Here is a 130,371-nt window from a genome sequence, read left to right as displayed (position 1 = left end):
CTCCCTCGTGGCAGGAGGGGGCCTGTGAAGGGGGGTTAGAAGAAGGTGGATAATATGTTCGGTATGTATGTTTGTTTGTCTGTTTTTTCTTTATTATGTAAAATCAATAAAAATTTATTATAAAAAAAGGGAAGAGACCACAAGGGCCATCCAGCCCAACCCCCTGCCAAGCAGGAAACACCATCAAAACATTTTTGACATACGGCTGTCAAGCCTCTGCTTAAAGACCTCCAAAGAAGGAGACTCCACCACACTCCTTGGTAGCAAATTCCACTGCCGAACAGCTCTTACCGTCAGGATGTTCTTCCTAATGTTTAGGTGGAATCTTCTTTCTTGTAGTTTGAATCCATTGCTCCATGTCTGCTTCTCTGGAGCAACAGAAAACAACCTTTCTCCCTCCTCTATATGACATCCTTTCATATATTTGAACATGGCTATCATATCACCCCTTAACCTTATCTTCTCCAGGCTAAACATACCCAGCTCCCTAAGCCGTTCCTCATAAGGCATCGTTTCCAGGCCTTTGACCATTTTGGTTGCCTTCCTCTGGACACGTTCCAGCTTGTCAGTATCCTTCTGGAACTGCGGTGCCAAGAACTGGACACAGTACTCCAGGTGAGGTCTGACCAGAGCAGAATACAGTGGTACTATTACTTCCCTTGATCTAGATGCTACACTCCTATTGATGCAGCCCAGAACTGCATTGGCTTTTTGAGCTGCTGCATCACACTGTTGACTCAGGAACACTTCTCTGTGTCACAATGTAGCATTCTTTAGTGGTATGAGAAATGTTAACTATTTGGTGGAGGGTTAAATGTTAATAGATAATGGTAAATTGTAATATTGTGAGTCAAAGAATTTATAAAAGTGTAAGGGGGAGACAGTATAGAGAGCCTCCCCCGTGCATCAGAAGTAGCTCCTCCCCAAGCAGTGATGAAAGCGAAGACGCTGAGGAAGCCTGTCAGGAAATGGAGGGAGAGGGCCGGGGCTCTGGCAGCATGGGAGAGACCCGGCCACACAGGAGGGAGGAAATGGAGGGGGAAAGGGGGGAGAAGGAAAACATGGAGTGTAGACCCTTTCCTCCGGTCCCAGAATCACGCAGGAGAAAAAGGGGAAGAAGGTTCACTGTCCCAAGACTCTTATGTTGGCGGAAGTCAAGGGGAGGGGCAGTGCCGGATTCTGCATCGGAATGAGCAGACATGCTTTTACACACCTGTCTCACTGTAAATAGACTGCACTAATAAAAACTGTTTAAAAACCGGCATGTGGACCGTCGTTACTCTAGAGTAGTTGCAAGAACCCCTGACAAAAAGAGTCAACCGACCCGGGACAACTTCTGTGCATATAAATACCACACGGTGAAGCTGACATTTAAGAAGGCCTGGTTAGTTCAGACCAGCCTGGTCATTGTTTTAAAAGGCATAACTGGAAGAAGAATATTCACAGAGTAAACCGTTGATATCCCCCCATTTGGGGTTCACGGTGGGGATGTTAGAATTCAAGACACTTGCCGAGCTCCATCAATATATTGGTGATTCATCACATAGAGCTACGCATGGAATTTCAAAACAGATATTGTGATCCAGCAGGGAACCTTACCGAGAGAGTCCAGGATCCCACGATTCTCCTCCATGACTTCCTTATGCAGAGCTCTCTGGTCAGGATCCAGCAACGCCCATTCATCGTCCGAGAAACAAACAGCGACATCGTCAAAGCACACTGGAGCCTAAAAGAAAGAGGGAAATGTCCTCTTAGACAACATAAAGATGATCTCGCCTGAAATATGGCAAGCTTAGCTTAGAAGCTTATATTGGCATTAAGTGTTAAATATTATGAAGAAAGTGGCAAACTCTGATAAATAATTATAGCGCCATTTCAGCCTTTGTGAGGAGCCACTTTGACAGAAGCCAAGGAAAGGAGAGAGATTTGTTCGGCTCCAAGGCAAACTGGCTGCCCCACCCCTCGGCCTCTTTCCCCACACGTTTCCATCCCCCTACCTGATCTGGTTCCACAGCCGCTGCTTCCCCTTTGCCACCATGAAAAGAGGGAGGAGGAGGTCTTGATGCCATTGTTCCCTCACCTGCAAGAGACAAAGGGAAGTGGGAAACCCAGAACATATGATTCTCTCTGAGGTTCAGCTGTGCATCTCAAACTACAGACGAGCCTCAGAAAAAAGTCTAACCTGCCAAACATGTTTCAACACTTTAACCCATATTTTATTTGTGTCAAAATACTGTCTCTGCTCCTCTGGGCTCTTGTTTCCATATGTCTCCCATCAAAACATGAAAAGAACCCAATTATTAGTTCCAAAATGCACTAAATATTACAGAGAAAAAGCTCCTTCTTCCTTACCCAGTGGTCTCTCTCTGGTGTCCAACAGAGTCCTCTCTGCCTCAGAGGAATCGGGGCCCATTTCTATAAGCAGATTCTTTCCCTGAAAGAGCAACACGGATTCAAAACAGAGAATGAGGGATTAGAAAACAACAACTTGAGGGGTATCAGATCTCATTCCATGGATCCTATTTATAAAGGGATAGGACATTAGTACTGCATTTTGGGATACTCTCCCTCTTGTTTGGAAGTCCTTGGGAGTTTCCAGAGGAAAGTCTCTCTCACCTGCTTTCTCTCTTCCTGCTTCCTCTCCTCTGCCTGACTCAGGAGGAAATCTTCAGCCAGGGCCACTGCCTGGGAACTGGTCTCTGCTCCACATTCCCTCACCCAGCTCTCCATCTCCGGGGGAAGGACAGCCAGGAACTGCTCCAAGATCACCAGGTCCAGCATCTCAGCTTTCGTGTGCCTTTCTGGCTTCAGCCACTGACGGAAAAGGCGGTAGAGTCGGCTGCAAACCTCTCGGGGTCCTTTGGCCTCCTGGTAGCAGAACTGCCTGAGCTGCTGGCTCTGCACATTGGAGCAAAGAGTGTCTTCCTCACCCAGGATCCTTTGCATGGAGTTTTCCCAGAATCCCCCACTTCTCCCAGTTTGCATATCATGGTCTCTTCCCACTTCAGGGCCAGCTGAGTCTTGCTCCTCCATCTGGGCTCTCAGGAAGCCTCCAAGAGATCGGAGGGAATCCCTTGGTCTTCTGCCAGGTTCTTTCTGTGCGAATCAGAGGTGCCAGCAAATCCTACAAAAGCAAATGTGTTGCTCTGTTGTAAAGTTGATAAACCATCAGGAGAAGTAAAACATTCATTGAACAAGCCTTCATGCTCAGAAAAACGAACTAACTATTGGCCACCCACTAACCTCTCTGTGCTCTCAGGAAGAGATCGGAGGGACTCCCTTGGTCTCCTGCCACCTTCTGCCTGCCTGATCTAGAGGGGCTCACAAATCCTACAAAGCAAATCCATAATTCTGTGATAATAAAACTGATGAACCGCTAGATAGAAGCAAGAGGTTCCCTGAGCATGTGTGGATAATAAGACAAGACTTACTAGGAATCAGGGCAGGGATGCCTTTTTCTTCCCTGCTTCCGCTTCTAGTGAGGGGTCCCTTGCTTCTTTGGGGGGGGGGTTGAAGTGGGTCTCCCAAATGGAGCATCTCTGGGGTGTGTGTGTGGAGATGCACGTGGTTCCTCCTCCCGAGGAGGAAGGAGAGAGCGGTGCTCCGCTTGTGCTCGGCTTGCCAAGGGTTAAAAGGAACAGAGCTGGATTCCTAGAGAGGACAGGAAGTGGAGGTGCGGGGAAGGGGAGGTCCTCACTCGCCAAGGCCAATCCCTGCTTCCGTCTCCCTCTCTCTGCCTGGGGGGTGAGTCTGGCCTCCCTTTCCCTCCGGGTGCAATGGGGAGGTGGGGGTCCCAGGGCTGCATGCAGGGGGGGAGGGTGCGGGGGGGCTGGTCAGAGCATGCATGGGGCGCCCCCCAAAAAATCTGGGTGCAGACCATCCAGGGAGGGGGCCGGGGGGCCAGGGCTCTGCCCCGCTCTTCTTGCTTGGCCCCCGGGCTCCGCTTGGCCATAGCTGCCAAGTTTCCCCTTTTCTCACGAGGAAGCCTATTCAGCCTAAGGGAATTTCCCTTTAAAAAAGGGAGAACTTGGCAGCTATGCGCTTGGCCTGTTGGGGAGGGAGGGGGTCTTGGGGGGGGGGGAAAGAGGCTGCAGATAAAGCCCCGGGCCAGGGGTCAGCAAACTCTTTCAGCAGGGAGCCGGTCTATATACTTTTAAAAATATATATGAATGAATTCCTATGAATGAGATGAATGAAATACATTTTAAATAAAAGGACATATTCTACTCATGTAAAAACATGCTGATTCCTGGACCGTCCGCGGGCCGGATTGAGAAGGCCATTGGGTCGCATCCGGGCCCCGGGCCTTCGTTTGGGGACCCCTGCCCTGGGCTCTCCATAAAGAGTTGAGGAGGGAGAGTATTCCTCCTCTTCACGAGGATTCATATAGATGTTGAACAGCCCCACATTGAAGGCTCCCCAGGGCTGAAAGCCCCCCCCCCCAAGCAACCCCCTCTGGGAATGCCCATCCCAGTAGGACCAGGACCAGCGCAAAGGGGAGTCACCCACCCCTAACTGGGGCAGAGAGGTTGAGGAGAAGGAACAGGGCCATGTTTCCCATTATGTGTCTCTCTGGACAGAGGTCATCATACAGGGCGATCTGTAGGTTTCAAGGGAATCGGTTTACCCTAGGAGCAACACCTGCATCTTGTCTGTGACCCCCCCAAAAAAAGTTTGTTGTTCCCGCAAGGGGACAATGACAATAAAGATATCTTAAATCCAGAATTTTGCTCAAAAGGGGGGATTAGTGGCTGGCCAGTAGTTAGTTCGATTTTCTGAGCATGTAGGTTTTTTTCAGGGAATGTTTTACTTCTCCTGATGGTGTTTCAACTTTACAACAGAGCAACACATTTGCTTTTGTAGGATTTGCTGGCACCTCTGATTCGCACAGACAGAACCTGGCAGAAGACCAAAGGATTCCCTCCGATCTCTTGGAGGCTTCCTGAGAGCCTAGATGGAGGAGCAAGACTCAGCTGGCCCTGAAGTGGGAAGAGACCATGATATGCAAACTGGGAGAAGTGGGGGATTCTGGGAAAACTCCATGCATTCTGGGAAAGCTCCGATGTGCAGAGCCAACAGTTCAGGCAGTTCTGCTACCAGGAGGACGAAGGACCCTGTGAGGTTTGCAGCCGACTCTACCGTCTTTTCCGTCAGTGGCTGAAGCCAGAAAGGCATACGAAAGCTGAGATGCTGGACCTGGTGATCTTGGAGCAGTTCCTGGCTGTCCTTCCCCCGGAGATGGAGAGCTGGGTGAGGGAATGTGGAGCAGAGACCAGTTCCCAGGCGGTGGCTCTGGCTGAAGGATTCCTCCTGAGTCAGGCAGAGGAGAGAAAGCAGGAACAGAGAAAGCAGGTGAGAGAGACTTTCTCAAGGGGCTCCGAATCAGAGGGAGAGCATCTGATAGGGAAAGGACGGGGGGGGGGGGCTAAAGGGACTTCGTTTAGGGATCGAGAATGGTATAAATGCCCTCAAGGGGGCCCGTCCAACCCTGCACTCTCATTCCAGTATTACGCAAACACAAGCACTCTAGAACCCCACGAGAACAAACCCCGTTAAATAAAGGTGGGCTCCCCCCTTCCTTTTCACCTCCATTCGACTCTGTGTAGCCATATTTCTGAAGGAGTATATCCGTATCCATGAATGAACGTATATCCGTATCCATGAATGAACTGACAGCTCACCGAAACCTTGCATGCCGCTCTAGAGCGTAGCAGCTCGTATTAGAAGAACCTTAGCAGTTTTATCAAATCATAGAAATTCATTGCTTCGACGGATCTTCTTCCCTCCAACACCATTTTGTGACTCTGGTCAAGGACTCTCAGGGCCACCGGACTCAGCCATAATCCCACAAGCAAGGGGTCACGTGGACAAGGTGATGCCCCAGCAGATAATCACTGGATCATTCAGATGGAATGCCCTGCCTTCCAGTCGCCTCCAGACTCGTCCAAGCGATAAGCCATCCACACCTGGGCCCCATTCTTCTGCCCCTGCCGGGTGCTCAAAGGTCCCCTCCCGATACTTACCTGTACAGTACTTGCCTATCAATACCATGGGTCGTTATCTCCTGTACCTCCCCTTTCCCTGACGTCTTCCTATGTAACGACGATGTATGTATGACACTTTTGTAATGCATTATGGGATTGAGGTGGGAAATTTTAAACGTTATTGTAACCCTGTTCTCGGTGTCCAGTCTTGGCTTGAACCTGTTGTGCAGTAACAAACTTTGCTGTTCTATGATGGTGGCTGGACTCCTTCCTTTACGTCCGCAGTGAACCACAGGCCCTTGCCTGACGGCTGGGTGGCCGAGTAGCCTCGCACCCAGATTTTCCGTAACAGCACCCAAGGAATGAGATCGGACACCCTTCAAGTTTTTGCCTCTGTCGTTCCTTTTATAATCCTTCTCCCCATGTTTGGAATCCTTGTTGCTCTTTCAGGGGAAGAATTCATTTGCAGAAATGGACGTTGATTCCTGTGAGACAGAGAGGACTCCGTTGAACACCAGAGAGAGGCCACTGGGTAAGGAGGGAGGAGTTATTTTTCTCTCTCTGGTCACATTCTGTTGACGTTCAAAATAATCCATGGGTTATTTTCATCATTTGGGGGAAGAACGTGGGGTCAAGAGCCCAGAGGAAGTTTTTTCACACAAAGAAAATATGAAATGTTTACAAACGTTTTTCCATCGGAAAAGCGACGGGGGGAGGTCGAGGGGGGAGGGGAGGGAAAGGGTGACGGGAAATTGAGATGGGAAAAATGATGCAATGAATAGAAATGTATTTTTCTTTTTCTTTTATCTTGGTTATTCTTTCTTTTTGTTGTTGGAGATATTGCAGAAATGGGATTGCAATTAATGTATTGATGATAGATATTGCAGAAATGGGATTGCAATTAATGTATTGATGATATAAATTACAATAAAAGTTATTATATTATAAAAAAATATATATGAAATGTTTACAAACATCCACACGGACCGCTCACGTAATGCCCATCTGTAGTTAGAGTTAAATATGCAGGCATTCATGGCTTCCCACTTCCCTTTGTCTCTGGCAGGTGACAGGATGATGCCAGCAAGACCTCCTCATCCGTCCTTTCATGGTGGCGAAGGGGAAGCAGCGGCTTTGGAAGCAGATCAGGTCGGGGTCAGGAGACTTGTGGGGAGAGAGGCTGAGGGGTGGGGCAGCCAAGGTGAATCCCTCTGCCTCCTGCTTTCTGTCAAAAGTGCCCTGAAGAAAGGTGGCAAATGACGTTCCAGAAGGTTTAGGTGCCGAGAATAAGGAACACCTACCTTCCCTTATATGGGACGAGAGTGACACTGTGGTCTAAACCACAGAACCTAGGGCTTGCCGAACAGAAGGTCAGCAGTTCGAATCCCCGTGACGGGGTGAGCTCCTGTTGCTCGGTCCCAGCTCCTGCCAACCTAGCAGTTCGAAAGCACATCAAAGTGCAAGGAGATAAATAGGGACCGCTCCGGCGGGAAGGTAAACGGCGTTTCCGTGCGCTGCTCTGGTTTGCCAGAAGCGGCTTAGTCATGCTGGCCACATGACCCGGAAAAAACTGTCTGTGGACAAATGCCGGCTTCCTCAGCCTATAGAGCGAGAGGAGCACCGCAACCCCAGAGTCATCCGCGACTGGACCTAATGGTCAGGGGTCCCTTTACCTTTACCGTGTTGAAGGAGATAAGAGAAAGAGCAGGGTTAAGGCGGAATGGAAGTCCAGAAATAGCATTGCTATCAATGTACGATAAGGTTAAATGTATGCAAGCTATGAAGGACTTCATCACAAATTTGTTGCAAGAATTATCATAGCTAGGAAATGGGGGGAAAACAAGGTGGATTTCAAATAGAAGAATGGTATAAAGAAGTGTGGGATACAGCAATTAATGGTAAATTAATGTGTACTATCAACATAGCTGTCAAGTCCTCACCTTTTTTTAAGGGAAATTCCCTTATGCTGCATAGGCTTCCTCGCGAGAAAAGGGAAAACTTGACAGCTATGGCTATCAAAGTAAGAAGGGAGATATGGAAGAGAATTTATTTTGAGGAAATATAGAAGTATGTGTGGAATTTGTATTAATTGTGATAAGTAATGGTATCAAGGCGGGGTGCACATTCTGATTTGTATTATTATTACTTTATTTAAAAATCACAATAAATAAAAAACATCATAATAAAACACACAACAATTCCCTCATTCTTTTAGGGTCCGGTGTGCTTTGATGATCATAGAATCATAGAATCATAGAGTTGGAAGAGACCACAAGGGCCATCCAGTCCAACCCCCTGCCAAGCAGGAAACACCATCAAAGCATTCCTGACAGATGGCTGTCAAGCCTCTGCTTAAAGACCTCCAAAGAAGGAGACTCCACCACACTCCTTGGCAGCAAATTCCACTGCCGAACAGCTCTTACTGTCAGGAAGTTCTTCCTAATGTTTAGGTGGAATTTTCTTTCTTGTAGTTTGAATCCGTTGCTCCGTGTCCGCTTCTCTGGAGCAGCAGAAAACAACCTTTCTCCCTCCTTTATATGACATCCTTTTATATATTTGAACATGGTTATCATATCACCCCTTAACCTTCTCTTCTCCAGGCTAAACATACCCAGCTCCCTAAGCCGTTCCTCATAAGGCATCGTTTCCAGGCCTTTGACCATTTTGGTTGCCCTCTTCTGGACACGTTCCAGCTTATCAGTATCCTTCTTGAACTGTGGTGCCCAGAACTGGACACAATACTCCAGGTGAGGTCTGACCAGAGCAGAATACAGTGGTACTATTACTTCCCTTGATCTAGATGCTATACTCCTATTGATGCAGCCCAGAATTGCATTGGCTTTTTTAGCTGCTGCATCACACTGCTGACTCATGTCAAGTTTGTGGTCAACCAAAACTCCTAGATCCTTTTCACATGTACTGCTCTCAAGCCAGGTGTCTCCCATCCTGTATTTGTGCCTTTCATTTTTTTTGCCCAAGTGTAGTACTTTACATTTCTCCTTGTTAAAATTCATCTTGTTTGCTTTGGCCCAGTTGTCTAATCTGTTAAGGTCATTCTGAAGTGTGATCCTGTCCTCTGGGGTGTTAGCCACCCCTCCCAATTTGGTGTCATCTGCAAACTTGCTCAGGATTCCCTCAAGCCCATCATCCAAGTCATTGATAAAGATGTTGAACAAGACTGGGCCCAAGACAGAACCCTGTGGCACCCCACTAGTCACTACTCTCCAGGATGAGGAGGAGCCATTGATGAGCACCCTTTGGGTTCGGTCAGTAAGCCAGCTACAAATCCACTGAATGGTAGCATTGTCTAGCCCACATTTTACCAGCTTCTTTACAAGAATATCATGGGGCACCTTGTCTAAGGCCTTGCTGAAATCAAGATAGGCTACATCCACAGCGTTCCCTTCATCTACCAGGCTTGTAATTCTGTCAAAAAATGAGATCAGATTAGTCTGACATGACTTATTTTTCAGGAACCCATGCTGACTTTTAGTGATCACAGAGTTTCTTTCTAGGTGCTCACAGACTGTTTGCTTAATGATCTGCTCTAGAATCTTTCCTGGTATTGATGTCAGGCTCACTGGGCGGTAATTGTTTGGGTCCTCTCTTTTCCCCTTTTTGAAAATAGGGACAACATTTGCCCTCCTCCAGTCTGCTGGAACTTCGCCTGTTCTCCAGGAATTTTCAAAGATTATTGCCAGTGGTTCTGAAATCACCTCTGCCAGTTCTTTTAATACTCTTGGATGTAGTTCATCTGGCCCTGGAGACTTGAATACATCTAAACTAGCCAAGTATTCTTGTACTACCTCCTTACTTATTCTGGGCTGTGTATCCCCTGCTGAATAATCTGCTCCATATTCTTCAGGTCGGGCATTGTTTTCTTTTTTTGGAGAAGACTGAGGCAAAGAAGGCATTGAGGAGTTCTGCCCTTTCTCTGTCCCCTGTTTGCATTTCACCATCTTCTCCTCTGAGTGACCCCACTGTTTCCTTGTTTTTCCTTTTGCTACGGACATACCCATAAAAGCCCTTTTTGTTGCTTTTAACCTCATTCTGTGCTTTAGCTTTTCTGACTTTGTCTCTACACGTGCTGGCTATATGTTTGAATTCCTCTCTGGAGATTTCCCCCCTTTTCCATTTTTTGTACATATCCCTTTTAAATCTTAACTCAGTCAAAAGTTCTTTAGATAGCCAGCCTGGCTTCTTTAGGCACCTTCCATGTTTCCGTCTCATTGGTATTGCCTGAAGTTGTGCTTTTAATATCTCCCTTTTAACAAACTCCCAACCATCATGAACTCCCTTCCCTTTTAGTATTACTGTCCATGGGATTTCACCCAGCGTTTCCCTATTTTTTCTGAAGTCGGCTTTCTTAAAGTCTAGAATTTGGACCTTAGTATGCTTGGTTGCTCCTTTCCGCTGGATAATAAACTCCAGAAGAGCATGTCGCTGTTTGTTTCACAGACAAGGAATGGGCGTTGCTGGATCCTGACCAGAGAGCTCTGCATAAGGAAGTCATGGAGGAGAATCATAGGATCCTGGACTCTCTCGGTAAGGCTCTCTGTTGGAGCATAACACCTGTTTTGAAATTCCATTCTATGTGACGAACCACCAATGGGGTTCAACAAGCGTCTGGGATTCTGACATCCCCACCGTGAACCCTGAATGGAGGGATATCACCTGTGGCAAACCTCCAATATTTTGATTGAGCTCAACAGGACAACCTACAGCACCTGGAATTTTCACACCCACCCACCCATGGAGAGGTATTACCTGTTTCATCCGTAAATATTGTTCCTCCAGTTATGGCTTTTTCAACCACGATCAGACTTGTCTGAACTGACCGTGGCTTTTTAACTGTAGGCTTCAGAGAGGCGGAGGGAACGTTCTTTCATATGTGGTGGACATGTAAAAGGGTAAGAGAGTACTGGGAAATGATCCATAATGAATTGAACATAAATGTTTTAAAGTACTCCCCCCCCCAAAAAAAAAGTCCTTTCTGCTGGAGATAATTTAGACTGAAATTCCTAGGTGTCCAAAAAGGTTATTCAAGGCACAAATACAGGATGGGTGACACCTGGCTTGAGAGCGGTACATTTGAAAAGGATCTAGGAGTCTTGGTAGACCACAGACTTGACATGCGTCAACAGTGTGATGCAGCAGCTAAAAAAGCCAATGCAATTCTGGGCTGCATCAATAGGAATATAGCGTCTAGATCAAGGGGAGTAATAGTACCACTGTATTCCGCTCTGGTCAGACCTCACCTGGAGTACTGTGTCCAGTTCTGGGCACCACAGTTCAAGAAAGATACTGACAAGCTGGAACGTGCCCAGAGGAGGGCAACCAAAATGGTCAAAGGCATGGAAACGATGCCTTATGAGGAACGGGTTAGGGAGCTGGGTATGTTTAGCCTGGAGAAGAGAAGGTTAAGGGGTGATATGATAGCCATGTTCAGATATATAAAAGGATGTCATATAGAGGAGGGAGAAAGGTTATTTTCTGCTGCTCCAGAGAAGCGGACAGGGAGCAATGGATTCAAACTACAAGAAAGAAGATTCCACCTAAACATTAGAAAGAACTTCCTGACAGTAAGAGCTATTCGGCAGTGGAATTTGCTACCAAGGAGTGTGGTGGAGTCTCCTTCTTTGGAGGTCTTTAAGTAGAGGCTTGACAGGCATGTCAAGAATGCTCTGATGGTGTTTCCTGAATGGCAGGGGGTTGGACTGGATGGCCCTTGTGGTCTCTTCCAACTCTATGATTCTATGTATGCCGCTACTGCGGCCCATGTTTCACTACCCCCCAAATGGAAAACGAGTGAGGTCCCACCAAAGAAGAATGGCAACTTGACAGAATATGCACAACTTTCAACTTGGGAGTCAGGAGGTATGATCTTTGAATTCATGTGCAGAAACAAGAGTAGGGGTCAAAGAGAGAGGGTGTTCCCAGCATGCTTCACTGCTTCGGCTGACTCCCAAGTCCAGTTGTGATCCAAGGAAGAGGTTGCAGAGAGCTGCTATGACTAGATGGCCCTTGGGGGTCCCTGGCAACTCTCATTTCCATGCTTCTATGCAATAGCTCCTTATTTTGGCTGGAAGAAGTCCTTTATTTATTGCAAGCATTCCACACATAAAAAGGCTCCACAAGAATAAGAAAACATCTCAGTGGTTTACTAGAAATGTTAAAATTGTAAATTAAAAATAAATTCCACAGCTAAATTAAAATAAAAAAACAGCAAACATGTTAAAATTAGCAGTGTTAAGATGAAAACATATCTACATCTCTGTGTCTGGAAAGTCTTGCTTGTTTACAGTGGTCTTTTAAATAAATTACAAATTGGCTCCATGCTTTAAAAAAATACTTGATCTTCCTAGTTTCGGATCTTCCCCATCAGTTTCGCCATCTCCACATACTCCAGTTAAAGAGTTAAAATCTTATGATACTTATGGTTATATAACAGATGGATAATGGTAAAAGATGCAGAAAATTTGATCTTAAACATGGAAGCCATGGAGGGAGGGAAGGAGGTCCGAAGGCTCAAAAGAACCTCATATTTCAATGTTTGAAATGGTTATGTTAAAATGTATAAAATTATCACAGAACTTTCAAAGCATATTGTAATATATTATAATGTTACAATAGAGACCTCCACATTCAGTAATAGCTGGGGGGGGGGGTAGACAGGATACACATAGGCTAAAGTTATACTGTATAGACAAAAGTTGTACTTTTCAAAATCTGGAGGAGAAGACTTCTTGGGAGTGTTAGAACCGACAGTATGTGGTGCACAAGGCCTTATGTGGAGAGAGAGGTGAGTCCTTGGCTAGAGACCCTGCAAGCTTCCAGTCTAGTTTCATGAGCACCTCGTCCATTGTGACAGACTCTCTCAGTTAACACTGGGACAGAAGGAGAACAGGGTCACCTCCTTGAGGAACATATGCGAGACCCTGACAAAAATGTCCCTCTGGTCAAGATCTGGTGCTCTGTCCACACGGCATGAGAAAGGGTGTCTGATGCTGCCCCTGGATGTTGTTCCGTCTAAACCTCCTTCCGTGCACTTGTTGGCTACTTTAATAATTGACAGAGGACGGCAGCAACAAAATTCTTGACTTAACCTTCTCGCTGAGGAAAGCCTTACATGACAGTAAGAGCTGTTCGACAGTGGAATTTGCTGCCAAGGAGTGTGGTGGAGTCTCCTTCTTTGGAGGTCTTTAAGCAGAGGCTTGACAGGCATATGTCAAGAATGCTTTGATGGTGTTTCCTGCTTGGCAGGGGGTTGGACTGGATGGCCCTTGTGGTCTCTTCCAACTCTATGATTCTATCATTCTACGTGTGGCTTTTCTAGGAAGTGTCCTGTGTGTATTCAGCAAACACCAGGAAGAGCTTGAAGCTGACACCACCTGCTTATGCTGAGGATGTCAGCGGTGGTCAGGAGCAACACAAATTTGCAACTTGGCAGCTCTCGAGGTGGAAGTGCGTGAATTGCTTCCCAATCGGTTGTCAAGTGTGTATTCGATTGTCTTGAGAGGCACGGTCAACTCATTTGCTGGGTGACCAAAGACCAAGAATGGCGTTGCATTGCAAGCCTCACTTGCATGACAATTAAAGTTTCCTAGACTTAAAATTGTACACAGCCATTGCTATGGCTTCACCTTGTGGGGAGTCCTTTGATGGGCAGTGAGGTGGGCACTCTGACTGAAGCTCTTTCCGCATTCCAAGGACGGATATGGTTTCCTCCCTGAATGAATTCTTTGATGGGAAGTGAGATGATCCTTCCGACTGAAGCTCTTTCCACATTCCAAGCACTGATAGGGTTTCTCCCCAGTATGAATTCTTTGATGGGAAGTGAGATGATCCTTCCGACTGAAGCTCTTTCCACATTCCAAGCACTGATAGGGTTTCTCCCCTGTATGAATGATTTGATGAGAAGTGAGATTTTCCTTCCAGGTGAAGCTCCTTCCGCACTCTAAGCACTGGTGCAGTTTCTCGCCACTGTGAATTCTCCGATGGGTCGTGAGATTAGCCCTCTTACTGTAGCTCTTTCCACAATCCAGGCACTTGTGTGGTTTCTCCCCTGTATGAATTCTTTGATGGGAAAGGAAACTTTTCTTCCAGGTGAAGCTCCTTCCACATTCCAAGCAATGATATGATTTCTCACCTGTGTGAATTATTCGATGGGAAGAGAGATCTTTTTCCCTAACGAAGCTCTTTCCACACTCTTGGCATTGAAATGGTTTCTCCCCACAGTGAATTCTCTGATGTTGACGGAGGTTTGTGCTTGCATGAAAGCTCTTTCCACATTCCAAGCACTGATAAGGTTTTCCCCCACTGTGGATTCTCTTATTAGAAGTGAGACTTTCCTTCCTAGTGAAGCTCTTTCCACATTCCAAACACTGATAGGGCTTCTCACCTGTATGGCTTCTCTGATGGCAAGTGAGACTTTCGTTCCGAGTGAAGCTCTTTCCACATTCCAAGCACTGATACGGTTTCTCTCCTGTATGAATCCTATGATGGGAAGTGAGATGGGCCCTCTGACTGAAACACATTCCACATTCCAAGCACTGATAGGGTTTTTTCCCAATGGGACTTATTTGATGAGAAGTGAAATCGAAGCTCTGATTAGAGCTCTCTTCACACTCCAAATATTGATAAGGCTTCTCCACGGTGTGGATTTCTCCTTCCTTCTTCATTTCTAATTCATCATTACCTACAAACAAGGGAAAAAGCTAATGAGAGCCTCAGGAAGAGATGTAGTCTGTAATTCTAGAACAATGCTAACGAATGCTTGTGAAAGAGGATGAATCATAGAATCATAGAGTTGGAAGAGACCACAAGGGTCATCCAGTCCAACCCCCTGCCAAGCAGGAAACACCATCAAAGCATTATTGACATATGCCTGTCAAGCCTCTGCTTAAAGACCTCCAAAGAAGGAGACTCCACCACACTCCTTGGCAGCAAATTCCACTGCTGAACAGCTCTTACTGTCATGTAAGAGAGGATGAACTGAAGAGAGTTAGATGTGAGACCTTACTGCAGAGTTCACTGCCTTACATACTCATGGGAAGCTGAGATTCAAAAAGCCTGTCCCTTTTCTGGGATGGATTTTGTTTGGCCCATTCATGGAATCCAGTCCATCTCCAAGGTCAATCATCTCTTTTGAAAACGGACAGAAGCAAAAACAAAAAACCTGACAGAAGCTACCTCAATCTCCTCAACTTTGCATCTCCAGCACTTATCTGATTCTGCCTTGTATATAGCAAGCATAAGGTAAAGGTAAAGGGACCCCTTTCACTCTCCAACGTAAAAGGTAAAGGGACCCCAAACACTCTCTTCCAACAACACAAGAGACGACTCTACACATGGATATCACCAAATGGGCAGCATCGAAATCAGATTGATTATATTCTCTGCAGCCAGAGATGGAGAAGCTCTATACAATCAGCAAAAACAAGACCTGGAGCTGACTGTAACTCAGATCATCAGCTTCTTATAGCAAAATTCCAGCTTAAACTGAAGAAAGTAGGAAAAACCACTGGGCCAGTAAGATACAATCTGAATCAAATCCCTTATGAATACACAGTGGAAGTGAGGAACAGGTTTAAGGATTTAGATTTGGTGGACAGAGTGCCTGAAGAACTATGGATGGAGGCTCGTAACATTATACAGGAGGCAGCAACGAAAACCATCCCAAGGAAAAGGAAATGCAAGAAAGCAAAATGGCTGTCCAACGAGGCCTTACAAATAGCGGAGGAGAGGAGGCAAGCAAAATGCAAGGGAGATAGGGAAAGATACAGGAAACTGAATGCAGATTTCCAAAAAACAGCAAGGAGAGACAAGAGGGTCTTCTTAAATGAGCAATGCAAAGAAATAGAGGAAAACAATAGAATGGGGAAAACCAGAGATCTGTTCAAGAAAATTGGAGATATGAAAGGAACATTTCGTACAAAGATTACCATAATCAAGGACAAAAGTGGCAAGGACCTAACAGAAGCAGAAGACATCAAGAAGAGGTGGCAAGAATACACAGAGGAATTATACCAGAAAGATATGGAGGTCTCATACACCCCAGGTAGTGTGGTTGCTGACCTTGAGCCAGACATCTTGGAGAGTGAAGTCAAATGGGCCTTAGAAAGCACTGCTAATAACAAGGCCAGTGGAAGTGATGATATTCCAGCTGAACTATTTAAAATTTTAAAAGATGATGCTGTTAAGGTGCTACACCCAATATGCCAGCAAGTTTGGAAAACTCAGCAATGGCCAGAGGATTGGAGAAGATCAGTCTACATCCCAATTCCAAAGAAGGGCAGTGCCAAAGAATGCTCCAACTACCGCACAATTGCGCTCATTTCACACGCTAGCAAGGTTATGCTTAAAATTCTACAAGGCAGGCTTAAGCAGTATGTGGACCGAGAACTCCCAGAAGTGCAAGCTGGATTTCGAAAGGGCAGAGGAACCAGAGACCAAATAGCAAACATGCGCTGGATTATGGAGAAAGCTAGAGAGTTCCAGAAAAACGTCTACTTCTGCTTCATTGACTATGCAAAAGCCTTTGACTGTGTCGACCACAGCAAACTATGGCAAGTTCTTAAAGAAATGGGAGTGCCTGATCACCTCATCTGTCTCCTGAGAAATCTCTATGTGGGACAAGAAGCTACAGTTAGAACTGGATATGGAACAACTGAGTGGTTCAAAATTGGGAAAGGAGTACGACAAGGTTGTATATTGTCTCCCTGCTTATTTAACTTATATGCAGAATTCATCATGCGAAAGGCTGGACTAGATGAATCCCAAGCAGGAATTAAGATTGCCGGAAGAAATATCAACAACCTCAGATATGCAGATGACACAACCTTGATGGCAGAAAGCGAGGAGGAATTAAAGAACCTTTTAATGAGGGTGAAAGAGGAGAGCGCAAAATATGGTCTGAAGCTCAACATCAAAAAAACCAAGATCATGGCCACTGGTCCCATCACCTCCTGGCAAATAGAAGGGGAAGAAATGGAGGCAGTGAGAGATTTTACCTTCTTGGGCTCCTTGATCACTGCAGATGGTGACAGCAGTCACGAAATTAAAAGACGCCTGCTTCTTGGGAGAAAAGCAATGACAAACCTAGACAGCATCTTAAAAAGCAGAGACATCACCTTGCCGACAAAGGTCCGTATAGTTAAAGCTATGGTTTTCCCAGTAGTGATGTATGGAAGTGAGAGTTGGACCATAAAGAAGGCTGATCGCCGAAGAATTGATGCTTTTGAATTATGGTGCTGGAGGAGACTCTTGAGAGTCCCATGGACTGCAAGAAGATCAAACCTATCCATTCTTAAGGAAATCAGCCCTGAGTGCTCCCTGGAAGGACAGATCGTGAAGCTGAGGCTCCAATACTTTGGCCACCTCATGAGAAGAGAAGAATCCTTGGAAAAGACCCTGATGTTGGGAAAGATTGAGGGCACTAGGAGAAGGGGACGTCAGAGGACAAGATGGTTGGACAGTGTTCTCGAAGCTACCAACATGAGTTTGACCAAACTGCGGGAGGCAGTGGAAGACAGGAGTGCCTGGCGTGCTATGGTCCATGGGGTCACGAAGAGTCGGACACGACTAAACGACTAAACAACAACAAAGGGACCCCTGACCATTAGGTCCAGTCGTGACCGACTCTGGGGTTGCGCGCACATCTCGCATTATTGGCCGAGGGAGCCGGCGTATAGCTTCCAGGTCATGTGGCCAGCATGACAAAGCCGCTTCTGGCGAACCAGAGCAGCACATGGAAACGCTGTTTACCTTCCCGCTGTAGCGGTTCCTATTTATCTACTTGCATTCTGACGTGCTTTCAAACTGCTAGGTTGGCAGGAGCTGGGACCAAGCAACGGGAGCTCACCCCGTCACAGGGATTCGAACCGCCGACCTTCTGATCAGCAAGCCCTAGGCTCAGTGGTTTAACCACAGCGCCACCTGGGTCCACCTGAGTATAGCAAGCATACTCAGAGTTAAATGCTATATGTGAATCATTTTCATGTAGTTCTTCAAATATTAACATGCTGTACATTTCAAGTCACTTTTTCAGAGTTTTATCCAGAAGTTAAACTCTACAGGGGGGGGGGGAAGTATTTGATCCCCTGCTAAATTTGCCCGTTTGCCCCCTGACGAAGAAATGACCAGTCCATCATTTTAATGGTAGGTTTATTGTAGCTGTGAGAGACAGAATAACAACAGGAAAACCAGAAGACAAAAGTTAGAAATTGATGTTTAGGGAAGTTTTAAAAATTTCATGCATATCAGTTAATATCTTGACCCTGCTCCACTGAATTGAAATTTCAGCCTTCATGACATAGGAAAACGGCAGAAGAGAAGGTTAAGGGGTGATATGATAGCCATGTTCAAATATATAAAAGGATGTCATATAGAGGAGGGAGAAAGGTTGTTTTCTGCTGCTCCAGAGAAGCGGACAGGGAGCAATGGATTCAAACTTCAAGAAAGAAGATTGCACCTAAACATTAGGAAGAACTTCCTGACAGTAAGAGCTGTTCAGCAGTGGAATTTGCTGCCAAGGAGTGTGGTGTGGTGGAGTCTCCTTCTTTGGAGGTCTTTAAGCGGAGGCTTGACAGCCATATGTCAAGAATGCTTTGATGGTGTTTCCTGCTTGGCAGGGGGTTGGACTGGATGGCCCTTGTGGTCTCTTCCAACTCTTATGATTCTATGATTCTATTATATGATTCTATGGAGGAGGGTCAATATATTAACTGATAGGCATGAAATTTCATATATTGCTATATAATCCCTAGTGTAGTAAGATAAGACCTTAGGAGCAGGCTTTTTTTTTTAAAAAAAAAAAGTTTTTTATGAACCGCCCTAGTAGGTCAATAATTGTTCCTTGATTATTTGTCAACCCCCCTCTGTGATGGCACATGGGGCAAACCGCCCCCCGCCCCCCTTCTTATGCCCCTGGCCCTAAGCTCAGTGGTTTAGACCTCAGCGCCACCTGCGTCCCTGCATTATTTACATTGGTTGAATACAAAGAAGGTAACACAATTTTCTCCTCTTCCAGCCACCTGGCCAGAGGCCTAATGCTGACTCATGCTCATTCACACACTGACACTTTACACTCTCCACTCTTGTTGACCACATGCCCTTAATATACTCTCCTGTTGCTGGGCACTTTTTCTGTTGCCTAGCAACCTGTTCAAGACCAATTATCAAATTTCCAACACACCAGAGGAGGGAGGCCAAGCCTAGAATCATAGAATCCTAGAGTTGGAAGAGACCCCAAGGGCCATCCAGTCCAACCCCCTGCCAAGCAGGAAACACCATCAAAGCATTCTTGACATATGCCTGTCAAGCCTCTGCTTAAAGATCTCCAAAGAAGGAGACTCCACCACACTCCTTGGTAGCAAATTCCACTGCCGAACAGCCCTTACTGTCAGGAAGTTCTTCCTAATGTTTAGGTGGAATCTTCTTTCTTGTAGTTTGTAGGTCATCCGTGCCTTGCCACACTTGACAGGTGTTAAATCTTACCTTCCTGACTCTGGAGCCCCAAACTCAAAACCATCCAGGGGACAATATCCCCCCCCCCCCGGTCTCTGTGCATTGGCAAACTGGGAGAGACAAAGGGGACAATTTGACTTGACCTGGAGGCTGCTGGAACCACCTGCTGTCTTAATCAGTAACAGGGATGTAGAATATCTCTGCTTGTATCCATTTTCAGCCAGAATGCCCCTGCTATTTTAACACCTGAGGCTGCGGAACTCACTGCTGCAGACAAAAGTTTCTCTTTGTTTTGTAGTTCTTTTCCAAATTGTGAGGTTTGGCCCGATAAACCATTCTTTTCTCTCAACATTTTCCATTGATTTCAGTTTGGCTCTGCTCTCCCCCCCCCCCCAAGCCCGGAAAATCCAGCAATTCCCTGTATACAGCATGTATTTCTGTTTTGCTTCATCTCCAACATTTTTTTATGTTGCAAACCACCCTGAGATCTATGGGTAAAAGGTGGTACCACTGTAAAGAACAGCAACAATGGGTTAGAGCAGGCATCCCCAAACTTCGGCCCTCCAGATGTTTTGGCCTACAACTCCCATGATCCCTAGCTAACAGGACCAGCAGTCAGAGATGATGGGAATTGTAGTCCAAAACATCTGGAGGGCCGAAGTTTGGGGGTGCCTGGGTTAGAGTGTCAGGCTGTTGAGAACCTAGCTGCAGAGGTTTCCCCACCCACTGGTGTCGCTGTGGATTTGGCCGAGGCTGAATCCTGCTGTGCCATTAACATTGTGACATCGAGTATGTTGTCAGAGAAGCAGGATCAGCTCCAAGTCCCAGCAAAGGGAGAGGCAGAAATAATAATAATAAAATAACAATTTATTAGTTATACCTTGTCCATATGGCTGGGTTTCCCCAACCGTTGTGGCTGGCTCCCAACAGATTAAAAACAGATTAAAAGGCTCAGGCTTAATGCTGTCAAGATGAATCCTCATGATAGCTGATGACGAGCTAATATTTGGAGCTCTATTGACATTCCCACAAAGGAAAGATTTGGGGACTATTTGCAGAGGAGCTTTCTGCTGTCTTAACTGTGTACCTTATCAAACAAATTGGGACTTTTTCTATAACTGGGTGCCTTTCCAGTTTAAAAACTGTCCCTGAGCAGACAACGAAACACGAGCAGCGTTTCTGGGCCTGGTTAGTACTAGTAGATTAATTGGGATCCAAGTACTTGAAAGTATGTATTTATAAGGGACCCCCGAGGGCCAGCTAGTCCAACCCCCTGCAATGCAGTAATTTTAGCTAAAGCATCCTGGGCAGATGGCCATCCAAGCTGTGCTTAAAACCCTCCAAGGAAGGAGAGTCCACCATCTCCCTGGGGCAGGCATCCCCAAACTCGGCCCTCCAGATGTTTTGGCCTACAACTCCCATCATCCCTAGCTAACAGGACCAGTGGTCAGGGATGATGGGGATTGTAGTCCCAAAAAATCTGGAGGGCCAAGTTTGGGGATGCCTGCCCTAAGGAGACTGTTCCACTGTCAAACAGTTCTTAATGTGAGAAAGTTCTTCCTGATGCCATTTCAAAGTCTCCTTTTTTAGTCCTCCCCTCCAGAGCAGGTGAAAACAAGCCTGTTCCCTCTCCCATGTTTCTAGTTACGAGTAGGTAGCCGTGTTGGGCTGCTGTAGTTAAAACAAAATATTTTAAAATCCTTCCATTAGCACCTTAGAGTGTTCTCAAAGCTACGAACACGAGTCTGACCAATCTGTGGGCGGCAGCGGAAGACAGGAGTGCCTGGCTTGCTATGGTCCATGGGGTCACGAAGAGTCGGACATGACTAAACGACTAAACAACAACAACAACAAGCCGTGTTGGTCTGCTGTAGTTGAAACAAAATAAAAAAAAACCCTTCCAGTTGCACCTTAGAGACCAACTAAGTTTGTCATAGGTATGAGCTTTCGTGTGCATGCACACTTCTTCAGATACACTGAAACAGAAGTCACCAGACCCTTATGTATAGTCAGAAGGTGGGGAGGGGTATTACTCAGAAGGGGGGTGGGAATGGGTGATTGGCTGATAGGAGTGGTGAACCTGTAGATGACTGTTAATAACTGTTAATGACTGCAATTGGTCTTGCAGGAAAAATTGGTCTTGCAGGAAAAAGCAAGGACTGAGGTGCTAAAGAAAGCTTGATCATGTATAATGAGATAAGAATCCAGGGTCCTTATTCAGACCAGGTCTCTCCATGGTTTTAAGCTTGGTAAAAAGGTAAAGGGACCCCTGACCATTAGGTCCAGTCGTGACCAACTCTGGGGTTGTGCGCTCATCTCGCATTATTGGCTGAGGGAGCCAGCGTATAGCTTCCAGGTCATGTGGCCAGCATGACAAAGCCACTTCTGGCAAACCAGAGCAGCACATGGAAATGTCGTTTACCTTCCCGCTGTAGCGGTTCCTATTTATCTACTTGCATTTTGACGTGCTTTCGAACTGCTAGGTTGGCAGGAGCTGGGACCAAGCAACGGGAGCTCACCCCGTCACAGGGATTCGAACCGCCGACCTTCTGATCAGCAAGCCCTAGGCTCAGTGGTTTAACCACAGCGCCACCTGGGTCCCTTTAAGCTTGGTGTTGTTGTTTAGTCGTTTAGTCGTGTCCGACTCTTCGTGACCCCATGGACCATAGCACGCCAGGCACTCCTGTCTTGCACTGCCTCCCGCAGTTTGGTCTTACATTCCAGGTTATTTTTCTTTACAGCATCGGACTTTCCTTTCGCTTCCAGGCATATCCGCAACTGAGCGTCCTTTCGGCTTTGGCCCAGCCGCTTCATCAGCTCTGAATCTACTTGTACTTGTCCTCCGCTCTTCCTCAGTAGCATGTTGGACGCCTTCCGACCTGAGGGGCTCATCTTCCAGCGTCATAACTTTTATATGCCTGTTGTCTTTGTCCATGGAGTTTTCTTGGCAGGGATACTGGAGTGGCTTGCCAGTTCCTTCTCCAGGTGGATCACGTTTAGTCAAAACTCTCCACTATGACCTGTCCATCTTGGGTGGCCCTGCATGGCATAGCTCATAGCTTCTCTGAGTTATTCAAGCCCCTTCGCCACGACAAGGCATTGATCCATGAAGGGGTTAAGCTTGGTAATGAGTTGCAATTCAGCAACTTCTCTTTCCAGTCTGTTTCTGAAATTTTTCTGTAATAAAACAGCTACTTTGAGATCTTGTATAGAATGTCCTATACAACACATTCCCCACCCTCTGACTATACATAAGGGTCTGGTGACTTCTGTTTCAGTGTATCTGAAGAAGTGTGCATGCACACGAAAGCTCATACCTATGACAAACCTAGTTGGTCTCCAAGGTGCTACTGGAAGGATTTTTTCTATTTTGTTTCCTCTTCCATATGACAGCCCTTGAGATACTGGAAAATCTCGGTCTCCTCTTTTCCAGGCTAAACATCCCCAGCTCCTTCCTTTGGGGGGGGGGGAGAGAGAGAGAGAGAGAGAGAGAGAGAGAGAGAGAGAGAGAGAGTGAGAGGCTTTTCCTCCCCTTCCAGCTGCTGCAGCTCCTGCTTCTGACCTCTGAGAGCTTCCGGGTCATGTGGCCAGCGTGACTAAGGTTAAGAGGAACAGAGCTGGATTCCTAGAGAGGACAGGAAGCGGAGGTGCGGGGGGGGGGAGCAAAGTCCTCCCTCGCCCAGGCCCCTCCCTGCTTGGGTTTCCCTCTCTCTGCCTGGGGTGAGTCTGGCCTCCCTTTCCAGTTTCCCTCCGGGTACAATGGGGAGGTGGGGGTCCCAGGGCTGCCTGCAGGGGGGGGAGGGTGCCGGGGGGCTGGTCAGAGCATGCATGGGGTGCCCCCAATTTGGGTGCAGAGAAGCCAGGGAGGGGAAGAGGGGGCCAGGGCTCTGCCCCGCTCTTCTTGCTTGGCACCCGGCTATCGCTTGCCCCATTGGGGACGGAGGGGTCTTGGGGGGGGGAGGCTGCACATAAAGCCCTGTCCCCCCCCCCTTGCTTCTCTTGCTCCTTGCGCTCCCCTCCTGCCCCAGGTCTGTCTCACCATCGAGGCAGGAGAGGCCTTCAGGAAGAGCCCCCACCCCACCCCCACCCATGACGTGGCAGCTCTTCTGGCTGGGTTGCTGGAAGAGAAATCAGGCGGGGGGGCAGCCCCTCCCTCCCTCCCCATTGCTGAGAGTGGATGGGAGAGACCCTCAACCCCCCCTCCCCCAAGACTCTCTGCCGGAGCTACAGTTCCCAGTTCTCTGGCAAGAAGGGTGGATGCGTAAAACACTCTGGAAATTGTAGCTTTGAGTCTGGAAGGGGGGGGGGTGGAGTCTCATGCCCACTCTCCACATCCTGAACAAACTACAGTTCCCAGGAATCCTAGAATCCTAGAGTTGGAAGAGACCACAAGGGCCATCCAGTCCAACCCCCTGCCAAGCAGGAAATACCATCAAAGCATTCTTGACATATGGCTGTCAAGCCTCTGCTTAAAGACCTCCAAAGAAGGAGACTCCACCACACTCCTTGGTAGCAAATTCCACTGCCGAACAGCTCTTACTGTCAGGAAGTTCTTCCTAATGTTTAGGTGGAATCTTCTTTCTTGTAGCTTGAATCCATTGCTCCGTGTCCGCTTCTCTGGAGCAGCAGAAAACAACCTTTCTCCCTCCTCTATATGACATCCTTTTATATATTTGAACATGGCTATCATGTCACCCCTTAACCTTCTCTTCTCCAGGCTAAACATACCCAGCTCCCTAAGCCGTTCCTCATAAGGCATTGTTTCCAGGCCTTTGACCATTTTGGTTGCCCTCTTCTGGACACAATTCTTTGGAGGAAGTCAGGACTTTTTAAAGTGGCCTGATCCAGCTTTTCAAATGCAGCGCAGGTGGCAGGTGTGTGTGTGTGTGTTACGGAAATTACAGGGGGCGCATCTTTGAAGTTGTTAAATGTTAGAAATACTATGCATAGATGTATCATTTTGTGTTGTCTCTTTCCTTTGTTTTTGGAATATTTCAATGCAGGAGCTTTTATATGGGCTGTTATCATTTATTCTTGTATTTCTACGGCTGCATCTTACAACCATTTTACAATTCCATATTGAAAAGAGTTAAAACCAAGCACAGCCACAGGAAATGGCTGGGTCACGAAAACACATTTCTCAGGTGCCCAAGGCTCCATTAAAGACTGGGAGGTGAGCAATTGGGGAGAAGGAATTCCCAACTGGGATACCTGAGAGGGAAGGAAGGAACTACAATTCCCAGAGTGTTTTACACACCCACCCTTCTTGCCAGGGAACTGGGAACTGTAGCTCAGGCAGAGTCTGGGGGTGAGGGTCTCTTCCTTGTTTTTTTTTTTTACAAGCCCACCACATAGGAAAAAAAAGTTCTTTCTGACATTTTACACTTTCAAAACATGCTTGAATTAGCCTTGTACATTTGGGGCAGCTTATTTGGTGTTAAATAACATCTATAAACCAGCTTCATATATTGTGTCCCCCATCTCATTGCAGCTTTCACCATTTCATCCTTGGTTTCCCATTCCAGAAGTAGTTTAACAGAGCTTTACTCTTAAAAGATAGTTACTGTATCTTTCTTAAATAACCACCGTTAACTAGTTACAGGTAGATAGCCGTGTTGGTCTGCAGTAGTCGAAACAAAATTTTAAAAAATCCTTCCAGTAGCACCTTAGAGACAGAAGTCACCAGACCCTTATATATAGTGAGAGGGTGGGGAGGGGTATTACTCAGAAGGAGGGTGGGAATGGGTGATTGGCTGGTAGGTGTGGTAAACCTGTTGATGACTGTTAAGGACTGCAATTGGTCTTACAGGAAAAAGCAAGAGGTGAGATGGCTAAAAACAAGGGTCTGGTGACTTCTGCTTCAGTGTACCTGAAGAAGTGTGCATGCACGCGAAAGCTCATACCAGTAACAAACTTAGTTGGTCTCTAAGGTGCTAGGATTTTTTAAATTTTGTTTCAACCACCATTAACCTAATCCTTAATATCTTCTCACTTTTTAAGCTTATAAGAATAATTCATATAAATTAAGATATATAGTTTACCCATTTTGTTTGCATGATGATGATCATAGAATCATAGAGTTGGAAGAGACCACAAGGGCCATCCAGTCCAACCCCCATCAAAGGAAACACCATCAAAGCATTCTTGACATATGCCTGCCAAGCCGTTGCTTAAAGACCTCCAAAGAAGGAGACTCCACCACACTCCTTGGCAGCAAATTCCACTGTCGAACAGCTCTTACTGTCAGGAAGTTCTTCCTAATGTTTAGGTGGAATCTTCTTTCTTGTAGCTTGAATCCATTGCTACAAGAAAGAAGATTCCACCTAAACATTAGGAAGAACTTCCTGACAGTAAGAGCTGTTCGACAGTGGAATTTGCTACCAAGGAGTGTGGTGGAGTGATGATGATGATGATATTTTATTTATACCCCGCTCATCTGGCTGGGTTTCCCCAGCTGGGTTTGTTTTCATTTGTGTACTTGCTTCAATAGGGCCTTCTCGGTAGTGGCACCCACCCTGTGGAATGCCCTCCCACTAGAGGTCAAAGAGAACAATTACCAGACCTTTAGAAGGCATCTCAAGGCAGCCCTGTTTAGGGAAGCTTTTAATGTTTGATGGATTTCTGTATTTTAGAATTTGTTTTTTTGGAAGCCGCCCAGAGTGGCTGGGGGAACCCGGCCAGATGGGCGGGGTATAAATAATAAATTATTATTATTATTATTATTATCAATAGGGGAAAACCAAAATGGGCTTCTTCTTTCCAGCAAATTCTTATATCTCACCCATATACCATACATACTTCTTTTTGCAACATGATTGAGAAACCCTTCGTGGACATTTGTTTTATTAAATATCTGTTAATATTTTATACTTAATTCTGGGCTTCTTCCCCTGCCAGGTAAACCTTGAGAGCTCCTTTGTTTGAACCATCCTGCATAAATTATTATCAGGTTTGTCTGGAATAAAAACAACATTTTAGGCAAAATGTTATTCTTAAGTACATAAATTACTCCTTGCCACTCCATACCACAACATAATTACCATGAAATAACTTTGGTCACTTTCCTTCTGGGAGGGCTAGAGCAGGCATCCCCAAACTGCGGCCCTCCAGATGCTAGCTAACGGGACCAGTCGTCAGGGATGATGGGAATTGTAGTCCAAAACATCTGGAAGACCGAAGTTTGGGGATGCCTGGGCTAGAGGCTTACTTCTCTTCCTTCCTTCCTTCTGTCCTATTTTTTTTAAAATTAAAAAAGAGCACAGGATCTGGGCTGTGGTATGTTACACCCCTGGTTCCTAGGGAACGTTTTCTCCTGACCGTGATTCAATTATATAACAGAACAATGGATTTGTTTTGTCCGAATTGCTAGCGCCTGATTTCAACAGACAGAACGTGGCAGGAGACCAAGGGGCTCCTTCCGATCTCTTTGAGACTTCCTGAGAGCACAGATGGAGGAGCAAGACTCAGCTGGCCCTGAAGCGGGAAGAAGCCGTGCCACCCAAACTGGGAGCAGTGGGGGATCCTGGCAAAACTCCATGCAAAGGATCCTGGGTGAGGAAGACACTCTTTGCTCCGATGTGCCGAGCCAGCAGCTCAAGCAGTTCTGCTACCAGGAGGCCAAAGGACCCCGTGAGGTTTGCAGCCAGTTCTACCGACTAGACCATCAATGGCTGAAGCCAGAAAGGCACACGAAAGCTGAGATGCTGGACCTGGTGATCTTGGAGCAGTTCCTGGCTGTCCTTCCCCCGGAGATGGAGAGCTGGGTGCGGGAATGCGGAGCGGAGACCAGTTCCCAGGCAGTGGCCCTGGCTGAAGGTTTCCTCCTGAGTCAGGCAGAGGAGAGGAAGCAGGCAGAGCAGCAGGTGAGAGAGACTTCCAAGGGCCTCTGAACATGAGGGAGGGGGGTCCCAAAATGCTCTACTCATGGCCCATCTTTTTCAAATAGCATCCAAGGAATGAGACCTGATACCCCCTGAAGGTTTGGCACCTGCCTTTCCTTTTTCTGATCCTCCTCCCCATTCTCTGTTTTGAATCTTTGTTGCTCTTTCAGGGAACGGATCAGCTGTCAGAAATGGGTCCCGATTCCTCTGATGCAGAGGAGACCCCCTTGGACACCAGAGAGTGGCCACTGGGTAAGGAGGAATGAGCTTTTTCTGTCACATTTTTCTGATTTTGAAACTAATCCATTGGTTCTTTTCATCTTTTTCATGGGCGGGGGGGGGGGGGTGGAGAGAAATTTAGGGCCAAGAGCCCAGAAGAGGTGAGATTTATTTTTACACAACAAAATGTGAAATGGGTACAAATGTCAAGTTGCACTCTGTAGGTGACAGTTTTTCTAAGGCACTTAAGAGATGCCCTGCTTCACCCCCAGTCAGAGTTTTAATCTTGCAAGAATAGAATTTCCTTTTCATTAAATATCTTTGTAGGTTGTCGAACCTCATATAGAAATAACTTTAACCTTTTTTGGGGTAATTCCCAGACTGCTCAGTTTGATTTAGTCTTTGTTAAAGTTTAGCATAGGGACCCAGGTGGCGCTGTGGGTTAAACCACTGAGCCTAGGGCTTGCTGATCAGAAGGTCGGCGGTTCAAATCCCTGTGACGGGGTGAGCTCCTGTTGCTTGGTCCCAGCTCCTGCCAACCTAGCAGTTCGAAAGCACGTCAAAATGCAAGTAGATAAATAGGAACCGCTACAGCGGGAAGGTAAACGGCGTTTCCATGTGCTGCTCTGGTTTGCCCAAAGCGGCTTTGTCATGCTGGCCACATGACCTGGAAGCTGTACGCCGGCTCCCTCGGCCAATAATGCGAGATGAGCGCGCAACCCCAGAGTCGGTCACGACTGGACCTGATGGTCAGGGGTCCCTTTACCTTTTTTAAAGTTTAGCATAATTGCAGTGGAGAGTTTGGCTCATTTTGATATTATTCAAACATTAAGATATTAAAAACCTATCTCGAATCTTTTCCCTCTGAGGAAGATAGCTCCGATGAAACGAGAAAATAGCTGGCCCCTCATTAGCTGAATTGATTTATAGTTTATTTTATAAGCATTTAAGTTTCTTCGTTTGACTTTGATTTGGGAGTATTATACATGATAAATAATTTGGAATAGCCCTCACTAGTTATAAGTTTGCACATTATATATCTCGTATCAGGGAGATTGTCACGGTGGTTTATCTTAGTGTTTTGTCACCCCCAAGAGAAGCATTCAATCATGGCTTCTCACTTACCTCTCTCTCTCTCGCGTGCGCAGGTGAGAGAACGATGCTGGCAAGACCCCTTCATCCGTCTTTTCATGGTGGCGAAGGGGATGCAGCAGGATTGGAACCAGATCAGGTAAGGGGACGGAGACTTGTGGAGAGGCTGAGGGGTGTTAGGATGCAGTCAGTAGCTCCTGGCTGGTTGCTCAAGAAAGAATAAAGACAAGGAGAACTTTATTACAGTCCTTACCGAGAGAGAGGCTATAGAACCCAGCCTCTTGGATAATGGCGTTGTCCCAAGTGAATCTCCACCCCTGTCTCTCCCGCTTCCTCATTCTTCCCTTCTAATAATAATAATAATAATAATAATAATAATAATTTATTATTTATACCCCGCCCATCTGGCTGGGTTTCCCCAGCCACTCTGGGCGGCTTCCAACAGAAACATTAAAATACACTAATTTCTTAAATATTAAAAGCTTCCCTAAACAGGGCTGCCTTCAGGTGTCCTCTAAAAGTCTGGTAATTATTTTTCTTTTTGACATCTGGTGGGAGGGCGTTCCACAGGGCAGGTGCCACTACCGAGAAGGCCCTCTGCCTGGTTCCCTGCAACTTGACCTCGCAGTGAGGGAACCGCCAGAAGGCCCTCGGCGCTGGACCTCAGTGTCTGGGCAGAGCGATGGAGGTGGAGACGCTCCTTCAGGTATACTGGACTGAGGCCATTAGGGCTTTAAAGGTCAGCACCAACACTTTGAATTGTGCTCGGAAAAGTACTGGGAGCCAATGCAGGTCTTTCAAGACCGGTGTTATGTGGTCTCGGCGGCCGCTCCCAGTCACCAGTCTAGCTGCTGCATTCTGGATTATTTGTAGTTTCCGGGTCACCTACAAAGGTAGCCCCACGTAGAGCGCATTGCAGTAATCCAAGTGAGAGATAACTAGAGCATGCACCACTCTGGCGAGACAGTCTGCAGGCAGGTAGGGTCTCAGCCTGCGTACCAGGTGGAGCTGAGAGACAGCTGCCCTGGATACGGGTGCTGCCACGTGCCCTCTGTCTCTGAGCTCTTTGCTCTCCTACTTTTAAGGCTCACCGGGTTCTGGGAGATGGAGGGTCTGGAATGCTTTCTAGTGACAACGTGTCAGCCGGGTGTTCTGGCTCTCCCACGATTTCCCAACTTTCCCCCTCACCTGCCTCTGAGCTGTGACCCTCCCTCAAACCGCTGCTGTCAATCTATACTGTCTTCTTCTTTCTCCTCCCTGGAAGGGTCAGGCTTGGGAGACGTCTCCACCGTTCCTCCTCTGCCCCACTCCCTGACAAGGGGCGGGGTAAGCCAAGGTGACTCTCTGCTTCTATCAAAGCTGCGCATAACGGGGGGGCGGGGGGTGGGGAGCCATTGTTAGGCTGGCAGCAGTTGACCAGCAAGAATTATGGACAAGCTCCAATCCTTACCCCAGTACCACTGATTCTCTGCAAAATGCATTCCCAGTGACATTCCATTAGAAATACGAACACGAGGCAGTTGACAAACCATAGAAAACAGTGGCCACAATTCACCTAACCAGCCCCATCAATTGCGCAGCGGGGCTTTCCACACTCCCCCCCCCCCCGGGCTCTCAGGAGCTCCTGGAAGTTGGCTTTAGGGCATCAGGCGGTGCGACCGGGAGAGTTGAGAAGGGATCTTTCTGTCTCCCAAACGGGGATGCTTGAGCAGACAGAACGATTTGAAGAACACCATGTGGGGTTCCACCCATTTGCACAAAGATTAAGACCCATAATTGGAAGGTAAAAGAAGACGTCGTAACAAACTCCCGTAATTGAAATGTACAGCAATACAATCCCATCAAAACAAGACAGCAATTAACAGGCAGAAAACAATGTGTAGCAGATAATCCTAATAGGAGGTGTTGGTGCTGACCTTGAAAGCCCTAAGCGGCCTCGGTCCAGTATACCTGAAGGAGTGTCTCCACCTCCATTGTTCAGCCTGGACACTGAGATCCAGTGCCGAGGGCCTTCTGGCGGTTCCCTCACTGCGAGAAGCCAAGTTAGAGGGAACCAGGCAGAGGGCCTTCTCGGTGGTGGCGCCCGCCCTGTGGAACGCCCTCCCATCAGATGTCAAAGAGAGAGAAAACTACCAGACTTTTAGAAGACATCTGAAGGCAGCCCTGTTTAAAACATTAGAATCATAGAATCATAGAATTGGAAGAGACCACAAGGGCCATCCAGTCCAACCCCCTGCCAAGCAGGAAACACCACCAAAGCATTCTTGACATATGCCTGTCAAGCCTCTGCTTAAAGACCTCCAGAGAAGGAGACTCCATCACACTCCTTGGTAGCAAATTCCACTGCCGAACAGCTCTTACTGTCAGGGAGTTCTTCCTAATGTTTAGGTGGAATCTTCTTTCTTGAAGTTTGAATCCATTGCTCCGTGTCCGCTTCTCTGGAGCAGCAGAAAACAGTCTTTCTCCTGCATATGACATCCTTTCATATATTTGAACATGGCTATCATATCACCCCTTAACCTTCTCTTTCCTAAAGCTTCCCTAAACAGGGCTGCCTTCAGATGTCTCCTAAAAGTCTGGTAGTTGTTTATCTCTTTGACATCTGATGGGAGGGCGTTCCACAGGGTGAGTGCCACCACCGAGAAGGCCCTCTGCCTGGTTCCCTATAACTTGGCTTCTCGCAGCACGTTTGTTGGAAGCTGCCCAGAGTGGCTGGGGAAACCCAGCCAGATGGGCGGGGTATAAATAATAAATTTGTATTTATTTATTTATTTATTTATTATTCCAGGGTCTGGTGAGCTTTGAAGATGTCGCTGTTCGTTTCACAGACGAGGAATGGGCGTTGCTGGATCCTGACCAGAGAGCTCTGCATATGGAGGTCATGGAGGAGAATTATAGGATCGTGGACTCTCTCGGTAGGGCTCCCTTCTGGATCATGAGATCAGTTTTGAAATTCAATCCAGATCTCAATATGATGAGCCTCCACTATTGGGATGGCGTAGAGCCCAACAGCGCCACCTACAGCACCTGGGGTTCTAATACACTCAGCGCTCACCTTGAATGGAGGGCTATTGACTTTTTTCTCTTCTCCAGTTATGCCGCTTTAAACAAAGATGAGGCTGGTTTGAAGTCCCCAGGCCTTTTAGAATGTAGATTTCAGAGTCATTAGGGAAGTTGAAGTAACTTCTGCCAGGTTTTTTGTTGTTGCTTCTGTTAGGTTTTGGTTGACCAGAGAGACAACTGACAATGATTGGGCCAAACAAAACCCCTCCCAGAAGAGAGCCAGGCTTTTGGAATCTCAGGTTCTCATATATATGTGTCAGTTAATACCAGTCAACAAAGGCAAGTGACAACTATAGTAAAGCCCCACATCTAACTCCCTTCCGTCCGTTCTCTTTCACCAGCATTCAATCGCATTGTTCTAGAATTACAGACTCTTGTCTCTTGAGTTGACTTCTGTCCACCACCTCAATTTGAGTCATTCTTTTATTTCCTTAACTGCCTTCTTTAGATGTTTTTCATTTCTTGGTATTAACTTATTTAATTATAATAACTCTTTTGTCTTTTGCAAAAATTAATCATAACGTTGTTGTTTAGTCGTTTAGTCGTTTAGCTATTGTAAGTCTTCTTTGATTCTTTTTTCTCTAGTCATTTTACCTAACTCTAATGAGGGTCCTCCATTCAGATCTCAGTATTATAATCCAGGCATGTCCAACAGGTAGATCGTGATCTACTGGTAGATCACTGATAGATCATTGGCTGAAGAACTGTGGCTCCCCTAAAAAAAGCTCAACATTTTACCTCCTCCCTGAAAAAACTCAACAACTTTGATCCAAACCCCAAAAAGGGTTTTAAACGTCACTTTTTAAACTGTGAGTCGATCGCAGTCTCTTGGGAGTTGGCCACCCCATAATCTAACATTTTATCCTCAGATAATCTAGGGTTCGCATATATTATCACTCCTCTTTTTTATCCTGTCTGATGAGATAAATGCTGAACCCAGTTTTTTATTTATTAAGACTCTTACGTTTTCTGGCAACGTGTGTTTCTTGCAAACAAATAACGTCCCTTCCCCCCCCCCCCCCCAATTAATATGTGCTCTATTTTGTTTCTTTTCATCTTACTGTTCAATCCATTTACAGTCCCAGAAATATATTTTACATCCATCATTTAATTGTAATTTCTTTCAATATTTCTTTCAATAAACAAATATACCAAAAAATGAATGCAAAGAAAAAAGGCAGATACATTCCTAAACAGTGAAACCTTAACCTTAGGTTCTATTCTCTAGTCCTCTTGATCACCTGTTGAGTCTACTCTTTCCTCCCCCTTGTCTTTCTGTTGTAGGTGGTGATGAATTGGAAAGGGAGATTGACAATATCTCCACAGTGGATGAGCCATATACATATATGGAATATGGAGAGAACTTCAGCCAGAGCTCCTTCTCTGCTTCCCATGACATAAATCCCATTGGGTTTCTCTATCAATACCAGGAATGCATAAATAGCTTCATTTGGCGGGATAATCTCTCGTCACATGACAGAACGCACAAGGGGGAGAAACCATATCTGTGCTTGACATGCGGGAAGAGCTTCAGCCGAAAGGACCACCTTGTTTCCCACGAAAAAATTCATACAGGGGAGAGGCCCTATCAGTGCTTAGAATGTGGGAGGAGCTTCATTCGTAGTTCCGCTCTCACTTCCCATCAGAGAATTCATACTGGGGAGAAACCCTATCAGTGCTTGGAATGTGGGAAAAACTTCAGTTGGAAGGAAAGTCTCACTTCCCATCAAAGAATTCATACGGGCCACAAACCGTATCAGTGCTTGGAATGTGGAAAGTGCTTCCGCCAGAGGGGTGATCTCACCTCCCACCAGAGAATTCATACAGGGCAGAAACCATTTCACTGCCAAGAGTGCGGAAAGAGCTTCACACAGAGCACCAGTCTCATGCTCCATCAAAGAACTCATACAGGGGAGAAACCGTACCCGTGCTTGGAATGCGGAAAGAGCTTCAGTCGGAAGGATCAACTCACTTCCCATCAGAGAATTCATACAGGGGAGAAACCGTACCAGTGCTTGGACTGTGGAAAGAACTTCAGTCGGAGGGTGAATCTCACTTCTCATCAGAGAACTCACACAGGACAGAAGCCATTTCCGTGCTTGGAATGCGGAAAGAGCTTCAGTCAGAGGGTGAATCTTGCTTCCCATCAGAGAATTCACAGAGGGGAGAAACCATTTCAATGCCCAGAGTGTGGAAAGAGCTTCACACAGAGCACTAGTCTCATGCTCCATCTAAGAATTCACACAGGGGAGAAACCGTACCAGTGCTTGGAATGCGGAAAGAGCTTCCGTCAGAGCACCTGCCTCACTTCCCATCAGAGAATTCACACAGGGGAGAAACCATTTCCATGTCAAGAGTGCGGAAAGAGCTTCAAACAGAGCACAGGTCTCATTCTCCATCAGATAACTCACACAGGGGAGAAACCGTACGAGTGCTTGGAGTGTGGGAAGAGTTTCACTCGGAACAACCAACTCACTGCCCATCAAAGAATTCATACAGGCGAGAAACCCTATCAGTGCTTGGAATGTGGGAAGAGCTTCCGCGACAGGAGCAATCTAACTACCCACCAACGAATTCACAGCGGGGAGAAACCGTTTCAATGCCTAGTTTGTGAAAAGAGCTTCGCACAGAGTACCGGCCTCCAGCTGCATCAAAGAATTCATACAGGGCAGAAACCCTATCAGTGCTTGGAATGTGGGAAGAGCTTCAGTCAGAGCACACACCTGACTTCCCACCAGAGGATTCATACTGGGCACAAACCATTTCAGTGCTTCGAATGTGGGAAGAGCTTCAGTCGGAAGGAGAGCCTCAGTTTACATGAAGGCACTCACACGGGGAGCAACCCGTTGAGTGCCGGAGATGTGGAAACGGCTTCGATTTCAAGCGGAGTCTCACTCTCCTTTTAAAAATTCATACTGGGGAAGGATATCGGTGCTTGAAACTTCTGCTAAGATGGGGGGGGGGGAGAGAACAGAAAGCAGAAAAACATGGTTGGCGTATCTCAATAAAGGCCTCTCATGATAAGGACATCTCCCTCTTCTGGAGTACAACATCAGGCCTCCTGGAGAATGCTTGCAATGTTCCAGTGTGTACTATCAGACCCAATGAATGGATCCAATCTTGTCATTCACTCTATCATGGGCAGGATGATGAGGTCAACCAAATGCCAGAATCTTTGGGAAACTTTTCCATACTGGCCTCCAGTATTGAGGTCAAGTACCTTGCTTCACAGTTAAATAATAATAAAGCACCCGGCATAGACTATTTGCCCCCAGAACTGTTGAAATCTAACATCGCCTGGTGGGCCTCCCTGCTGGTGGTAATATTCTCATTTATCGATTCATCCGGGTTATTTCCTGAAGTTTGGGCCACAGCTGCAGTAATCCCTTTACTCTAAAAAGGGCCTTCCGGCTAGTTATGGACCAATTAGTTTGCTACCTGTAATTAGCAGATTATCTGCAAAGCATCTTTACAATAAGCTAGTTGATTGGATAACCTGATGGAGCAGGAATTAGATCAGGCACATCCACTATAGACCATTGCTTTGTACTTGCCCAATTTATAGATAAGTATGTTAAGAAACTAGGCGGTGTGCTATGTACGGCTTTCATTGGTCTGAAAGCCGCATTCGAGTCAATCTCTCGAAGAAGACTGTGGGATGAGCGGAACTCTTCAAGTATAGATAAAAGATTATTGTTATTGTATAAAAACGCTGTGCCGAAAGTGCGTTGCTCTACAAATGAGCAGCTCGCAGGATCCGTACCAGCCACAAAGGGAGTTAAGAGCATTGTTTAATTTATATATTTAATTTATATATAAATGATATTGTCCAGGGTTTAACATCTCCAGATTACCAATGGCCACAAAAGCCATTTCTATATTACTATACGCAAATGATGTGGTACTTCTATCTCAAGCAAAAGTGGGCCTAAGAATGGATGAGGGCATTCTCAGGATACTGCCGAAGAGAACAGCTGGCTGTGAATTACAAGAAAACTAAAGTCATGGTGTCTTCAAGAAACTATAGGGCCCATAGATGGTATCTTGAGAATCAGTTGATTGAACAAGTTAAAGTCTTTAAACATTTCTGCCTTGTTTTTCGGTCAACAGGGTCATGGAGAGCGCACCAGAAATGTGCAAAGGAAAAAGTGTCTTGAAGCGCCAAAAAAATTATGTAATGCTTTTTTTTTCCATACAAAAGGTGGCAATCACACACCACCAGCCCTTGAAGTGTTTAAAGCTAAACCCCTAGCACAGTTATTATACGGGGCTCAGATTTATAGAAGCTGTTCAGTCTAAGTTCCTAAGGCAATTTCCCCCCTGTGCCATCCTGTGTTCCAAATGCTTCATTGCGCTTGGAGGCTAATCTTCTCTGTCGAATTACAGATTTGGCATAGGGCATTCAATTATTGGCTTTGGCTAAATTTAAACCCCAGCGATCTACTACCCTTAGTATCGCAAGATTGTCCTGAGAGCGCTAGGACTAAAGTTGTCAACCAAAATCACCACAACAGTTATTAGCACTGGGCTTCAGTAAAGCAAATAATTTAATTATTGTTGTTGTTGTTTAGTCGTGTCCGACTCTTCGTGACCCCATAGACAGGGCCTATATGATACTGATTGACAGAATAATTTGGCCACAATAAGGAGATTTTGTCCATGGTATGGTTTTTCTTCACCTGGTCATTTTAAGACGTTTGCAAAAATTAACAATTCCAAAATATAGATGCGCTTTCACCTATGCAAAATTAAATATACTGCTTTCAGCTGTACTCGATCTATTTCAAAAAATTCCACTGGAAAAAATAGTGGTGTCCCTTGTTGAGAGGGCACTACTGAATCAGTAGTTTGTGTGCTTCTGGCTTGCATTCTTTGTAAAGATTTGAGGAGTGAGGTTATTGCCCCTCTATTATTGTCTATGACAGGTCACTCGACCATCCATACTGTGTCCTTTCTTCCAGCAGATCAAGATAACCAGTTGGCAGCAAAAATTGCATTATTATTTTTTAGCAGGAGCAATTAGAATAAGATCTATTATTTGATTATTGATGTAAGCTTCCAGAATGCATTTTGTGTAGTTAAGTTTTTACCTTTAGCTCTAGTCCACTGTATTGTATTTTAGTGCTTGAAATGTAGGAAAGGCTTTATTAAAGGAACAGTAGTCAATGTGGGGGGAACTGTGTCAGTGCTTGGAATGTGATAAGAAGGGAGAAGCCTGTCAGCGCATGGAATGTGGGCTTCAGTCAGAGGGTCAGTCTCACAGCCCATCAAGGAAATTACAGAGAGGAGAAAAAGCTTTATATTCTTTATTGAAAGATCAGAAGTATATAATCAAACTACAAGAAAGAATATTCCACCTCAACATTAGGAAGAACTTCCTGACAGTAAGAGCTGCTCGGCAGTGGAATTTGCTGCCAAGGAGTGTGGTGGAGTCTCCTTCTTTGGAGGTCTTTAAGCAGCAGCTTGACAGGCATATGTCAAGAATGCTTTGATGGTGTTTCCTGCTCGGCAGGGGGTTGGACTGGATGGCCCTTGTGGTCTCTTCCAACTCTCTGATTCTATAATGACAGGTGCACACAGTGTTGTTGTTGTTGTTTAGTCGTTTAGTCGTGTCCGACTCTTTGTGACCCCATGGACCATAGCACGCCAGGCACTCCTGTCTTCCACTGCTTCCTGCAGTTTGGTCAAACTCATGTTTGTAGCTTCGAGAACACTGTCCAACCATCTCGTCCTCTGTCGTCCCCTTCTCCTAGTGCCCTCCATCTTTCCCAACATCAAGGTCTTTTCCAAGGATTCTTCTCTTCTCATGAGGTGGCCAAAGTATTGGAGCCTCAGCTTCACGATCTGTCCTTCCAGTGAGCACTCAGGGCTGATTTCCTTCAGAATGGAGCGGTTTGATCTTCTTGCAGTCCATGGGACTCTCAAGAGTCTCCTCCAGCACCATAATTCAAAAGCATCAATTCTTCGGCGATCAGCCTTCTTTATGGTCCAGCTCTCACTTCCATACATCACTACTGGGAAAACCATAGCTTTAACTATACGGACCTTTGTCGGCAAGGTGATGTCTCTGCTTTTTTAAAGATGCTGTCTAGGTTTGTCATTGCTTTTCAGCCAAGAAGCTGGTGTCTTTTAATTTCATGACTGCTGTCACCATCTGCAGTGATAAGGAGCCCAATAAAGTAAAATCTCTCACTGCCTCCATTTCTTCCCCTTCTATTTGCCAGGAGGTGATGGGACCAGTGGCCATGATCTTGGTTTTGTTGTTGTTGAGCTTCAGACCATATTTTGCACTCTCCTCTTTCACCCTCATTAAAAGGTTCTTTAATTCCTCCTCACTTTCTGCCATCAAGGTTGTGTCATCAGCATATCTGAGGTTGTTGATATTTCTTCCGGCAATCTTAATTCCGGCTTGGGATTCAGCTAGTCCAGCCTTTCGCATGATGAATTCTGCATATAAGTTAAATAAGCAGGGAGACAATATACAACCTTGTCGTACTCCTTTCCCAATTTTGAACCAATCAGTTGTTCCATATCCAGTTCTAACTGTAGCTTCTTGTCCCACATAGAGATTTCTCAGGAGACAGATGAGGTGATCAGGCACTCCCATTTCTTTAAGAACTTGCCATAGTTTGCTGTGGTCGACATAGTCAAAGGCTTTTGCATAGTCAATGAAGCAGAAGTAGACGTTTTTCTGGAACTCTCTAGCTTTCTCCATAATCCAGCGCATGTTTGCTATTTGGTCTCTGGTTCCTCTGCCCTTTCGAAATCCAGCTTGCACTTCTGGGAGTTCTCGGTCCACATACTGCCTAAGCCTGCCTTGTAGAATTTTAAGCATAACCTTGCTAGCGTGTGAAATGAGCGCAATTGTGCGGTAGTTGGAGCATTCTTTGGCACTGCCCTTCTTTGGAATTGGGATGTAGACTGATCTTCTCCAATCCTCTGGCCATTGCTGAGTTTTCCAAACTTGCTGGCATATTGGGTGTAGCACCTCAACAGCATCATCTTTTAAAATTTTAAATAGTTCAGCTGGAATATCATCACTTCCACTGGCCTTGTTATTAGCAGTGCTTTCTAAGGCCCATTTGACTTCACTTTCCAGGATGTCTGCCTCAAGGTGCACACAGTAAGACACACAAAAATGAAAAGAAATAATACCCATGTAGAAAACAAAACAGAATAACAAAGAAAGTATAAATTACAAAAGAAATGTAGTTAACCAGTCCTTGATATGGTTCCAGATATCATTGTTCCATCGGAAGTCTACATTTGTACACAACTTGTTCACATGTTGCGAGTTTGTATATATCTTCAATCCAATTGTGGAAGAGAGACTCATTTTTATTTTTCCAGTTCATCTATACCTGTCCTTGTGCCGTAGTATGGGTGCAGAGAGTTTGTTCGTATTGTCCCTTAGTTAGATTCCATGTTTTGGGAATATAATTGAAAAGGATGTTTTCCTCTGCAAATCTAGGGTTATTCCGTACAGTTGTGTTGATCATCTCTATTACCTTCTATCGAAACTTTATCAATGTACGTCATTTTTCAAACCTGTGTTTCAGAGAAGCATTATCCCTGTTTCATCTCCAGCACCTAGATGTCTTAGATAGTCCTTTCACAAATAAGTGCAATGGAATCCAGTAAGCTCAAAATATTATTTTTTCTTTCATGTGTCTTAATTTGAAGTCCAGAGATAAAACAGTTTCCCATTATTTGGTCAAGATTTCATTTCTCCTTTATGAACTGTGTATTAAACTGGTTTGCTATAATAAACATTTATACAAGGTAATAGAGGGTCTTCTTTTGTAGCATAAAACAGCTGATTTAATACCTCTGGGGTCTCTGAGGCTGTAAAAGCTGCTGGTCTGTAAAGAGGCATTCAGTGGATTTGTAACTGGCTGGCTGACCGAACCCAAAAGGTGCTCATCAATGGCTCCTCCTCATCCTGGAGAGTAGTGACTAGTGGGGTGCCACAGGGTTCTGTCTTGGGCCCAGTCTTATTCAACATCTTTATCAATGACTTGGATGATGGGCTTGAGGGCATCCTGAGTAAGTTTACAGATGACACCAAATTGGGAGGGGTGGCTAACACCCCAGAGGACAGGATCACACTTCAAAATGACCTTAACAGATTAGACAACTGGGCCAAAGCAAACAAGAAGAATTTTAACAGGGAGAAATGTAAGGTACTACACTTGGGCAAAAAAAATGAAAGGCACAAATACAGGATGGGAGACACCTGGCTTGAGAGCAGTACATGTGAAAAGGATCTAGGAGTCTTGGTAGACCACAGACTTGACATGAGTCAACAGTGTGATGCAGCAGCTAAAAAAGCCAATGCAATTCTGGGCTGCATCAATTCTGGGCTGCATCAATAGGAGTATTTGCTTCTCTCTGATGGCTCCTCCATCACAATGGGGTTTATTCGATGCTGCGCTTTCTCCCTGACCCAAAGACCCCTCCCCAAGGGGGCAAGCAGTGCCTGGACCCAAATGGTGAGCAGAGAGGAAGGGGGCAGGACTCTAGTCTGCTCCCTGACTTGGGGGTCACCGCATGCTACTCCCCGCAGCCCTGCGATTCTCCCTTCTCCCAATGCACCCCAGGGGGATGAGAGAGGAGGTTCCCAGGTGGGGCCCCCAGGCAGCTCTGGCACAGGAGAGCGGCAGCAGGGACTGGGGTGTGTGTCTTTTGCTCTGGATGATGCCCCCCTCTCCCTTCCCTCTCCTCTCTGCCTCTGCGTCTCCCTCCAGACCCAAGGCGACCTGGAAGAAAACAAGGAGGACATGGGGAAGCGAGATTTCTGCAAAGGTTGGGGGTCCGTCCGTCAGGGATGCTTGAGCTGAGATTCCTCTGCCTGGCGGGGTGGACTAGATGACCCTCGGGTTCCCTTCCAGACTCTCCTACGCTCTGCTTCTAGTGAGGGGTCCCCTTCTTCTTCTATGGGGGGGGGCTGAAGAGGGTCTCCCAAATGGAGCATCTCTTGGGGGGATGCACGTGGTTCCTCCTCCCGAGGGGGAGAGAGTGGTGCTCCGCTTGTGCTTGGCTTGCCAAGGGTTAAAAGGAAAAGAGCTGGATTGCTAGAGAGGACAGAAAGTGGAGGTGCGGGGGGGGGGGTCCTCCCTTGCCCAGGCCCCTCCCTCGCCAGTCCCTCCCCCCCCCCCTCTCTCTCTCTCCAGAGCTGCTTAGGGGTGAGTCTGGCCTCCCTTTCCCTCCGGGTGCAATGGGGAGGTGGGGGGTCCCAGGATTGCCTGCAGGGGGGGGAGGGTGCCGGGGGGGCCTGGTCAGAGCATGCATGGGGCACCCCCCCAATCTGGGTGCAGACCATCCAGGGAGGGGGGCAGGGCTCTCCCTGCTCGGCACCCGGGCATCGCTTGGCCCGTTGGGGACGGAGGGGGTCTTGGGGGGGGGGGGAGGCTGCAGATGAAGCCCTGGGCCAGGGGTCAGCAAACTCTTTCAGCAGGGGGCCGCTCCATTGTCCCTCAGACCTTGTGGGGGACCGGACTATATTTTTTTTGGGGGGGAAATATGAATGAATTCCTCTGCCCCACAGAGATGCATTATAAATAAAAGGACACATTCTACTCATGTAAAAACATGCTGATTCCCGGACCGTCTGCGGGTCGGATTGAGAAGGCGACTGGGCCGCATCTGGGCCCCGGGCCTTCGTTTGGGGACCCCTGCCCTGGGCTCTCCATAAATAGTTGAGGAGGGAGAGTATTCCTCCTCGTCATGAGGTTTCATATAGATGTTGAACAGCCCCACATTGAAGGCTCTCCAGGGTGAGAAGCCCCCCCCCCCCAGCAACCCCCTCTGGGAATGCCCATCCCAGTAGGACCAGGACCAGCGCAAAGGGGAGTCACCCACCCCTAACTGGGGCAGAGAGGTTGAGGGGAATAAACAAGGCCATGTTTCCCATTATGTGTCTCTCTGGACAGAGGTCATCATACAGGGCGATCTGTAGGTTTCAAGGGAATCGGTTTCCTCTAGGAGCAGCACCTGCATCTGGTCCGTGACCCCCCCCCCCAAAAAAAAACCCAGAATCTTGCTCAGGAAAGGGGGATTAACGGCTGGCCATTAGTTAGTTCGGTTTTCTGAGCATGAAGGCTTGTTCAATGAATGTTTTACTTCTCCTGATGGTGTTTCAATTTTACAACAGAGCAACACATTTGCTTTTATAGGATTTGCTGGCATCTCTGATTCGCACAGACAGAACCTGGCAGAAGACCAAGGGATTCCCTCCGATCTCTTGGAGGCTTCCTGAGAGCCCAGATGGAGGAGCAAGACTCAGCTGGCCCTGAAGTGGGAAGAGACCATGATATGCAAACTGGAATAAGTGGGGGATTCTGGGAAAACTCCATGCAAAGGATCCTGGGTGAGGAAGACACTCTTTGCTCCGATGTGCAGAGCCAACAGTTCAGGCAGTTCTGCTACCAGGAGGCCGACGGACCCCGAGAAGTTTGCAGCCGACTCTACCGCCTTTTCCGTCAGTGGCTGAAGCCAGAAAGGCACACGAAAGCTGAGATGCTGGACCTGGTGATCTTGGAGCAGTTCCTGGCTGTCCTTCCCCCAGAGATGGAGAGCTGGGTGAGGGAATGTGGAGCAGAGACCAGTTCCCAGGCAGTGGCCCTGGCTGAAGGTTTCCTCCTGAGTCAGGCAGAGGAGAGGGAGCAGGAAGAGAGAAAGCAGGTGAGAGAGACTTTCCTCTGGAAACTCCCAAGGACTTCCAAACAAGAGGGAGAGTATCCCAAAATGCGGTACTAATGTCCCATCCCTTTATAAATAGGATCCATGGAATGAGATCTGATACCCCTCAAGTTGTTGTTTTCTAATCCCTCATTCTCTGTTTTGAATCCGTGTTGCTCTTTCAGGGAAAGAATCTGCTTGTGGAAATGGGCCCCGATTCCTCTGAGGCAGAGAGGACTCTGTTGGACACCAGAGAGAGATCACTGGGTAAGGAAGAAGGAGCTTTTCCTCTGTAATATTTAGTGCATTTTGGAACTAATAATTGGGTTCTTTTCATGTTTTGATGGGAGACATATGGAAACAAGAGCCCAGAGGAACAGAGACAGTATTTTTACACAAATAAAATATGGGTTAAAGTGTTGAAACGTGTTTGGCAGGTGAGACTTTTTTTCTGAGGCTCGTCTGTAGTTCAAGATGCACAGCTGAACCGCAGAGAGAATCATATGTTCTGGGTTTCCCACTTCCCTTTGTCTCTTGCAGGTGAGGGAACAATGGCATCAAGACCTCCTCCTCCCTCTTTTCATGGTGGCGAAGGGGAAGCAGCGGCTGTGGAACCAGATCAGGTAGGGGGATGGGAACATGTGGGGAAAGAGGCTGAGGGGTGGGGCAGCCAGTTTGCCTTTGAGCCGAACAAATCTCTCTCCTTTCCTTGGCTTCTGTCAAAGTGGCTCCTCACAAAGGCTGAAATGGCGCTAGAATTATTTATCAGAGTTTGCTACTTTCTTCATATATTTAATACTTAATGCTAATATAAACTTCTAAGCTAAGCTTGCCATATTTCAGGTGAGATCATCTTTATGTTGTCTAAGAGGACATTTCCCTCTTTCTTTTAGGGTCCAGTGTGCTTTGAAGATGTTGCCATTCGTTTCTCAGACGAGGAACGGGTGTTGCTGGATCCTGACCAGAGAGCTCTGCATAAGGAAGTCATGGAGGAGAATCGTGGGATCCTGGACTCTCTCGGTAAGGCTTCCTGCTGGATCACAATATCTGTTTTGAAATTCCATGCATAGCTCTATGTGATGAACCACCAATATTTTGATGGAGCTCAGCAAGTGTCTGGAATTCTAACATCCCCACCGTGAACCCCAAATGGAGGGATATCAACTGTTTTCTCTTTGAATATTCTTCTTCCACTTATGCCTTTTTAAACAATGACCAGGCTGGTCTGAACTAACCAGGCCTTCTTAAATGTCGGCTTCACAGTGTGGTATTTATATGCACAGAAGTTGTCCCGGGTCGGTTGACTCTTTTATAAATTATTTGACTCACAATATTACAAATTATCATTATCTATTAACATTTAACCCTCCACAAAATAGTTAACATTTCTCATACCACGAAAGAATGTTACATTGTGACACACAGACGTGTTCCTTAGTCAGCAGTGTGATGCAGCAGCTCAAAAAGCCAATGCAATTCTGGGCTGCATCAATAAGAGTATAGCATCTAGATCAAGGGAAATAATAGTACCACTGTATTCTGCTCTGGTCAGCAAAAACAAGACCTGGAGCTGACTGTAACAACACAAGAGATGACTCTACACATGGATATCACCAAATGGGCAGCATAGAAATCAGATTGATTATATTCTCTGCAGCCAAAGATGGAGAAGCTCTATACAGTCAGCAAAAACAAGACCCGGAGCTGACTGTAACTCAGATCATCAGCTTATTATAGCAAAATTCAAGCTTAAACTGAAGAAAGTAGGAAAAACCACTGGGCCAGTAAGATACAATCTGAATCAAATCCCTTATGAATACACAGTGGAAGTGAGGAACAGGTTTAAGGATTTAGATTTGGTGGACAGAGTGCCTGAAGAACTATGGATGGAGGCTCGTAACATTATACAGCAACGAAAACCATCCCAAGGAAAAGGAAATGCAAGAAAGCAAAATGGCTGTCCAACGAGGCCTTAAAAATAGCGGGGGAAAGGAGGCAAGCAAAATTCAAGGGAGATAGGGAAAGATACAGGAATCTGAATGCAGATTTCCAAAAAATAGCAAGGAGAGACAAGAGGGCCTTCTTAAACAAGCAATGCAAATAAATAGAGGAAAACAACAGAATGGGGAAAACCAGAGATCTGTTCAAGAAAATTGGAGATATGAAAGGAACATTTCGTACAAAGATTACCATAATAAAGGACAAAAGTGGTAAGGACCTAACAGAAGCAGAAGACATCAAGAAGAGGTGGCAAGAATACACAGAGGAATTATACCAGAATATATGGAGGTCTCGTACACCCCAGGTAGTGTGGTTGCTGACCTTGAGCCAGAAATCTTGGAGAGTGAGGTCAAATGGGCCTTAGAAAGCACTGCTAATAACAAGGCCAGTGGAAGTGATGATATTCCAGCTGAACTATTTAAAATTTTAAAAGATGATGCTGTTAAGGTGCTACACCCAATATGCCAGCAAGTTTGGAAAACTCAGCAATGGCCAGAGGATTGGAGAAGATCAGTCTACATCCCAATTCCAAAGAAGGGCAGTGCCAAAGAATGCTCCAACTACCGCACAATTGCGCTCATTTCACACGCTAGCAAGGTTATGCTTAAAATTCTACAAGGCAGGCTTAGGCAGTATGTGGACCGAGAACTCCCAGAAGTGCAAGCTGGATTTCGAAAGGGCAGAGGAACCAGAGACCAAATAGCAAACATGCGCTGGATTATGGAGAAAGCTAGAGAGTTCCAGAAAAACGTCTACTTCTGCTTCATTGACTATGCAAAAGCCTTTGACTGTGTCGACCACAGCAAACTATGGCAAGTTCTTAAAGAAATGGGAGTGCCTGATCACCTCATCTGTCTCCTGAGAAATCTCTATGTGGGACAAGAAGCTACAGTTAAAACTAGATATGGAACAACTGATTGGTTCAAAATTGGGAAAGGAGTACGACAAGGTTGTATATTGTCTCCCTGCTTATTTAACTTATATGCAGAATTCATCATGCGAAAGGCTGGACTAGATGAATCCCAAGACGGAATTAAGATTGCCGGAATAAATATCAACAACCTCAGGTATGCAGATGACACAACCTTGATGGCAGAAAGTGAGGAGGAATTAAAGAACCTTTAATAATAATAGTTTGACCAAACTGCGGGAGGCAGTGGAAGACAGGAGTGCCTGACGTGCTATGGTCCATGGGGTCACGAAGAGTCGGACACGACTAAACGACTAAACAACAACAACAACAACAACAATAATAATAATAATAATTTATTATTTATACCCCGCCCATCTGGCTGGGTTTCCCCAGCCACTCTGGGCGGCTTCCAACAGGAAAATAAAACACAATAGTCTATTAAACATTAAAAGCCTCCCTGAACAGGGCTGCCTTCAGATGTCTTCTAAAAGTCTGGTAGTTGTTTTCCTCTTTGACATCTGTTGGGAGGGCAGGCGCCACCACCGAGAAGGCCCTCTGCCTAGTTCCCTGCAACTTGGCTTCTCGCAACGAGGGAACTGCCAGATGGCCCTCAGTGCTGGACCTCAGTGTCCGGGCAGAATGATGGAGGTGGAGACGCTCCTTCAGGTATACTTGACCGAGGCCATTTAGGGCTTGAAAGGTCAGCACCAACACTTTGAATTGTGCTCGGAAACGTACTGGGAGCCAATGTAGATATTTCAAGACCGGTGTTATGTGGTCTCGGCGGCCGCTCCCAGTCACCAGTCTAGCTGCCGCATTCTGGATTAGTTGTAGTTTCCGAGTCACCTTCAAGGGTAGCCCCACGTAGAGCGCATTGCAGTAGTCCAAGCGGGAGATAACTAGAGCATGCACCACTCTTACTCTTGCTGGACAGTCTGCAGGCAGGTAGGGTCTGAGCCTGCGTACCAGATGGAGCTGATAGACAGCTGCCCTGGACACAGAATTGACCTGTGCCTCCATGGACAACTGTGAGTCCAAAATGACTCCCAGGCTGCGCACCTGGTCCTTCAGGGGCACAGTTACCCCATTCAGAACCAGGGAATCCTCCACACCTGCCCGCCTCCTGTCCCCCACGATCAGTACTTCTGTCTTGTCAGGATTCAACCTCAATCTGTTAGCCGCCATCCATCCTCCAACCGCCTCCAGGCACTCACACAGGACCTTCACCGCCTTCACTGGTTCTGATTTGAAAGAGAGGTAGAGCTGGGTATCGTCCGCATACTGATGAACACCCAGCCCAAACCCCCTGATGATCTCTCCCAGCGGCTGCATGTAGATGTTAAAAAGCATGTGGGAGAGGACAGAACCCTGAGGCACCCCACAAGTGAGAGCCCAGGGGTCTGAACACTCATCCCCCACCACCACTTTCTGAACACAGCCCAGAAGGAAGGAGCGGAACCACTGTATGACAGTGCCCCCAGCTCCCAACCCCTCTAGACGGTCCAGAAGGATGTTATGGTCGATGGTGTCAAAAGCCGCTGAGAGATCCAGCAGGACTAGGAAAAAGCTCTCACCTTTATCTCTAGCCTGCCGGAGATCATCAACCAGTGCGACCAAGGCAGTTTCAGTCCCATGATGAGGCCTGAACCCTGACTGGAAGGGATCCAAATGGTCCGCTTCTTCCAGGCGTGCCTGGAGTTGTTCAGCAACCACTCGTTCAATCACCTTGCCCAAGAATGGAAGATTTGAGACTGGGTGATAGTTGGCCATATTAGCCGCATCTAAAGATGGGTTTTTTAAACAGCGGTTTAATGACTGCCTCTTTCAGCGGGGTTGGGAATACTCCCTCATAGAGGGAAGCATTTACCAGCACACTCCAGCACTCTCCCGCCCCGGCCCTGCTCCCACGGTGGAGTCTACCTCCCTCCGAATCTGAGCGACTTTATCTGCAAAAAACTTTGCAAAAGCATTGCAGGAGATATTGGGGTACCTATCAGGCCCCGATGACAAAGGTAGTTCGGCTAGATTGCGAACCACCTGGAACAGTCTCCTGCTGCTGTTTTCTGCAGATCGAATAGAAACAGTGAAGGAGGTCCTCTTCGCCGACACTATTGCCACTTGGTAGGCTCCAAGTTGAGCTCTAGCCCGTGTTCGGTCGGATACAGAATGAGTTTTCCGGCACCGGCGCTCTAGCCGTCTCAGCAACTGTTTCATCGCCCTCAGCTCTGGGGAAAACCACGGGGCTGTCCGGGCTCCATGCAATCGGAGAGGGCGCTTCGAAGCCAAACAGTCAATGGCCCCGGTTAACTCCACATTCCAGCGCGCCACTAGGGAATCAGCTGAGAGGCCATCAACATGGGATAAAACATCCCCTACCACTCTCTGGAAGCCAATTGGATCCATTAAGTGGCGGGGGCGGACCATCCGAATAGGTCCCACCTCCCTGCAGAGGGGAAGGGTCGCGGAGAAGTCCAGTTGCACCAGGTAGTGATCTGACCATGGCACTTCGTTAGTTTCACTTTTACTTAGTGTCAGATCACCAACATCCATAGAGGTAAACACCAGGTCCAAGGCATGTCCGCGGCTATGAGTTGGGCCAGGCTTATTCAGGGACAGCCCCATGGAGGCCATGCTTTCCACGAAGTCCCGAGCGGCTCCTTGTAAGGTCGTGTCGGCATGGATGTTAAAATCCCCTAAGACAACCAAACTAGGTGTCTCCAGGAGCACATCCGACACGACCTGAAGCAGCTCGGGCAGGGAATCCTTGGTGCAGTGGGGAGGTCGGTACACCAAAAGGAATCCTGTACTGCCCCTATTGCCCAACTTCCAGAACATGAACTCAGAAAACTCGGTCTTACCAATAGGACGCCTGGTGCAAACTAATGACTTCCTAAAAATCACTGTAACCCCCCGTCCCCGCCCAGATGGCCTGGGTTGCTGTGCATAAGAGAAACCTGGTGGACAAGCAGCGGCAAGGACAGGCCCATCTGCTTCATCCAACCAGGTCTCTGTCACACGAGCCAGGTCAAATCCTCCATCCACAATCAGGTCGTGGATGGCAGTGGTCTTGTAGATCATTGACCTGGCATTGCACAGCAGCACCTTCAGGTCATGTGGGTATCCCTTGCTGATTCCAGTATCCGTCCGGTCAGGACCAGACCCGGAGGCAGGGATAGTCTTCAGACAACGACTAGGCCTGCCTCCTCGGTAATGACATGGTCTGGTCTTAGCGTAACTCCTCCTCCTACCCATGATCACTGAGATCGGTTGTCCCCGTGTCGCCATACCTGTGGAACCTGCCCCAGCCATTTTATTGGCTGGGACCCACTCCCAGGCAGCCCTGACCCTTCCCCCAAAGAACAAATTAAAACCTATATAAAATACACAATAAAACACAATAAAACAATACTAACCAAGGAACAAAATTAGAGAAGTAACAAAATTAAAAAGTTCCCAAACCCAAGTAAATAGCCGAAACCCCCCCCCCAAAACAATGTGTTTAAAATGATAAAAAAAAAATTAAAACAGTTTTAAAAGAACTCTGCACAGTTCAGAGTCCTGGACAGCGACAGCGCTGTGGGCAACAGTCCCCAGCAGGCCAGCCAGGAGTCCTCCTGGGCAGCAGCAGCGGTGGAAGCAGCAGACCTATTTGAGGCCTGTCAGGCCCCGCCCTAGGCCAGGTGGTGAGAGGCAGGGACAGGACCTGCAGGCACTCACGCAGGGGAGTCCTCCTGAGCAGCCTTTTAATGAGGGTGGAAGAGGAGAGCGCAAAATATGGTCTGAAGCTCAACATCAAAAAAACCAAGATCATGGCCACTGGTCCCATCACCTCCTGGCAAATAGAAGGGGAAGAAATGGAGGCAGTGAGAGATTTTACTTTCTTGGGCTCCTTGATCACTGCAGATGGTGACAGCAGTCATGAAATTAAAAGGCGCCTGCTTCTTGGGAGAAAAGCAATGACAAACCTAGACAGCATCTTAAAAAGCAGAGACATCACCTTGTCGACAAAGGTCTGTATAGTTAAAGCTATGGTTTTCCCAGTAGTGATGTATGGAAGTGAGAGCTAGACCATAAAGAAGGCTGATCGCCGAAGAATTGATGCTTTTGAATTATGGTGCTGGAGGAGACTCGAGAGTCCCATGGACTGCAAGAAAATCAAGCCTATCCATTCTGAAGGAAATCAGCCCTGAGTGCTCACTGGAAGGACAGATCCTGAAGCTGAGGCTCCAATACTTTGGCCACCTCATGAGAAGAGAAGAATCCTTGGAAAAGACCCTGATGTTGGGAAAGATTGAGGGCACTAGGAGAAGGGGACGACAGAGGACAAGATGGTTGGACAGTGTTCTCGAAGCTACGAACATGAGTTTGACCAAACTGCGGGAGGCAGTGGAAGACAGGAGTGCCTGGCGTGCTCTGGTCCATGGGGTCACGAAGAGTCGGACACGACTAAACGACTAAACAACAACAACATTCTGCTCTGGTCAGACCTCACCTGTAATACTGTGTCCAGTTCTGGGCACGACAGTTCAAGAAGGATACTGACAAGCTGGAACGCGTCCAGAAGAGGGCAACCAAAATGGTGAAAGGCGTGGAAATGATGCCTTAGGAGGAACGGCTTAGGGAGCTGGGTATGTTTAGCCTGGAGAATAGAAGGTTAAGGGGTGATATGATAGCCATGCTCAAATATATAAAAGGATGTCAATGAAGCAGAAGTAGACACATACTGCCTAAGCCTGCCTTGTAGAATTCTAAGCATAGACTTGCTAGTGTGTGAAATGAGTGCAATTGTGCGGTAGTTGGAGCATTCTTTGGCACTGCCCTTCTTTGGGATTGGGATGTAGACTGATCTTCTCCAATCCTCTGGCCATTGCTGAGTTTTCCAAACTTGCTGGCATATTGGGTGTAGCACCTTAACAGCATCATCTTTTAAAATTTTAAATAGTTCAGCTGGAATATCATCACTTCCACTGGCCTTGTTATTAGCAGTGCTTTCTAAAGCCCATTTGACTTCACTCTCCAAGATGTCTGGCTCAAGGTCAGCAACCACACTACCTGGGGTGTACGAGACCTCCATATCTGGGTTTGAATACGTCAATTTTGTTTACAAAATATCCTAGAATATTGCTCCCTTTCTGTTCTTCATAATATTCTGCCAGCTTTAACTTTTCAATAAGACCAATGTCAGAGTTGGAGTGGATTTCATGATTGTGGCAAACAAAATCCGTCCTTGAAAAGAGCCAGACTTTTTGACCTCTGGTTCCCATAAATAGTTCCGTGAGATCTGGTCAACAAAGTCCGTGACCCATTCTTCAAAAATTGGGGACTCTGTTTCTTCCAGAGGATCTAATTAGTTTCTCTCTGTGTTGTAGGTGGTGATGAATTGGAAACGAATAATGGGGGAGACCATGAAAAAATCCACACAATGGAGAAGCCATATCAAGACTGGGAGTGTGGAGAGAGCTTCAGTCAGAGCTCCCATTCCCATCAAAGAAAGCAGAGTGGGAAGAAAGGCTATCAGTGCTCAGAATGTGGGAAGAGCTTCAGTCGGAAGAAGAGTCTCACTTCCCATCACAGAATTCATACAGGGGACAAACCCTATCAGTGCTTGGAATGTGGAAAGAGTTTCAGTCAGAGGGGAAAACTCACTTCCCATCAAAGAATTCATACAGGGGAGACACCCTATCAGTGCTTGGAATGTGGAAAGAGTTTCAGTCAGAGCCACAGTCTCACTTATCATCAAAGAACTCATACAGGGGAGAAACCCTATCAGTGCTTGCAATGTGGAAAGAGCTTCAGTCGGAAGGATAGTCTCACTTCCCATCACAGAATTCATACAGGGGAGAAACCCTATCAGTGCTTGGAATGTGGAAAGTGCTTCCGAGAGAGGGCGACTCTCGCTTCCCATCAAAGAATTCATACTGGGGAGAAACCCTATCAGTGCTTGGAATGTGGAAAGAGTTTCAGTCAGAGGGGAAAACTCACTTCCCATCAGAGAATTCATACAGGGGAGAAACCCTATCAGTGCTTGGAATGTGGAAAGAGATTCAGTCGGAAGGATAGTCTCACTACCCATCAAAGAATTCATACTGGGGAGAAACCCTATCAGTGCTTTGAATGTGGGAAGAGCTTCCGGGAGGGGACTAAGCTCTTTCCCCATCAAATAATTCTTACAGGGGAGAAACACTATCAATGCCTAGAATGTGGAAAGAGCTTCAATCACAAGCGGAATCTCACTTCACATCAAAAAATGTCGCCATCTGCCTTCCCTTCACAGTGCCGAAGGAGCCGGGATTGGCCCAATCAGCGTGGCACGGCAAGGCCTCCTTCAAATCTCGCCGATCAATGAGGTGTTGGGGGAGTGTCATTGCAATAGTTGTATAGGATTATTATGTGGGGAGACTTTGATTAGTATGTGGGCAAGGATTGGAAGAATGTTCTTGTCATTCAGCAACCTAGCACCAGATCTAAACCAGTAAAGCCAGATATTACAAGTTCCATTTCTTTCTTTCTTTATAAATTTTATTTATACTGAAATAGAGATACAAGAAATGAAAACAAAGATCTTAGCACTGGAAAACATCAAAAAAAAAAAAAACAAAGAAAAGAAAGAAATAAAGAAAGAGAATTTTTTTCCGGAATATACCAGAAACAGAGAACGAAGATGTAGAAAAACGGGTAGTGGAAGAGTTGGCAAAATGGTTGGAGGTGGAACTAGAGGGAATAGAGGAAAGAATGGAGAAGGCCTTTAGGGTGAATTCAAGGAAAGCCAAAGCGAACAACTGGCCTGGGGACTGCTTAGTGACGTTTACCACTAGTTGGCTGGTGGAAAAGATATTACAAACAATAGGAAAAAAGAAATTGAAGATAGAAGGAGTAGAGACAGTCATATTAAAAGAGATTCCACCAAGACTGATCCGAAAGAGACAAAAATACAATTTTTAAACAAACACATTCAAAATGGGGAAAAAACGCCTTTTGGTGGGAGTATCCAGAAGGCTTATCCTTATTTTATAAAGGGAAACGAAGGAAGTTTGAAAATGTGGGAGAGGCAGATCTGTTTTGGAGGAAGTATTGGCAGGAACTGGGGGGGTGAAAAAGTCAGACCAATAGAAGAAGAGGAGAACGATGAGAGCACGGAAGAAGAAGAGGAGAAGAAAGAAGATGATGACGAAGAAGAGACATAGAGTTCTAACTTTTGTTTGTGTAAAATGAACTGTTAATAAAATCGCAAAGGGGAAAGGAATTAAATGTATATCGCTTCTAAAGAAATAGAATAGAGAAAGAGTTCTCCCCTGAAAAAAAGCTTCAATTATTATAATTTTTCTAACTTTTGTTGGGAATTTTTGTTTTTTGTTTTTTCTATTGTGGTGGATTTTTAAAACCTTTCTAAATAAAGTGCTAATAAAACAAAATGAAATGAAATTGAAAATTATATTGTGGAATGCAAATGGTTTTAATAAAAAAAAAAGAGAAATAAGATGGGGCATATATTTAAAAAATCAAATGGGGATATAATTTGCTTACAGGAAACTCATATTAATAAAAAACATGAAAGAATATTAGAAAATAGTAAATTAGGGAAGGAATTCATAGCGGCAGGTGAGAAAAAGAAGAGAGGAGTGGTGGTTTATGTAAAAGAAAAATAGGAGCCATAACTACCGTAGTATGGAGAGACAAAGAAGGGAGAATAGTGATGGTGGAAATAAAAGTGGAAGGAGAACAGTGGATATTAGTAGGGATATATGCACCAAATGGGAGTAAAACCGGTTTCCTTAAAAAAAAAGAGAGATAGGAAAGGCGCCAGATAAATTCACTGGCCAGCAGCCATTTCCCTCTCTTGGACCACACACTTCAAGGAAGCAACAGCTGCGAGAGAAATGAAATGGAGTCTCACTTCCTATAAGTGATATACTACTTTTATCTAAGCCAGTCTACCTCTTGAGTTGAGCTGTATCTCAGGATGATTGTAAGTAAACCTTTGACAAGGTGCCTCATGATATTCTTGTAAAGAAGCTGTAAAATGCGGGCTAGACAATGCTACTACCATTCAGTGGATTTGTAACTGGCTGGCTGACCGAACCCAAAGGGTGCTCATCAATGGCTCCTCTTCATCCTGGAGAGTAGTGACTAGTGGGGTGCCACAGGGTTCTGTCTTGGGCCCAGTCTTGTTCAACATCTTTATCAATGACTTGGATGATGGGCTTGAGGGCATCCAGAGCATGTTTGCAGATGACACCAAATTGGGAGGGGTGGCTAATACCCCAGAGGACAAGATCACACTTCAAAATGACCTTAACAGATTAGACAACTGGGCCAAAGCAAACAAGATGAATTTTAACAAGGAGAAATGTAAGGTACTACACCTGGGCAAAAAAAATGAAAGGCACAAATACAGGATGGGTGACGCCTGGCTTGAGAGCAGTACATGTGAAAAGGATCTAGGAGTCTTGGTAGACCACAAACTTGACATGAGTCAGCAGTGTGGTGCAGCAGCTCAAAAAGCCAATGCAATTCTGGGCTGCATCAATAGGAGTATAGCATCTAGATCAAGGAAGTAATAGTACCACTGTATTCTGTTCTGGTCAGACCTCACCTGGAGTACTGTGTCCAGTTCTGGGCACCACAGTTCAATGCCCCCCCTCTCCCTTCCCTCTCTGCCTCTGCGTCTCCCTCCAGACCCAAGGCGACCTGGAAGAAAACAACGAGGACATGGGGGGGGGAGGTTTATGCAGAGGTTGAGGGTCCCTCCGTCAGGGATGCTTGAGCTGGGATTCCTGCCTGGCAAGGGGGTGGACTAGATGACCCTCGGGATCCCCTCCAGACTCTCCTACGCTCTGCTTCTAGGGGGGGGCTGAAGAGGGTCTGCCAAATGGAGCATCTCTTGGGGGGGGGGTGGAGATGCACGTGATTCCTCCTCCCGAGGAGGAAGGAGAGAGCGGTGCTCGGCTTGCCAAGGATTAAAAGGAACAGAGCTGGATTCCTAGAGAGGACAGGAAGTGGAGGTGCGGGGGGGGGAGGTCCTCACTCGCCCAGGCCCCTCCCTGCTTCCGTCTCCCTCTCTCTGCCTGGGGGTGAGTCTGGCCTCCCTTTCCCTCCGGGTGCAATGGGGAGGTGGGGGTCCCAGGGCTGCCTGCAGGGGGGGAGGGTGCAGATCATGCATGGGGCACCCCCCCAATCTGGGTGCAGACCATCCAGGGAGGGGGCCAGGGCTCTGCCCCGCTCTTCTTGCTTGGCCCCCGGGCGCCGCTTGGCCATAGCTGCCAAGTTTCCCCTTTTCTTGCGAGGAAGCCTATTCAGCCTAAGGCAATTTCTATGCCCCACAAATAACCCAGAGGTGCATTTTAAATAAAATGACATATTCTACTCATGTAAAAACATGCTGATGCTGATTCCTGGACCATCCGTGGGCCGGATGTAGAAGGCGATTGGGCCACATCCGGCCCCCGGGCCTTCGTTTGGGGATCCTGCCCTGGGCTCTCCATAAAGAGTTGAGGAGGGGAGAGTATTCCTCCTCTTCACGAGGTTTCATACAGATGTTGAACAACCCCACATTAAAGGCTCCCCATAGCTGAAAAGCCCCCCCAAGCAACCCCCTCTGGGAATGCCCATCCCAGTAGGACCAGGACCAGCGCAAAGGGGAGTCACCCACCCCTAACTGGGACAGAGAGGTTGAGGGGAATTAACAAGGCCATGTTTCCCATTATGTGTCTCTCTGGACAGAGGTCATCATACAGGGTCATCATACAGGGTTTCAAGGGAATCGGTTTCCTCTAAGAGCACCTGCATCTGGTCCGTTACCCCCCCCCCCCCAAAAAAAAAAAGAATCTAGAATTTTGCTCAGAAAAGGGGGGTTAGCAGCTGGCCAGTAGTTAGTTCAATTTTCTGAGCATGTAGGTTTTTCAGGGAATGTTTTACTTCTCCTGATGGTGTTTCAATTTTACAACAGAGCAACACATTTGCTTTTGTAGGATTTGCTGGCACCTCTGATTCGCACAGACAGAACCTGGCAGAAGACCAAGGGATTCCCTCCGATCTCTTGGAGGCTTCCTGAGAGCCCAGATGGAGGAGCAAGACTCAGCTGGCCCTGAAGCGGGAAGAAGCCATGCCATCCAAACTGAGAAAAGTGGGGGATTCTGGGAAAACCCCATGCAAAGGATCCTGGGTGAGGAAGACACTCTTTGCTCCGATGTGCAGAGCCAACAGTTCAGGCAGTTCTGCTACCAGGAGGCCGAAGGACCCCGAGAGGTTTGCAGCCGACTCTACCGCCTTTTCCGTCAGTGGCTGAAGCCAGAAAGGCACACGAAAGCTGAGATGCTGGACCTGGTGATCTTGGAGCAGTTCCTGGCTGTCCTTCCCCCGGAGATAGAGAGCTGGGTGATGGAATGTGGAGCAGAGACCAGTTCCCAGGCGGTGGCTCTGGCTGAAGGTTTCCTCCTGAGTCAGGCAGAGGAGAGGAAGCAGGAAGAGAGAAAGCAGGTGAGAGAGACTTTCCTCTGGAAACTCCCAAGGACTTCCAAACAAGAGGGAGAGTATCCCAAAATGCGGTACTAATGTCCCATCCCTTTATAAATAGGATCCATGGAATGAGATCTGATACCCCTCAAGTTGTTGTTTTCTAATCCCTCATTCTCTGTTTTGAATCTGTGTTGCTCTTTCAGGGAAAGAATCTGCTTGTAGAAATGGGTCCCGATTCCCCTCTGGCAGAGAGGACTCTGTTGGACACCAGAGAGAGACCACTGGGTAAGGAAGAAGGAGCTCATATGGAAACAAGAGCCCAGAGGAGCAGAGACAGTATTTTTACACAAATAAAATATGGGTTAAAGTGTTGAAACATGTTTAGCAGGTGAGACTTTTTTTCTGAGGCTCGTCTACAGTTTGAGATGCACAGCTGAACTGCAGAGAGAAGCCGATGTTCTGGGTTTCCCACTTCCCTTTGTCTCTTGCAGGTGAGGGAACAATGGCATCAAGACCTCCTCCTCCCTCTTTTCATGGTGGTGAAGGGGAAGCAGCGGCTGTGGAACCAGATCAGGTAGGGGGATGGAAACGTGTGGGGAAAGAGGCCGAGGGGTGGGGCAGCCAGTTTGCCTTGGAGCCGAACAAATCTCTCTTTCTTGGCTTCTGTCAAAGTGGCTCCTCACAAAGGCTGAAATGGCGCTAGAATTATTTATCAGAGTTTGTCACTTTCTTCATATATTTAACACTTAATGTTAATATAAGCTTCTAAGCTAAGCTTCCCATATTCCAGAAAGTAAAAATTGTTGAGCTCTCGTTAAAGATTTAAGCATGTTAGAAATTCAGGCGAGATCATCTTTATGTTGTCTAAGAGGAGGACATTTCCCTCTTTCTTTTAGGCTCCAGTGTGCTTTGAAGATGTCGCTGTTCGTTTCTCAGACGAGGAACGGGTGTTGCTGGATCCTGACCAGAGAGCTCTGCATAAGGAAGTCATGGAGGAGTATCGTGGGATCCTGGACTCTCTCAGTAAGGCTCCCTGCTGGATCACAATATCTGTTTTGAAATTCCATGCGTAGCTCTATGTGATGAACCGCTATCACAGTGGCCGGAGCAGGCTACTTCAGAGTAACGACGCTACACAGCTCTGCATTTTATTCTTTTATTGGTGCTGCGTATTTACAGTGCTGAAGTCATTGCTATTTACACGGAGCGATGTGGTCATTCGGTTTCAGAACCTCCGAATGGCTTTTGGCGCGTCTTTCTCCAACACAAAAGCTTTGGCAGACCCATCCTCTTTCCCCTCCTCTTTCTGCGTAATTCCGGAGTTGGGGGGATGGGTCTCCCCCCCTTATTTGCCCCTTCCTGTCCCACCTGGTACCCTGGCTCCTCTACCTTGCCTGAGCCTCGGACACGACTTCCTGCTTCCTCCCCTGTCCCTCACATCCACCCCCCTCCCAAGCTCTCCTTCTCCCCTCCCCAGGTCCCCCCCAGGTGTCGGTGACGACTGGAAGCCTAAGAACTCAGTACTTTCCGAGCCCGTTGGTGTGAACACCTCCCCCCAGTCCTGCGAGCCCCCCCCTTCCGCCTGGGAGGACTGGAATCCCAAAAAGTCCGTGGCGTCAGAGCTGGTGGGGGTAAAAATGTTCTGCCAATCTGCTTCTTCCTCTGACTGGGTGGATCTCGGTGACGCCCATACCTCGTCCTCTGGTTCCTCAAACTCCGCTTCCCAGCGCCATGGTGAACTGCTCTCCCGTGCTTCCTCCCCCTCCCCCTCCCTTTCCATGTGCCAGGGCTTGGGTCTGTGGGGAAAGAGGGCTTGAAATTCTTCTACCAGGAATTCCTCCTGTATCTGAGTGGCTGGGACCCATTCATTCTGTGATGGTGGAGCATCCTCCCATGCCATGAGGTACTCCAGGCCCCCCACCCCTCTCCGTGAAAGATCTGAGGTCGCGCCCGTAGTTGGCCTTAAAGGGCGACACCCCTGTGGAGATGTGCACCGCATTGTTGTAGGCAAATTCTGCCAGTGGCAGGCGATCCACCCAGTCCGTTTGCCTCTGGCTTACGTAGCATCTCAGGTACTGCTGCAGAATGGCGTTGACCCTCTCCGCCTGTCCATTGGTCTGCGGGTGCCGAGCCGTCGACAAGCTAACCTCCACCTGCAGGAGGTTCATGAGCCGCCTCCAGAACCTGGAAACAAATTGGCGGCCTCTATCCGAAATAACTCTTAAAGGTAATCCATGCAATCTGAATACGTGGTCAACAAACAGTTTGGCTGTCTCTTCTGCAGAGACCGCCCTGGCACACGGTATAAAATGGCACATTTTGGACATAAGGTCCACCACCACCAACACTGCGGTCTTGCCCCTGGACGACGGCAGGTCTGTGATGAAGTCCATGGACACTACTTCCCACGGCCTGTGCGGGGTGGCTAATGGCTCCAGCAACCCTGCTGGTGCTGCTCTGACCACCTTTGCTCGTTGGCAGGTGTCACAGCCCCGTACATAGTCTCTAACATCTTCCCGCACCCCTGGCCACCAGAAGTGTCTCATGACTAGGTGAGCGGTTTTGTCCCTTCCAAAATGACCCGCCGTTGGGTTGTCGTGCATCTGCTTGAGGACCTTACGTCTAAGCTGGGTGGTGGGCAGGTACAGTGCATCCTTGTAGAAAAGCAGCCCCCTGCGGTCTGTGAAGTCTTTTGCCTGCTCCCTCCCCCCTCTCAGTTCTCTGAAGATGCGGGTGGAAAATTCATCCGCTGCTGTCAGTGCTGTGAGTTCTGCCTCGCTCACCACTGCTGCTCCGCAGGACCATGCTGATGGGGGGGAAATGTGCCTGGGTGCTGGTGGCGACTCCTCCTCCATGTACTCTGGCTTGCGGGACAGGGCATCCGCCCTGACATTCTGCTCCCCCGGGATGTAGTGGATGGAGAAGTTGAAGTTCGAGAAGAACTCTGCCCACCGTATCTGCCGCTGGTTGAGCACCCTGGCAGTTCTCCAGAACTCCAGGTTCTTGTGGTCTGTGCACACCTGGATGGGGTGCTTGGCGCCCACCAGGAAGTGTCGCCAGTGCTGGAACGCAGCGTGGATCGCGAGAAGTTCCCTATCAAACACTGTGTAGTTGCGTTCTGGCTGGGTCAGCTTCCTGGAGAAGAAGGCACAGGGTCTCCACTCTCTGTTGGCGTCCAGTTGCAACAGAATCGCTCCCAAAGCCTTGTCTGAAGCATCTGTCTCCAGGCGTAGGGGCGCATCCTGCACCACGTGGAACAGGTGCTGGTCTGAAGCGAATACCTAGTAGGCGTTGGGCATCTTTGCGCGTCCTGGGGCTGTGCCAGTCCAGGATGGCCTGCACCTTGTCCTTGTCCATCGCCAGCCCCTTGTCTGACAGCTTGTAGCCCAGGAAGTCCACCTCTTTGGTGTGAAACTTGCACTTCTCCAGCTTCACATACAGGTGGTTCTCCTTCAGGCGCTGCAACACCTCCCTGACATCCTTCACATGCTGCACTGGGTCATTGGAATAGATAAGGATGTCATCTAGGAAGACCAAGCAGTTCTTGAAGAGGAGGGACGCCAGGACGTGGTGCATGAAGGCCTGGAAGCATGCTGAGCCCCCTTGCAACCCGAAGGGCATCACCAGATATTCAAAAGAGCCCAGAGGCGTGAACATCGTGGTTTTCCATTCATCGCCTTCCCGGATCCTGATCAAGTTGTACGCCCCCCTTAGGTCTAGCTTGGTGAAAATCTTGCCCCTGCGTGCCGCTGTCAGGAGATCATCCACTCTGGGCATGGGGAAAGCCACTGGCTCTGTCACTGAATTCAGTCGTCTGAAAGGAGTGCAGCGACTGAGGAAGGAGCAGAAGGTGAGCTGAGCTTGGGAGACACTCTGTAGGTTTTGTGGTTTTGTCTTTTGGGGCTGTGTGTGAGTAAGTTTGTGTGCTTATTTGTTTTCTTACTTGTTTGTGTGCTTGTGCTGGTTTTCTAGGGCTGCTGCCTCTTGGATTTGGGTGACTGTCCAGGCTTGTGTGGGTGTTTGTTTCTGGCTGTGACCTTGTTTGTTTCTGGCTGTGACCTTTCACCTAGAAGTGTGAGTCAGGAAGTTCAGGTGATTAGCTGTGGGCGGAGCTAGTCAGAGCTTGGAGTGCGCAGTTTGACCCATCTTTTTGACCTAGGGCAGCAAGTCTCATACGTTTGTTAGGGGGGACCTAGGCCTCTTCCTCTTTCCCCCTTGACCTCAAGGTTTTCAAGATGGAGGTGGAGGGAACAACCATTGTCACCTGCAATTCCTGTGCAATGTTTGTTTTCTTGCCAAAGGATGTGGGTAGCTACACCTGCAACAATTGCAAGTTGGTTGCCCTACTAGAAAACAAGGTTGCCCTTCTGGAAGAGAAGGTGCAGCAGCTTCAGGGGCGTGTATCTACGCTCCAGAGAATTAAAGAGCTGGAGCTTTTCTTGGATGCAGCAGAGCACACTGTCTGCACCAAGGAGGAGACAGGGGATCTCCCTGAGGAGGAGGTCAGTTCCCCAACACAGCAGCCAGATGTATGGAGGAACGTGACTCATAGAAGTAGAAGGCCCAGGGATCGCTCTGAGTGCTTAGAATTACACAACCGTTTTGAAGTGCTCATGGAAGACGAGGAACAGACTCCACCTGAGGATCTTTCCCTCATCACAGTTGATGAGGAATATGAAGACGAGCAACCAAGTCAGTCCTCTGGAAATATGCAGGTAACCTTGGAAGGGACAGCACATAGAAGAATCCCAACCAAGCCTATGAAGAGGCGTGTAGTGGTGATTGGGGATTCCCTACTGAGGGGTACAGAAGCAGTGATCTGTGGGCCTGACAAGATGTCTCGAGAGGTGTGCTGTCTACCTGGGGCCAAGATCAAAGATGTAACAGAACGGCTGCAAGGAATCATAAAACCCACCGACAAATACCCCTTCCTTTTGGTGCATGTGGGAACCAATGACACTGCAAGCCATAGCTTACAGAAGATCAAAAATGATTATGAGGCTCTGGGCAGGAAGTTGAAGCAATTAGATGCACAAATTGTCATCTCTTCTGTCCTCCCAGTTGAACGACATGGCCCAGGGAGAGAGGGAAAAATAGGGGAAGTGAACAACTGGCTTCGCAAATGGTGCAAACAGGAACGGTTTGGATTCCTAGATCACGGTCTGCAGTTTCTTGAAGATGGACTTCTGGCAAGTGATGGACTGCACCTCACAAAAGTTGGGAGGAATGTTTTTGCCACAAAACTCAAAAACCTCATCAGGAGGGCTTTAAACTGACTTATGTGGGGGAGGGAGACAGTGGTCCTGAAGGTAGGAGTCTATCAAATGCTGAAGATGATCATCCAAATGTCAAGGACCAAATGGAGCAAGCAGCATGCAGACCTAGTGGTGGGACGAAAATATCCTTAAATAAGAGACATGGGGGAATGATCAACGGTCTTCAATGTCTGTATACTAATGCACAGAGCATGGGAAATAAACAAGATGAACTTGAGCTCTTGGTACAGCAAACTAAATATGACATAATAGGCATCACTGAAACCTGGTGGGATGAGTCTCATGACTGGAATGTAGTAATAGAGGGATACAATCTATTTAAGAGAAATAGACCAAACAGGAAAGGAGGAGGAGTAGCTTTATATGTTAGGGATATGTATACCTGTGAAGAGATCCAGGATTTAAAACTTCAAAGCCAAATTGAGAGTATCTGGGTCAAAATTAAGGGAGAGAAAAACAACAGTGATCTCATTGTGGGAGTTTACTATAGATCCCCAAGCCAAACTGAGGACACAGATGATGCCTTCCTGGAACAGATGGCCAAGCATTCCAAAGGAAGTGAGATAGTAGTAATGGGGGATTTCAACTATCCTGATATTTGTTGGATGTCAAACTCAGCCAAGAGCATAAGGTCGAACAGATTCCTCACTGGCCTTGCAGACAACTTCATTGTCCAGAAAGTGGGAGAAGCAACAAGAGGATCAGCCATTTTAGATCTGGTCCTAACCAATAGTGATGACTTGGTTAGTGGGGTAGAAGTGGCAGGATCATTAGGTGGGAGTGACCATGCTCTTCTGGAGTTTATTATCCAGCGGAAAGGAGCAACCAAGCATACTAAGGTCCAAATTCTAGACTTTAAGAAAGCCGACTTCAGAAAACTTAGGGAAACGCTGGGTGAAATCCCATGGACAGTAATACTAAAAGGGAAGGGAGTTCATGATGGTTGGGAGTTTGTTAAAAGGGAGATATTAAAAGCACAACTTCAGGCAATACCAATGAGACGGAAACATGGAAGGTGCCTAAAGAAGCCAGGCTGGCTATCTAAAGAACTTTTGACTGAGTTAAGATTTAAAAGGGATATGTACAAAAAATAGAAAAGGGGGGAAATCTCCAGAGAGGAATTCAAACATATAGCCAGCACGTGTAGAGACAAAGTCAGAAAAGCTAAAGCACAGAATGAACTCAGGCTCGCCAGAGAGGTTAAAAGCAACAAAAAGGGCTTTTATGGGTATGTCCGTAGCAAAAGGAAAAACAAGGAAACAGTGGGGTCACTCAGAGGAGAAGATGGTGAAATGCAAACAGGGGACAGAGAAAGGGCAGAACTCCTCAATGCCTTCTTTGCCTCAGTCTTCTCCAAGAAAGAAAACAATGCCCGACCTGAAGAATATGGAGCAGATGATTCAGCAGGGGAAACACAGCCCAGAATAAGTAAGGAGGTAGTACAAGAATACTTGGCTAGTTTAGATGTATTCAAGTCTCCAGGGCCAGATGAACTACATCCAAGAGTATTAAAAGAACTGGCAGAGGTGATTTCAGAACCACTGGCAATAATCTTTGAAAATTCCTGGAGAACAGGCGAAGTTCCAGCAGACTGGAGGAGGGCAAATGTTGTCCCTATTTTCAAAAAGGGGAAAAGAGAGGACCCAAACAATTACCGCCCAGTCAGCCTGACATCAATACCAGGAAAGATTCTAGAGCAGATCATTAAGCAAACAGTCTGTGAGCACCTAGAAAGAAACTCTGTGATCACTAAAAGTCAGCATGGGTTCCTGAAAAATAAGTCATGTCAGACTAATCTGATCTCATTTTTTGACAGAATTACAAGCCTGGTAGATGAAGGGAACGCTGTGGATGTAGCCTATCTTGATTTCAGCAAGGCCTTTGACAAGGTGCCCCATGATATTCTTGTAAAGAAGCTGGTAAAATGTGGGCTAGACAATGCTACCATTCAGTGGATTTGTAGCTGGATTACTGACCGAACCCAAAGGGTGCTCATCAATGGCTCCTCCTCATCCTGGAGAGTAGTGACTAGTGGGGTGCCACAGGGTTCTGTCTTGGGCCCAGTCTTGTTCAACATCTTTATCAATGACTTGGATGATGGGCTTGAGGGAATCCTGAGCAAGTTTGCAGATGACACCAAGTTGGGAGGGGTGGCTAACACCCCAGAGGACAGGATCACACTTCAGAATGACCTTAACAGATTAGACAACTGGGCCAAAGCAAACAAGATGAATTTTAACAAGGAGAAATGTAAAGTACTACACTTGGGCAAAAAAAATGAAAGGCACAAATACAGGATGGGAGACACCTGGCTTGAGAGCAGTACATGTGAAAAGGATCTAGGAGTTTTGGTTGACCACAAACTTGACATGAGTCAGCAGTGTGATGCAGCAGCTAAAAAAGCCAATGCAATTCTGGGCTGCATCAATAGGAGTATAGCATCTAGATCAAGGGAAGTAATAGTACCACTGTATTCTGCTCTGGTCAGACCTCACCTGGAGTATTGTGTCCAGTTCTGGGCACCACAGTTCAAGAAGGATACTGATAAGCTGGAACGTGTCCAGAAGAGGGCAACCAAAATGGTCAAAGGCCTGGAAACGATGCCTTATGAGGAACGGCTTAGGGAGCTGGGTATGTTTAGCCTGGAGAAGAGAAGGTTAAGGGGTGATATGATAACCATGTTCAAATATATAAAAGGATGTCATATAAAGGAGGGAGAAAGGTTGTTTTCTGCTGCTCCAGAGAAGCGGACACGGAGCAACGGATTCAAACTACAAGAAAGAAAATTCCACCTAAACATTAGGAAGAACTTCCTGACAGTAAGAGCTGTTCGGCAGTGGAATTTGCTGCCAAGGAGTGTGGTGGAGTCTCCTTCTTTGGAGGTCTTTAAGCAGAGGCTTGACAGCCATCTGTCAGGAATGCTTTGATGGTGTTTCCTGCTTGGCAGGGGGTTGGACTGGATGGCCCTTGTGGTCTCTTCCAACTCTATGATTCTATGATTCTATGATTCTATGAAATCCACCACAAGACGGCGCTGTTGCGTGTCTTTCTTGTCCACCCAGAAGACCGGGCTGCCCCCTGCTGCCTTGCTTTCTCTGATGAACCCCCGCTTGAGGTTCTTGTCGATGAAAGCACGCAGATCCTCCAGTTCCTGATCTGACATGGCGTACAGCTTGGCTGGGGGTATAGTTGCCCCTGGCACCAGGTTGATCTGGCAGTCAAAAGGCCTGTGTGGGGGTAGGTGGTCGGACTCCGCTTCGCTGAAGACCTCCTGCAGGTCCCAGTACGGCTTGGGTATCGCCTCACCCCCTTTGACGTGCATGGTGGCCACCGTGGCTATCGGAGGCCCCTCCCCTGGTTGGTGCTGCATGCAATGTTCTAGACAAAAGTCCGACCCAAACGTGATGCATCTCTGGTGCCAACTGATGGAGGGGTCGTGGCGCGCCAGCCAGCTCATGCCCAAGACGATGGGGGGGTCTGAGATGGTGGTGACGTTGAATGCCAGTGTCTCTGAGTGTCGGCCCACCGTCATCCTCATGGGGGGGGGGGTTTGATGAGTGATGGCCCCCCCCCCCAGCAACTCCCTGCCGTCAATGGTGGCTACGTGCAGGGGAAAATCCAGCTGCAGAAGCTGGATCTGGTGCTCTTCTGCAAAGTTTCTCGAGAAGAAGTTGGCTGAGGCACCACTGTCAATTAAGGCGAGGACCGTCAGGGGATAGCCATTTGGGAGCGTTAGCGTGACTTCTAGAACCACTCCTGCTCTGGGAGGGGTGGGCTGGCTCTGCTCCTCGCTGTGCGGGTGGGCGGGCTGGGGCTGTTGTCTGCTGACTGTGCCTGGCTGCTGCCCCTTGTCTCCTGCAGCCAGGCTTTCCCGTTTCCCTGCTGTGGTGCTGCGTCAGTGGGGGAGGGCACAACCGTTCCCGCCTTTCCTTGCCATTCTCTGCGATGTGGGCAGTCTCTGACGAGATGCTGGGGGGAGTTGCAGAGGAAGCAGTTCCCGCCCCTTCCCTCCTTGCGTCTTGGCGCTGCTGGGGTTTGAAAAGCCCGCGCGCACGCGCTATCAATTTGCATGGGTTCCTGGTCTTGGCTGGCCCCAGGCGTGGCTTGGAAGGGCTGTTGGGGGAGTGGCTTCTCCTGCGACCGTGGGAACCAAGCCCGCTTTGCGCGCGTTACTTGCTTGTCGTTCCACCGGGATTCCTGTCTCACCCCCACCGCCAGAGCCGCTTTGCTCAGCTGATCCATATTACTGGGCTTTGGACCTCTCGAGAGCTCATCTTTCACATCCTCATGCAACCCCAAGTAGAACGCCGCTTGCATAGGAGGCGAATTCAGTTCCCACCCCAGTCTGTGCACCAGCATGGTGAATTTCGCCCAATATTCGCGAACTGTCATTTTTCCTTGGCGTAAATTATGCAGTTCCTCCTTAGTCTGGTCCATATGACTATCGGACGCGTACATAGTTGTTAAAGCCTCTAGAAATAGTTTGACATTCTTCATGCAAGGATTCTTTGTTGCGATTAACGGTCTTAGCCACTCCCTGGCTGCCCCGGTAAGGTGCTCCACAATAAACGCTACCCTGTGCTCATCATCAGGGAACTCATCATGGTGCAGCTCAAGAGCATACACGATCTCAGTCTCAAAGCCAGGATATTCCCTCGGGTCTCCATTGAACTTGCTTACTAGGGTCCCGGCTCTCCTTCCTGGCAGCACTTGGACTTGGGGGGCCCCTCCCGCCTTGTTTTTCTCTGCATCCAGCTTGTTTTGGAGGTCTACCGCCACCGCCCTTAATTGCTGCTCTCTTTCCTGAAGTGCTCTCACCTGTTCCGCAAGTTGTAGCCGGTCGTCCTGGACCTTCTTGGTTTCTTCTTTAGCTGCCTTTAATTCCCCCTGCGCCTGCTGCGCCAGCTGCTGCAGGTCTTGCTGGGCTTTCTCCGCGATCTGCCGCAATTTCTCCGCCTCTGACACACTCATCCCGGCAACTCCAAAGTAGCCCCCAAAAAAGATTCGGAGGTTGCTGTCACAGTGGCCGGAGCAGGCTACTTCAGAGTAACGACGCTACACAGCTCTGCATTTTATTCTTTTATTGGTACTGCGTATTTACAGTGCTGAAGTCATTGCTATTTACACGGAGCGATGTGGTCATTCGGTTTCAGAACCTCCGAATGGCTTTTGGCGCGTCTTTCTCCAACACAAAAGCTTTGGCAGACCCATCCTCTTTCCCCTCCTCTTTCTGCGTAATTCCGGAGTTGGGGGGATGGGTCTCCCCCCCTTATTTGCCCCTTCCTGTCCCACCTGGGACCCTGGCTCCGCTACCTTGCCTGAGCCTCGGACACGACTTCCTGCTTCCCCACTGGAATCGGAACTCCCTCTGCTTTCCCCTGTGCTCGGGGATGGGCTTGAACTCAGGAGGGGAGGGACTTCGCGATATCCCCTGTCCCTCACAACCACCAATATATTGATGGAGCTCGGCAAGTGTCTGGAATGCTAACATGCCCACAGTGAACCCCAAATGGAGGGATATCAACTGTTTACTCTGTGAATATTCTTCTTCCAGTTATGCCTTTTTAAATAATGACCAGGCTGGTCTGAACTAACCAGGCCTTCTTAAATGTCGGCTTCACCGCGTGGTATTTATATGCACGGAAGTTGTCCCGGGTCGGTTGACTCTTTTTGTCAGGGGTTCTTGCGACTACTCTAGAGTAACGACGTTCCGCATGCCGGTTTTTAAACAGTTTTTATTAGTGCAGTCTATTTACAGTGAGACAGGTGTGTAAAAGCATGTCTGCTCGTTCCGATGCAGAATCCGGCACTGCCCCTCCCCTTGACTTCCGCCAACATAAGAGTCTTGGGACAGTGAACCTTCTTCCCCTCTTTCTTCTGCGTAATTCCGGAGCTGACTCTTTTATAAATTCTTTGGCTCACAATATTATGATTTACCATTAGTTATTAACATTTAACCCTCCACAAAATAGTTACAATTTCTCATACCACCAAAGAATGTTACATTGTGACACACAAACATGTTCCTCAGTCAACCAACCACACTTCTGACTTCTCATCTGACAGACGCAGCTGCTGTAGACCAAGATAACGGTATCTTCTGGCTCGGTTGCCGTTTGATTACATCCTTTCAAGATTTCTTCACCTTTGGAGCTCTGCAAAACTTGGCTGTATGTCCCTCCTTATTACAGCTGCAAGAGTGCAGCTGGCATGGAGGTTTAAACCATTGAGCCTCTTGGACTTTCTAATCAGAAGGTCGGCGGTTCGAATCCCCGTGATGGGGTGAGCTCCCGTTGCTCGGTCCCAGCTCCTGCCAATCTAGCAGTTCGAAAGCACACCAGTGCAAGTAGATAAATAGGTACTGCTGCAGCGGGAAGGTAAACGGCGTTTCCATGTGCTGCTCTGGTTTCCGTCATGGTGTTCTGTTCCGCCAGAAGCAGTTTAGTCCTGCTGGCTACATGACATAAAAAGCTGACTGTGGGCAAACGCTGGCTTCCTCAGCCAGAAAGCGAGATGAGCGCCACAACCCCATAGTCGCCTTAGACTGGACTTAACCGTCCAGGGGTCCTTTGCCTTTTGCCGTTGCCTTTATTACAGTTGTAGAAAATAATCTTTTTATGAGTGCCCTTGTTACTTCTCTGAGAAACAAAGCTTGAGTTAGAGAATGTTAATGAATAATAATAATAATAACAATTTATTACTTATACCCCGCCCATCTGGCTGGGTTTCCCCAGCCACTCTGGGCGGCTTGCAACAGAAAAAAAGAAATAAAATAATTAAACAAATAATTGAACAATCTTCCTCCCTTTCAGTGCATTCCTCTGTTAATTTAGAGTGTTAAATTTGGATTGCCATCCATTCTGGATATAAATACACTTATTTGATTTGGATTTAACAAAATACATACACACATATTTTAATCCTCACTTTTACTTAACATTGTTTTGTGTACTTCCTTGATCCCCATCCTTTTGATTTTCAATTTATCTTTGTCTTTGGCAGTTTTCATATACTGTATCATAATTTCAGCCATAATCATAAAAAACAAATAAACCATTATTTTAAACTATTCATATTTCTAAAACTTTTGTTTCTAATTTCTTTTTCACTTTTTAATCACCTCCTTCAGAAAGCCGCTCAACCATCTAATTCCACACACATTAACTCTTTAACTATCCTAGACATAATTCTCAATTCACACATACATATCATATATTTCCTTCCCTAGCCTAAAATCTCATCCAAAAGAAAATCATGCAATTAATCATTCCTTTTATATCATCTACATTTTCCCATCTATTTCTGCCTCTTCCTCCCCCCGGTCTTGTCTTCCCTAGTCGATACAGCAAATTCCATAAAATTGCTTTTTAAATCTAAATTGTATTTTAATGTGCATTTTAATCAATTGTTTTTCTTTCTTTTACGTTTTATTGTGACTTTGTTGATGTCAGCCGCCCTGAGCCCGGTTCTCACTGGGGAGGGCGGGGTATAAATAAAAAATTATTATTATTATTATTAGAAACATAGCTATTCTCATTCTTGCAACAGTTCACATCCACTTGACAGTAAACACATTCCATTCCTTTATGTCATCATAATAGAGTCTTGCTGCTTTTCCTGGGGTGCCGATTCCAGGGCAAAGGGAGGCTTTTCCTAAAGCCAGTTGCAGATTTTTGCAGGGATTTTAATTTAAAAAGGCTCTTCCCCCCTTTACCCTGCCTTCAGAGGGGAATATAGGTCCCTTCCTTGGAGGTTTAAACCACTCCAAATTTCTTTCCAGCTTTGGGGCACGTTACTGCCTCCCCGGCCCTCAGTGGGTAGAGATCGACTCCTGTTTTTTGGATCTTTCTCCCGTGGCCAAATTTTACAAATTTAAATCCAATGGATCAGATTACTCATGGTCTGTAGCTTTTGCATATATTTTTTTCCTTTGGAATTATTGGCCGCTGCTGTCTCCCAGTCTCGCAGCTTCGCACTGCCAGAGTTAATGGTCTTTGTCTGTGCACCGCGGCTCTACCTCCTCGCTCTCGGGGGCTCAAAACAGAGCCGAACAGGGGAGGGGGAGCCCGCAAATGGCACCCGCCAGACTTTTGGTCGCCCAAACGCTCAATTTGAGGCTTTTCAGGGGGGGTCTGCTGCGCTGGAGCGGTTCCCCCCCCCACACCTCTGAAGCGCTGAGGTCTGCTCCACTGAACAGACCTTCGACTGGAAAAGATGTGGCGGTCAACCGGAAGGCTTCATATAATTTTCTCTTAATCCACACCATGCTGTAAATTTTATATCCCTATTCCACAGTCGCTCCCATGCTTCCATGTCTATATTAAGACCAATGGTCAGGCCACTGTATTCTGCTCTGGTCAGACCTCACCTGGAGTACTGTGTCCAGTTCTGGGCACCACAGTTCAAGAAGGATACTGCAAAGCTGGAATGTGTCCAGAGGAGGGCAACCAAAATGGTCAAAGGCCTGGAAACGATGCCTTAAGAGGAACGGCTTAGGGAGCTGGGTATATTTAGTCTGGAGAAGGTTAAGGGGTGATATGATAGCCATGTTCAAATATATCAAAGGATGTCATATAGAGAAGGGAGAAATATTGTTTTCTGCTGGTCCAGAGAAGCGGACACGGAGCAATGGATTCAAACTACAAGAAAGACGATTCCACCTAAACATTAGGAAGAACTTCCTGACAGTAAGAGCTGTTCGGCAGTGGAATTTGCTGCCAAGGAGTGTGGTGGAGTCTCCTTCTTTGGAGGTCTTTAAGCAGAGGCTTGACAGGCATATGTCAAGAATGAAAGCAACACCCCCCAGTCTCAGCTCCACTTTGGGCAACTCTCCATTCCCAGAAACAAACATTTCCAACTCCCTCCCCCAAACACCAAAACCAGCTCACTCTCAGTCCATCCTCATTCAGAAGCAACACTCCAGACTCACACCCTTCCCCTCCCTATCTAAAAGTACACTAAGTATTATATTGTACTTACTATTGAATTATGAATTATGAATTATGGTGCTGGAGGAGACTCTTGAGAGTCCCATGGACTGCAAGAAGATCAAACCTATCCATTCTTAAGGAAATCAGCCCTGAGTGCTCCCTGGAAGGACAGATCGTGAAGCTGAGGCTCCAATACTTTGGCCACCTCATGAGAAGAGAAGAATCCTTGGAAAAGACCCTGATGTTGGGAAAGATTGAGGGCACTAGGAGAAGGGGACGACAGAGGACAAGATGGTTGGACAGTGTTCTCGAAGCTACGAACATGAGTTTGACCAAACTACGGGAGGCAGTGCAAGACAGGAGTGCCTGGCGTGCTATGGTCCATGGGGTCACGAAGAGTCGGACACGACTAAACGACTAAACAACAACAACAACTTACTATTGAGAAATGTTATCTTGATTACTTTAAATACATGTCCAGACAATGTTATATACAAACAACAGAAGTTAACATATGCCGCATGCATTTAATGATTTCCTGTCAACTAGGAGAGAAACAGGTTCTACGCTCTAAATGGTTCCACCCCATGGAAGTGGGTAGATGTTTTGGAAAAGCATTCTATAATAACCAAAGTATATTCCACATTCCTTCTATTCAAACCCTTTCTCTTCTTTTGATGGCCTGTAGGGTTTCCACTCTTACAGGTCTTAACACTCTGAGTCTTTTGATGGTTTGAAGACATCCACTACAACGGAACCTCTATCTAATTCCCTAGCACTTCTATGGTGTTAGGGCAAAATTCTGGGTGCGAGGCTGCTCAGCCGCCCAGCTCGTCAGGCAAGGGCCTGCTGTCGCTGCGGAGTGTAAAGGGAGGAATCCAGCCACAATCCGGAGCAAACAGCAAGGTTTATTACTGCGCAGCAGGTTCAATGCCCCCGAGCACAGGGTTGCAAGGACTTTTAAAGATTCCCACCAACATCCTATAAAGCATTGCAAAAGTGTCATACATACATCATCAAAACATCAGGGAAAGGGGAAGGTACGTGGGACATTTACATACAGTGGTGCCTCGCTTAACGAATGCCCTGCTTAACGAAATTTTCGCTTAACGAAAGGATTTTTCGAGCAGAGGTTGCCTTGCTAGACGAATTCGTTTTATGAAAAATTCGTCTAGCGAATCGCGGTTTCCCATAGGAATGCATTGAAATTCAATTAATGCGTTCCTATGGGCAAAAAAAGTCAAAAAAAAATTCAATGCATTCCTATGGGCTTCGCTAGACGAATTTTTCGTTACAAGAAAAGACCCGTGGAACTAATTAAATTCGTCTAGCGAGGCACCACTGTACAGGTAAACCTGATTAGCATAAGGCAATGACAGGTAACGACACATAATGGACCAAGTATTGATAAGCAAGTACGGTCAAGTACTGGGTGTGGATCCTTGAGCACCTGACAGGAGAGAACAATGAGGTCCAGGTAGCCCCTGGCATGGGTGAGACGACAGGAAAGTGAACGACAGGAGATTCCTGTCAGATGGACCATGGATTACTCAGAAGGACATCACCCAGGTTACGTGGGCTCCCGCTTGAAGGATTATGGCTGTTCCCAGCATCCTTAGAAGATCCAGGCCTGAGCTACAAAATGGTGGTGGAACGGTGAAGATCCATCAAGGAACTGATTTTATATGATTTATTAAGCAGCTCCCGTTTTCCTAATACAAACCGCTGGAGTTTAACGCAGCCTGGGAGGGCTAGAAACATTGTGGCGAGTTCTAATTGGATCAAGGTTTCAATGCGCTGTCAACGATTGTCCTTCTGTCAACACCTCTCAGCGCTCACTCAAGCATGCAGAGCTGAACTGAGCTGGGCTCTGCAGAGCCATTGCATTGACCTGATTGGTTAAGGCGTTTCTCTATTCAAATAAAGACTTCATTCAGAGACACAAGTACACAGTATCGTTCATTCAGAAATATGGCAACGTAGTGTCAAAGACAGTGGGGAATGGAAAGAAAGGCAGCCTTTATTATACAGGGCTTGTACTCGTGCAGGGTTCCAGGGTGCTGGTGTTGGTGTAACTCCAAAGTGGGGTTGTTGAGTGGGACGGGGCTCCCATGAGGGCATCTGGATCATTCTTGGTAATGAACTGGGAACTTGTTTAGGTGCCCCCCTTCCTATTCTCTATCATATGGTTTCTCCTCTGTATGAGTTTGTTGATGTTTTCTAAGTGTTCCACTCTCAGTGAAGCTCTTTCCACACTCCATACATTTAAATGGTTTTTCCCCCATGTGAGTCTGTTGATGAATTCTAAGATTTCCCCTCTGACTGAAGCTCTTTCCACACTCCATGCATTCAAATGGTTTTTCCCCTGTGTGAGTTTGATTATGTAAATTAAGGCTGTCACTTCTACTGAAGCTCTTTCCACACTCCATGCATTCAAATGGTTTCTCTCCTGTGTGAGTCCGTTGATGAATTCTAAGGTGTCCACTCTGACTGAAGCTCTTTCCACACTCCATACATTTAAATGGTTTCTCCCCTGTGTGAGTCCGTTGATGAATTCTAAGTGTTCCATTCGAAGGGAAGCTCTTTCCACACTCCATGCATTTAAATGGTTTTTCCCCTGTGTGAGTTTGATTATGTAAATTAAGGCTGCCACTCTCACTGAAGCTCTTTCCACACTCCATGCATTTAAATGGTTTTTCCCCAGTGTGCGTCCGTTGATGACTTCTAAGGTCTCCACTCTGACTGAAGCTCTTTCCACACTCCATGCATTTAAATGGTTTCTCCCCAGTGTGAGTCCGTTGATGAATTCTAAGGTTTCCACTCTTAGTGAAACTCTTTCCACACTCCATACATTTAAATGGTTTTCCCCCCATGTGAGTCTGTTGATGAATTCTAAGGTGTCCTCTCTGACTGAAGCTCTTTCCACACTCCATACATTTAAATGGTTTCTCCCCTGTGTGAGTCCGTTGATGAATTCTAAGGTTTTCACTCTTAGTGAAGCTCTTTCCACACTCCATACATTCAAATGGTTTTTCCCCTGTGTGAGTTTGATTATGTAAATTAAGGTTCCCACTCTGACTGAACCTCTTTCCACACTCCATACATTTAAATGGTTTCTCCCCTGTGTGAGTCCGCTGATGAATTATAAGTTTTTCATTTGAAGTGAAGCTCTTTCCACACTCCATGCATTTATATGGTTTCTCCCCCATGTGAGTCCATTGGTGAATTCTAAGGTTTCCACTCTGACTGAAGCTCTTTCCACACTCCATACATTTAAATGGTTTCTCCCCTTTGTGAGTCCGTTGATGAATTCTAAGTATTGCCCTCGAAGTGAAGCTCTTTCCACACTCCATACATTTAAATGGTTTTTCCCCTGTGTGAGTTTGATTATGTAAATTAAGGCTGTCACTTCTACTGAAGCTCTTTCCACACTCCATGCATTTAAAGGGTTTTTCCCCAGTGTGAGTCCGTTGATGTTTTCTAATGTTTCCACTGTCATTGAAGCTCTTTCCACACTCCATACATTTAAATGGTTTCTCCCCCGTGTGAGTCCTTTGATGAACTCTAAGGTGTCCACTCTGACTGAAGCTCTTTCCACACTCCATGCATTTAAATGGTTTCCCCCCAGTGTGAATCTGTTGTTTTCTATGTGTTCCACTATCAGTGAAGCTCTTTCCACAATCCATGCATTTAAATGGTTTTCCCCCTGTGTGAGTTTGATTATGTAAATTAAGGCTGTGACTTCTACTGAAGCTCTTTCCACACTCCATGCATTTAAAGGGTTTCTCACCAGTGTGACTCCGTTGATGAATTCTAAGGTGTCCACTCTGACTGAAGCTCTTTCCACACTCCATGCATTTAAATGGTTTCTCCCCCGTGTGAGTCCGTTGATGAACTCTAAGGTGTCCACTCTGACTGAAGCTCTTTCCACACTCCATGCATTTAAATGGTTTCTCCCCCATGTGAATCCATTGATGTTTTCTTAGTGTTCCACTGTCACTGAAGATCTTCTCACACTCCATTCTTTCAAACTGCTTCTCCTCTCTCTTTTCACACTCCATGTATTTAAATGCTTTCTTCGTTATTCCCATTGAACGTGGCCCCCCAGAATTCTGCCTGTCTTCTCCATTGCCTGCTTTGGGGGGCGAAGAGGGGAGGAACTCCTATTTGTTTTCTGGGAAGAGAAGAATGGAATATTACAGACATCAATCAGCATGTGCTCTTATTTTAAAATCTCGTGCAATCTCTCTTGTCCTCCGTGTTCCCAGTTTTTAGGAAATACAAATGAAATAATGTCAAATAAAGGTAATGCAGTTCAGAAGCATTATCTTAGAATACGGTTGAACTGTGGGGTTTAATTTCTAAATAAAGTGGTTTCTCACAGGAAGGGCATCTGCTCTATGTCCATGAACCTGCCCACTATTCATCAGGGTCCTAAGTTCATCATGAAGTTCTTCATCCTCTGCACAATAATCCCCCACCCCTTAGGCCACATTTTGTCCCCTTCGATCTCTAGATGTTTCGATCACCCGCACAGTCCCTTTTGCCTCTGGAGGTGCATATCGACCATTTTGGGAGACCCATATATAAGTCCAGTGACAAGGCTTGGTGCTTGTGGTTGGCTGAAGGAGTGCTCAGGTAGGAGAATATTCTTGGGGTTGGACCTCCATCTCTCAGCCTTGCATCATTGCATGGAGAGAGCTGGAGATGCAGAAGGAAAGCAGCTGGAGCCTGACTGCTGGGAATCCCAGATTAAAACGCCCACCCCAATTACTATTGGTAATAATTATATGCCGCCAAGTCTCGCACCTGCCTCCTGACACTGGCCTATCTTAGTGGAGAATCCCAGCCCAAGCCTCTCTCACTGTTCTTCCCCCTTTGCTCCTACTGGAAACTATTTATTAAATTTGTATATTTCTCAACATCTGAAGATCACAATATAAAAATATGTGTGATGCTGAAAAGGTGACTATTAAAGGTGAAGAATACTGATTGTGGGAAAGAAAAGGACTAAGATTACTCTGTCATTTTGGACTCACAGCTGTCTATGGAGGCACAGGTTTATTCTGTGTCCAGGGTGGCTGTCTACCAGCTCCATCTGGTATGCAGGCTGAGACCCTACCTGCCCGCGGACTGTCTTGCCAGAGTGGTGCATGCTCTAGTTATCTCTCGCTTGGACTACTGCAATGCGCTCTATGTGGGGCTACCTTTGAAGGTGACCCAGAAACTACAATTAATCCAGAATGCGGCAGCTAGACTGGTGACTGGGAGCGGCCACCAAGACCACATAACACCGGTCTTGAAAGACCTACAGTACATTGGCTCCCAGTACTTTTCCAAACACAATTCAAAGTGTTGGTGCTGACCTTTAAAGCCCTAAATGGCCTCAGTCCAGTATACCTGAAGGAGTGTCTCCACCCCCATCATTCTGCCCGGACACTGAGGTCCAGTGCCGAGGGCCTTCTGGCGGTTCCCTCGCTGTGAGAAGCCAAGTTGCAGGGATCTAGACAGAGGGCCTTCTCGGTAGTGGCACCCGCCCTGTGGAACGCCCTCCCATCAGATGTCAAAGAGAAAAACAACTACCAGACTTTCAGAGGACATATGAAGGCAGCCCTGTTTAGGGAAGCTTTTAATGTTTAATAAATTATTGTATTTTAATACTTCTGTTGGAAGCCGCCCAGAATGGCTGGGGAAACCCAGTAAGATGGGCGGGGTATAAATAATAAATTATTATTATTATTATTATTATTATTATTATTATTATTACCTTGGGGTGTCACCGTGGAACATAACAACAACGGGAACAACAACAACAACAACAACAACAACAACAACATGTTGTATGTCACTTTGGGCTGCCCTGGACAAGAGAAAGAAACTAATAGGTTGAATAAATAAATAACAACAACAATTGAAATTGCAATAATAATAATAATAATAATTCAGGCTTTTGAGGGGCAAACACGGGACCCCACCCATTTCCATAGCAATCTTCCCAATCTCTTAAATCCCACAGACGTGAGATCTGATATAGTGGGAATATATAGCCGGCATTTGAGTGTCAGTGGAGAAAGAATGAGTTGGACAATAATATTAAGGATACATAGTGTTGTAAGAATGTAGTAGATAAATAGTTAGCGGAATATATAACAACGGGAATACATTCATGTTTAAAATATAATTCATGCATTAGGGATTAACAGGAAGTCAAAACTGTGGTTATATATGATTCTGAAATAAGGGGGAATTTTATTTTATTTTATTTTTTAAAATGTTTGCTCACTTAGCTTGGGGTTATATGTATTTTCTTTTGTGTTCTCATGCCGAACTATAAAAGATTGCAAGAACTCAGGCCAAAAGAAGATGGATTTCAAATAAATCTTCACAAGGTTTTATTGATGTGATGCGGAGTTTAAATGGGAATAAATCCCAATGTTGAAGGCAAATAAAGGTAAATTCCAGTAAAAATCAGGGCAAGGCCCTGTTTCGACTATTATTCGTTAGCTGGAATATTGAGAAATTCGAAATGAATCTTAGAATAATTCTCCTTATAATAAAAATTCATTCAGATCCCTAAACAAAGTTTTATCATATGTAAAGACAGAGACTATGTTTAAATGAACATAAACGTAGATCTGTGAGTAACTAACCTTACATCAAACTTACATTCTGTTTTCTAAATAAAGAGTTAAATTGCTTATAGTGTACAAAGTTAGCTTGTCTGTGCTTTAAATGATAAACCATCTTAAAATAATCTTATTTCATGAATACATGTAATTTTCTAAAGACAAATTTATGTTACTTATAATAAACAGAGGTAGCTTACCAAAGATTCACAGGTCAAAGTGTACCAAATATGTTTGCCTTGCTAGCTCAATGTGTCACGACAATTTAAAGGCATAGGGTCATAGTCACGTTCAATGTTGTTTCAAAATGCAAAGACGATTATAGAAATGGTGTCTAGACTGTTGTTCAGGCCCCATGGATGTACCGTAATGTGTTGAAGAGATGGATAAATTTGGATTCTTGTTGGAGAAGGAGTCTCTCATTGTCCATTCGCTGAAAGTGGGTTTGCGGCAATGTCCAAATTACAAAGAATGAGAAGTCATCCTCTGTGTGTTTAAATTGAGTATAATGTTCGACTAGTGGTGCCTCCAAAACGTGATTACGGATTCTGGAACGGTGCTCGCTTATTCTAAGTTTGATGGGCCTAGAGCATTTTCCAATGTACATTTTTTGGCAAGGGCAAATCCATGCATATATGCAGTTTTTTGTATTGCAGTTGCTAAAATGTTTGATGGTGAACTTAAACTTGGGAGTGTTGATCAGAAAACTCCTTTACCTGTAAAGAATATATACATACATTGCATCTCCGACATTTGAAGTGACCTAAGGGAAACACATTACATCCATGGGGCCTGAACAACAGTCTAGACTTTACACCATTTCTATAATCGTCTTTGCATTTTGAAACACTGACTGCAGTTGCCAAGACAAAAGGCTCAGAGGGCGGAAATCATAAAGTGGGCTTCCTCCCTTTCCTCTTTCCCCCCATGGTTAGACTCCCTATAACAGCCCCCAGCGCCCCATGCAGGAGCTGACCTGGGACTTATGGCAGGGCAAGGACTGAGCTTCAAGGGAGGAGAGGGTGGGTGGATCAGGCCTCCTGTTCAGGGATCTCTCCCTGGTCTACTCAAAGGAGATTCCTGGGCAGGAGGGAGAAGTCAAGGCAGGCAGACCCCCAAGTCTCCCTCTCTTTCTTTTTCCACCTCCTGCCATGCTGGCTTTGATTCCTCCCCCAGGGATCCTTCCCTCCCTCCCTCTGCCCCCCCAACTTCCTCTGCCCTCCACCCCCCAGTCTCCCCTTTGCCCAGAGGCCCCGCCTGGCAAGCTCACCCTTCTTTCCAAATCTCTCCCAAGCGCCCCCACCTCTCCATCCGGAGCAAGGAGGGGGGAGAGGAGGGAGACGGGGGGGGGTCTCTATCCAGGCCTCTCTCGCCCCCTTTAACCCTTCCATGGACTCCCTCTCTCCACTTCTCCACCCAAAGGGGAGCCAGGATCGCGGCGCCCCAGGGATTCCTGCCAGGGGGAACCAGGAACTTGCAGAGAGCCGCGGAACTGGGGCCTGGGTTCAAGTCTCAGCCCTTGGGGGGGCACCCATTTCATTCCCCCAAAAGCGCCCGGGGGGGGGGCAGGGCAGCTGAGCATCTCTTGACTCCCAAGCGGAGGGGGCAATGCAAACCCTGCGAATGGAGGGTCCCCGATTTAAAGCTGGATGGCACGGATCGGGGCCTGTGCAGAGAGCGCCCAGGAAGGGAGTTGTTCTTGGGGGGGGGTGTCTCTGCCCCCTTTCTCTCATCGCTCATTGCCCCCTCCCTCCCAACCCGCAGCTCTACCTCTTTGTCCTCTCTGCTCCCCCCCTCCCGCTTTTCTATTCCGATTTCCTTTCCTGCAATATAAAAGGCTGGGGGCTCTCCAAGGATGCGCCCCCTCTGGGGGAGGGGCTCCTTTAGCCCAGCAGGGAGTATATCAGCCCCTCCCCCGCTCGACTGATCCACAGAAAGAAGAGGGAGGGGGAACTCCCCTACTTTCCTTTCACACACACCCGCCCCAAATCCTGCCCTCCCTTCTCAGCTGCCCTGTTTGCAGATTCAGGGAGAGGAAAAGCGCATCTTTATCTCTCTCCCGCTCCCCAGATAAATAATATAAATAAATCACCTTTTTTCCCTTCTCCTCTGCCAACCTGCTCCTCTTCCAGGAATGTGAATAGAGGCCCCTCCCCCTCTCACCTTGGCCCCTCCCCCTCCCAACCTCCCTGCCTCTCTAGGAAGCGGAGCTTACTGACCTTTGGGGAGGAATGAGTGACGCCTCCCTCCCAGAAGACACAAATTCTCTTCCTTCCAAACAACCTCTGAATATCCTGTTTCTTTCCTGATAATCTCCCAGGTTCGATCCCCGGAGGCGGCAGGGAAAGAGACCCCCCCCTCTCCCAAAAAGTCATCCGGGGCACGAAGGTGACATTCCCCCTCCCTCTCTTTTCATCCCTTCTCAGGAGAGGGGGGGATGGGGATCCAGTCAGTTTCACACCCATTTCCCCACGTGGCGTAGGGTGTCCCTGTTACAACAGCCCTGCAGAGTAGACCGGAGTTGTGGGTCTTGGAGCAGTAATTGAGGACAACCCTCAAGGGCAGCCCAGAGTCCTTCTTAGGGGTCCTTTCTAAAATAGGGGCTGGTGTTTGAACTTGGCCTTTGCTCAGGAGGGGGGAGGGCAGTTGCACCCCTCTTTTGGCTCCCCCTCCTGACTCGCACCCAGATCCTGAAATGCAGGCCAGGGGGTGTCAAACTGTGCGACCTTCGTGCCCCGAGGAAGAGTCTTTTCGGAGATTTCAGGAAAGAAATGGAATTATAGAGCTGGTTTGGAAAGAAGGGAAATTATGTTTTCTGGGAGGAGGATGGGGGGGGGGAGAATCCCCTTTTGCCACTTATTCCTCCCGCTGCATCAATGAGCTCCACTTCCTAGAGAGGAAACAAGCTTTTCGAAAAGAAAAGAAAGAGAGGGAAGGTCAGAGGGGAAGGAAGGATCTCCCTCCTTCTTTTTGGAAGAGAGAAGGCCTGGAGAGGAGGAGGAGGAGGAGGAGGAGGAGGAGGAGGAGGAGGAGGAGGAGGAAGGGCCACAGAATTGGGAGGTTTGGGGAGGGAGAGAAGAGTCTGCTTCTCCTCCCCTAGTTCGAGGTACAGGTAGGTAGCCGCCTTGGTCTGGCGGAGTCGAAACAAAATAAAAAAACAATTCCTCCCTCTCTCTGCCCCCCAACTTCCTCTGCCCTCCTCCCTCCACCCCCAATCTCCCCTTTGCCCAGAGACAACCCCCCCCCCCTGGCCAGCTCTCCCTTCTTTCCAAATCTCTCCCAAGCGCCCCCACCTCTCCATCCGGAGGGGCCTCGCTAGATGAGCAGGGAGGAGGGAGAGGAGGGAGACGGGGGTCTCTATCCAGGCCTCTCTCGCCCCCTTTAACCCTTCCATGGACTCCCCCTCTCTGATTCTCCACCCAAAGGGGAGCCAGGATCGCGGCACCCCAGGGATTCCTGCCAGGGGGAACCCGGAACCCGCAGAGAGACGCGAATCTGGTGCCTCAGTTCAAGTCTCAGCCCTTGGGGGGGGGGCTCCCATTTCATTCTCTCAAAAGCGCCCGGGGGGGGGGGCAGGGCAGCTGAGCATCTCTAGACTCCCAAGCGGAGGGGGCAATGCAAACCCTGCGAATGGAGGGTCCCCGATTTAAAGCTGGATTGCACGGATCAGGGCCTGTGCAGAGAGCGCCCAGGAAGGGAGTTGTTCTGGGGGGGGGGGTCTCCGCCCCCTTTCCTCCCTCCCTTCCCCCCCCCAGCTCTACCTCTTTGTCCTCCCTGCTCCCCCCTCCCTTGCTCGCTCTTCTCCTCCCATTTCCTTTCCCTCTGGGGGAGGGGCTCCTTTATCCCAGCAGGGCCTGAATCAGCCCCTCCCCCGCTCGACTGATCCACAGAAGGGAGGGGGAGGGGAAACTCCCCTACTTTCCTTCTTCCCGCCCCCCCCCCCGCCCCAAATCCTGCCCTCCCTTCCCAGTTTCCCTGTTTGCAGATTCAGGGGGAGCAAAAGCGCGTCTTGATCTCTCTCCCGCCCCCCACAATATAGATAGATATAGATATATTTTGCACCTCTTTTTCCTCCTCCTCTGCCGACCTGCTCCTCTTCCGGGAATGTGAATAGAGGCCCCTCCCCCTCCAACCTTGGCCCCCTCTCCCCTTGGCTCCCCCCTCCCAACTTTCCTGCCTCTCTAGGAAGCGGAGCTCACTGACCCTTTGGGGGGGGGAGGAATGAGTGACGCCTCCCTCCCTCCCAGAAGACACAAATTCTCCTCCTTCCAAACAATTTCTGAGTATCCTGTTTCTTCCCTGATAATCTCCCAGGTTCGATCCCCGGAGGCGGCAGGGAAAGAGACCCCCCCCCCACCTCTCAAAAAGTCCTCCGGGGCACGAAGGTGACATTCCCCCTTCATCTCTTTTAATCCATTGCCAGGAGGGGGATCCAGTCAGTTTCACACCCATTTCCCCACGTGGCGTAGGGTGTCTCCTTTACAACAGCCCTGCAGAGTAGACCGGAGTTGTGGGTCTTGGAGCAGTAATTGAGGACAACCCTCAGGGGGAGCCCAGAGCCCTTCTTAGGGGTCCTTTCTAAAATAGGGGCTGGTGTTTGAACTTGGCCTTTGCTCAGGAGGGGGGAGGGCAGTTGGACCCCTCTTTTTGCTCCCCGCTATGAGGAGGAGACCCCCCTCCTGACTCGCACCTGGATCCTGAAATGCAGGCCAGGGGGTGTCAAACTGAAGAGGAGGAGGAGGAGGAGGAGGAGGAGGAGGAGGAGGAGGAGGAGGAGGAGGAGGAGGAAGGGCCACAGAATTGGGAGGTTTGGGGAGGGAGAGAAAAACTGCTTCTCCTCCCCTAGTTCGAGGTACAGGTAGGTAGCCGCCTTGGTCTGGCGGAGTCGAAACAAAATAAAAAAACAATTCCTCCCTCTCTCTGCCCCCCAACTTCCTCTGCCCTCCTCCCTCCACCCCCAATCTCCCCTTTGCCCAGAGACAACCCCCCCCCCCCTGGCCAGCTCTCCCTTCTTTCCAAATCTCTCCCAAGCGCCCCCACCTCTCCATCCGGAGGGGCCTCGCTAGATGAGCAGGGAGGAGGGAGAGGAGGGAGACGGGGGTCTCTATCCAGGCCTCTCTCGCCCCCTTTAACCCTTCCATGGACTCCCCCTCTCTGATTCTCCACCCAAAGGGGAGCCAGGATCGCGGCACCCCAGGGATTCCTGCCAGGGGGAACCCGGAACCCGCAGAGAGACGCGAATCTGGTGCCTCAGTTCAAGTCTCAGCCCTTGGGGGGGGGGGGCTCCCATTTCATTCTCTCAAAAGCGCCCGGGGGGGGCAGGGCAGCTGAGCATCTCTAGACTCCCAAGCGGAGGGGGCAATGCAAACCCTGCGAATGGAGGGTCCCCGATTTAAAGCTGGATTGCACGGATCAGGGCCTGTGCAGAGAGCGCCCAGGAAGGGAGTTGTTCTGGGGGGGGGGGTCTCCGCCCCCTTTCCTCCCTCCCTTCCCCCCCCCAGCTCTACCTCTTTGTCCTCCCTGCTCCCCCCTCCCTTGCTCGCTCTTCTCCTCCCATTTCCTTTCCCTCTGGGGGAGGGGCTCCTTTATCCCAGCAGGGCCTGAATCAGCCCCTCCCCCGCTCGACTGATCCACAGAAGGGAGGGGGAGGGGAAACTCCCCTACTTTCCTTCTTCCCGCCCCCCCCCCGCCCCAAATCCTGCCCTCCCTTCCCAGTTTCCCTGTTTGCAGATTCAGGGGGAGCAAAAGCGCGTCTTGATCTCTCTCCCGCCCCCCACAATATAGATAGATATAGATATATTTTGCACCTCTTTTTCCTCCTCCTCTGCCGACCTGCTCCTGTTCCGGGAATGTGAATAGAGGCCCCTCCCCCTCCAACCTTGGCCCCCTCTCCCCTTGGCTCCCCCCTCCCAACTTTCCTGCCTCTCTAGGAAGCGGAGCTCACTGACCCTTTGGGGGGGGAGGAATGAGTGACGCCTCCCTCCCTCCCAGAAGACACAAATTCTCCTCCTTCCAAACAATTTCTGAGTATCCTGTTTCTTCCCTGATAATCTCCCAGGTTCGATCCCCGGAGGCGGCAGGGAAAGAGACCCCCCCCCCACCTCCCAAAAAGTCCTCCGGGGCACGAAGGTGACATTCCCCCTTCATCTCTTTTAATCCATTGCCAGGAGGGGGATCCAGTCAGTTTCACACCCATTTCCCCACGTGGCGTAGGGTGTCTCCTTTACAACAGCCCTGCAGAGTAGACCGGAGTTGTGGGTCTTGGAGCAGTAATTGAGGACAACCCTCAGGGGGAGCCCAGAGCCCTTCTTAGGGGTCCTTTCTAAAATAGGGGCTGGTGTTTGAACTTGGCCTTTGCTCAGGAGGGGGGAGGGCAGTTGGACCCCTCTTTTTGCTCCCCGCTATGAGGAGGAGACCCCCCTCCTGACTCGCACCTGGATCCTGAAATGCAGGCCAGGGGGTGTCAAACTGAAGAGGAGGAGGAGGAGGAGGAGGAGGAGGAGGAGGAGGAGGAGGAGGAGGAGGAGGAGGAGGAAGGGCCACAGAATTGGGAGGTTTGGGGAGGGAGAGAAAAACTGCTTCTCCTCCCCTAGTTCTAGGTACAGGTAGGTAGCCGTCTTGGTCTGGCGGAGTCGAAACAAAATAAAAAAACAATTCCTTCCAGTAGCACCTTAGAGACAAATGACAAACTGAGTTTGTCTCCAAGGTGCTACTGGAAGGAGTTTTTATTATTTTCTTTCTCCTCCCCTTCCATCTACAACAAACAGGGCTGGGGGTGGTGGTCTGAAGGGTGACAGGAAGGTAGAGAAGGGCTGGGGGGGGGAATACTCCTCCCAATGTTTGCATTGCAAGGTCCTCTTTGAAGCGCAGATGTGCAGGGAGGGGGGGAACCGAAGACATTTGCTGCCTGAGAGGAATCAAAGAAGAGTGCTCCCCGCAAAAAAACCAGCCTTCTTGGGACACTGAGCATTCACCTGGGGACAACAATCTTCTCCCCACCAAAAAAGACAGGCCTGGTCTTAGGCGCAGGAACCTCCCTATCATATCACTGAGGTGCCCAGAACTGGACACAGTACTCCAGGTAAGGTCTGACCAGAGCAGAATACAGTGGTACTATTACTTCCAGAAAAACGTCTACTTCTGCTTCATTGACTATGCAAAAGCCTTTGACTGTGTCGACCACAGCAAACTATGGCAAGTTCTTAAAGAAATGGGAGTGCCTGATCACCTCATCTGTCTCCTGAGAAATCTCTATGTGGGACAAGAAGCTACAGTTAGAACTGGATATGGAACAACTGAGTGGTTCAAAATTGGGAAAGGAGTACGACAAGGTTGTATATTGTCTCCCTGCTTATTTAACTTATATGCAGAATTCATCATGCGAAAGGCTGGACTAGATGAATCCCTAGCCGGAATTAAGATTGCCGGAAGAAATATCAACAACCTCAGATATGCAGATGACACAACCTTGATGGCAGAAAGTGAGGAGGAATTAAAGAACCTTTTAATGAGGGTGAAAGAGGAGAGCGCAAAATATGGTCTGAAGCTCAACATCAAAAAAACCAAGATCATGGCCACTGGTCCCATCACCTCCTGGCAAATAGAAGGGGAAGAAATGGAGTCAGTGAGAGATTTCACCTTCTTGGGCTCCTTGATCACTGCAGATGGTGACAGCAGTCACGAAATTAAAAGACGCCTGCTTCTTGGGAGAAAAGCAATGACAAACCTAGACAGCATCTTAAAAAGCAGAGACATCACCTTGGAACTCTCTAGCTTTCTCCATAATCCAGCGCATGTTTGCTATCTGGTCTCTGGTTCCTCTGCCCTTTCGAAATCCAGCTTGCACTTCTGGGAGTTCTCGGTCCACATACTGCCTAAGCCTGCCTTGTAGAATTTTAAGCATAACCTTGCTAGCGTGTGAAATGAGCGCAATTGTGCGGTAGTTGGAGCATTCTTTGGCACTGCCCTTCTTTGGAATTGGGATGTAGACTGATCTTCTCCAATCCTCTGGCCATTGCTGAGTTTTCCAAACTTGCTGGCATATTGGGTGTAGCACCTTAACAGCATCATCTTTTAAAATTTTAAATAGTTCAGCTGGAATATCATCACTTCCACTGGTTTTGTTATTAGCAGTGCTTTCTAAGGCCCATTTGACTTCACTCTCCAAGATGTCTGGCTCAAGGTCAGCAACCACACTACCTGGGGTGTACGAGACCTCCATATCTTTCTGGTATAATTCCTCTGTGTATTCTTGCCACCTCTTCTTGATGTCTTCTGCTTCTGTTAGGTCCTTACCACTTTTGTCCTTGATTATGGTAATCTTTGTACGAAATGTTCCTTTCATATCTCCAATTTTCTTGAACAGATCTCTGGTTTTCCCCATTCTATTGTTTTCCTCTATTTCTTTGCATTGCTCATTTAAGAAGACCCTCTTATCTCTCCTTGCTATTTTTTGGAAATCTGCATTCAGTTTCCTGTATCTTTCCCTATCTCCCTTGCATTTTGCTTGCCTCCTCTCCTCCGCTATTCGTAAGGCCTCGTTGGACAGCCATTTTGCCTTCTTGCATTTCCTTTTCCTTGGGATGGTTTTCGTTGCTGCCTCCTGTATAATGTTACGAGCCTCCATCCATAGTTCTTCAGGCACTCTGTCCACCAAATCTAAATCCTTAAACCTGTTCCTCACTTCCACTGTGTATTCATAAGGGATTTGATTCAGATTGTATCTTACTGGCCCAGTGGTTTTTCCTACTTTCTTCAGTTTAAGCTGGAATTTTGCTATAAGAAGCTGATGATCTGAGTTACAGTCAGCTCCAGGTCTTGTTTTTGCTGACTGTATAGAGCTTCTCCATCTTTGGCTGCAGAGAATATAATCAATCTGATTTCGATGCTGCCCATTTGGTGATATCCATGTGTAGAGTCGTCTCTTGTGTTGTTGGAAAAGAGTGTTTGTGATGACCAGCTTGTTCTCTTGACAGAACTCTATTAGCCTTTGCCCTGCTTCGTTTTGAACTCCAAGGCCAAACTTGCCAGTTGTTCCTTTTATCTCTTGATTCCCTACTTTAGCATTCCAATCCCCTGTAATGAGAAGAACATCCTTCTTTGGTGTCATTTCTAGAAGGTGTTGTAAGTCTTCATAGAACTGGTCAATTTCACTTTCTTCAGCACCGGTAGTTGGTGCATAAACTTGGATTACTGTGATGTTAAAAGGTCTGCCTTGGATTCGTATCGAGATCATTCTGTCATTTTTGAGATTGCATCCCATTACAGCTTTTGCCACTCTTTTGTTGACTATGAGGGCCACTCCATTTCTTCTACAGGATTCTTGCCCACAGTAGTAGATATGATAGTCACCCGAACTGAATTCACCCATTCCCTTCCATTTTAGTTCACTGATGCCCAGGATGTCGATATTTATTCTTGTCATCTCATTTTTGACCACATCCAGCTTACCTCTATTCATGGTTCTTACATTCCAGGTTCCTATGCAATATTTTTCTTTACAGCATCGGACTTTCCTTTCGCTTCCAGGCATATCCGCAACTGAGCGTCCTTTCGGCTTTGGCCCAGCCGCTTCATCAGCTCTGAATCTACTTGTACTTGTCCTCCGCTCTTCCTCAGTAGCATGTTGGACGCCTTCCAACCTGAGGGGCTCATCTTCCAGCGTCATAACTTTTATATGCCTGTTGTCTTTGTCCATGGAGTTTTCTTGGCAGGGATACTGGAGTGGCTTGCCAGTTCCTTCTCCAGGTGGATCACGTTTAGTCAAAACTCTCCACTATGATCTGTCCATCTTGGGTGGCCCTGCATGGCATAGCTCATAGCTTCTCTGAGTTATTCAAGTCCCTTCGCCGTGACAAGGCATTGATCCATGAAGGGGGCCAACAAAGGTCCGTATAGTTAAAGCTATGGTTTTCCCAGTAGTGATGTATGGAAGTGAGAGCTGGACCATAAAGAAGGCTGATCGCCGAAGAATTGATGCTTTTGAATTGTGGTGCTGGAGGAGACTCTTGAGAGTCCCATGGACTGCAAGAAGATCAAACCTATCCATTCTTAAGGAAATCAGCCCTGAGTGCTCCCTGGAAGGACAGATCGTGAAGCTGAGGCTCCAATACTTTGGCCACCTCATGAGAAGAGAAGAATCCTTGGAAAAGACCCTGATGTTGGGAAAGATTGAGGGCACTAGGAGAAGGGGACGTCAGAGGACAAGATGGTTGGACAGTGTTCTCGAAGCTACGAACATGAGTTTGACCAAACTGCGGGAGGCAGTGCAAGACAGCAGTGCCTGGCATGCTATGGTCCATGGGGTCACGAAGAGTCGGACACGACTAAACGACTAAACGACAACAACAACATTACTTCCCTTGATCTAGATGCTATACTCCTATTGATGCAGCCCAGAATTGCATTGGCTTTTTGAGCTGCTGCATCACACTGTTGACTCATGTCAAGTTTGTGGTCTACCAGGACTCCTAGATCCCCTCAGAGCTGTTGTCTTTCAGGATCCCCCACGAATCTATTACTGTAATGTAAACATTTCTCCCAAGAAAATAAGGATGTTTTAAAGGGTAGAGGTAAAGGGGCCCCTGACCATTTATCCCAATAAATATCCAAAAGTAGGACTCTGGGGTTGCAGCGCTCATCTCGCTTTACTGTCCAAGGGAGCCGGCGTACAGCTTCCAGGTCATGTGGCCAGCATGACTAAGCCGCTTCTGGTGAACCAGAGCAGAGCAATGGATTCGAACCGCTGACCTTCCGATCGGCAAGCCCTAGGCTCAGGGGTTTAGACCACAGTGCCACCCACGTCCCATTAAAGGGTAAAGGTAAAGGGCCCCCTGACCATTTATCCCAATAAATATCCCAAAATAGGATGTCCAGTTTCATTACTACTACTATTACTACTACTACTACTACTACTACTACTACGGTTGGCTTCCTATATATATAAATAATTGTAATAAAACATTTAACATTTAACATATTCAGAATGCTTTTTGGATCGACCCAAACAACAGGATTCAAGTTACAGGTACCTTAGAGACCAACAGCACCTTAGAGACCAACTAAGTTCTTTATTTGGGTATGAGCTTTTGTGTGCATGCACACTTCTTCAGATACACTGAAATAGAAGTCCCCAGACGCTTATATATAGAGAAAGGGTGGGGAGGGGGTATCACTCAGAAGGGTGGTGGAAATTGGTGACTGACTGACTGATTGATAGGTGTTGACGACTGTAAAGGACTGCAGATTATCTTTACAGGAAAAAGTAAGCGATCGCTTTATCCTATATAATAAAGTGCAAGTGTCTCTGCGTCCAGTAGTCCCTGTGTCCCTGGGTTTGCGCTACTGCACATGTGCCCCACGGACACAGGGATTGGATGCAGAGACTTGGAACGCACACTCGTGCGCGCGCTCTCCCCACCCCCCCCACGCCTCTGCCAACTGCCGCTCCCGGCCGGACAAGCGCCTCACTGCGCGAGGAGGAGGCTGCTTCCTTTGCCGCCGCTGCAGAAAGAGGCCGAATCGCGGCCTTCTCCTGGGCGCCCGCTGCCCTGCTGGCCTCAGTGGAGCGCCCCGACGAAGCGACGGCCGTGGGAGGGGCCATCCGACCCTCCCACGCATCGCCGCAGAAAGAGGCCGAATCGCGCTGTCAGGCAGGGGAGGGAGAAGCGAAGGATCGGATCGGTGCTTTCTATCGGCGGTGACAGATCTAAAAGATGGATCCAGAAATGGATCCAGAGTTTGTTGATGTTTTGTAAGAAGTACACTCTCTCTTTAAAAAAACAAACAAAAACAATTTATTAAATTTTCCAATTACATACCAATTATATCATATCAATTATTTCAAATTATACAAATACATATCAATTAAACCAAATATTATGCCAAATCATAAAAAAATTTTTTTTACTTACCATGCTTCAAGGTCTGGGGATTCTGAGTAACGCTACTCCCTGCCATGCTAGTCCAAATTTCAAAATCTTATCATTATAATCCATTATAGTCCCGATCTTTCCCCAGCAATTCTTCTAGTTGTTATTTTCCTCTTTTGTCGCAGCTTTTGAGATAGACATCAAGCGAGATTTAACACAAAATCATTCTTCCTGTGTGGGTTTTTTTGTCCAGTCCAGCCTCCCCTTAAATCCTCCTTTTACAAACTGGAGTGCTTCTCTGGCCGCGCCGACATTCAAGCAGGAGCAGACGCCATCTTGAAGATCTCAGATATCGTATTCCAGCTTCTCCTCAAAAAGTCCACCGATTGCCGAAATGCAGCTTTTTCAGGCGGGGAACAGACAAATAGAAATTCAAAGTGCGTCACGGCTCATAAATCCACTTATAATTGCCCAGAAAATATTTTAAGCGAGCTCCAGTGAAAATATAACCAGCTGGGGAGGTTTTGTTCTTACATACTTAGCAAAACAGCTTCCAAAAACATACAGAATGTCAATCCTCTATTATATAAACTCCAATAGCCACACAGTTTATTTCCTAATTTCTCGTTTGTTCCAAATATTAAGGACCATCCGTCCAGGGAAGGTGGTTAGTGCTTCTTAAGGTATAGAAAATAAAAAGTTTCGCTTCCCTTTTCGTTCCGTCCAGATCATTCTTTTTCCCCCTTGATGTGGTATTTCCTCAATTCTCTTATCACTGAGAAGCTGGAATTCCTGGCGGTATCTTCTCCCCCGTTTTTTGAAGCATGTCCATGAATTTAAATCCAATTATTTCACTTAAATCATGGAACTCGCGTCTGGGCCGAGCACCCATGGGGGCCGGAACTCCTGGAGGCCACCCTGTTCGAGCGTAAGAAGTCCACTCTTAGTGAAGCTCTTTCCACATTCCATACATTGAAATGGTTTATCCTCTGTGTGAGGTCGTTGATGAATTCTAAGGTCTCCACTCTGACTGAAGCTCTTTCCACACTCTATACAGTTAAATGGTTTTCCCTGTGTGCGTCCATTTATGTCTTCTTAGTGTTCCACTACAAGTGAAGCTCTTTCCACACTCCATACATTCAAATGGTTTTTCCCCTGTGTGGGTATGATTATGTAAATTAAGGTTTCCACTCTGACTGAAGCTTTTTCCACACTCCATGCATTTAAATGGTTTCTCCCCCGTATGAGTCCGTTGATGAATTCTAAGGTTTCCACTCTGACTGAAGCTCTTTCCACACTCCATGCATTGAAATGGTTTCTCCCCCGTATGAGTCTGTTGATGAGTTCTAAGTACTTGATTAGAAGCGAAGCCCTTTCCACACTCCATGCATGCAAATGGTTTCTCCCCTGTGTGAGTTTGATTATGTAAATTAAGGCTGTCACATCTACTGAAGCTCTTTCCACATTCCTTACATTTAAATGGTTTCTCCCCCGTGTGAGTCCGTTGATGACTTCTAAGGTGTCCACTCCGACTGAAGCTCTTTCCACACTCCATGCATTTAAATGGTTTCTCCCCCGTATGAGTCCGTTGATGAATTCTAAGGTTTCCATTCTGACTGAAGCTCTTTCCACACTCCATGCATTGAAATGGTTTCTCCCCCGTATGAGTCTGTTGATGAGTTCTAAGGTGTCCACTCCCACTGAAGCTCTTTCCACACTCCATGCATTTAAATGGTTTCTCCCCAGTGTGACTCCGTTGATGAATTCTAAGGTGTCCACTCCCACTGAAGCTCTTTCCACACTCCATGCATTTAAATGGTTTTTCCCCTGTGTGAGTCTGTTGATGAATTCTAAGGTGTCCACTCCCACTGAAGCTCTTTCCACACTCCATGCATTTAAATGGTTTCTCCCCAGTGTGACTCCGTTGATGAATTCTAAGGTGTCCACTCTGACTGTAGCTCTTTCCACACTCTATACATGTAAATGGTTTCTCCCCCATGTGAGTCCGTTGATGAATTCTAAGGTCTCCACTCTCATCAAAGCTCTTTCCACACTCCATGCATTTAAATGGTTTCTCCGCTGTGTGAGTTTGATTATGTAAATTAAGGCTGTCACTTCTACTGAAGCTCTTTCCACACTCCATGCATTTAAAGGGTTTCTCTCCTGTGTGACTCCGTTGATGAATTCTAAGGTGTCCACTCTGACTGAAGCTTTTTCCACACTCCATGCATTTAAATGGTTTCTCACCAGTGTGAGTCCGTTGATGAATTCTAAGGTTTCCACTTTGACTGAAGCTCTTTCCACACTCCATGCATTTAAATGGTTTCTCACCAGTGTGAGTCTGTTGGTGAATTCTAAGTTTATCACTTTGACTGAAGCTCTTTCCACACTCCATGCATTTAAATGGTTTCTCCCCAGTGTGAGGCTGTTGATGTCTTCTTAGTGTTCCACTCCGACTGAAGCTCTTTCCACACTCCATACTTTCAAACTGCTTCTCCTCTCTTTTTTCACACTCCATGTATTTAAATGCTTTCTTTGTTATTCCCATTGAACGTGGCCCCCCAGAATTCTGACTGTCTTCTCCGTTGTCTGCTTTGGGGGGCAAAGAGGCGAGGAACTCCTATTTGTTTTCTAGGAAGAGAAGAAAGGAATATTACAGACATCAATCAGCACATGCTCTTATTTTAAAATCTCTCTTGTCCTCCATGTTCCCAGTTTTCAGCAAATACAAATGAAATAATGCCAAATAAAGGTAATGCAGTTCAAAAGCATTATCTTAGAATACGGTTAAACTGTGGGGTTTATTTTTGTAATCAAAAGTGGTTTCTCACAGGAAAGGGAGCTGCTCTATGTCCATGAACCTGCCCACTATTCATCAGGGTCCTAAGTTCATCATGAAGTTCTTCATCTTCTGCACAATAATCCCCCACCCCTTAGGCCACATTTTGTCCCCTTCGGCCTCTAGATCTTTATTAATCATCTGCACACTCCCTTTGGCCTCTGGAGGTGCATACTGACCATTTTGGGAGACCCATATAGAAGTCTAGTGACAAGGCTTGGTGCTTGTGGTTGGTTGAAGGAGTGCTCAGGTAGGAGAATGTTCTTGGGGTTGGACCTCCATCTCTCAGCCTTGCATTATTGCATGGAGAGAGCTGGAGATGCAGAAGGAAAGCAGCTGGTGCCTGACTGCTGGGAAACCCAGATTAAAACATCCAACCCAATTATTATTCACTATAATTATATGCCGCCGAGTCTCGCACCTGCCTCCTGCCACTGGCCTATCTTAGTGGAGAATCCCAGTCCAAGCCTCTCTCACTGTTCTTCCCCCTTTGCTCCTGCTGGAAACTATTTATTAAATTTGTATATTTCTCTTCATCTGAAGATCACAATATGAAAATATGTGTGACGCTGAAAAGGTGACTATTAAAGGTGAAGAAGGAAAAGGAAATACAAGAAAGTAAAATGGCTATCCAACGAGGCCTTACAAATAGCAGAGGAGAGGAGGCAAGCAAAATGCAAGGGAGATAGGGAAAGATACAGGAAGCTGAATGCAGATTTCCAAAAAACAGCAAGGAGAGACAAGAGGGTCTTCTTAAATGAGCAATGCAAAGAAATAGAGGAAAACAATAGAATGGGGAAAACCAGAGATCTGTTCAAGAAAATTGGAGATATGAAAGGAACATTTCGTACAAAGATTACCATAATCAAGGACAAAAGTGGTAAGGACCTAACAGAAGCAGAAGACATCAAGAAGAGGTGGCAAGAATACACAGAGGAATTATACCAGAAGGATATGGAGGTCTCGTACACCCCAGGTAGTGTGGTTGCTGACCTTGAGTCAGACATCTTGGAGAGTGAAGTCAAATGGGCCTTAGAAAGCACTGCTAATAACAAGGCCAGTGGAAGTGATGATATTCCAGCTGAACTATTTAAAATTTTAAAAGATGATGCTGTTAAGGTGCTACGCCCAATATGCCAGCAAGTTTGGAAAACTCAGCAATGGCCAGAGGATTGGAGAAGATCAGTCTACATCCCAATCCCAAAGAAGGGCAGTGCCAAAGAATGCTCCAACTACCGCACAATTGCGCTCATTTCACACGCTAGCAAGGTTATGCTTAAAATTCTACAAGGCAGGCTTAGGCAGTATGTGGATCGAGAACTCCCAGAAGTGCAAGCTGGATTTCGAAAGGGCAGAGGAACCAGAGACCAAATAGCAAACATGCGCTGGATTATGGAGAAAGCTAGAGAGTTCCAGAAAAACGTCTACTTCTGCTTCATTGACTATGCAAAAGCCTTTGACTGTGTCGACCACAGCAAACTATGGCAAGTTCTTAAAGAAATGGGAGTGCCTGATCACCTCATCTGTCTCCTGAGAAATCTCTATGTGGGACAAGAAGCTACAGTTAGAACTGGATATGGAACAACTGAGTGGTTCAAAATTGGGAAAGGAGTACGACAAGGTTGTATATTGTCTCCCTGCTTATTTAACTTATATGCAGAATTCATCATGCGAAAGGCTGGACTAGATGAATCCCAAGCCGGAATTAAGATTGCCGGAAGAAATATCAACAACCTCAGATATGCAGATGACACAACCTTGATGGCAGAAAGCGAGGAGGAATTAAAGAACCTTTTAATGAGGGTGAAAGAGGAGAGCGCAAAATATGGTCTGAAGCTCAACATCAAAAAAACCAAGATCATGGCCACTGGTCCCATCACCTCCTGGCAAATAGAAGGGGAAGAAATGGAGGCAGTGAGAGATTTTACTTTCTTGGGCTCCTTGATCACTGCAGATGGTGACAGCAGTCACGAAATTAAAAGACGCCTGCTTCTTGGGAGAAAAGCAATGACAAACCTAGACAGCATCTTAAAAAGCAGAGACATCACCTTGCCGACAAAGGTCCGTATAGTTAAAGCTATGGTTTTCCCAGTTGTGATGTATGGAAGTGAGAGCTGGACCATCAAGAAGGCTGATCGCCGAAGAATTGATGCTTTTGAATTATGGTGCTGGAGGAGACTCTTGAGAGTCCCATGGACTGCAAGAAGATCAAACCTATCCATTCTTAAGGAAATCAGCCCTGAGTGCTCCCTGGAAGGACAGATCGTGAAGCTGAGACTCCAATACTTTGGCCACCTCATGAGAAGAGAAGAATCCTTGGAAAAGACCCTGATGTTGGGAAAGATTGAGGGCACTAGGAGAAGGGGACGACAGAGGACAAGATGGTTGGACAGTGTTCTCGAAGCTACGAACATGAGTTTGACCAAACTGCGGGAGGCAGTGCAAGACAGGAGTGCCTGGCGTGCTATGGTCCATGGGGTCACGAAGAGTCGGACACGACTAAACGACTAAACAACACAAAGGTGAAGAATACTGATTGTGGGAAAGAAAAGAAAGAAGATTACTCTGGAGAAAGGAAGTGAAACCAGTGATGTTTCCGCCTGAGTGTAAAGAAGAAGCCAATCTTCAAACCAGTTTCATATTCCACGGCTGTTTTTCTCAGCCACGATTGTGTATTAGAACCTTTGCCACAGATTTCTTTTTTTTCTCTTTCAGGTAAATCTTTATTTACTATCTTAAATTCATACTTCTTTAAACTTAATCACAATTGTAACAAACTATTAACTACAGCATTTCTTCTTCCCCTAAATTCATTTTAACACTATCTCACATAATAAATGTAAATTAACTTAGAAATAATAATAATTAATAAACCATCTATAAAAGAAAAGAAAAAGGATTAAGACATTGCTGACTTCCCGACATTTCCCGATGTATTTTACCTTTACAACATTGAAAGTTATCCTATTCTTACTCAATTTTTAGTATATTCTTATAACATGTCATATCCAGTTCCTTTATTGATTGTTTTGTATTTCCCCTTAACCTGTCTGTTAATTGAGCCACTTCAGCCAATTCTAAGAGTTTATATTGCCATTCCCTTACTGTAGGTATCTTTTTTCCTTTCCAATTTGCCACAATCAGTATCCGGGCTGCCGCTACGGCATATAAGAACATTTCTCTTCTATTTTTTTGGAATGTCCTTACCTAAGATTCCGAGAAGGAACGCTTCTGGTCTTTTTACGAACGTTACCTTAAAGATCTTTTTCATTTCGTCAGAAATGAGGTTCCAAAATTCCTTAACTTTTCGGCAGGCCCACCACATGTGGTACATGTCTCCCTTTACTTCTCCACATTTCCGACATTTATCAGTTTTTTAAAATACATTTTAGTCGCAGATTTCATCCACACACACCTTTAGTGTGGGCAGCAGTGCAGGAAAGCAGGGCGGGGGGAGGGAGGGACAGCGCTGCAAGTGGTCAGACCCACTGTACCTTCCTAAGCAAGCAACTTTGGGGGTGAACAATTTCCTTTAAAAAGCTCTTCCCCAGGGGCCGGCAGGGGTTTCTGCGCTGCTGAGTGTGGACACCGTGGATTCATAGTGTTAGGGTCTCAAGAACCCTTAAGATCCAGTTCCACCAACTCCCAAGTAACAGAGCCCCTGAGCCCCTAGGGCAGGCTTGTCCAAAGTCCGTTTCAGGGGCCTAATCCGGCCCCTGTGGCAGTTTATTTTCTGTGGTAAAAGTCTAAATAAAGTTCCATTTTTCAACTTCTACTCTAAAAAAAGGTCCACTTTGGTTGGCCCTTTGACAGGCCCTCACGTCCCTTCCCTTCATCAAATCTGGCCCTCTTTGGACACCACTGCCCTAGAGGAACCTTCTATGCTGAGGTGAGGCATCTCTGGCCCTCCAGATGTGGTTGGACACAAAGTACCATCATCCCAAGGAAAGATGGCATATGGCCAGGGATGATGGGAGTCTTATCTGGTGGGACACACTTTCTCCATCTTCCTCCTCCCCTGAAAACGCTGAATATCTGTATTTCATTTCCTCCTTCTTCCCCGATCTCCAAGATCTTGTCACGGCTAAAAAATGGGCCGCTGTTTCTTTAATGCAGGGGTTAGCTGAGTCAGCATGAGTCAGCGGCCTAGGCCTGCGATGACTCATGCAACTTTTCACCTAATTGTATTGTACCTGTATATATGTTAGTGGTGTTTGCTGGTACATTGGTTGGTTAGTTGGTTGGTTGGTAGTAGAAAGCTGGTGGTGTTGATGTCTGTCGTTCTGCAGTTAAAGGCTTTTAAGAATAAAAGCAGAATATACTCTGTAAGGACACTCTTTTCGTGGAGTCTTTTGTGCCAGGCAAAGCAGGTTAGAAGCTTTGGCATAATTTTTCCAAAACACTGACAGGTTATGGGCCCAGTGTTTCTGAGCATGTGCAGAGTGCAAAACGACTAACAGCATCTCAGCAGGGAGCTGGTGAGTCCTGGTGGTGCATTGAGCCAGTGGCTGTGCGTTGGAACAGTTGTGACAAGCTGTAACTGTCTACAGCGACGCTGGAGCGGCAAGAAGGCACCCAGCATGGGCTACTGGAGCAGCTTGACTCACTACAGGACCGCAGCAGGCGACTCATAGAGCGGCTACATTGGTTGCAGAGCCAGGTGGAACCTGAGGGTCAACAGAGGCAGCAGCTAGAAGCCGGTGAGTGCCAGCCAGGACCATCCAGTCGGACTCTAAAGAGAGAGTCTGGGGAGATTGCTGGAGGCCCTTCTGAAGGGGCTCAGCAAGCACCAGCAGAGATGGCAGATTTCCAGTCTTCCCAAGTTGTAAATATTGGGGGAGGCATTCCTTTTGAACTTCTCTCAGAAAGCAACTGGCTGAGTTGGTCAATAAGAATGGAGTTGTTGCTAAGGAGAGATGGACTATGGGACTGTGTTGAGACTGAGGTTTCAAGATGGGACTCTGCTGATAAAAAACGACTGGATGAAAGGGCTCGTACCCAGATTATGCTGTGTTTGAGCAACTCTCAGTTACTGCATGTTGCAAATGCCAGGACAGCGTTTGAGTGCTGGAATTTATTAAGGGCAGTGCATGTCAGAGAAACTGCTGGAACTATAATTTCTCTGACCAGAAGGCTGTTCAGGACTGTTATGAAAGAAGGTGAGAGTTTGACAACTCATCTTCAAACGCTGAAATCTCTGTTTCTTCAACTACAGCAGAGAGGTAAGCGTTATGATGAAACTGATCAAACATACATTATTCTTTCGAGTTTGCCTGATAGCTGGATGCCCGTGATTAACAGCATGGAGAGTATGCGTCCCCGAGATCTGACCCTTGAGTATGTGGTTGGAAGATTGACCGAGGAAGCAGAGAGAAGGTCAGATAGACAGGCTGAACTCCAAGAGAGGAGTTACAGCCGAGGGGGCCAGCAGCAGAATCTGCAAAAGGAGCAAAGCCAAGATTTGGACTTGGCCATGGCAGTGAGGAGGTGCTTTAGATGCAACCAACCAGGGCATCTCCAGCGTCAATGCAGGGCAAGACTTCCAGGAGACAACGTGGAGCAGAGACAGCAATTGACACAGAAACGTAAGCAGAAGGGGCTCTCTTCAGGGAAGAAGAACACGCGTTCTGCTCAGTCTGTTTCTGCATTTTCTCGAGAGGAGAGGAAGATACCTCGAGGAACGTGGTTGCTGGACTCTGGCAGCAGCAGCATAATCTGCAACAATCGGAAGGACTTTAAGACCCTGGGGAAGCCAGTTGAAGGAAAAGACTCTATCTATCTTGCTGATGGTCATAAAAGCAAGATTAATGGCCAGGGAACATGTTTCCTGCAGTGTTTGAACACTACTCTGCCAGAGACTCTGTTTGTAAGCAGCTTGGACTACTGTTTACTGTCTGTAAGTTGTTTGATTAAAGCAGGGTATAGTGTTGAGTTCACGCAGGATGGTTGTCTGATAAAGAAAGGAACTCAGGTATGTGGCCATGCAAAGATAGAAAATGGGCTGTATGTAATGCAAGACAAGCCTGTTAAAGCAGCCCAGGTGGTTCAAGAGAATTTGCCAGTTCATAAGGGGTGTATACATGAACTACATAGGAAACTGGGTCATGCAAATTTTCGTGTACTTTCAGAGATGCAAAAGGTGTGCAAGAACCTAAAAGTAAAAAGCTGTAACTGTTTCTTAGACTGCAATGTATGCAAAATGGCCAAATCTAAGAGGAAGCCTGTGGCTTCTAAAAGTGACAGAGTATCTAAAGAGGTTTTAGAACTTGTCCATTGTGACGTGATAGGCCCTTTTCCACAGAAGACTGAAGGGGGCGCCAGATACGCTTTTCTGGTGATAGATGATAAATCACGTTTTAGTTGACTGTTTTTGCTAAAACAGAAGTCAGAGTGTTTCCCCACATTCAGAGAATGGGTTGCCCAAGCTGAAAGGCTCTTCAATCGCCCTGTTGTGCAGTTGCAAACAGATAGGGGCGGGGAATTTTTGAATAAACAGTTTGGGGCATGGTTGAGACGTAAGGGGATCACTCATCGTTTAACTAACCCTTATAGTTCTGCAGAAAATGGTCTGTGTGAAAGACGTGGGGCTGTAATACAATCAGTAAAGGACTGTCTGCTAGTGGATGCAGGATTAGGTCACAACCATAGGCTGTGGGGTGAAGCTTTTCTCACAGCGAACTTCCTGATTAATAGAACCTGGTCTAGCTCTATAAAGGATATTCCTTATCGTGTGTTGTTTGGGAAAGAACCAGAGTGGACGATGCTCCATAATTGAGGTTCTTGGGCACATGTAAATATCCCCAAAGCTCAGCGCCAAAAAGGGGGTGCTAGAGCACAGAGACTGCGTTTTGTGGGATATCAGTCCTATGGCAAAGGGTGGCGTTTCAATTTACGCCCAGGACGCGTGGTTTTGTCACGAAGCGCAGACTTCGCTGACCAGGACAGGTGGACCATGATCCACGCGAATCCAGATTGCCTACTGCCCCTGCAAGTAAGAGAGGAGGCTTCTTCTCAGCCATTGGCAACACAGGAGCAGGATGAGGAGGAGGCACAGATTTCCCCAAAAGATGTGGCAATAGATGATACTTCTTCTCCAGAGGTAGAGGAAGAAGAGCCAGAGATAAGTGAGCAGGAAGAAGTAGTTTTGCCTAGACGCTCTCAGCGTTCAAACAAGGGTGTACCTCCTCAGCGTTTGACCCTAGGAGTGAGAGCATGTAATATGAATAGTGTAGAGCCACAAAGTTATGATGAAGTCTTAAACTTACCCCCTGGGGAACGTGCTTTGTGGCAACAAGCTATGAAAGAAGAAATGGACTCTTTTAAACGTAACAAAGTGTTTGAGGTCATAGTGCCGCCACCTGGTGGCAGTGTGGTGTCATGCAAGTGGGTCTACAAAAGAAAAACCCTTGCATCTGGAGAGCCACGTTTCAGAGCCAGATTAGTAGCCAGAGGGTTCACTCAGATTAAAGGGGAGAGCTATGACGAAGTGTTTTCTCCCACTTTAAGGAGTGAAACTTTTCGTTTAATGCTTTCCATTGCTGCTGTAAGAAAACTAGCAGTCCACCATTTTGATGTTGATGCTGCATATTTGCATGCAAATTTAGACCATGAAGTGTTAATGAAACAACCCCCAGGTTTTGAAGAGAGGAATGGTGCAGTGTGGCGTTTGAAAAAGGCTGTCTATGGGCTCAAACAAAGTGGAAGATGTTGGAACCAATGTTTAAATCAAGCCCTTGTAAAACTAGGTTTTAAAAAGAGTGTGGCTGATCCATGCCTGTACACCAAGGGAACAGGCGACAAATATCTAATGCTCTTAGTCTTTGTAGATGATTTGCTTGTAGCAGGGAGTTCCACAGATGAAATCCAGAAGCTCACTAGTCAGCTGGAAAAGAGGTTTAAGCTTAAAGCCTTGGGGCCTGTAAGCAATTACTTGGGAGTAGAAGTAAGGCGAGAAGCTGATGGAAGCTTCCTATTGAGCCAGAAAGAGAAAATTAATCATTTGATAGAGCAGTTTGGTATGGAAAACTGCAAACCAGTTCAAACTCCCATGATACCAGATTTCACAAAGATAGTGTGTGATGATGAATTTGATCAGCCTGAGTTGTATCACTCAAAAATAGGATCATTGCTGTATTTAAGCCAGTGGTCAAGGCCAGACATTGCATGTGCTACAAATGTTCTGAGCCAGCGTGTATCTAAACCCAGTACTGTTGATTGGTGTGGTTTGAAAAGGCTTATCCGATATCTAAAGGGGACAGCAAGTGTATGTTTAAAGATATCTAGTACACAAGATGAGAGGCTAGAGGTATTTGTTGATGCAGACTGGGGGAGCTGCGTAACTACCAGAAAATCTACAAGTGGAATGGTTGTGATGTTTGCCAATTCCATAATTGGATGGCGGTCCAAGAAACAAGGATTTGTAGCAACTTCATCCTGTGACGCAGAATATGGGAGCCTGTCGCTAGCATGCAATGAAATCGTGTGGTTTATACAGATTCTAAAAGATCTAGATTGTAAAGTAGATTTGCCTATCCAAGTGTATGAAGATAGTCAATCATGCATTGCATTAGCGGGCTCGGAAATAATGAAATCCGCATCAAAACATATTGCCATCCGTTATGCAAATGTTAGAGATTGTGTACAGAATGGGTTAATCAAACTGGAGTATTGTCAATCACAAGATAATATTGCTGATTTGTTTACCAAGCCTTTGCCAGCAACATGTCATAGGGAATTGATGACAAAACTGGGTTTATGTATATAGTATATGCATGTTTTGTTTTCTGTTGGAGTTTTTGCATATAAAGAAACAGAAGGGGTGTCACGGCTAAAAAATGGGCCGCTGTTTCTTTAATGCAGTGGTTAGCTGAGTCAGCATGAGTCAGCGGCCTAGGCCTGCGATGACTCATGCAACTTTTCACCTAATTGTATTGTACCAGTATATATGTTAGTGGTGTTTGCTGGTACATTGGTTGGTTAGTTGGTTGGTTGGTAGTAGAAAGCTGGTGGTGTTGATGTCTGTCGTTCTGCAGTTAAAGGCTTTTAAGAATAAAAGCAGAATATACTCTGCAAGGACACTCTTTTCGTGGAGTCTTTTGTGCCAGGCAAAGCAGGTCAGAAGCTTTGGCATAATTTTTCCAAAACACTGACAGATCTTCCTAATATAATCCAACTGCACACATTCCCTAATAATCCTGCACTTCCCGAGGCTGCTGCATTGTGTCGAGGACACTGGCAATGGGACAGCACCTTCCACTGGATGAGAGGATAGATTAGGCATTGGCAACCTCCGGCCCACGGAGGCCGTTTATCCGGCCCACGAGCCACATTGAAATTGCAATAGTAGTAATAATAATAATAATGCAGACTTTTAAGGGGCAAACACGGGACCCCACCCATTTCCACAGCAATCTTCCCAATCTCTTAAATCCCACAGATGTGAGATCTGATATATTGGGAATATATAGCCGGCATTTGAGTGATAGTGGAGAAAGAATGAATTGGACAATAATATTAAGGATACATAGTGTTGTAAGAATGTAGTAGATAAATAGTTAGCGGAATATGTAACAACGGGAATACATTCATGTTTAAAATATAATTTATGCATTAGGGATTAACAGGAAGTCAAAACTGTGGTTATATATGATTCTGAAATAAGGGGGAATTCCCCCCCCCCTTTTTAATGTTTGCTCACTTAGGTTGGGGTTATATGTATTTTCCTTTTTGTTCTCATGCCAAACTATAAAAGATAACAACTTAGGTGGAGTGGTATAATAAAGGTAAAGGGACCCCTGACCATTAGGTCCAGTCGTGACCGACTCTGGGGTTGCGCGCTCATCTCGCATTGTTGGCCGAGGGAGCCGGCGTATAGCTTCCAGGTCATGTGGCCAGCATGACTAAGCCGCTTCGGGCAAACCAGAGCAGCACATGGAAACGCCGTTTACCTTCCCGCTGTAGCGGTTCCTATTTATCTACTTGCATTTTGACGTGCTTTCGAACTGCTAGGTTGGCAGGAGCTGGGACCAAGCAATGGGAGCTCACCCCGTCACAGGGATTCGAACCGCTGACCTTCTGATCAGCAAGCCCTAGGCTCAGTGGTTTAACCACAGCGCCACCTGGGTCCCCAATAGGTATAATAGGAGTGGTATAATAATAATAATTATTCTATGAAAAGGTATAGTCTTATAGGATATGTGATAGAGAACAACATTGTGAAAAGCAATACAGTGGTACCTCGGTTTAAGTACACAATTGGTTCCAGAAGTCTGTACTTAAGCTGAAGCGAACTTTAGAAGCATAGCGTTGGAAGAGACCACAAGGGCCATCCAGTCCAACTCCCTGCCAAACACCATCAAAGCATTCTTGACATATGCCTGTCAAGCCTCTGCTTAAAGACCTCCAAAGAAGGAGACTCCACCACACTCTTTGGCAGCAAATTCCACTGCCGAACAGCTCTTACTGTCAGAAAGTTCTTCCTAATGTTGAGGTGGAATCTTCTTTCTTGTAGTTTGAATGCATTGCTCCGTGTCCACTTCTATGGAGCAGCAGAAAACAACCTTTCTCCCTCCTCTATATGACATCCTTTGATATATTTGAACATGGCTATCATATCACCCCTTAACCTTCTCTTCTCCAGGCTAAACATACCCAGCTCCCTAAGCCGTTCCTCATAAGGCATCGTTTCCAGGCCTTTGACCATTTTGGTTGCCCTCTTCTGGACACGTTCCAGCTTGTCAGTATCCTTCTTGAACTGTGGTGCCCAGAACTGGACACAGTACTCCAGGTGAGGTCTGACCAGAGCAGAATACAGTGGTACTATTACTCCTATACTTTCCCATTGAAAGTAATGGAAAGTAGATTAATCTGTTCCAGACGAGTCCGCGGAGTACTTAAACTGAAAGTACTCAAAAAGAAGCATCCTTAAACCGAGGTAGGACTGTACTCAGTGGCGGAGCTTCATGCTACGGCACCAGGGGCGGGGTCTGGCGCCTATTCTGGGGGCGGGGCGGGCAGCCGCCCTTCACCCCCGCTAGCTCCGCCACTGACTGTACAATGTTATAACAAATGATTAACTGTTTAATGTATTTTTTGTTTTTTTGTGATTATTAGTTTGTTTTTTGGTACAAAAAAAATCTAATAAAAATGTATCTTAAAAAAAGAAGATATACTGTGGTGGGAATATTGGTAGAATGGAGAGAAGGAGTTGGGCACAGGTATCTCTGGATAGGAACCCTTTAGATGCTTCTCCACAGAGACACAGGCATGTGGGTGAGACTGTAGTTGCCAAGACAGAAGCCTCAAAGGGCGGAAAGAATAAAGGGGGCTTCCTCCCTTTCCTCTCCCCCCCCCCTTGGTTAGACTCCCTATAACAGCCCCCAGCGCCCCATGCAGGAGCTGACCTGGGACTTCTGGCAGGGCAAGGACTGAGCTTCAAGGGAGGAGAGGGTGGCTGGATCAGGCCTCCTGTTCAGGGATCTCTCCCTGGTCTACTCAAAGGAGATTCCTGGTCAGGAGGGAGAAGTCAAGGCAGGCAGCCCCCAAGTCTCTCTCTCTTTCTCCAAGATGGCTTCCATTCCTCCCCCAGGGATGCTTCCCTCCCTCCCTCTGCCCCCCAACTGCCTCTGCCCTCTTCCCTCCACCCCCCAGTCTCCCCTTTGCCCAGAGGCCCCCCCTAGCCACAATCCCAGGAAACGGCTTCAACTGGCTGGCTAAACCAGGCAACCAATGTCGGAAGTGTAGATTTTGGTGAAATTTCTTTAAAATAGCTCAAAAACACAAAAAAGCAACTTGGGGAGGGGGAGCTCAATAACTTTTGTGCCTGAAATACTGTGTTTTTTCATGTATAACACTATAAAGTAAAGGGACTCCTGACCATTAGGCAGAAACAACAAATTCTCTCTGTGGGATTGGAAGAACACTTGTAATGCTACGATGAACTAGGGAGATAATGGAGATGTGGGTTAATATAAAAGATGCAGAAGGAAAGGATTCACAATAAGACTCACAAAGGGGAGGAGGGAAGTCCAAGGGATTCTCTGGAATCTTGTTCTTATATATTATGCTATTATGTGAATGGGAAATCAAATAAATAGATTTAAAAATAAATAAACAGAAATTTATTTATTTATACCCCGCCCATCTGGCAGGGTATATCTGCCCAGAGGCCCCCCTGGCAAGCTCAGCCTTCCTGCCAAATCTCTCCCAAGCGCCCCCCCTCTCCATCCGGAGGGGCCTCGCCAGATGAGCAGGGAGGGGGGAGAGGAGGGAGACGGGGGGTCTCTATCCAGGCCTCTCTCCCCCCCTTTAACGCTTCCATGGACTCCCTCTCTCTGATTCTCCACCCAAAGGGGAGCCAGGATCGCGGCGCCCCAGAGATTCCTGCCCGGGGCAACCCGGAACTGGCAGAGAATTGGGGCCTGTGTTCAAGTCCCGGCCTTTGGGGTGTGCTCCCATTTCCATTTCCCCTACTTTTCTTTCACCCCCCTCCCCAAATCCTGCCCTCCCTTCCCAACAGTCCTGTTTGCAGATTAAGGGGGAGAAAAAGTGCATCCTTTTCTCCCCCTCCCCACAATATATAGATATATTTTGCACCTCTTTTTCCCTCCTCCTCCTCTGCCGACCTGCTCCTCTTCCGGGAATGTGAATGGCGGCCCCTCCCCCTCCCCCTTGGCCCCTCCCCCTTCCAACCTTCCTGCCTCTCTAGGAAGCGGAGCTCACTGACCCTTGGGGGGGGGGAATGAGTGACGCCTCCCTCCCAGAAGACACAAATTCTCCTCCTTCCAAACAAGCTCTGAATATCCTGTTTCTTTCCTGATCATCTCCCAGGTTCGATCCCCGGAGGCGGCAGGGAAAGAGACCCCCCCCCCGCCTCCCAAAAAGTCCTCCGGGGCACGAAGGTGACATTCCCCCTTCCTCTCTTTTCATCCCTTCCCAGGAGGGGGGGGAGGGGGATCCGGTCATTTTCACACCCCGTTCTGCAAAGTAGACCGGAGTTGTTACGCGCGTTTGAGGCATCCGCACTTATTTTATGTGAGCTGCTTGGAGGACAGATTTGGTTCAAAGGCAAGAATGAAATGCAATGTTTCCCCCCCCCCCCACTGGTAACAAAGAGGTATTCCACCCCCCTCGTCTCCTTGGGCTGGCGATCTCCAGATCCAGGGCTCTCCCCCTTTCTTTCCCCCTTCTCCCCACTGCCCCTTTGAAGAGCCATAGCACCACAGAATCTGAGAACTGGAAGGTCTGAAGGGTCATCTAGACCAACCCCCTGCAAGGCAGGAATCTCAGCTCAAGCATCCAGGACAGATGGCCCCCCAACCTCTGCTCAAAAACCTCTCCTGGGAGTCTGTTCCCCTGCCAAGCAGCTCTTGCTGTCCGAGAGGGTTTCCAAATGCTTAGTCAGAATCTCCTTTCTGGCAACTTGAAGCCATTGGTTGGAGTCAGACCCTACAGCCTACAATAGAGTTATCTTTTTTTATGGCTGCATCACCCTGTGGACTCATGTTAAGCTAGTGGTCCACCAAGACCCCTAGATCCTTTTCACATGTATTATTATTTATTATTTATACCCCACCCATCTGGCTGGGTTTCCCCGGCCACTCTGGGCGGCTTCCAACAAATACAAAAATACATTAAAATATCACAGATTAAAAACTTCACTAAACAGGACTGCTAGTAAGCCAGCTGTCCCCCATCTTCTCTTTGGGCAGGTGGTTCTTCCTGCCTAAGTGTAATAAAACAACCCTTGTGTTGCAGACTTGAGTCAATAAATCAAAAAAGGGGGGGGCAACACGTCGACCAATTCCAACTGATGAAATCTGCTTAATCTTTATAAACTATGACATGCGAGACAGTGATCCAAGGTAATCCTCCGGTTTCAGTTTGGTCTTCTTCAGTTATTTAACTACAAAAAATGATAATAAATATATATCGTTCATTATATCATACATTCAATTCAGGCCAATGGCCAGCATGAACACGGGTCTCTACACTCCATCCTATCGTAAGTATTGGAAAGATACAGAAAGATACAAGGATAAAACAAAACATACCTTAGTGAGAATATAATCTGCGGAAGAGGGGTCTTACACATATGGAACCCCTGCTGCCTAAAGCAGGGAATAGAAAGCTTAATATAGAGGAGGGGTCAGCAACCTTTTTCAGCCGGGGGCCGGTCCACCGTCCCTCAGGCCATGTGGTGGGCCGGACTATATTTTGGGGGGAGGAAATGAACGAATTCCAATGCCCCACAAATAACCCAGAGATGCATTTTAAATAAAAGGACACATTCTACTCATGTAAAAGATATAAGATATCTTTATTGTCATTGTCCCCTTGCGGGAACAACGAAATTACTTGGTTGCTACATCCACTCCGATAAAGCATTCCGCATAATCCAAAATTATAAAAACCTAATTAAAAACAGTAAATATAATACAAAATAACAAGTAAAATAAGATGACTTCAAAGTCCAGGCTTTCCATTTAAGGCCAAAATCGCTCTAGAGAAGAAACTGTTCCTGAGACGGCTCGTTCTTGCCTGCATTGTTCTATATCTCCGTCCCGATGGCAGGAGCTGAAAGAAATTGTGACCAGGGTGCGTTGGATCTCTTGATATATCTAGTGCTTTTTTATGGCACCTGGTGGTGTAAATTTGTTCTAAGGTGGTGAGTGAGCAGCCAATAATGCTCTCTGCTGTTTTAATAATTCTACACAGCCCTGCTCTGTCCTGGGAAGTACAGCTTCCGTACCACACACATAAACCGTACGTGAGCACGCTCTGTATGGCACAGTGATAGAAGGCAAGCAGCAGCTTTTGTGGAAGATGGTTTTTCCTTAAAATTCTCAAAAAATACAGTCTCTGCTGCGCCTTCTTCACAAGCCCCCTTGTATTAACACTCCAGGACAGATCCTCCTGTAACTCAATGCCTAGAAATCTAAACGTTGTTACCCTCTCCACACAAATTCCGTCAATCAAAAGTGGCTGGACCTCGTTCTTCTGTCTCCTAAAGTCCACCACCAGCTCCTTTGTTTTCTTTGTGTTTATGAGCAAGTTGTTGACTCTGCACCACTCTGTCAGTGGTGATTCCCGGACTGTCACTGGTCCGGATTGAGAAGGTGATTGGGCCGCATCCAGCCCCCAGGCCTTAGTTTGGGAACCCCTGATATACAGTTCCACCACAGGTAACACCCTAGTCAATCAGGGCTATTGGAGTTTTAAAGTTACATGCAACCTCAAGTTCCTGAAAGTAGTATGATCAAATGAAACAATTAAAATCTAACTCAGAGTTCAAACCTTCCGGGTGAAGCGTTTTAAACATGAAAAAAAATTGTGATTCTTTTTGTCTTAATAATTTTACATAATCACAGCCAGCGTTCACCTTCCTTCTATTGATCCACAATACAGTATAAAGCAAATCCGTGTCTGAATGATTGTTAGCTAAAAATGCTCAACCAGGGGTGCTTCCCGCACAGCATTCCTAATGCGGGATCAACAGACCGGATAGGAGATCCTATATAAAACAAATTACATGGGCATCTAATCAAATATGCCACCTCTTTTGTTTGGCACGTACTGAAATTTCCTGCTCGGCAGGGGGTTGGACTGGATGGCCCTTGTGGTCTCTTCCAACTCTATGATTCTATGAAATGATTGATAATGAACTTAAATTTGGTCTTCTCTTGGTTTGCAAGGTCAGTGGGCAAGCTGGACATCTGCCACACCTAAAATGTCCCACAGGACCCCCAGGGCACTCACACAGGACCTTCACCGCCCTCACTGGTTCTGATTTGAAAGAGAGGTAGAGCTGGGTATCATCCGCATACTGATGAACACCCAGCCCAAACCCCCTGATGATCTCTCCTAGCGGCTGCATGTAGATGTTAAAAAGCATGGGGGAGAGGACAGAGCCCTGAGGCACCCCACAAATGAGAGCCCAGGGGTCCAAACACTCATCCCCCACCACCACTTTCTGAACACGGCCCAGGAGGAAGGAGCGGAACCACTGTATGACAGTGCCCCTAGCTCCCAAACCCGACAATTAGTCCGTTTAAACCGAGTGGAGCATTGCTTACCATCCGATTTAACTCTCGCCTTCTTGATCACGTCAGGTGGATAACCTCTAGCTTGTAATGAGGTTGCTAATGAGGAATTCCTCTTAAGCTGTAAGAATAACCCATAAGGTAGAATCATAGAATCGTAGAGTTGGAAGAGACCACAAGGGGCATCCAGTCCAACCCCCTGCCAAGCAGGAAACACCATCAAAGCATTCTTTGCTTTAAGTTGTCTTTAAGACGTTTAGGGTGGAATGAGGAGTAGTGCAAAAGTGAATTGCAGTCTGTAGGCTTTTGGTGGGGCCTCACCACTAATTGCCCACTATGTTTAAAGACCTCCCCATCCCAAAACACACATGATGTGCTGCTGTGGTGTCCAGAGAAAGATAAGGAGGAATGCAACGAATTTAACCAATTGTTGTTGTTGTTTAGTCGTTTAGTCGTGTCCGACTCTTCGTGACCCCATGGACCATAGCACGCCAGGCACTCCTGTCTTCCACTGCCTCCCGCAGTTTGGTCAAACTCATGTTCGTAGCTTCGAGAACACTGTCCAACCATCTTGTCCTCTGTCGTCCCCTTCTCCTAGTGCCCTCCATCTTTCCCAACATCAGGGTCTTTTCCAAGGATTCTTCTCTTCTCATGAGGTGGCCAAAGTATTGGAGCCTCAGCTTCACGATCTGTCCTTCCAGGGAGCACTCAGGGCTGATTTCCTTAAGAAACCAATTAGTGAAACCAATAAACTCCTTCTCATTTTCAAACAGAAAAAGAACAGGTCATCAATAAATCTGCAATAAAACAACATTGCCTTGGCAAAGGGATTGTTACCCAAAATATGTGACTTTTCAAAGGCACCCATAAAAATGTTAGCTACGGATGGGTGACCCCATAGCTACCCCTTGAATTTGAAAATAAAACGTGTCCCAAAAACGAAAATATTTTTTCTCAAACACAACATCTTGTAAGTCCAACAGAAAATCAGTGGGCGGGTGGGGGTCAGGTCGTGTCCCTAATAACTTACTGATGATAGCTCGTGCCTCATCCAGCGGTATATTTGTGTCTAATGAGGCAACATCCAAAGACGCAAGGACTGTGGATTCAGTGACCGCTGTATGCTCTATTAACCTAATGAAATGGGTGGTATCCTGAAAATAAGCAGGTGAGTCCTTGGCAAACGGCTGAAGAAAAGAATCTAAATACTTGGCAGTGGGTTCCAACACTGACCCAGTACCTGAGACAATAGGTCTCCCAGGAGGGGAAGGGATGTTTTTATGTATTTTAGGAAAACAATAAAAGATAGGGATCAGAGGATGAGGGGGAACTAAATATTGAAAAACTTGTTTATTTATGTAGCTCATACTATACGCTTGTTGTGCAATAGTTTTTAAGATAGTAGTAATAGAGTCCGGAGGATCATTCCCAATCTGACAATAAAATTAATCGTCTGATAACAACCTTCTTGCCTCTGAAATGTAATTATGGGAATCCTGTATAACAATCCCTCCCCCTTGTCAGCGGGTTTTATCACAATATTCCGATTCTGCAATAAATGTTTTAGAGTAGACTAACCTGCTGAGCCTTAGATAAATTATCCCTGGCTCTGAGCCCCTTCTGTTCCAACTGCTCAAGATGTCGCAACAATAATTGATAAAACACATTAATAGCTGGATTGGAGTTGATTGGGACAAACGTAGATTTAGGTTTAAACTGGTGTTTTATATGGTCACTAGTATCATGAAGCCCGTTAAATTAACGGGTGCTAGAATTAATTATGGGGGTTCTCCCCCCCCCGGTGACTCACCCACCGCCACCACCTCAGCCCCTCACTCAGTCCCTTCCCCTCCTCCCGCCCCAGCCAGCTGCCTCCTCAGCTTCCTCTCTCCCTCCCCATTTACCACCCTCTTTTTTCTACTCCTCTTTCTCTCTTTCTCTCTCTTTCTCTCTCCCCTCGCTGGTCCCAGTTGCAGCTGCCCTTCCAACCCCACCCCCCAAAAAATCCACACACACTTCCAGGGACTAATTCCCCCTTCCCCCGCGGGTGCGCCCGCCCACCCGCTCTCCTGCTTCCGCCCCTCAGTAACGGCTAAACGATCCTTCAGCCCAGCAGCCGCATCACTCGCGGCTCACGCTCTCTCTCTATCCACACCCACCTACTTTCCCTATCGCTGGCACACGCCTGCCTCCTCTCCTTCCCCTCTAACGGAGAAGAAACCAGGAGGAAAGAGAGAGATCCTTTCGTAGCGCAGCAGAGGCAAGGGGAAGCCACACACTTTTTTGTTGTTGTATGGTTGTGTATATGCAAGCATGTAATCTCTCTCATGGTCCTGGTTTATCCCGTCCGAAGTCTCTGCGCTCCAAGTCCCAACGGCTGTCCGTGGGGCACATGCGCAGTAGCGCAATCCCACGGACACATGGACTGGACGCAGAGACACTTGGACTTTATTGGTATATAGGATTAGTACCAAACAGATCCCAAAGTTTAATATTATGGATAGGTTTAAACAAATCAACTCTCATCCAAAAAGCATTGTAAGATGGCTTAGGCACAAAACCCAATTGTAAAGTCTCCTGCTCATCTGTCGATAAGAGAAATAATAATAATAATAATTATTATTATTATTATTATTTTATTTATACCCTGCCCTTCCCAGTCAAGACCGGGCTCAGGGCGACTAACAACAAAAATATCAACGCAAGCATAAAAGAAACAATTCAATTGAAATGCAAATTAATACAATGTTAAAATTCAAATTAAAAATTAAAAATCTACAAGTAAGATAAAACCATTGTAAGATAAAACCTTAGGGGAGGGTAACCCCGGGGTCAGACTGCGTCAGTCCTAAGGCCAAGTGGAACAGCTCTGTCTTGCAGGCCCAACGGAAAATGACAAATCCCGCAGGGCCCTAGTCTCCTGAGACAGAGCGTTCCACCTTGTCGGGGCCAGTACTGAGAAGGCCCTGGTCTTGGTCAAGGCCAGCCTAACTGTCTTGTGACTCGGGATCTCCAGTATGTTATTATTTGTGGACCTTAAGGTCCTCCGTGGGGCATATCGGGAGAGGCGGCCCTGAAGGTACGAGGCTCCTAATCCGCATAAGGCTTTAAAGGTCAAAACCAGCACCTTAAACCTGATCCTGTACTCCACTGGGAGCCAGTGCAGCTGGTAAAGCACTGGATGAATGTGATCCTGCGGCCGGGACCCCGTAAGGAGCCTCGCCGCGGCATTCTGCACCCGCTGGAGTTTCTGGGTCAGTTTCAAGGGCAGCCCCACGTAGAGAGATTCACAATAATCAAGCCTAGAGGTGACCATCTCATGGATCAATTTGGCCAGCTCAGGGCAAGAGAGGTAGGGGACCAACTGCTTAATGCAGTGGAGATGGAAAAATGCCACCTTGGCTGTGGTTGCAACCTGTGCCTCCATGGAAAGGGAGGCATCCAAGGTTACACCCAAGCTCTTGACAGAAGGGGCTGACACTAATTGAGCCCCAGCGAAAGATGGAAGTTGCCCCCCCACCCCATGTCATCCCAACCCAGCCAGAGGACCTCTGTCTTCGAAGGAGTTAGCTTCAGCCGACTCCCACGTAGCCATCCAGCCACAGCTTCCAAGCACTTGGTCAGTGTGTCCGGGGCTGAGGCAGGATGGCTATCCATCAACAGATAAATCTGGGTGTCAGCAGCATATTGATGACAACCCAGCCCAAACTGAAGGGAGAGATTTGCCAATTGTGTTATTGAGCTAAATCATATATTTTGCATTATATAATTCTGACTGTATGGCTTAGCCCCCCCATATCCCTGGGATGTCTTGCTTAAAATGCTTTCTTCTTTGCCTCTCTCTGTGTACCAAAGTAGGCCAAAGTGTAAAGAAAACATTCGATAGCAAGACAGGATGCCCAGCTTGCTAAGAGCTGACCTTGTCTGGAACACAGAATGAGAGGCAGAGAGGCTTATCAGCGGATGAGGCCTTGTCAGCTTGACGCATAAGCATTGCCCTGGGAACTGGTCTTGCTGAAGGCTTTGCTGAGTCAGCATGTGTTTATGCACAGGACCGGACACGGATCTTCCTTATATGTCCTTGTGACCCCCTTTGTGTTTATGAGAAGGACAGGATACGGATTTTCCTAATATGGATTTGTAACCTGTGACCCCCTTGCGTGAACACATTTACAGAGGAGGGGGAAAGGAGCCCAAGAAGTGGATAAAAGCCTCAGGTAAAACTGTCTTTGCTTACTTTTGTCGTGAAACATGGATCACCGAGAGTCCCTTAAATTTAAGGATTAAATTCTTTCTCTGAATTCAACCCCGGTGTCATTATTGGCTGTCTCTGTCCCTGCCTGGGCGCAACTTAAGGACCCTTATCAGCAAATAAGGCTACAAAACCTCTGGACAATCTGGGCGAGGGGGCGCATGAAGATATTAAAAAGATGTCTGTAGAGTTGTTAACTATCAATATTTCCGTTTTGTTCTGGGACGCCTGCCTCTTCGGGGGGGAAAAAGTGGAGGGAGGCTTTCCACCCTCTGGGCCCAGAGGGGGGCTCCTGCCTTGGGGCAGCTGGTGGATTTGGAGGAAGTTGACCCTTAGCACTCTCTTAGGTTCTATACTCTAAATCGTTCCACCCCATGGAAGTCGGTGGATGTTTTGGACAAGCATTCTATAATAACCAAAGTAGATTCCACATTCCTTCCGTTTAACCATTTCTCTTCTTTGAAGTAATTGATGGCCTATAGAGTTTCCACTCTTATAGCTCTTGCCTATGGGAGTCTCTAAGACTTGGTGGTTTGTAAGACTTCCACCACAACTCAACCTCTATCCTCTTCCCTAGCACTTACCGGTATATGGTTTCTCCCCTTTATGAGTTTGGTGGTGTTTTGTAAGAAGTCCACTCTGACTGAAGCTCTTTCCACACTCCATGCATTGAAATGGTTTCTCCCCAGTGTGACTCCGTTGATGAATTCTAAGGTGTCCATTCTGACTGAAGCTTGTCCCACACTCCACGCATTTAAATGGTTTCTCCCCTGTGTGAGTCCGCTGATGTAGTCTTAGTGTTCCACTATAAGTGAAGCTCTTTCCACACTCCATGCATTTAAATGGTTTCTCACCAGTGTTAGTCCGTTGATGAATTCTAAGGTGTTCACTCTTAGTGAAGCTCTTTCCAAATTCCATACAATGAAATGGTTTATCCTCTGTGTGAGTTCGTTGATGAATTCGAAGGTTTCCACTCCGACTGAAGCTCTTTCCACACTCCATGCATTTAAATGGTTTCTCTCCTGTGTGAGTCCGTTGATGTATTCTAAGGTTTCTACTCTTAGTGTAGCTCTTTCCACATTCCACACATTTAAATGGTTTCTCACCAGTGTGAGTCCATTGATGTAGTCTTAGTGTTCCACTCTGACTGAAGCTCTTTCCACACTCCATGCATTTAAATGGTTTCTCCCCTGTGTGAGTCCGTTGATGAATTCTAAGTGTTCCATTCGACGTGAAGCTCTTTCCACATTCCACACATTTAAATGGTTTCTCACCAGTGTGAGTCCGTTGATGAATTCTAAGTTTTCCACTCTGACTGAAGCTCTTTCCACACTCTATACATTTAAATGGTTTCTCCCCTGTGTGAGTTTGATGATGGTTAGTCAATGTTGTACCATCAATAAAGCTCTTTCCACACTCCATGCATTCAAATGGTTTCTCTCCTGTATGTCTCTGTTGATGAATTCTAAGGTGTCCACTCTGACTGAAGCTCTTTCCACACTCCATGCATTTAAATGGTTTCTCTCCTGTGTGAGTCCGTTTATGAATTCTAAGTACTTGATTAGAAGTGAAGCCCTTTCCACACTCCATACATTCCAATGGTTTCTCTCCTGTGTGAGTCCATTGATGTTTTCTAAGTGTTCCACGGTAAGTGAAGCTCTTTCCACATTCCATGCATTTAAATGGTTTCTCACCAGTGTGAGTCCGTTGATGAATTCTAAGGTCTCCACTCTGAATGAACCTCTTTCCACACTCCATGCATTTAAATGGTTTCTCCCCCGTGTGAGTCCGATGATGTTTTTTAAGTGTTCCACTGTCACTGAAGCTATTTCCACATTCCATGCATTTAAATGGTTTCTCACCAGTGTGAGTCCATTGATGAATTCTAAGGTCTCCACTCTGACTGAAGCTCTTTCCACACTCCATGCATTTAAATGGTTTCTCTCCTGTGTGAGTCCATTGATGTTTTCTAAGTGTTCCACTGTCAGTGAAGCTCTTTCCACATTCCATGCATTTAAATGGTTTCTCCCCTGTGTGAGTCCGTAGATGAATTCTAAGGTTTCCACTCCGACTGAAGCTCTTTCCACACTCCATACATTTAAATGGTTTCTCCCCTGTGTGAGTCCGTTGATGACTTCTAAGATGTCCACTCATACTGAAGCTCTTTCCACACTCCATACATTTAAATGGTTTCTCCCCTGTGTGAGTCCGTAGATGAATTCTAAGGTTTCCACTCCGACTGAAGCTCTTTCCACACTCCATACATTCAAATGGTTTCTCGCCTGTGTGACTCCGTTGATGGGTTCTAAGGTTCCCACTGTGTCTGTAGCTCTTTCCACACTCCATACATTTAAATGGTTTCTCACCAGTGTGACTCCGTTGATGAATTCTAAGGTCTCCACTCTGACTGAAGCTCTTTCCACACTCCATGCATTTAAATGGTTTCTCCCCCGTGTGAGTCCGATGATGTTTTCTAAGTGTTCCACTGTCACTGAAGCTATTTCCACATTCCATGCATTCAAAGGGTTTCTCCCCTCTGTGAGTCCGTTGATGACTTCTAAGATGTCCACTCCTACTGAAGCTCTTTCCACACTCCATGCATTTAAATGGTTTCTCACCAGTGTGAGTCCGTTTATGTAGTCTTAGTGTTCCACTCTGACTGTAGCTCTTTCCACACTCCATGCATTCAAATGGTTTCTCCACAGTGTGACTCCGTTGATGAATTCTCAGGATTCCATTGTGACTGAAGCTCTTTCCACACTCCATGCATTCAAATGGTTTCCCCCCTGTGTGAGTCTGCTGATGTTTTATTAGTGTTCCACTGTCATTGAAGCTCTTCCCATACTCCATACTTTCAAATGTTTTCTCTTTCCACACTCCATGCATTTAAATGATTTCTTCGTTATTCACATTGAACATGGCCCCCATAATTCTCACTGCCTTTGTCTTCTTTGGAGGGTGAAGGGGGGAGGAAATCCTATTTTTATCTACAAAGAGAAGAAAGGAATATTACAAACATCAATCAACACCTGCTCTTATTTTAGCATCTCCTACATTATCTCCTGTCTTCCATATGTTCCAAATTTTTAGCATCTAGATCAAGGGAAGTAATAGTACCACTGTATTCTGCTCTGGTCAGACCTCACCTGGAGTACTGTATCCAGTTCTGGGCACCACAGTTCAAGAAGGATACTGACAAGCTGGAACGTGTCCAGAAGAGGGCAACCAAAATGGTCAAAGGCCTGGAAACGATGCCTTATGAGGAATGGCTTAGGGAGCTGGGTATGTTTAGCCTGGAGAAGAGAAGGTTAAGGGGTGATATGATAGCCATGTTCAAATATATAAAAGGATGTTCAAATATATAAAAGGATGTCATATAGAGGAGGGAGAAAGGTTGTTTTCTGCTGCTCCAGAGAAGCGGACACGGAGCAACAGATTCAAACTACAAGAAAGAAAATTCCACCTAAACATTAGGAAGAACTTCCTGACAGTAAGAGCTGTTCGGCAGTGGAATTTGCTACCAAGGAGTGTGATGGAGTCTCCTTCTTTGGAGGTCTTTAAGCAGAGGCTTGACAGCCATCTGTCAGGAATGCTTTGATGGTTTTTCCTGCTTGGCAGGGGGTTGGACTGGATGGCCCTTGTGGTCTCTTCCAACTCTATGATTCTATGAAAGGCATATGAAATCATGTTAAATAATTGTAATGCATCATCAGCCTTTCATAATCCTTAATAGTTAATGAAGCAGCTCTATCTCAGAAGACGCTTGAACTGTGGGGTTTACTTTTTATAAAAAGTGGTTTCTCACAGGAAAGGGAGCTGCTCTATGTCCATGAACCTGCCCACTATTTCATCAGGGTCCTAAGTTAAATGAATACAATTTTTTTCACTGGAAGCAACATTTGATAGTGCTTCTAGATGCAAGAGAAGTCTTGGAAGTTACAGTGGTACCTCAGGGTACGAACCTAATCACCTGGACAGTCCCTTTGGCCTCAGGAGGTGCATGTTAACCATTTTGGGAGACCCATATTTGTTGGTTGTGGTCAGCCGAAGGAGTGCTCAGGTAGAAGAATGTTCTTTGGGTTGGACCTCCATCTGTCAGCCTTGCATTGCATGGAGAGAGCTGGAGATGCAGAAGGAAAGGCGCTTACCATAATTCATTCCGGAGTTCTGTTGTTAACCTGAAACCATTCTTAACCTGAGGTATCACTTTAGCTAATGGGGGCCTCCTGCTGCCGCACGATTTCTGCTCTCATCCTGAGGTAAATTGCTTAACCTGAGGTACGACTTCCGGGTTAACGGAGTCTGTAACCCGAAGTGTTTGTAACCCAAGGTACCACTGTATTGAAAATCATAAGCCAACTGACTCAAGTGAAGAGGGTTTAGCCAAGATCATGTATTTCAGTTGTATGAAAGGCACAAGGCAGGGTTGCCCGCTTTCGCCCTTATTGTTTATACTTACATTGGAAGTATTATTACAGAAAATAAGGAAATCAGAAAGCATAATAGGAGTAAGACATGGAATGAGAGAATATAAACTAAAGGCATTCGCTGATGACATAGTCCTAACGCTACAAGATCCGCAAACATCAGCGACAGAGGCCTTGAAAATACCGGTAATTGAGGAGTATGGGGCACTAGCGGGGTTAAAATTGAACAGAAACAAGACAAAAATGATGGTGAAAAATCTGAACTTAGAACAAACAGACCAGTTACAATCAAAAATAGGAATAACAGCGGTTAAGAAAGTAAAATATTTAGGTATCTGGTTATCACCAAAAAACTCAAACCTGTACAAAGACAATTACATAACAGCATGGAAGGAAGTGAAATTCAATCTGGAAACATGGAGCAAGCTTAACCTATCTTGGTGGGGCAGAATGGCTGCTATAAAGATGTCAATATTACCCAAGCTACTTTTCTTATTCCAAACAATCCCAATTATTACAGGCAAAACACAATTTAAAGAGTGGCAAAAGGTAATTTCACGTTTTATAGGACAGGGTAAAAAGCCCAGGATAAAGTTTAAAATTCTAACTGACAAAAAAGAAAGGGGTGGCTTCTCCCTCCCTGACCTTGAACTGTATTATGAATCAGCATGTATAATATGGATAAGGGATTGGTTAAAATTGGAAAATTCAGAATTATTAGACCTTGAAGGTTTCCAAAACTGATACGGTTGGCATGCGTACCTGTAGTATGATAAGGTACAAGTTCATAAGGATTTTTTACAACACACCATGAAGAAGCTATTATTGGAAGTTTGGCTGAGATACAGGGAATGGTTTGAAAGGAAGATTCCAGGTTGGTTATCACCTCAAGAGGCTTTATCGGTAAAGAAACTTAGCATGAAGGGAAACTGGCTGACTTACAGAGATATAACAATAGTGGAAAATAATATATTTAAGATGAGGACATACGAGGAGCTAAAGGAGAAGGTGCAAGGATGGTGGGAATACCAACAAATTTATAGCGCATTCGTGAAAGATAGAAGATCAAAGGGCTTTGAACAATCTAAGACAGCATTAGAAAAATTAGTAATGGACAATAATACAAAAAATCTATCCAAAATGTATGAATTTTTGTTAAGAGTGGAAAACTAAAGACGAGCAAAGTAAATCTGTCATGATCAATTGGGCAATAGACCTCGGCCACAACATTGAATATGAAGAATGGTATAAATTATGGAATGTAAGAATAAAATTCATGGCTTGTACATCACTGAAAGAAAAGATCTATAAGATGATGTACAGGTGGTACATTACACCGATGAAGTTATAAAAAATGTTCAAGTCCGGAGATAAAAAATGTTGGAAATGTGGAATTAAAGAAGGAAATTTCATCCATATGTGGTGGTACTGTGAAAAGGTAAAGAGCTATTGGGAGAACTAATAATAATAATAATAATAATAATAATTTATTATTTATACCCCGCCCATCTGGCTGGGTTTCCCCAGCCACTCTGGGCGGCTTTCAACAGAAAAATAAAATACAGTAATCGATTAAACATTGGTCCATGGGGTCACGAAGAGTCGGACACGACTAAACGACTAAACAACAACAACCAGGGCTGCCTTCAGATGTCTTCTAAAAGTCTGGTAGCTGTTTTTCTCTTTGACATCTGATGGGAGGGGGCCACCACCGAGAAGGCCCTCTGCCTGGTTCCCTGCTACTTGGCTTCTCGCAACGAGGGAACCACCAGAAGGCCCTTGGTGTTGGATCTCAGTGTCCGGGCAGAACGATGGGGGTGGAGACACTCCTTCAGATATACTGGACCGAGGTCATTTAGGGCTTTATAGGTCAGCACCAACACTTTGAGCTGTGCTTGGAAAAAATCTGGGAGCCATATACAATGAAATAAAAAAGATTTTAAAGCCAGAGGCCTTCCTGCTAGGAATGGTGGGTGAGGATGTAGAGGAAAATGATGTAAAGCTATTTCTCTAGGCAACAAGAGGTGCAAGAAAAACTTTATAGAGGATTGACGTAAAAAGATGGTGGAATACATGGGGATAGCTAGATTAACATCAAAAATAAGACAGCAAGATAACAAAACGTATGAGAGAAAATGGGAAAAATTCATGAAATATATGGACAAGATGGTGGAAATGAAAAAACAAACCAGCAGAATGAAAATGACCTCCTAATTAAAGCTTAAAATTCTTTATTGGTTATTTAGGAAGAAAAACAAGTTCAATGTATAACTAAATAAGACAATTAGACAAATTTATAAGCCATATGAGATGGAAGGACGTGTATGAAAATAGAATTTTGAACGATTGTGAAGATATCGATAAGAGTGGACCTATGATGTAAAACATAAAGAATGTTAAACTGGCCAAGTTTAAAGTAAGACTTTAAAAAAGCAGATGAAGGTATTGTGGGAGTCATATTTTAGTATTTGGATAAATGTTAGTTATATGGATATGTCTATTGTGTTTCTTTTCTTTTCTTTTTTTTACTTTTTGTGTTTTGGATTTGGGAAAGTTTCGCTCTTGTACTTACAAAGCTGAAGAAAATGTGGTGTATGAGAAATGTAACTATGATATTGGATATTAGATATGTAAACTAAATAGAAATAATTAATAAAAAAAGACCCTTCTACATGGACGGAGATGCCAACTGCAGAATCCTCTCTATGGAGGAAGGCTGCACAGAAGGAGATTCATGCATTGTATCAGAATAAGACGTGGACCCTTACTGACCTACCTCCTGGTAAGAAGGCCATATTCAGAAAGGGGCAGAAGAGGAAGGGCAGCGCAAGGCTTTTCTCAACGCTATGGCTTGGGTACAAGCAAGGCCATGCCGACAAGGGCCTGTACAACAAGTCAAGTGATGGACAACTTTTCATACCTTTTAGCCTTTGTTGAAGACTCGATTCTTGCCACAGCAAATGACAGACACTATGCACAGGTTGTGAAACACCTAAGCAAAGAGGTTGAGGTCAAGGAACTGGGAAAGATCCAGAACTACCTCGGAATCCAAGTTGAAAGAGAAGAAGATGGGTCATTTATTCTAAATCAACAGCAAAAGATTCATGCCCTTATCCAGAATTTGCAAATGCAAGATGCACTCCCAAGTTGCAACGCCCATGGCTACTGACTTATTAAGGAATCAGCAGGATTTGAAACCATTACCTGACAACATAGAATCCAGGCCAGCAATTGGTAAACTTTTGTATCTTGGTACCACTTGCAAACCTGATTTAGCTAATGCTGTGAGAATTCTTAGTAGGAAGTTTTCCTTGAATAGGACTGATGGGCGTGAAAAGGGGGGTACGGTGTTTGAAGGGCACAATGAATTGTAAATGGAAGTTGCCAGCTGTTAGTAATCCTGAAAAGTTTGGGGATATTGATGCAGATTGGGCCGGATGTACCACTGACTACAAATCAACAAGTGGATATGTATTTATGTTTGGGGAGGGATTCAAAAAATAAATAAAGAACAATAACAATTGTAATGATAAATACACAGGCTGTTGGGGAGGGGGAATCCCACCCATTTCCATAACAATCTTCCCAATCCCTTAAATCCCAGATTTAAGAGATCTGATATAGTGGGAATAATGGAAACCTGGTGGAATGGAGAGGAGTTGGGCACAGGTATCTCTGGGTAGGAACCCTTCTCCCCAGAGACACAGGCATGTGGGTGAGAATGTAGTTCTTAAGACAAAAGCCTCAAAGGGCGGAAAGAATAAAGGGGACTTCCTCCCTTTCCTCTTTCCCCCCATGGTTTGACTCCCTATAACAGCCCCCAGTGCCCCATGCAGGAGCTGACCTGAGACTTATAGCAGGGCAAGGACTGAGCTTCAAGGGAGGAGAGGGTGGGTGGATCGGGCCTCCTGTTCAGGGATCTCTCCCTGGTCGACTCGAAATCATGGCAGATTCCTGGGCAGGAGGGAGAAGTCAAGGCAGGCAGCCCCCAAGTCTCTCTCTTTCTCTCTCTCTCTTTCCCCACCTCCTGCCAATGCTGGCTTCGATTCCACCTCCATGGATGCTTCCCTTCCTCCCTCAGCCCCCCAACCTCTTATGCCCTCCACCCCCCCCCCAGTCTGCCCTTCGCCCAGAGGTTTCCCTGGCTGGGTCCCCCTTCGCCCTGCCCACCAATTCTCTCCCAAACTAGCCTACCTCTCTATCTAGAGGGGCCTCGCCAGATGAGCAGGGAGGGGGGAGAGGAGGGAGACAGGGTGGGGTCTCTATCCAGGCCCCCCCCTCCATTAACCCTTCCATGGACTCCCTCTCTCTAGACCAGGCATGTCCAAAGTCAGATTTGGGGGCCTGATCTCACTGCGATCTAAAAAATGTCAATAAGTCTGGGGTAAAATCGTAAAAAATGGTCAACAACTTGAGGGACCCACCAAGCCTTGCCCCAGAGATGCCTGCCAGGGGGAACCCAGAAAACGCAGAGGGGCGCGGAATGGAGGCCTCGCTTCAAGTCCCAGCCCTGCTTGGGGATGGGGGTCCTCGCGGGGGGGGGGCAGGGGAGCTGAGCATCTCTTGACAGCTGAGCACCTCCTTGCGCTGCAAAGGAGACCTTGCAATGCAAACCCTGCCGGTGCTCCCTCTGCAGAAAGGCCCCCCCTGAACCCCCATAGTAAAAGGCAGGAAGGCTGATTTCTTTTGGGGGGAGGGGCTGTGCAATGCGAACCCTGAGAATGGAGGGTCCCCCATCTGCAGCCGGATTGCATGGATCGGGGCCTGTAGAGATTGCACCCAGGGAGGGAGTTGTTCTTGGGGGGGTCTCTGCCCCCTTTCCTCCCTCCCCCCGCCTCTACCTCTTTGTCCTCCTTGCTCCCCCCTCCCTTCTGGCTCTTCTCTTCCCATTTCCTTTCCCTCTGGGGGAGGGGCTCCTTTATCCCAGCAGGGCCTGAATCAGCCCCTCCCCCGCTCGACTGACCCACAGAAAGAAGGGGGAGGGGGAGGGCAGGGGCATCTTTATCTCTCTCGCGCGCCCCCCCAATATAGATATAGATATATTTCGCACCTCTTTTCCCTCCTCCTCCTCTGCCGACCTGCTCCACTTCCGGGAATGTGAATGGCGGCCCCTCCCCCTCCCACCTTGGCCCCCCTCCCCCCTCCAAACTTCCTGCCTCTCTAGGAAGCGGAGCTCACTGACCCTTGGGGAGGAATGAGTGACGCCCCCCTCCCTCCCAGAAGACACAAATTCTCCTCCTTCCAAACAAGTTCTGAATATCCTCTTTTTTTCTCCTGATAATCTCCCAGGTTCGATCCCCGGAGGCGGCAGGGAAAGAGACCCCCCCCCCACCTCCCCAAAAGTCCTCCAGGGCACGAAGGTGACATTCCCCCTTCATCTCTTTTTATCCCTTCCCAGGAGGGGGGGGGAGAGGGGGATCCGGTCAGTTTCACACCCATTTCCCCACGTGGCGTAGGGTGTCTCCTTTACAACAGCCCTGCAAAGTAGACCGGAGTTGGGATGCGCCTTTTGGGTTTGGAAAAGTGACTTAGGATGCCATCACAACACACACACACACACACACAGCAGCTTGTTTGATGTGAGCTGCTTGGAGAACAGCTGAAGGAATGTCCGCTGGGCGTGAGGCAAACCTCAGACAGCTTTGGTTCAAAGGGGAAGAGGGTAAAACGCGGATCTACACGGATCCTCATGGATCCTCCACTTTTTTAAAAAAACAACTGCAATAAATCCAGTGTCAAATCACATCTGGAACCACGCCTACAGACTGGAGTATAAAAAACACTTTGCTGCCCTGCAGCACCACAAAAAGATGGATCCGAGGCACGGATCCTCATGAATTGATATGATTTTTATATTGAAACAAAATAAAACCACCATGATACTCTAGAACACACCTTAGTCTGTAGGCACCACCAACAAAATCACGCATCCACTGTTTCGTGGGGCTGCAATGGCACAAATCCACATGGATTCTCACGCTTTTTGCATTGGGTCACCCCTAACTCACCCTCAAATCACACATCATGCCCAGAGGTACAGCCTGCACCACAAAAGTCACGGATTCACACCTTCCTGGTGATACCAGGGCACAAAAACGTGAACGGCAGAAGATGAAAATATTGACAGATCAAGTATACAGCAATGTAAAGTCACATAAGATCTTTGGTTGCATCCTTCTAGTTACTTTTTGTAGTGGAAAAGATACATAAAGGAGAGATACATTCAAGGAGGGATACATTCAAAGACATTTGATACAAAATATATTTCATACAAATGTTTGAAGATGACACCAAATTGGGAGGGGTGGCTAATACCCCAGAGGACAGGATCACACTTCAAAATGACTTTAACAGATTAGACAACTGGGCCAAAGCAAACAAGATGAATTTTAACAGGGAGAAATGTAAAGTACTACACTTGGGCAAAAAGAAAGAAAGAAAGGCACGAATACAGGATGGGAGACACCTGGCTTGAGAGCAGTACATGTGAAAAGGATCTAGGAGTCCTGGTAGACCACAAACTTGACATGAGTCAGCAGTGTGATGCAGCAGCTAAAAAAGCCAATGCAATTCTGGGCTGCATCAACAGGAGTATAGCGTCTAGATCAAGGGAAGTAATAGTACCACTGTATTCTGCTCTGGTCAGACCTCACCTGGAGTACTGTATCCAGTTCTGGGCACCACATTTCAAGATGTATCCTGGCCACACAGGCCTCCCCGAAGAGAAGCAGTTTGTATTAAAAAAACAAAAACCTATAATGCCTAAACAAAATTTAAAAAATCCTTCCAGTAGCACCTTGGAGACCAACTAAGTTTGTCATAGGTATGAGCTTTCGTGTGCATGCACACTTCTTCAGATACACTGAAACAGAAGTCACCAAACCCTTATGTATAATGCTGATAAATTCATAGAAATTCATCCTTCTAGCAATCTCCCTCATTCCAACGCGATTGTGTAACATTAGCCAAAGACTTCCCAAACACCCAATATCCGGCATGCTGATGGTCTTAGAAATCCAGATTCCATTCAGAGTCTCACCCTCTGGACTCGCCCAGGCGATAAGCTGCGCCCATTTGGACCCTTGCTGGGTACTCACCTAAATGCTGATCTGGACCCTGAATCACTCCCTTATGTCAATCTTGTTTACCTGTATGTCAATGTCTTGTGAACCTCCCCCCCCCCCTTTTCTGACCTTTGACTATGTAACAGTGATGTAGGAATGACGATTCTGAAATGCATTATGGGATTTCAGTGGGGGGGTTTGAAAGTTCTTGTAACCCTATTCTGCTTGTTCAGTCTTGGCTCAAACCTGCTGCGCAGTCATAAACCTTGTCGTTTTGCTCCGGATGCTGGCGGGACTCCTTCCTTTACTTCTACAGTGAACCGCGGGATCCGTCTGAGGAGCTGGGTGACGGAGCAGTCTCGCACCCAGGTTTCCCATAACACCATGGGTCAATGAGCTATGCTTTCTAGAGTTGTGCTTTTTTCTAAGGGAGAGGCATGGATAGATGGGAAGGGTCTCCACCCTGCCTCATTTTCGGAAGAGAAGAGGCCTGGAGAGGAGGAGGAGGGGGAGGAGGAGGAGGAGGGCCACTTAATTGGGAGGTTTGGGGAGGGAGAGAAGAGTGTGCTTCTCTTCCCCTTGCATCTACAAACAGGGCAGATGGGGGGAGGGGGTTGGGGAGGGAGAGGAAGGGAGAGAAGGGCTCCCCTCCCCCGTTCCTTCTTCGGATCAGAAGAGTGGGAGAAGGATGGGGGACGAGCCCCCCAAGTAAAGATCTTCTGGGAAAAGATTTATAATGGAATGAAAAAAGTGTTGAAAAACACATTTATTAAGAAACCAGAAGCTTTTTTTACTTGGGATTGTTAGGGAGGAAATACCTAAGAAAGATGTTACGTTTTTTTCCGTATGCCACAACAGCAGCGAGAATTTTCCCGGATAGGAATTGGAAGAAGGAAGATTTACCTACAGTGGATGTGTGGCAGTCGAAGATGATCGAATTTATGGAACTGGCTGAATTGACCGGGAGACTCCCTGACCAGAGGGAAGAGTCGGTGGAAGAAGATTGGAAGAAATTTAATATTTATTTGAAAAATAATTGCAATATTGAGAATGTTTAAGATTTGGAAGCACATAGAGGTAGTAGAAAAGGATTTGTGGATATTTATTTTTTTCTCTTTAACATAGTAAGTCTTAGATTTAATTGTTAATTTAGTTTTGAATGCCTTGTGGGTGGGGGGGAGCCAAATACATTTGCTGCCTGAGAGGAACCAGAGAAGAGTGCTCCCCCCCCCCCACCCAAAGCAGCCTTATTGGGACACTGAGTGTCACCGTCTGGCCGGCGGGAGGTAGCAGGCCCACCTGAGGACGTCAGGCCCCAGTCCTGCAGAGCCTGACTCCTGCCCATACTCCTGACACTGAGCAGTCCCCTGGGGACAACTATCTCCTCCCCACCAAAGAAGAAAGGCGTGGTCTTAGCCTCTCCAACACTGTTTTATGGATTGGGGCACATCCAGCAGCAGGCTGAAGTCTGTGTCTTCTGTGTTTTGGGGAGAACATGGGGTTTGGTTTCGACAGCTCCCCAACTCCATCCAGGCAGAGAGAACAATTCTTGGGGAACGCTATCTAAAGCGCTTTCCAACTTGGCTGGAGTCTAGCCCTGCGGATGCTGGGTTGAGCAGAAAACGCGAGACCGCAGCCAAGCAATGAGTGGCCAGAAGGCCTGATCATTTAGTTGTTGCAACAAAGGTCTCAATCTCTAAGGAGAGCAAAAAAGAAAATATCCAGGACAAAGATTACATGAGTTTTTAAAAGTTCCCACAACACATTTCTTACAGTGTCATCGAAACATCACAGGTCATGTGATAGAAGAGGAGTGGTGTTGGGCAGAAATCTGTGATCCATACATGCCTTGTCAATCACACCTGGTTTCAACATCCATCTAACACAAGGAAAATAAAATATCCCCCCACCATTTAGCTGAGGTCCACTTCTGAGGGTCTTCTGGCGGTTCCCTCACATTTACAGGGTACCAGGCAGAGGGCCTTTTCGGTAGTGGCTCCCTCTGTGTGGAACACACGCCCCCATCAGATGTCAAAGAGAGAAGACCTCTGAAGGCAGCCCTGTTCAGGAGCAGGGCAGGGATCTCTCAGACGGGGAGGCTTCACACTGCTTGCTGCCCAGCCCGCCTTCCCTCACTAGGAAAACGGACGTATGGCACCCAAAATAGAAATTATACTTTGAACAGAACACGTTTGGCTTCTGAAAAAAAGGTCCAAAATGGCAACACTCATTTCTGGGTTTTGAAGGGTTTAGGTTCAAAGTAGTTTGAGAACTAAACTGTTCGAAAACTGAGGTATGAGTGTATTTATTTTTCCCAAGTTGAACTGTATTTATTTTTCCCAATTTGAACTGTATTTATTCCCTCCCCCGGTGGTGATTTTCTGGAGTCAAAATGAGAGTACACCCTAAACATTTTTAAAGGAAAAAAAGCACTGAGTTATACCATAACATATCAGTGGAAAGATAATTTAATGAAGAATATAATGCAATACAGTGGAACCTCGGTTTATGAATTTTCGGGTACTCGGTCTCTAAAAGGTTCGCCATCACTGCCCTCGGATCATGTCCAGTTGCAAAGGGGGAGGGAGGCTTTCCACCCTCAGGGCCCAGAGGGGGCTCCTGCCTTAGGGCAGCTGGTGGAGTTGGAGGAAGTTGACCCTTAGCACTCTCGCTTTGGGACCTGCCTGAACCTCCTTCCACATTAGACTCATGCTTACATTGCTTTGAGATGCTCTGGTACGGCCCCTTCTTCCCTGTGCTCCCTTCCCTCCTCATGCAAGATGTGCAGCTAGGAACAGAGCCTTTCCTGGTTATGCCACTAAATACCCCTTTTATGTCTCCTGCCACCAAATATATCTATGTACAAAATATCTATAAATCAAAAGAATAGATGAGGGTTTTCAAGATTACCTTGGGCATATAAGGAGGTGCTTTCAGTCTTTCTGTGTCTTCATGGTTCCATTATTGCAATCATAACAGTGGGAGTTATGCTGCTGTTCCTATAATATTAATCTAACTCTGCTTCCAAAGCAACACCCCCAGTCTCAGCTCCACCTTGTGCAGCTCCCCATTCCCAAATACAAACATTTCCACCTCCCTCCACCAAACACCAAAACCAGCTCACTCTCAATCCATCCTCATTCAGAAGCAACACTCCAGACTCACACACTCCCCCTCCCTATCTAACAGTACATGAAATATATCATTATGCTTACTATTGTGAAATACTACCTTCATTACTTTAAATACATGTCTAGACAATGTTACATACAAACAACAGAAGCTCACACACACTGCATTCATTTAAGATTGATTTCCTGTCACTGATGTGAAGGAAAGTGTCAATTCGGAGAGAAATCATAGAATCATAGAATCATAGAATCATAGAATCATAGAATCATAGAATCATAGAATCATAGAGTTGGAAGAGACCACAAGGGCCATCCAGTCCAACCCCCTGCCAAGCAGGAAACACCATCAAAGCATTCCTGACAGATGGCTGTCAAGCCTCTGCTTAAAGACCTCCAAAGAAGGAGGCTCCACCACACTCCTTGGCAGCAAATTCCACTGCCGAACAGCTCTTACTGTCAGGAAGTTCTTCCTAATGTTTAGCTGGAATTTTCTTTCTTGTAGTTTGAATCCATTGCTCCGTGTCCGCTTCTCTGGAGCAGCAGAAAACAACCTTTCTCCCTCCTTTATATGACATCCTTTTATATATTTGAACATGGTTATCATATCACCCCTTAACCTTCTCTTCTCCAGGCTAAACATACCCAGCTCCCTAAGCCGTTCCTCATAAGGCATCGTTTCCAGGCCTTTGACCATTTTGGTTGCCCTCCTCTGGACACGTTCCAGCTTATCAGTATCCTTCTTGAACTGTGGTGCCCAGAACTGGACACAGTACTCCAGGTGAGGTCTGACCAGAGCAGAATACAGTGGTACTATTACTTCCCTTGATCTAGATGCTATACTCCTATTGATGCGGCACAGAATTGCAGAAAGAGGTTCTACACTTTAAAAAGCATTCCATAATAACCAAAGCAGAATCCACAATCCTTCTATTTAAACCATTTCCCTTCTTTGAGTTAATTCATGGCTTGTAGAGTTTCCACTCTTACACCTCTTACCCCTCAGAGTCTTTAGGTGGTTTGTAAGACTTCCACTACAACTGAACCTCTATCCACTTCCCTAGGACTTATATGGTTTCTCCCCAGCATGAATTTGTTGATGGTCTGCAAGAACTCCACTCTGACTGAAGCTCTTTCCACATTCCATGCATTCAAAGGGTTTCTCCCCTGTGTGAGTTCGATATTACACACATCAATCAATACCTGCTCTTATTTTGACATCTCATACATTCTCTCCTGTCCTCCATATGTTCCAAATGTTTAAGAAAGGGAAATGAAATGATGTTAAATAATTGTAATGCCTCATCAGCCTTTCATAACCCTTAATCAGCGTTAAGGAAGTAGCATTATCTTAGAATACACTTGAACTGTGGAGTTTACTTTTTATAAAAAAAGTGGTTTCTCATAGGAAAGGAGCTGCTCTATGTCCATGAACCTGCCCACTATTCATCAGGGCCCTAAGTTAAATGAATACAATTTCGTGCACTGGAAGCAACATTTGATAGTGCTTCTAGAAGCAATAGAAGTCTTTGAAGCTACAGTGGTACCTCAGGTTACGAACTTAATTCATTCTGGAGGTCCGTTCTTAACCTGAAATCATTCTTAATCTGAGATACCACTTTAGCTAATGGGGGCTCCCACTGCTGCCGCCACACAAATTCTGTTCTCAAAAATCTTCTACATGGGAGGAGATGCCAACTGCAGAAGCCTCTCTCTGGAGGAAGGTCACACAGAAGGAGATGTTGTACTGCATCAGAAGAAGACGTGGACCCTTTCTGACCTACCTCCCGGTAAGGCCATACGAAGGAAATGGGTGTTTCAGAATAAGAAAGCGGCAGAAGAGAAAGTGCAGCGCAAGGCTTTTCTCAATGCTATGGCGAAGATTATGATGAAGTCTTTGCGCCAACTGTGAGGTACAGCAGCGTAAGAATGCTTTTGAGCATTGCAGCCACCAAGCAAATGGAAATGAGGCACATTGACATTGCAAGTGCCTTTCTTCAGGGTCAAATTTCAGAGGCAACCTAAAGGTTTTATTAAACCACATGAGGGACATTTAGTGAGCAAACTGCAAAAGGGACTTGATGCTAGAGCCTGGAATCAGAAACTGAATAAAATGCTGATGCAGCTTGGGTACAAGCAAGGCCATGCCGACAAGGGCCTGTACAGCAAGTCAAGCAATGGACCATCCCACAGACATGAGATCTGATATAGTGGCAATGGAGATGCTGCGACGAACCCAGGCGTTGCCACCAAATAATGCGAACGATTGTCCCACGCCGCTATCACCTTTATTATGTGACAATCCCGGCGCTGTCACTAAACTTTCGATGATCCCACCTAAATATGTGTGGATCCCACCAAATATGTGATGTACCTCCCTTATCTATCACTAGCAGAGTGTCGAAGGAAATTACTTATTCTACAAACAACCCACTATTCCTTCTTCCTCCCAAATAAACTCCCTTTTTATGTTTGGTGTCTGCTAGTAATTGAAGTGCAGTTCCAGTTCTCACAATAACGTGGCTCAGTATCCTGAATAACTCCCGGCAAGTGTAACAAGAAACAGACTTGGCCCACAGTAAGGATTCCCTTTCACCTAAGGTTCACCTCAGCAGCTGATGGCCCTAGCAACCCTTGCTACTTTGTGGCCCCTTTTCCCTGGCACTCGCCTTCCCTGTGCGTGACCTTGAGGTTTAAACTATTTTCCTGCTCCTCAGGTTTAGTCTAGCCTCCTCTCTGCAGTCACCACCCTTTTGAGTTCAGATATGTTGCTGGAATAATAAGGCACATCCGTTTTTAACATAACATTTAAGAAAGCTTTCTTTAACTAGAGGACATGTAAAATTCGTTATGGTTTCATTCGTATGAGCTCTTAGATCATATTCTTAGTTACATATAACACTGGCTAGATAATATAGTTCTAGTAAACTTCTCAAAACACTCTAATATCCACTACCACCCACACACTCCCGCTCCCCAAACCCTCTCAACTCTAACAACTCAAATAACTGCTCCCCATTCCCTTTAAACTCATGGCAGTCCCGCCCCTCAGGAATGGAATGCGTCACTCAACTAGGAGGTTGGGTTTAACACTTTACGCCCTGGAGTTCTATTGTAAGCCAGTCCAATCCGATACAGATGCCAACTGCAGAAGCCTCTCTCTGGAGGAAGGCCACACAGAAGGAGATGTTGACACCATCAACCATAACATCCTTCTGGACCGTCTAGAGGGCTTGGGAGCTGGGGGCACTGTCATACAGTGGTTCCGCTCCTTCCTCCTGGGCCGTGTTCAGAAAGTGGTGGTGGGGGATGAGTGTTCAGACCCCGGGGCTCTCACTTGTGGGGTGCCTCAGGGTTCTTTCCTCTCCCACATGCTTTTTAACATCTACATGCAGCCGCTGGGAGAGATCATCAGGGGGTTTGGGCTGGGTGTTCATCAGTATGCGGATGATACCCAGCTCTACCTCTCTTTCAAATTAGAACCAGCAAAGGCGGTGAAGGTCCTGTGTGAGTGCCTGGAGGCGGTTGGAGGATGGATGGCAGCTAACAGATTGAGATTGAATCCTGACAAGACAGAAGTACTGTTTGTGGGGGACAGGAGGAGAGCAGGTGTGGAGGACTCCCTGGTCCTGAATGGGGTAAGTGTGCCCCTGAAGGACCAGGTGCCCAGCCTGGGAGTCATTTTGGACTCACAGCTGTCCATGGAGGCGCAGGTCAATTCTGTGTCCAGGGCAGCTGTTTATCAGCTCCATCTGGTACGCAGGCTGAGACCCTACCTGCCTGCAGACTGTCTCGCCAGAGTGGTGCATGCTCTAGTTATGTCTTGCTTGGACTACTGCAATGCGCTCTACGTGGGGCTACCTTTGAAGGTGACCCGGAAACTACAACTAACCCAGAATGCGGCAGCTAGACTGGTGACTGGGAGCGGCCGCTGAGAAACACCGGTCTTGAAAGACCTACATTGGCTCCCAGTACGTTTCCGAGCACAGTCCAAAGTGTTGGTGCTGACCTTTAAAGCCCTAAACTGCCTCGGACCAGTATACCTGAAGGAGCGTCTCCACCCCCATCATTCTACCCGGACACTGAGGTCCAGCGCCGAGGGCCTTCTGGCGGTTCCCTCATTGTGAGAAGCCAAATTACAGGGAACCAGGCAGAGGGCCTTCTC

The 130,371-nt window shown here is 46.7% G+C and overlaps 6 protein-coding genes across 7 annotated transcripts in view; 2 read left to right on the top strand and 4 right to left on the bottom strand.

Annotated features, from left to right (window-relative positions):
• The window catches only part of LOC132591156 (zinc finger protein ZFP2-like), a 9,453-nt gene extending 5,840 nt beyond the window's left edge, over positions 1-3,613 (bottom strand). Inside the window, exons 1-5 of the mRNA XM_060271132.1 lie at positions 3,432-3,613; positions 2,617-3,124; positions 2,353-2,434; positions 1,998-2,080; positions 1,600-1,726 (exon numbers count right to left, since the gene is read on the bottom strand). Of these exons, the coding sequence (XP_060127115.1) occupies positions 1,600-1,726; positions 1,998-2,080; positions 2,353-2,434; positions 2,617-3,033 (709 nt within the window). The 5' untranslated portion in view covers positions 3,034-3,124; positions 3,432-3,613. The remainder of the gene's footprint in view (positions 1-1,599; positions 1,727-1,997; positions 2,081-2,352; positions 2,435-2,616; positions 3,125-3,431) is intronic.
• A 6,412-nt stretch (positions 3,614-10,025) lies between these two features.
• On the top strand, positions 10,026-52,655 carry LOC118081212 (zinc finger protein 850-like). The gene is made up of 11 exons (XM_060272202.1): positions 10,026-10,529; positions 26,821-27,313; positions 27,502-27,583; positions 28,699-28,781; positions 31,431-31,557; positions 32,990-34,608; positions 41,909-42,388; positions 42,571-42,652; positions 42,926-43,008; positions 43,279-43,405; positions 50,669-52,655. Exons 2-11 carry the CDS (start codon positions 26,900-26,902, stop codon positions 51,643-51,645), a joined length of 4,074 nt encoding a protein of 1,357 aa, XP_060128185.1. The 5' UTR covers positions 10,026-10,529; positions 26,821-26,899; the 3' UTR covers positions 51,646-52,655.
• Positions 13,616-19,515, bottom strand: LOC132591779 (gastrula zinc finger protein XlCGF49.1-like). Its single transcript, XM_060272203.1, has 4 exons — positions 19,482-19,515; positions 14,504-14,682; positions 13,941-14,398; positions 13,616-13,724 (listed from the first exon to the last, which is right to left on the bottom strand). Exons 1-4 carry the CDS (start codon positions 19,513-19,515, stop codon positions 13,616-13,618), a joined length of 780 nt encoding a protein of 259 aa, XP_060128186.1.
• Positions 52,656-54,316: 1,661 nt separating the features above from the next.
• LOC118081437 (zinc finger protein 213-like) lies at positions 54,317-57,001 on the top strand. 2 transcript variants are annotated; one of them, XM_060271142.1, is made up of 5 exons: positions 54,317-54,370; positions 55,268-55,775; positions 55,958-56,039; positions 56,246-56,328; positions 56,651-57,001. In XM_060271142.1, the coding sequence occupies exons 2-5, from the start codon at positions 55,359-55,361 to the stop codon at positions 56,825-56,827; spliced, it is 759 nt and encodes a 252-aa protein (XP_060127125.1). In that variant the 5' UTR covers positions 54,317-54,370; positions 55,268-55,358; the 3' UTR covers positions 56,828-57,001. The 2 variants fall into 2 exon arrangements, with proteins under 2 accessions (XP_060127125.1, XP_060127126.1); XM_060271143.1 differs by lacking the exon at positions 54,317-54,370 and having other exon boundaries at positions 54,740-55,775.
• Positions 57,002-70,848: 13,847 nt separating this feature from the next.
• Positions 70,849-74,051, bottom strand: LOC132591675 (oocyte zinc finger protein XlCOF6-like). The gene has a single exon (XM_060271133.1). It carries the CDS (start codon positions 74,049-74,051, stop codon positions 72,132-72,134), a length of 1,920 nt encoding a protein of 639 aa, XP_060127116.1. The 3' UTR covers positions 70,849-72,131.
• A 15,252-nt stretch (positions 74,052-89,303) lies between these two features.
• On the bottom strand, positions 89,304-117,495 carry LOC118078848 (zinc finger protein 585A-like). Its single transcript, XM_060271149.1, is given in 5 exon segments — positions 89,304-89,525; positions 89,527-90,891; positions 96,873-96,894; positions 112,232-114,574; positions 115,550-117,495. Coding segments are annotated over 4 exon segments (3,843 nt in total). The 5' UTR covers positions 114,474-114,574; positions 115,550-117,495; the 3' UTR covers positions 89,304-89,311.
• Between the last annotated feature and the right edge of the window lie 12,876 nt (positions 117,496-130,371).

This window comes from Zootoca vivipara, chromosome 2 (assembly GCF_963506605.1).
Source record: "Zootoca vivipara chromosome 2, rZooViv1.1, whole genome shotgun sequence".
Taxonomy (NCBI): Eukaryota; Metazoa; Chordata; class Lepidosauria; order Squamata; family Lacertidae; genus Zootoca; species Zootoca vivipara.
Note: the sequence above shows the minus strand (reverse complement) of the source record. Positions and strands in the feature narration are given on the sequence as shown.

Excerpts from the sequence above, each read along its gene's own strand:
- LOC132591675 (XM_060271133.1), bottom strand. The coding sequence starts at position 74,051 with ATGGGAATAACGAAGAAAGCATTTAAATACATGGAGTGTGAAAAGAGA.
- LOC132591779 (XM_060272203.1), bottom strand. The coding sequence starts at position 19,515 with ATGGTTTTGAGTTTGGGGCTCCAGAGTCAGGAAG. Across the intron at positions 14,399-14,503 it reads GAATGTGTTTCAGTCAGAGG|AGAAGCCATACAGGTGAGAA; the intron begins GCCCATCTCACT and ends ACTTGCCATCAG. Across the intron at positions 13,725-13,940 it reads AAACTGCACCAGTGCTTAGA|AATTCATTCAGGGAGGAAAC; the intron begins GTGCGGAAGGAG and ends TTCCCATCAAAG.
- LOC118081437 (XM_060271142.1), top strand. The coding sequence starts at position 55,359 with ATGGAGGAGCAAGACTCAGCTGGCCCTGAAGCGGGAAGAAGCCATGCC. Across the intron at positions 55,776-55,957 it reads AGCAGGAAGAGAGAAAGCAG|GGAAAGAATCTGCTTGTAGA; the intron begins GTGAGAGAGACT and ends TTGCTCTTTCAG. Across the intron at positions 56,329-56,650 it reads CGGCTGTGGAACCAGATCAG|GCTCCAGTGTGCTTTGAAGA; the intron begins GTAGGGGGATGG and ends TCTTTCTTTTAG.
- LOC118081212 (XM_060272202.1), top strand. The coding sequence starts at position 26,900 with ATGGAGGAGCAAGACTCAGCTGGCCCTGAAGCGGGAAGAAGCCGTGCC. Across the intron at positions 27,584-28,698 it reads CACCAGAGAGTGGCCACTGG|GTGAGAGAACGATGCTGGCA; the intron begins GTAAGGAGGAAT and ends TCGCGTGCGCAG. Across the intron at positions 34,609-41,908 it reads GCGGAGTCTCACTCTCCTTT|ACAGAACCTGGCAGAAGACC; the intron begins TAAAAATTCATA and ends TGATTCGCACAG.